The sequence below is a fragment of the Pelobates fuscus genome, chromosome 7 (genome assembly GCF_036172605.1).
Source record: "Pelobates fuscus isolate aPelFus1 chromosome 7, aPelFus1.pri, whole genome shotgun sequence".
Taxonomy (NCBI): Eukaryota; Metazoa; Chordata; class Amphibia; order Anura; family Pelobatidae; genus Pelobates; species Pelobates fuscus.
The window spans coordinates 117,831,554-117,975,732 of NC_086323.1; the positions used below are offsets into that span (position 1 = coordinate 117,831,554).

The 144,179-nt window shown below is 41.8% G+C and overlaps 1 protein-coding gene across 1 annotated transcript; it reads right to left on the bottom strand.

The window, feature by feature from the left end:
* Nucleotides 1-10,239: 10,239 nt before the first annotated feature.
* CACNG2 (calcium voltage-gated channel auxiliary subunit gamma 2) lies at nt 10,240-110,597 on the bottom strand. Its single transcript, XM_063427447.1, has 4 exons — nt 110,146-110,597; nt 33,445-33,528; nt 16,306-16,446; nt 10,240-11,536 (listed from the first exon to the last, which is right to left on the bottom strand). Exons 1-4 carry the CDS (start codon nt 110,354-110,356, stop codon nt 11,007-11,009), a joined length of 966 nt encoding a protein of 321 aa, XP_063283517.1. The 5' UTR covers nt 110,357-110,597; the 3' UTR covers nt 10,240-11,006.
* Between the last annotated feature and the right edge of the window lie 33,582 nt (nt 110,598-144,179).

Consider the following 144,179-nt stretch of genomic DNA (forward strand, 5'->3'; position numbering starts at 1 on the left):
AAACATCCCACAATTCTTACATGTTCTACCACACATTCAGCATTTGGGGCAAATCTAAAGAATTAACAGGTACCTTCAGAGTGTGATGCCCATATGCGTTGTGATCCATTGTGTCTGAATGTCTGTGGGAAAAAAGTGAGAGCTCCAATGTTATTCTATGAAACTATGAAAATAAGCCTCTGTAAAATAAATTAATTGTTTTAACCTTATATTGTTTTGTTTTTTTATTAAGGGACTGGGGGTTACTACAGATAAAATGTGAGGTTTCTACGCTCACGCTCTTGTACCCCATAGTGATAAACATACTAAAGTGCGTGATAAATGAGTCCATTACATATTAGGAATGCACATGTGTTTTCCCCATTTGTGTTCTCCCTGATGCAGGAATATATGTTTATGGTCTACAGATCTCACCTACACAATATACAAGTATCGAAAGCACAAAAAAAGTGAATTCAGTATATGAGTTTAAATGCATGAATTTGGAAATGTCTTTCTTTACATTTATTAACTTAATATATATATTTGTTACATAAAAAAATATTCCAAATTATGTTGTGTTATTCGGTGGGCTTGACCATCCATCTTTTGGAAACAGTTATTTTTAAATATAGTTTTTTTTTTAATTTCTGTTACAATGTTAAAAGCTGCAGGCAAAAAATGCCATTACACCTATAATGGGTTTATATAGGGAATACGCAGCATGATTTATCCTAAGATGTAGACATCTTTAGGCCTACTGCTAATGCAGGGGATATGCAGGCAAAAGGATATATCACCAACTTCTACAATGCTTTAACAGTCTTACACCAGGCAAAGAATGATCTACAACAAGAAGTGAATTCCTTTTTGAACATGATTTTCCTCATAGAGATGCATTGATTCAGTGCATCTCTATGAGGAGGTCCTGATTGGCCAAAACAGCATTTGGCACCTCCCCCGTGCCGATTTTAGCCAATCCAATGCTTTCCATATGGGAAAGCATTGGGTTGGCTACAAATCATCCATTTCGTAGATGTCACAAAGGGGCGTCACATAAGGTGAGTTTTAAACTTTTATAAGGGAGCTAAGGGGGGGGGGGGGAGGAAGGGGAGGGGAGGGGCAAGCCACCTAAATATTATATACAACTGTTCTCTTTAAAACAGTTTCTGTTCAGTTATATTTCAGTAATCAACAGAGCCTTTCCAGCAACAAAATAAAAATCTCTACAAAGAAACAAATACGTATTTTAAATTATTTCTATGGTTTCACAAACATGAAACTAACACTGGAAATTGTGGGCACTGAATCAGTCTACAAAAAAAACAAAACAGCATAAATTAGGACATATATCCATATTTTTCAATATTACAGGGTGACCTGATTTCTGATTTAATAGGGGATGCTTAGTTGCAAAAATGTGACATACACCACAGCAATACTGTAAATGCAGCCCTGTAGACTGCATTTTTTCATTAGTGTCTCTCCTCTCTTGATGTTATCTGGCCATCCAAACATCCACCCCTCTATTGCATTGAATAATTGTGAAAAATAATACACTGTTCTAATAGGGGGCTTATTTTTTTCCTGTCCCCAAGTAGACATAATAGTGTTCATCTTTAGAATCTCTTAATATTACCATAGGTCAAAAAAAGAGGATCTGTCAGTATACTTGATCTAACTGGGCTCAACTAAAAAGATCGGCCTACTGCTAATGCAGGGGATGTGCAGGCAAAAGGATATATCACCAACTTCTACAATGCTTTACACCAGGCAAAGAATTATCTACAACAAGAAGTGAATTCCTTTTTGAACACCACTGGTCTAATATCATATAGGCAGTATTTATATATCTCTATATTGCCCATTACCTTATTATCATTATGGGTGTCTTCATCAAGGTATTTTCTCTACCTGCTATATATGTTCCTAAAGGGACACTATAGTCACCAGAACAACTACAGCTTAATATTCTGGTGAGTATAATAGCTCCCTTCCGGCATTTTCATGTAAACACTGCCTTTTCCGAGAAAAGACAGTGTTTACATTGACCCTAGGGACACCTCCAAGTGGACACTCCTCAGATGGCCACTGGAGGGGCTTCCTGGCTCAGTGCTGCACAGTAAGCAGCCCTGCCGTTCAGCAATTTAGAGATTATTTCAAGACTGATTTCAAGACAACTTGACAGGAATACCCAATCTGTGGTACTTGGGATGCTGTGGACCATCTAAATATTATATGACGTGTGGGATTTAACCTTCCCTCTCTACCATGAGCGCTATACCTATGATGTACCATTGAGTATCTCTTCACACTAGAGATGGCTTGTCTTTATAATGCATTATAAACTTTTTTAAATAAGCAAAAATAAATGTAACTAAATGAATAAAATCAACAGAATTACTAAGCCTCTAAATTTTCCTTGTTACTGCTCATCTACAGCTTCTGCAGTCGCTACGAATTGGCTAAGATCTCTCAGCCAATCCTATCCTTCCTGTTGCTTTTTAAAGGGACCATATCCTATAAATTTTCGCACATGAACGAAACTACTTTTTTTAATAAGCTAATTGCAGATCTGTTTTATAATTAACAGATGCAATCTTTAGCTAGTAGATTAACCCACAAATGTATGTCAGGCCCTAACCAGATAGAGAAGGCAAGGTTAACATAATAGGGAAACATACACTGGCCCTTAAAGAGTCTGGATTAACGGATATACCTCCATGGAGGGATGAAACATAGGATGAAAGAAACAAAAAAAATCAACTTTAGAATAGCTCAAGTCAGGTTTTGAGCTAACCATGAAGTCTGTAAACAAGTCAAGGTAAAGGTATAACGTTTTTGGATATCTGGAAGCTTAAGATACCAGCCATGTCTAACAGTAAAAGCACTCCATGTATATATGCACTTAAGAACTATGACAACCAGAAAACGGCAATGAGTCCTGACTGGTCTAAGGCTTAAATAGATTCAGTATCAGTTGTCAATTCAGACAGAAAGTCCAAGTACGGCTATTTACTAAAAAACGCCTGAGGTTTGGAGTGGTCAAATTAACATGAGTTAATACGGCTATAAAGAAAGGTAGTGTGGGAGGGAAAGGCATGGTACATAGCGGCAGAATGGGGGCTCCTGTTAGCAAGGTGGTTACTGCAGACAACAAAACAAGACAAGGCATATTACATAATATATAGGTAGTTGTGGTGCTTCAAGTGTCCCTTTAAATGCTATACGATAGTTAATGGTGAAATTAGGCATATTTGTCAATTATGGTCTCATACTGGAGCTCGGTTTATGGGATTCTGGTTGGAAATATGTTGCTCAATATAATGGCTCCTTATTTATTGCTTTATATAATCCTCCTGTTTCATATACATTTCCCTGGGGGTATTTAAATCACAGACCTACTGCTCTGGACAGGCTACAGTTCCCATAAACCTTGACAAGCAAAAACAAAGTACCCGGATAGGAGATTCATGGGATTTGTAGTCTACTACAGCTCGAGGTCTGGTATATGACTACCCTCACTCTATTGTTACATGTATGAGCCATCTTTATACTGTCCTCCTAGGCCATCTATTGCACCCTAACAGCCGCAGTGAACTCTTCCCATCATGATTGTTAGCAGCTGAACACCCAGACCTTGCCTATCTTTATCAGAGATGTACCATTTGGTCTCAAACCAGTCAATGATAATAGCTCTAGGGTTTTGCTCAGCACATTATCTGACTGTTTCACAGCTTAATATAACTGCGGGTTTTTAACAAGCATTTCAGTGACTCAGCTTTGCTGTCCCATATTTCTGTCTGTGAAATCAATAATTTTCAAACTAGTGCATGAGAAACCCTTAGTTAAAGGAAATTATTTTTATTTCTTTATTTAAACATAATATACTAGCTTATTTAGTTTCTATATGTATATTTTTTTCTTATACATATATTCACATGTATGTCCTTTTTTACCTTAAATGGACATTTCAGGCATCCAAGGTGCGAAAATGCATTTAATAGCGCATCACGTTAACATTTTTAGTTTTTTGCCCGAATCCTGATGCATGATTAATAAACAAACTTAACATTTTACCTGCGCCATGGCATATCCCCTCTCTTCTCAATCTCCTAACATAAAAAGAGATAAATGCTAGGAAATTTATTTTTGTCTGCCACAATCCCCTACACAGCAGGTATATCGCTGTCATATAGAATTTCATGAATGAGAAGCAACCAGAATGTCAGAGTGAAAGAGCTCGATAAAGAACAGATTTCTACATTATTAACCATTTCTACGCTGTTAGATGTATCCCATAAACCACTGCTGCAGTGCAAGTGAGAGCAATACGTTCCAATTTAAATAAATGAAAGGGACAATGCTGGCTGAGAAGTATCAGTCTGTTTGGCATAATGCAAGTATTTTGTTTAATTTGAATATTTTTGCATGATTTTTTTTTTTTGCGTATTATTCCCATAATGGATTATTAAGGGCTGTGGGAGATGGCATTCCCTTTGGCAGGGATGGCAATCCCTCCAGCCTGCGGTGTCACTTTACGTTCTATATGCGAGGTTTCATATGGATTTCAGGAGTCAACTCTGCAAAAACTAAGTAGTCATGGATGGATAATATTTATAATAATATGCAACATTGTTAAAGGAAAAGATCCAACTACTATAAAAATAATATATCAGTGAGGTTTATTTGCTAATCTAAGAATGGAGAAGAACAGAAAAGTGAATTTGCAAATGTTAAGCCATTGCGCAGATTTTAAGCTATGTTCCCTAGCTCTGCTATTATCACCTATATTTCTTTCTATAGTGTCCACAATTCCCAATTTTTGGTATAATCCCCAGTGTGTCTTCAGAACAGCTGAAATACACACCCTGACAACATCAGCTTCCCAAGCAGAAGAACACTGGTGGGCAGGGTAAAGGGAGCAGACCAGTAAAACCGTGCCACTGGCAGCGCCAAAATGTGGTAAGTTTGCTTGAAGGATTCACAGGTCAGCTTGGCGTGAATGCAACGCCAAGGTGCTGTCCCCAAAAGCGGTACACCAGGGAACAAAATCAGGGCAGGATTCTAAAATCAGGACTGTCCTGCTAAAATCAGGATGGCTGTAAGGCCAGCAAATAGAACATTTGTGTTACTTTGGTGAATGGAAATGCAGTAATGTGTGTTACAGAGCAGTGAATCCTGCCTAGGTATGTGTATCTTAAGCATTTTTTGTTCAGCAGTCAGAAATTGCAATTTGAAATTCTGACAAAACTATCAATTAACTTTTATCCATTTTTTTGTTTCAACGAAGAGACTGGTGGTAATCCACTAAAGTATGGGTTTGCAAGAATTTCACATGAATTTAAAATTTTAGGCCAAAGTAGACAAACTCAAAATATAGCGGACGTGGCCTCAAATTTAAAATTTACTTTGAATTCCCAGCAATTAACACCTTAGTGCATTTCCTTGGAAAATACAATTTTTGTCTACAGAAAGAAAAACATACACAGACAGAGGAAAAAGCAAATAAACACATACATAAAGAGGCACAGGAAGAAATACACACACACATTGCATACCTGCCAATCTTGCCAGCCCACCTTTCTGGATGGAGATGGGCCGACAAGTGAGCAGCCTTCCCAGGGCACTATTGAAGGGGCCTGTCCTATGGTTTAGTGTATATATACAGTGTTAGTTCACTTATATTTATGACTTGACAAACACCTTTCTTTGTCAAGTCATAAATATACGTTGCCACTTCTTAACCTGCAATTCCTAATAAAGTCTGCACAAAAAAAGTTTTTTTGAGTGCCCGGATCTTCTTCTGTGGTTAGGGGCATGCCAGCCTCTTGTTCTGGAGCACTTATCAGGAGCAGTTCTCCATCACTGGTACAGTGTGAAAACCTGGAGTACAGTCCCTTTTCTTGCTACATGGTGTCTGACCTCTCAGAGCAGACCATGCATGGAGTGCTGGTAAGTGCTCTATACATGGTCGTAGAGCCCAGTCCTTCCGGCATCTTGAAATCTGCCAGGCAAATTGCAAAATACCAACAGATCCTTGGACTCAGTTTTACAGGGAAAGTACCCCGAAATGCACCTGGAACTTACATGAGAGAGGCACATTATAGGCCAAAATAGTGGATTTTATTTTTTTAAGTCTTCAACTCAATTCAGTTATTTTACCCTGAAGTTTGCAGTTCCCCTGTGACTTCCTGGCAATTACTTTTTCTTTCCTTAAGAGCGTTATTCACTAATCAACATATTGCAATGAACTGGAAACCAAACGATTGCAGCAGATGTAGTAAATTGCAAAATTTAGTCTAAAGTAATTTGGTAAAATTCTCGGACTCACGGAACCAGTTTTTGTCTGCAGAATGCTTGGCTTGCAATTTGGTTTTCAATTCACTCTTTTGTTATTAAGCCAATAAACGCCATATTGGTTTGGTTTTATTTACCTGCGCATGCACCAACCTCAGTTGAGCTGTTCCAGAGCAGAGCAGTACAGAACTATCCACAAGTGTTTTACCCCAAACACTATAAAAACCTCAAACTACATGTGTGAGACTGTCTGCAGAGAGGCACACAAACACAGAAAGCCATACAGACAGAGGACATTCAAAGCATTTACAGGCAGTTACATGTGAATATCATCAATCAGTCCATGGCAACATAACTCGTTCATTTTTATTTTTCTAACATAAAAAAGTGCATTTTCTTTAACAGGTTCCAGTACCTTGCAACATCGAAATCACTAGGCTTGCATTCACCAAAATAACACAGTTAGTATATTTTAAGGTATTCACCAGCATATTTTAAATAAATGTGGGCAACATTCTTCTTAAAAGGCTTTTTACAAGACATTATTGTAAACCAATGTTACACTTTCACTGGTTAAGGGGCTCCATGGTTTGATCGTCATTGCGCATTAGAGATCTGTGGAATGTGGTCATCTCTGCTATGTTTTAGTATATATTAATGTTCTTATGAAACCAAGAAAATAAAATTGAATTCATTACAATCAATTATGTTAAAAGCTGAAGTTTAGCCGTCAGTGAGTAACTGACCAGTTTTGCCATCCGAGGTTAAACTTTAGTTAATACTTTTTCAAAAGATGTGTAGAGAAGCAACAACTGTCTATCTTCACTATACCAATCACCATCAGACAGCTTTGAAATAAATAAATAGGTCTTCATAAATTTGCAAATGTGCCTTTATTACAGCCACCAAGGGGTGACCGTGCGAGTGGAGGCTTGAGAACGACTCACTTTAGAGTTGAAACACAGCCACGTAACGACTTGGTAGCTGACTAAAGGCGCGTTTGCAACCTGAAGAGGACTTCCGTATTTATTTTGGAACACTGACTGATTTTAAAAAAAATTATATTTCTATCCATCCATCTAGATACACATTAAAATATTTACTAAACAGAGATTCTCAACTCAGCAAATCTGCAGCAATTCTTGTTTGTCCCGCTTAAAGTACATATATCCAGAAATTTGATAATGATGAGCACATGTTCATATTTTGCAGATATTTAACATATCGCTTATACACTGTCCTCTATGCTATTGATGGAGATCTTCAAAGGCATAGCACTGAGATGGGAGAATACATGTCGCTAGGCCATCTTTCACCACTGATTAAGTCCCGCTCATGTCCAGTGGCTTACCTTTGAAGGCAGAGAGGAGCTGGTGGTCTAATTAGAAGGGGATCGGGAGATTTGTGCCACTCAAATGATATTATTCTTGTGTGTATTACATAGCTCCAAGTGGCATGGGATATTTAGTCATTTGCTATCAGTGGAACCGTTTTCCTTTTTTCCCAATTAGAACACCAGGCGTAAGAAGGGTATAGTGCAGCCCCCAAAGCCTATATTGTTATACTAGTAGCGATTTGTTTTCTTTCTAAGGATATTCACGCCAATTCTTGAGGGCCACAATCAGCTACTACAAGTTTAGTTTTTTTCTAATTAACATTTGAGTAAGCACTTTACTTTGCATGTAATTAAACAAAGCACTACTAACCTTCCCCTCCCCCCCCCCCCCCTCCACCCTCCCAAAAAATTAGCCCTGGCCCTTTAGAACTGGACTTGGACATCCCTGTCTTCTATTATTTAGTTACTTTTGATTTAAAGGTCCCATCCCACAAAACCAATTATATTTGGTTAAACCCATGAGAAATACTTAAAAAAATAAATACATATTTGAAAGTCTATATGCACATACATATATTTTATATATAAGGAGATATAAATATATACATTTATATATAGATATGAACATACCTATATATTTATATGTATAAACATAGATATGTATGTGAGTGAACTTCTTAGGTCCCTTAGTCAGTTTGACAGACAGATCTGGCTGGTGGTTAAGTGGTAGGAAAAAAATTATGAAAAAAAAAGACACATTTGTCACAAAAACAGAAATATTGTGTTTTTTTTGTTTTTTAGCCTCTGAAATGAGACTTTGTATGGCACAGTGTAATATTTCTAGAATACGCATAGGCAACTGTATACCTCCAGCCGTTGTTAGCATACAACTCCCAAAATCCTCAGCCAGCATCCGGATATCAGTGTGTGATGTGAGCTGTACTGCAGCAAGACCTGAAGGACTCCAGTTGTCCATTCCTGCACTAGAAATGTATTAACAACCCGGCCTGGCATTGTCTGCATCAAATCCCACACAGCCCTCCTCCATTAAATTTGTAATAAAATAAATAAATAAATAAATAAATAAAATACTTTGAAATAAAACAAAAAAGCCTAACCCCCACCCAACTCTCCCAACCCGGCAAAAAAATCCACTTTTTTGATCTTTGTCTCGAAAAATTTCGTCCTACTGTGGGTTTTTTTTTTGTTTCGGACCCCCCTTCCCTATTTTTGCCCCCCATTTTCTCGTCCTTTTGCTTAGAATTTTTTTTCTTATTTAAATGAATCAGTAAAATGAACGGGTACATAGAGGGTTTCATGCATTTTTTTTCGTTTGGTTCATTCTATCCTTTTGGGGATTTTTTTTAAATGTGTTTTTGATTTTTTTTTTGTCTTTTTTTTAAGAAATCTCTTTTGTTCTTCTTGGTTGTTAATTTCTTCGTACTTGCGTGTTCTTGTTCTGTTTGGGTCTCTAGCCCTTTCAACTTTTCTTTCACCTTTCTATCATTCCGTTTTGTTTTTACCTTAACCTTTTCATTGCCAGAAAGGAAAATTGCAATTATGCTACAAACCCAACAGGCAATGAAGAGGTTAACTGTAACAGCCTGCTTTTTTGGAGGAGACGGTTTGTCCAAGACAAAAATGAACATGCTTCTCAAAATACATTTAGTTCAATGATAACACATATTCGGTATCATATTATGCCGTTGAATATGTTTATGCACTATCTTCCTGGGAAAATAAATGCTGCACTGTGCAATGATGACGGGTATCTTTATAAGCCAATAGTGAACACCTATCACTGTATGATGTAGCTTATCTGCAATACATTGTCAATGAGTATACTGTTTTGTATCATTACTAATGCTACACTTCTAGGCTCATTAAAATTAAAAAATACTGCACTGAATAATGATACTGATTATTAATATGTTCATAATTCAAATGTCACATACTGGAGAGATTATAAATATCACAATAGGTTCACGATTATTATTTTTTAGTGCATATTTGGTGTGTGTTTTTTCTTATTATGATGCTATGATGATGTACCTGCAGTGTACAGTGCTTATTTTGGGGCATAAAGACTTGGTATCCATTCGACTTTTAAGAGTATTGCCTAAATTTGGTTCTTATGGGGACCTGCCACAAAAAGCATTGTACCTATAACTGAAAATATATATTTACCCTTACCCCTATAAAATACCCGTTGATACACAATCACTAAACAGTGCAGCTTTTGTAACAGGGCAAGTATACATATGTGTATTTCGCCTCCAAACAAGCAAGACTGTTTTAAAGACAGTATGAATCCTTTGCAAAATATAACCTCAAAATTGTGTAAACATAAAAAAATGCCTAATATACACCATTAAAGTAGTTAATAACCAATAAATATCATATGACAAAGAAATAGTTCTTATATTTCTACCTAAATATTTATGTATTTCAAAACGTTCTAGAAGATATTCTAGAAAAAAAGAAATATGATTTGTGATATCTGATAGTTTGTTTTTTTTTAAAACGTTCTCTAGAGTTAAACGTTAATAGTTTCAAAGATTCTAGAATGATGGAACAACATTCTAAAGATTAATCTAAGTCAGGGTTGTCCAAGCTGCTGTAGAAGTACATTTCCCATAATTATCTGTCCTCCAGAGAATTATGGGAAATACATGACTGCATGATCAGTTGTACAACCCTGGTTTATATGGTGTGGTATCACATTGTACAGTGCTGCATAAAAAAAATAAAAAAAAATACCTGAAAATATTTAGAGGATATTTCACAAAGGGTGAGCACTGTCTATAACACCTCTGGATCTGTGTATCAGACTCATACCATTTGGGCTTTTGGTTACCAGTCCCCCAATGTCAGTTAGAAAAAGCATCTTAATATAAATTTGTTTCCTGACTTAATTTGTGAATAATTTAATGACCTGGAGTTGGCCTGGACCTTAACAGTAAATCGTGTGAGTTTGGAGGTTATTAATCCATACTTCTACTGAGAATTGCAGTTCCCATGATACTGATGACTGATGGTAATCAGTGGATCAAGGTGTCACTGGGATTTAGGATTACTATAATATAACTGTTCTAAACTTATATTTGATAACTGCTCATTTATGAAGGTAAATCTACAATTAGAGAACATTTTCCACTTAAAGGGACATCTGATGATTTGATTAAGATTAAAACTAATATTTTGTTTCTGAATTTAATTGAAAAGGCCAGTTCTGTAACTTAGCTTAACTCCAAAATGGGGCCTCTTCTGAAGATTATTTCACAGCTAAAAGCGTGATACACAGATCCTTTTATATTGACCCCACTATATCTTTCTGACCCTTTCCTCTCTTTCCCTCTGTGTCTCTCTTGTGTTCTTCCTCAATACATTTTCATACTGGGGTGGTCCTGCGGTTGGCTGTGTTGGTGTGCGCAGAGTCCTTGTTATCTTTGGGTATACAGTTATGAACTTGTAGGAAGCTGTTATCCGAGTTATAAGTGGCCGTGGGGGTCCCAGCTGACTTGAGGGGATCGCGACTCAGCGTGTACATGGATATTTCAGTGGAGGGGAGGGTGTTGAAGCCCTTTAGCCCCACAGGAGAGGCATCACGAGAGTGAGATGGCTCCGTGGACCGGGAGCTTGAGCGACTGCGCCTCTGATAACGATAACGATAGCTTGGGATGCGGGTGATAGCAGAGGACTGGAGGTAGTCCGTGGCCCGTGCTGTCGCTCTCAGCTGTTTGTGGCGGTCAATGAACATGTGAACAGCCAGCACCCCCACCATTTCTGCAATGATGAAGGAGAGGGCCCCAAAATAGAAAGACCAACCATACGAATAGCTGTTTTTCTTGGAGTCGCTCTTGGAAGGGTCACCAGCATTGGCTGATATGTAGACAATGATTCCAATGATGTTGCTCAAACCTGAAGGACCAGAAAGAAGAGAAATTGTTAGGGTAAAGGGTAACAAAAATAGACATGATAAGGCAAGAAGAGCAATGTAATGTTGCAAAGGCAAGAGAACAGATGGAAGGAATAAAAGAGTAAAGAGAAGTAAAGAAACATGATTGTAGAAAATGAAGGCTTTGGACAAAAGAGAAACTCAGGAATAAAAGAAGGAATATAGAGGAAAACAAATGTGCCAAAGGATAAAAAAGGCATGAATGAGATGGAAAGAAAAGCCAAAGAAAATGCGGTGTGTGCAAATGGAAGCATTTGATGAGAAGCATGTATCTAGGGAATACATTTCTGATTGTAGGAGGAAGATTTGCAGTACAGCTGTAACCATGGTGATCACGGCATCCATATGGTTCAGAAACACTAGAACAGTGTACCTCGAAACAACCAGCATCGCTAAAACAAACTGCACTTGAGGCTGGCCAGGAGCACTGCACAAAATTAAACACCAGAAAAATGGAGCTCAACCCAAACTATACAGCAAATGGGATGCCCCCCATAATGCAAAGCACTGCACCCCTTATGTCTCTCATCACATTCTAACAGGTACTTAATGTAATGTCATGCCTTAGTGATATCATACACAGGCACAGGGAAAAAAAAGTGAGACGTTGATATTCCATGAGCCTTTCCACTAGACCACCATGAATTGAAGTCCTTCTCTTGCAGAAAATTATTAAAGCAGGTGTGGGGTGAACAAAATTGATTTCTGCCTCATATCCTCATATTTATGCCCCTAATCATTACTAGAATTTGTTTTGTCATTAAATGGAAACCATTAAGACATATCTATATTATCAAATGTGTTTGCAAACACATGCTTATGACAAATATATAGAAACATAGAATGTGATTGCAGATAAGAACCATTCGGCCCATCTAGTCTGCCCAATTTTCTAAATATTTTTATTAATATTCAACCCTTTGTTCAACCCCTTATTTACCGGGGTGAGTGCGAGGGAGGGGGAGTGTGCACTACAGTATCATTTTAAGCTGGAAGGCTATTCCATGCATCCACTACAATCTGAGTAAAGTAATTCTTCATATTTAAACCTTTGACCCTCTAATTTAAGACTGTGTCCTCTTGTTGTGGTAGTTTTTCTTCTTTTAAATATAGTCTCCTCCTTTACTGTGTTGATTCCCTTTATGTATTTGAATGTTTCTATCATATCCCCCCTGTCTCGTCTTTCCTCCAAGCTATACATGTTAAGATCCTTTAACCTTTCCTGGTAAGTCTCACCATGCAATCCATGAACCAGTTTAATATATAATATATTCATGCATTAAACTTATTTATATGATTGCAGATTGCAGTTCTTTTCAAGACATGGTTACATCATTCTGCTCAATTACAAATACAATCTGCATTTAGCTCTAAATATTTAAAGGAAGACTCCAAGGACAATAACCACTACAGCACGTATTGTACCATAATGACTACAGGAGGGGGCTCTAGTGGTTATGGTGCTTGGAGTGCTCTTTTAAACAACAATCTGTCAGAAACAGCATCAGGTAACATTTAATTGTGGTGGTGGGAGTTAGAGTAAAACTGAAATGGAGCTGAGTTAAAAAGAATGCAGTGTCATTACAACACAATTATAAAACAGGTCACTGATAGGATCAAGGTTAAGTTGAAGAAAATTCATGGTTAAAGGTCTTTAGGATAAGGAAAGCTTACCAAGAGGGTTGTTTAGAGGTAGGAATACGGTTCTCGTCCTAGATATACCCTAACTGCTGTCATAACATACTCTGCATGGAAAGATCTGACCAATACATCTCTTCTAACCTATTAATTAATAATATAATCATCATATCATCAATTTTTTAAAGGAAATGGATTCTGTTAAATTAAATATATGTAAAAAAGTGTATGAATGTAACAGTCAGTCAGTATAATGATGTCACTGCGCAGGGAGTGACGCAAGGGAGACCATAGAAACAGTATAAAGGTTTTCAAACATTGTCTGACTCAAGATGCATGTATATGGTTGAAGGATCCTGTCATATACTCAAGGTAGGGATGAATTTTTCTTCTTTTTTTTTTTTTTTTTAACATATGCTTAATTTAACACAGAATATATATCCTTTAAAAACTTGATGAAAGGATCATTATATTAAAAAAACACTTGTGTTCAAGTTAAAGTTGTCCTTAAAGGCTTGTCCTATGTCCATTACAGTTTGTGCCCTAATTACCAGCAGGAGCTAACAGGCAAGCAATAATTAATAACAAAACAACATGTATATTTACAGTTGAATAAATGTGTAGCCCTGTTTCTGTTATTCTTAGAATCTTTTCTATTAATTGTCCCGGGGCTATTCTCCATAAATATGAAACTTTGCTTGTCGTTACCTACACCAGGTAACAATCTTAAAGAAACCTTAATAATGGGATTTGCATTTTAAAAAGTGCCTACAGTACTCTATGATCTACTTCTTGACTTCTCGCTTTATCCAAAGGTCAGAAATCCAAGTGGCTATAATGTAAAATCCTTGTTCCCTATAGAAAATCAATCTCTAAAGTAAGACGATCTGGCTTTTGACATTTAGAATCTACCATTCCCCCAGATATACATATTGTAATCTAAAATCTAAAATGGTGGATCTCGCAGAAAAATAATTATGCCCCAAGACAGGATAGCCAGGAAAAAATGATCTAATATATATATATATATTTATATTTTATATTTATATATTAGAGTAGAGATTGTAGCCATATTAGTCCAGTGATGCAGACTGTTATATTAAATGGAAGCCAATATAAAGACAACACATATGATAGTTAGTAGGCTGGATCAACTTCACAGAGGAGGAAATACAATGGTAAGCAAAAGCTGATGGCATCAACCTAAGCAGATACATGAATGCCCTGTTTAACAGGGAACCATCCAAGGTGTATACACAGCTGCAGGTTAACCACATATCCACCAAGAGCAGAGACTTTACAGTACTGGACGAACATAAGGGAGAAAGAAGCATCACATAACACCAAGGCCCAATGACTACTAGAAAGCAGACTTCAACATGCTCCCAGAACAGGAACTAGTGACCATCACAGTGGGGGATAAAGAAATAAACAACAGCACAAATAAACCAGTTATTATCAACTTGGCTCCCACCCTGACTGGATAACAATACAGGTCATGAAGGACCCTCACATGGGAATAGCACCATCTAACTACCTACCAATCACCTGCCTCCCTATAACTTGGGGCATTATAGCCTCCAAGATCGATAGGTACATGAGCAATACACCAACTGCTGGTGGAAGGGATGGGCAGGTGGAAAATAACTCTACAAGCCAATTCCAGGACAATAACACAAGTGAACATTAAATGTGGCATATGCTAGGTGATGCGCTATCCCCAGCTCAAGAACAGGAACTCAGAACCACATCAATAGAAGCGAGGGTCTACCACCCCTGACAATCGAGCAGTGCAGGTCATTAGCAGGGTTAGCATAAACTGAGAGGGACAACCAAATTGCTGGGATTGTGTACCAAAATATCTGCACATAATGGGCTGGATCTGCCTAAGTCTAGATAGGAGATACCCCAAAGCATAGTTGAGAATAATAGAGATAAGATGTTGTCGGACTTCATGATCCAGACAGACAAGCATGTAGTGGCTAAGCAACCTGACATCATGGTGGTAGACAAGGAACGGAAGACTGCAGTAGTGGTGGATGTGGCAATACCCAGTGACTAAGAAGGAAGGTGAGAAGGTGGACAAATACCAAGGACTGAAAAAAAGCTAGAAAGGATGGAGAAAGTGAAGGCAGTAGTAGTCCTAAATGTAAAATGAACACTCATGGCTGTGACCCTCAAGTTGGGGAAGTGGCTTCGGCAGATTCCAAGAGGGACATCTAAGATTGCTGTGCATAAGTTTGCTATTCTAGGAACAGCTAAGATACTGAGCAGAACCCTCAGACTCCCAGGTTTCTAGTAGAGAAACCATGAATGAGGAATACACACACACATAAGCACTTTTCTCATATACTGCTAAGATTTTGTCTATGTAGAACCCTCAGACTCCCAGACCTCTGGTAGACGACCCAAGAATGAGGACTACATAAAATACATTATATTATCATATATTATATTAAAATATTATATATATATATATTTATATTATCAATCATAATCAATATATAATATAATCAATTATCAGCACCCGTTTAGTACATAATGGAACATGCAAAATAAATTCTAAGAAACATAAAATCCTCCAGCAACTTTAGATCTCAAAAGACACGTCTCTGTTTTAATATACAGTATAAGTGAAAAAGAGACTTTTCTCATCACAAACTTCCTCATAAAACATGTTCTAAGTAAATACATGTTAAACAGATTACATTACACTCATTGTACAATGTTACCCTATGGTGATGGTGAACATTTTAGCACATTAAGACTTTGTTATTTATTGCCTTGCAACTTACATAAACATGGAAACACAGATTTCTTTTCCAAACCCACGTTGGCCTCTAAACGAAATATAGGCCTCAACTTAATATTTGTGTATAAGCTTTTCAAATGATTTAATATTTTTGGATACCCATTCAAAATGATTTAATATTTAATATGTTACTATATTTTAATATTTAAAAAAATAATAATAATTGTAAAAGTCTATCCAAAAAGATGATATCATTTGAAAAGCTGATCCAAAAATTAAATCAAGGCTTTAATGAGGACACTTCCTAACATGTCTATCCCATTGAATATCTGTCTACATTACCTGCGGACACAAAGAAGATGCCAGCACTCAGTATGATGTTGTGTCGAGTCTTGTAGAACTCGCTAGCTGCAATGCAAAGCCCTCCCATGAAGAGCAGGATCACGCTGAGGATAGGAAATATACTGGAAGCCCTCACAGCCCCTGGGAAAGACAGAGACGATGAAAAACAAAGATCAATGCAGTCTTGCTCATCTTTAGAGCCTTCACAAACTATGAGTCTTTATATATTTATATATGCATACCCTAATGCAGCTGGCTGCACTTACACCTCTCAATATTTTCCTCAAGTGAATTGGGATAGGTGGGCAGATCCATGAGCGGGGCATCGCCAGTGACACAACACATGTCACTAGCAATGACTGCCCCCACAGTCTACTCGGCCTCCAGCTATCAGGACCATGCAGGGAGCGCTGATAAAGTACTCCCTGTATGGTCTCATTGCCTGCTGCACAGCGAGATCACGTCTAATCATGCACTCACTGTGCTTCCCCAGATTCGTGACACCAGGGAGCTAAAGCGGGAAGGCAGGAGAGCACCCAGAAATTGGGACTGTCCCGCCAACAACGGGACTGTTGGGGGAGGCATGTGCTCTGTAAGCTGTCAGGACCTACCCTAAGACCCATATTTTTCTTGCAACATGGTGTCGATAAATTTGATCAGCACCACGTGTTCTACTTATTGTCATGCGGCCACCCATGATACATTGCTGTTTATTGTTGGTGGATAGCCATTTGCATCCCTGATACAGCTCTCAGCGGTAATCCTTTAGTGAGCGGAACTTGTAAAGTGGGCGGGGGGATGTGACATCTCATCCCTTCAACTTCCTATCAGGCCGTACTCACTGGAAGAATGATGTGTGCAAATCACAGCAGCAAATCACATCTCCTGCCTCTTCTCTACCACTTATACCACCAACCATAGGCAGTAATAATTTAATATGAAATTATTGGAAGACTTATAATGAAAATAAAACACGACACAGAGTTCCACATCCCTAAATCTTATATATTTCTTATGTATATCTTATTGATGCCACCTAATCACTTCCTCTAGTCTTTTCACACCCAACTGGCCACTAATCCCTCTGCTCTTCATCTTCACCTGTCACTCCCACTCATGCTTCCCACTCTCACCCATCTCCTCTCTCTCTTCATATCACTCCTCCAATCATTGCAACCCGTCCATCACTCACTCCTATATATCTCTTATCCATCTCTCTCTCACTACATCCTCATATGACTCCAAATCCATCCCTCTCTCTTCCCTTTGTCTCATCATTACCACCCTTCCTTTCCTCTCACTCCTACCCAGTAATCCCTTCCTTTCACCCCATACTCATATCACTCTCATTTACTCCATCTACCCTTTCACCCAAAATCAAGCCTGTCTCTCCCTCTATCCTCATCCTCCTAGCACTTCCACCCATCCCTCCCTCTCACTCCATACTCCTAGCACTTCCACCATCCCTCTCTCTCATCCCATCCTCCCCTCTCTCCCCATTATCCTATCACTACCACCCATCCCTCAGTTCTTTACCACATCCTTTGGTCACTCCCACCTTCCTCACCCTGCTATAACTCTAACTCATACTTCTTATCACTTCCGACCACTAGGTCCATCTCCCTCTTTTCACACCGACACTCACTTTCTCTGTCCATAATCTCAACATTCCCATCCACTGATCCGCCCACACTGCAACACACATCACAAACAACAATGCTATTTACTCACTGATACCTACACACATCACTTGCAACTACCCACACATCACACACAACAATACTATTTACTCATAGATACCTCCACACATCACTCGCAGCTACCCACACATCATACACAAAAATACTATTTACTCATAGATTCCTAAACACATCACTCGTAGCTACCCACACATCACGCAATGCCACACACAACTGAAAGCGACCCAAACATTACTCACAAATACTCACATAGCGTCACACATTACCCCTAGCTACTCACCCACATAACACACAAAACTTACAGCTACACCACACCCACACAAAACACATTCACCCCTCACACACAGCCTTTTGATAAATATTTAACTTTAAAAAAATTATTCCCGCATGTACACCCTAATGAAATGCACTGCGCATGCCATGGATGCTAACATGGTACACCTTCTTAATATCCTGACACAGTGAGATTTTCTCATTTCTGAATAAACACAAAAGGATACTTCCTTTATACTGGTACTTTGTTGGTGAATTACAAGAAATATATTATTTCTTACAGAGCTGGAAATTGCTCTAGTTTGCATTCATCATTTGCTATTCTAGATGCCTATTTGTGATGACAATAAGCAAAATCAGAAGAATCCAGAAGTAGTTACTCGCTTTCAGAAATCACGCTCTGCAGTTTCCCATTTATGATGTATACAAACGGAAGAAGATTATTATAAAAAGCATAATTTGGATAATATATTTGTGCTTTTAGGTTTTCAGGAATCAGACATAAATTATTTAATCTACTTTGTATCTTACTCAGATTCTTTCATTTTTGGTGCATTATGTTTTATTGTTTTCATGATACAAAAGAACACACTTATTATGTATGATAAAAATTAAGATAAAGGTCATTTTGCGATCAAACAGGCCAGTAATCTACATTTTTCTATACTCCAAAATAACAGTGTAAATATCTACAAAAGCAAAGGTCCTTCACCTTTTTTTTTAAGCAAGAACCCAAACGATCGTGGTAACCCATTGTTCATTTGTAAACGTAGGCTTGACCAATTCTTAGATTTTAGGACAATAAACACTAATACCAATTGTAATATAAAAACACACCTTTATTAGGCTCTTCAAATTGTGAAATAGATCTCCTTTGCACAGGGAATAGCAAAGATGCTACAATAAATAACCTACTGTATACCATTCCCCGGGGTCAAATTAAATATGACATGTCTGCTCCAACCACGAGGTAGGAACCTGCTAAGATAGCATTGGAACCAAATTTTGGATCTCAACCCAGGCGTTAAGAACCACTGGCCTAGATCTTTTGTAATTTACCCGGAACACTGAAAAGTCATTATCAGAGTGTGGGAACATAACTAAACCAGAGATTGACATTTTTTTGTGGAATTGAGCAAGCCAAGAATACATATTTCAACACGTTTTATTTATTAAGTATATGAACACGTGACACAGTGAATCAAAACAAACATGTATGGTGTAGTAGAGATGCCATGGTAAGCAGCGAATACAAACTATTTCATTTTTAAATAGAATATCGAGGTTGACAAATAGAACAAAAATAAGAAAATCACAAACACCAATGTTAATAATTATGGAGGCACAGACATCTTGCACCCAGAGATGTAATATTAATATATGTGCAACTGAGATAGACGAGGGTGTTGACATACCAAAGCTGAATTAAAAAGGAGATAATAGAATACTAAAGGGAGAGCGTGTATATGTCTGCAAGGTTTGGATATACATAAACTATGAAATAAACCAGTGTGAGACTGATGGGAATATAAGCGATAACCAGAAGGTGGAATAGGTTGCAAGAAACTACAGATGTGGGGGGAAATAAATGCAATTTATTTATTTATTTTAAATAAAGCTCATTGGAAAGTATAAACTGGGAATGAAGGGTGGGTCTAGTTTTTTTGAAAAATCAGAACCCTTTTCATATAGAGTCTTCAAGAAGACATGACAGAAGGAAGTAATTCACAAAAACTGTCATTTTCAAGACCTTCTTGCCTACAGGAATGCAAGTCATACTATTCATACTTTGAGTATGGACCCAGCTATATACCAAATAAAATAGGGAATAACAGAAACTCCGGGCGAGCTTATGCTCAGAAACCAGACTATTGGGTGTCATGGTCACGATTAGAGGATTTTACACTTGTGTAATAAAAGTGATAAAGATGTCACCAAAGTATCTCAAATTGAAGGAACACTATAGCGTTAGAAATACAAATATATATTCCTAACTCTAAAGTGCACTGTTAATGGTTTGGTGCCTAACCCCCACTTTGTGAAAGAAAAAAGCCACTTTACTTACCTTTCTTTCACTTGCAACACCAGTCTCAACACTTCAAATTAGTGCATGTGCTGCTAAACACCGTGCCAATCAGATAGTCTTTATGAGATCATCTGATACAAGTAGTTGAATTTTCCTTGGCTATTTCTGCGGAAGCGCCTCTATTGACTGTCCACGTGACAGCCACTAAAGGCATTTTTATCCTGCAATGTAAACATTGCTGTCCTGCATAATGGAAATGTGTTACGTTGCAGGGTTGAAATGAGGGAGATGAAGTGGTCTGCGTGCCTATAGTGCCTCTATGACACATGCAGGGCCAGTGCCCACCAAGAGGTTTCCTGGTGGGCTGCCCCGCTGCTGTCTAGGGTTGGTGTGCTGGGCGAGCAGCTCCTTAGCCATCCCCCCGGCTCCCTCTACCTCTGATTATCTACTCAGCACCAAAGCAGAACACACTGCTTGCTGCAGGCAGGGGAAGCCGGGACATGACCTGGTATCCCGGCTGCCCCGTGCCTGTGAACACCGGAACCACTCTGCAGGGAGCAGGAAGCAGCCTGTGCTCACTGCTCCCCCAGCAGAAATGTCCTGCAGGCTCGAGGCTGGTCCCCTTCTCCTCCACTGACAGCACTAGCACAGGTATGGCATCACCCAGAGGATGATAGGGGTAGTGGATACCAGGTCCGCCCAATAGCTGGAAAATAAAGGGGTTGGACGATAAGGTGGTTATTACCTTGTGTATGATTGTAAATTGGAGTGTTTGTTAAATTGGTGTGTTTGTTAAATTGTAGTGTGTGTTAAATTGTAGTTTATGTTAAATTGGTGTGTATGTTAAATTGGAGTGTTTGTTAAATCGGTGTGTTTGTTAAATTGGAGTGTGTGTTAAATTGGAGTGTTTGTTAAATTGGTGCGTTTGTAAAATTTTAGTGTGTGTTAAAATGGTGTGTTTGTTAAACTGGAGTGTTTTTAACATTTTAGTGTTTGTTAATTTGGTGTACTTGTTAAATTGGTGTGTTTGTTAAATTGGTGTGTTTGTTAAATTATAGTGTTTGTTAAATTGGTGTGTATGTTAAATTGGAGTGTTTGTTAAATTGGTATGTTTGTTAAATTGTAGTGTGTGTTAAATTGGTGTGTATGTTAAATTGGAGTGTTTGTTAAATTGGTGCGTTTGTAAAATTTTAGTGTGTGTTAAAATGGTGTGTTTGTTAAACTGGAGTGTTTTAAAATGTTAGTGTGTGTTAAATTGGTGTGCTTGTTAAATTGGAGTGTTTGTTAAATTGGAGTGTTTGTGTGTAAATAAAGTGTGACTATATGTAAACTGTAACTGTAACTCTAGAACAAATGAGTTTTACACCACTGTTACAAGACGTTTTTATAGAAACATAGAATGTGACGGCAGATAAGAACCATTCGACCCATCTAGGCCCTGGGGAGATAGCGCAGCTAAGCGGACAAGGGCACATGTATGAGTGTGGGGATAGATGCGTGTGATTGGTTGTGTATGAATGTGTGGGTGGGATTATGTGGTGTGTGAGTTTGGTGGGGGTGGTCTTACCTCAGTGCCACTTGGGATTCGAGCCAGCAAACAGCTTCCCTCCCGCCCGCCCGCCCAATTGGTATATTAAGTCGCAGCTAGCCGGGGGTATGTATGCCAATTACGTTTGCCAATTACGTTTGAGGCGGTTATGTCAATATTTGGAATGAGGTGGTCAAGTTTCAGGTCTCAACCCCCCTTCTCTAAAGGGTTAACCTTAGGTTATCTGTTATGACGTGGCCACCGAGCGAGGAAAAGGTCGGCTGGTGGTAAGCAAAGGTGGGAGGTGAGAAGAAATGGTGCATAGGCTCATGGTCAGTATAATGATAAGGACAGTTGGGTTATACTGTATGACATTGTGTTAACTTATTTGTTAAGTTATGGTTATTTATGTTTGACGTTTGGTTTATATCAAGTAAAGCTAAAGATTAAAATAAATTATGGATGTGTTATACAGTATTTGTCATATGTTATAATAAATGCTGTGGCCTGGTTCATCCATACTACATTGTCTGTCATTATTGGGTGGTAATTGGGTTGGTTCTATGTTGGTATGCTGCATCACGATTCCCCACTACGTAGATACAAGTCTGCCTAATATTTCAAAATACTTTTAATTAGTCCCTGGCCTTATCTTATAGCTAGGGTAGCCTTATGCCTATCCCACGCATGCTTAAACTCCTTTACTGTGTTAACCTCAACCACTTCAGCTGGAAGGCTATTCCATGCATCCACTACCCTCTCAGTAAAGTAATACTTCGTGATATTATTTTTAAACCTTTGCCCCTCTAATTTAAGACTCTTGTTCTCTTGTTGTGGTAGTTCTCCTTCTTTTAAATATAGTCTCCTCTTTTACTGTGTTGATTCCCTTTATGTATTTAAATGTTTCTATCATATCCCCCCTGTCTCGTCTTTCCTCCAAGCTATACATGTTAAGATCCTTTAACCTTTCCTTGTATGTTTTATCCTGAAATCCATGAACCAGTTTAGTAGCCCTTCTCTGAACACTCTCTAAGGTATCAATATCCTTCTGGAGATACGGTCTCCAGTACTGCGTACAATACTCCAAGTGAGGTCTCACCAGTGTTCTGTACAATGGCATGAGCACTTCTCTCTTTCTACTGCTAATACCTCTCCCTATACAACCAAGCACTCTGACAGCATTTCCAGCTGCTCTATTACATTGTCTGCCTACCTTTAAGTCATCTGAATTATGGGCCTTTGTGTATTTCACTCTAATGTTTTATTACAATTATACCGCAAAGGTGCTGATTTAATCCCATGTTAATATTTGAAGCTCACTTTATTGGTTACACTATTTTAGCACCAAATTTGAAATTCTCTTAGGATTCATTTTGAATTCATGACATTTGTGAATTTAGTGAATAAACCTTACTGTGTGATAACATGTAAAGCAAGTTACATACTTGTGGGAACATTTGTAGATAGGTATTTACAACATGATTTGATTTGCTATTTTCACTTTGCTCTCCACAGTTATATTGTAATATTTGTCAAAGGTGCGGTAGAATGAGGCAGAGTTTGAGGGATTAAAGATAAAGTGAGACCACAAAAGAGTTAGCATGATGCAGAGTTTTTGGGAACATGTAATGGCTGTGCAAACATTGGAATACTGATCAGGGCCGGCCTTAGGTGTTCAGGCGCCCTGTGCGAGCTAATTTTGTGGCGCCCCGCCACCCCCACCCTTACCTAGTCCCCTGCCCCCCTTAATTAGACCCAGGGTCACCCATATCCAGTCCCAGTCCCCTGCCCCCCTTAATTAGACCCAGTGTCACCCATAGCCAGTCCCAGTCCCCTGCCCCCCTTAATTAGACCCAGTGTTACCCATAGCAAGTCGCAGTCCCCTGCCCCCCTTAATTAGACCCATTGTTACCCATAGCCAGTCCCATTCCCCTGCCCCCCTTAATTAGACCCAGTGTCACCCATAGCCAGTCCCAGTCCCCTGCCCCCCTTAATTAGACCCAGTGTCACCCATAGCCAGTCCCAGTCCCCTGCCCCCCTTAATTAGACCCAGTGTCACCCATAGCCAGTCCCAGTCCCCTGCCCCCCTTAATTAGACCCATTGTCACCCATAGCCAGTCGCAGTCCCCTGCCCCCCTTAATTAGACCCAGTGTTACCCATAGCCAGTCCCATTCCCCTGCCCCCCTTAATTAGACCCAGTGTCACCCATAGCCAGTCCCAGTCCCCTGCCCCCCCTTATTTAGACCCAGTGTCACCCATAGCCAGTCCCAGTCCCATGCCCCCCTTAATTAGACCCAGGGTCACACTTACCTAGTCCCCTGCCCCCCTTAATTAGACCCAGGGTCACCCATATCCATTCCCAGTCCCCTGCCCCCCTTAATTAGACCCAGGGTCACCCATATCCAGTCCCAGTCCCATGCCCCCCTTAATTAGACCCAGGGTCACCCTTACCTAGTCCCCTGCCCCCCTTAATTAGACCCAGGGTGACCCATATCCAGTCCCAGTCCAATGCCCCCCTTAATTAGACCCAGGGTCACCCATATCCAGTCCCAGTCCCATGCCCCCCTTAATTAGACGCAGGGTCACCCTTTCCTAGTCCCCTGCCCCCCTTAATTAGATCCAGGGTCACCCATATCCAGTCCCCTGCCCCCTTAATTATACCCAGGGTCACCCTTACCTAGACCCCTGCCCCCCTTAATTAGACCCTGCCCCCATTTAATAAAAATAAATAAATAAGAATAAATAAGAAATAAATAAATAAGAACAGCGGTACTTACTTTGAAGGCTGCTGCTCGCCTGCTCCCCCCCTCTCCCTGTCTGCAGAGCACCGGCCGCCGCGCCGCCCTCACACATTGAGCGGATCCTTCCGCGGCTCTTTGTGAAGGCGCAGCACTTGGACCCTGCGCCTGTGCATCTGCGCCCCCAGCTCCTCCTCCACGCTCCGGAAACTGACCGCGGGCGCGGCTCAGTTCTCACAATCTCGGGCCGGCCAGTGACAGAGCGACTGCGAGCTGTGTCGGCCGCCCGGCGCCCCTGTTGCCATGGCGCCCTGTGCGGCCGCACAGCTCGCACACCCCTAAGGCCGGCCCTGATACTGATGTATTGTGGTAAAGGTTTTCCCTGGACTGACTAAGGAAGGGAAAGACATGACTGCTGCCCAGGAAGGGGGGATGGATTAAGGGGGATACATATTTAGCAAGTAGGGACTGGTACAGGGCCGGCGCGTCCATAAGGCGGCACAGGCGGCCGCCTTAGGGCGCACGGGCTCTGGGGGCGCAAGATTTCAGTGACCGGCAGGAGGGAAGCTCTCCCTCCTGCCGGGCCACCATCTCGGCCCCCGGTGCTGCGTGCGGCTGTGCTGTAATCAGACGCGGCGAGGGAGCTCTAACCTCTCTGCTCTGCTCCCTCGTGCGCTGCCTGTCTGCTGATACCGCGGGAGCCGGAATATGACGTCATATTCCGGCTCCCGCGGTATCAGCAGACAGGCAGCGCGCGAGGGAGCAGAGCAGAGAGGTTAGAGCTCCCTCGCCGCGTCTGATCTCAGCACAGCCGCACGCCGCCCAGCAGCCCCACTGGACCCCAGGGAAGGATTCATCATCCACACCAGCTCTCCAGGTAGGGAGGCTGGGTGGAAAATATTTATTTATAAAATAAATAGTGAGTGTATGTGTGTTAGTGTGTGTGAGTGTATGTGTGTGTGTGTGAGTGTGTGTGTGTGTGAGTGTATGTGTGTGTGTGAGTGTATGTGTCTGTGAGTGACAGAGTGTGTGTCTGTGAGTGACAGTGTGTGTCTGTGAGTGACAGTGTGTGTCTGAGTGACAGTGTGTGTCTGTGAGTGACAGTGTGTGTCTGTGAGTGACAGTGTGTGTCTGTGAGTGACAGTGTGTGTCTGTGAGTGACAGAGTGTGCTTCTGTGAGTGACAGTGTGCGTCTGTGAGTGACAGTGTGTGTGCGTCTGTGAGTGACAGTGTGTGTGCGTCTGTGAGTGACAGTGTGTGCGTCTGTGAGTGACAGTGTGTGCGTCTGTGAGTGACAGAGTGTGTGCGTCTGTGAGTGACAGAGTGTGTGCGTCTGTGAGTGACAGTGTGTGCGTCTGTGAGTGACAGTGTGTGCGTCTGTGAGTGACAGTGTGTGCGTCTGTGAGTGACAGAGTGTGTGTCTGTGAGTGACAGTATGTGTCTGTGAGTGACAGAGTGTGTGCGTCTGTGAGTGACAGAGTGTGTGTCTGTGAGTGACAGTATGTGTCTGTGAGTGACAGAGTGTGTGCGTCTGTGAGTGACAGCGTGTGTGTGTGAGTGCGTCTGTGTGTGTGCATGTGAGTGTATGAGTGTGTCTGTCAGTGTATGATGAGTGTGTTTGTCAGTGTATGAGTGTGTGTCTGTCAAATCAGTGAGAGTATGTTTGTCATTGAGTCTGTGTGTGACTATCAGTGTGTCTGTCAATGATGTCAATCAGTGTGGGTCTGTCAGTGTCAATGAATGAGTGTGTGTCAGATCAATGAGTCTGTGTCTGTCAGTGACGTCTGTGTGTTTGTCATTGAGTGTGTGACTGTCAGTGTGTACAGAGTGTAGCGGAGCGCGGTACAGGAGCTTCTGTTTCCTGTACCTGGCCAGACTGACAGGAGGTGCTCACAGAGAGAGCACTCCCTGTCAGTTCGGCCGGGTACAGAAAACTGAAGCTCCTGTACCGCGCTCCGATCCGCTACACTCTGTACACACTGACACACCAGGAAGGGGAGTGTGACCACTAAAGGGGTGTGGGGTGCACCAAGGGACAGGGAGGGAATGGGAGAGAAACACCAAGAGACAGGGAAAAGAGGGGGTAGGGGAGAAGAACACTAAGGGACAGAGAAAGGGACCATTAATGGTCAGGGAGGGGAGAGGGGCTGGTTAAGAGGCACATAGGTGAAGATGTTTTTTTGGGGGGGAGGGGGGGGGCGGAAAAATGCATCTTCGCCTATGTACCTAAAAATCCAAGCACCGGCCCTGGACTGGTATATAAGGGAATCTGGGGGTGGGCCCTTGCCACTCAGCAGGAAGGAAGATATCTAACAGGAGCTTTTCCACCCTCCCTCCCTGTGATGGTCAATGTTAGTAGCAAAGTGGTGGTGTTGGTGGAGTCTTTTTCTCTGTGTCTGGTTGTCTCTGTTTTGTTTTGTCACAGCGGAATACCTGGCCAGCGCATGGGAAGGCAAGTTCCAAGTCGGATTGGGGAGTCGCAGCATGCTTGGGCTGAAGGCGGAAGGCAGGCTGCTTTGGACTCTGGTAAAAGGATGTGAGATCTGTCTGATGGATGAATTACCCCATCAGCTGACAGTTGGTATTAATGCTGGTCAAAAATGTTCAATAAAGCTGTGGCCGTTGCCCTTATCCATTATACAGGTGTTGTGTGTTTATTGGGCAACGGATGGGTTCGTGGGTCTGCAGTCATGTGCTATGCCACTGACAGAAGAATAATCACATGACACACCTGGCAGAGCCCACATGACAATGAAACAATGCACATATATGACAGACCTGAGAAAACAAAAGCATGGAAGTACAGGACGATTTTTGGTATGAAAGCATTAAAATGCTTAAGTCAGGAACATAATTGCATACATAAAAGCCAAGTCACCTACATGCAGTGGTGTATTTTGGATATGTGCTGCCCTAGGCAAGTTAAAACTCGGGCAACCCCCATCTAAATTTGCCCCGCCTCTACATGTTTAAGATGAACACGCAGTTTGACTGACATACTCTGACACACCCATTCACTGACAGGCACACACTTGCAGATTCACATACAGTGACATATATTCACTGACCGACACACACTGGCAGACACACATGTTCACTGACAGACACACACACTTACTAACAGATACACACTCATTTACAGACATATACTGACAGACACACACACTCACTCGGACACACAGTGACAGACATGCACACTTTCATTCACATACACACTGACAGACAGACACACACACACACACACACACTCTCTCTCACTAACAGACACCCTGATACGACACATTCACACACTTACAAAGTATTATAGCCATTTTAATCCACCCAGCCTCCCTACCTGGGGTCCAGTGGAGATGGCTGGGCTGGTGGCTGGTTGCTGGTGTGGTGACTGGCTGCTAGGCTGGCTGGCTTGGTGGCTGGCTGCTGGTCTGGCTGGGCTGGTGACTGGCTGCTAGGCTGGCTGGCTTGGTGGCTGGCTGCTGGTCTGGCTGAGCTGGTGGTTGGCTGCTGGGCTGGCTGGGATTATTAAGCGGCAGGGCGTGCAGGCAGGCGTATAGTTGTGGTAGCGAGGGAGCTGTAATCCTCCTGCTCAGCTCCCTTGCGCGTTGCTCAGTGATGCCAGGAGTTGGGTGATGTTATATCCCGGTTCCCAGCATCACCCGGCCGCCCTGGAAGCATTTCAAAGTCTTGGGGGGCCCTAATGTGGCCAGCCGGCTAGCTCTTGGGCCCCACATTAAAGAGGCTAACAGGGCATCTGCCAGGGCGCTTAGGGGACGTTTTTTTTTTTGCCGCCCCCCTAAATGTGCCGCCCAAGGCAAATGCCTTGTTAGCCTTGTGGAAAATACAACACTGCCTACAAGGGAATCTATGTGGAACAAAAATTATTTTGTCTCCTTGGGGTTTGCAAATGAAAATGTAATCTGTAATTTTCAATCATACGTTGCATGGGCGTCTTCACATTGGAGGTCGCCAAGATTTTATGCCATGTATCAAGAGCTAATATCTGAATATTCATAATAATATTCAGGGATATTATTTTTAATATGTGGGGTAATAGCTTTTTGATCCAAGGAGAGATCTGACTACCATTCTGTGGTCAAGAAGGAATTTTTTTTCCTGGTTTGTTGCAAAATTGGAAAGAGCTTCAAACTGGGTGTTTTGGATTCCTATGAATCAACAGCAAAAACACATGTGAGCAGGGCCGGATTTACCACAAGGCCACCGAGTCCACGGCCTTGGGGCGGCAGGCAGACCATTCTCTTGCTATGTGGGTGAGGCGGACAGGGGAGATTTTCCCAGCCAGCGTCTGAAGCGTTGGTACTGAATAGAGGGAAGCTCTCCCTGGCCTGTATTATAACAGTGTGTTGCTGCAGGTTAGCTCAGCAATGCTCTGATACAGGAGGTGTCTGCACCCACTGGGGATGCTGCATGCTGCAACTCCTACTGGACCAAAAAGAATCAGGATTCCCACCTCCATGGCTCAAGGTAAGGGAAACATACTGCTGAATGGCTGTCAATTGAGAATATGGTAGAGGGGGTGCAATAGATACAGTGACAATTTTAATAAATGTGCAGTGAAATAACAATCCATGAAATGGAAGAACCATAGTGATGCTAAGTGTGGACCTTGTAATTACACATCGTCAGGGTTATTAAAGGGAGAATTCAAGCTGAATTCAAAGTGAATAGCTGACCTGGAAAAATGACCTAAATGGGCTATGCTTTCAGTTCGGCTGCTGTGACCTTAAATCTGAAATTCACTTTGAATTCACCTTGAATACTCACTGTAGTGAATAACCATGTAAACCTGACTTTTGGTTTTATTCTGTCCTGGAAGTTCAAAATGTCAAAATATTAATTATCTGATTTCACTTGGCAAGACAATCACAAGGGCATAGAGACCAGCAGTTCAATTGCTTTGACCTGTAAAATCTACAGACCTTCCTTATTCATACTCCATCATTCCATACTGTAAATCTGTGCTAAACCCACACCGTGTAAATAAAATATGTAGACTATTAACACTTGGAAAAAGCAAGTAAACAAACTGGGACGTGATATCGAGACTGAGCCCATCGGCTGTCCCTCACACTTAGGACTCCCAACAGCCTCAGCCAGCTCCCATTGGACCCTAGGGAAGCCACTCTAAAACTATGGCAATAATGACTTGAGTGTGTGTATCGGTGTGTCTACATGTCACAGTGTATGCCTATCTCAGTATGTGTGCGTATCTGTGTGTGTCAGTGTGTATGTGTATTTATGTCAGTATATCATAACTTCCAAGTGTCTCGATTTAGGAAGGGCAGTCCCTCTTTTGAACCCAAATCCCTCTTCCACTCATTTCTATGCTTATGTCCTTTTTTTTTGGAGCTTAGTTTTATTTGTATGTTTGAATTCATACCAGAGCTCCACAGCAATACTATTCACAATAGTGTGTTTTTAAACTTTAATAAATGTGTTTAGATATCAGTATGTGTACGCCCCAACTTATACCCGCTAAAATTGGCCCAAAGCTTTCCCTGCCTACATTATCAATTGCAAAAGCTATGCAGAGATCTGCTGGTATAAGCTTGTAAAATAACATGAAACATTGGTGTTCCTTCTATATGGACTGGTATTGTTCTTTTATTATTTGTTTTATCTTATTGTTTTAACCACTGTTTAAATAAAGTACTTTTTTTACATATGTCCAGTCCTTGGATATATTATTTTATTTTACTGTTCCAACTGGTTTTCTGTTCTTTTTGATCTAAGCATTACCCCTCAATTTAATTAGCAGTTAGTGAATGTCTAACCTTATGGGTGTTTTCTTAGGCATTGCACACTAAAGCCTGGATGAGTTTCTCATAAATGGTTACTTTATACTTCTAATCTGTAACATCCTTACCCTACTGGACTTAAAGGACCACTATAGGCACCCAGACCACTTCAGCTCAATGAAGTGGTCTGGGTGCCAGGTCCCTCTAGTTTTAACCCTGCAGCTGAAAACATATGAGGGTTAATCCAGCCTCTAGTGGCTATCTCACTGACAGCCACTAGAGGCGCTTTCGCGTTTCTCACTGTGAAAATCACAATGAGAAGACGCTGGATGTCCATAGGAAAGCATTGAGTAATGCTTTCCTATGGGCGGTTTGAATGTGCATGCGGCTCTTGCCGCGCATCCGCATTTGGATCTGACGGCGGCAGGGGGAGGAAAGATCACCAGCGCCGAGGGAGCCCTGCGCTTGAGAAAGGTAAATGGCTAAAGGGGTTTTAACCCCTTCAAGCCAGCGGAAGGGGGGCCCTGAGGGTGGGGGGGACCTAATGATCCTATAGTGCCAAGAAAACGAGTTTGTTTTCCTGGCACCATAGTGGTCCTTTAATATACAAGTTCCAAGTAGTTCACTTTCTAAATACCAGGACTTGAGACCCTTTCTATGGATCTCAGGTGATATTTTGTTTATATATTATTATTAGGGCACAAGCCCATACTGACTAGCTTTTAATTAAGCTATTTGCCTCATTGAGGGGTTATCCAAACATATATGAATTTCTGTTCCTGTTGCACATCCCAGGCGGGGATCAATCCACCAACAGCCCACACCACCTGAGCAGGTCATTGCTCTGATCTGTGTACGTAGGACTATCTATTTTACTATACATTTGTTCCTACATATTGTGCTATTCGGTATTTCTTTTTTATTCTTCGCTACCTCTGATGTTGAGATTATTGATCCACACTGCTTTCAACATTTACCCGTGGACGTGGAATATTCTATCCAAGCTTATACCAACAGAGCTCTGTATAGCTCTTAAAATTGTGAGCGTTTCTTTGGCTCCTGTTTTTAATTAGAATTACAATGTCATTGTATGCTACATATTGCACTATTATTGGTCTGTTACTCTCTTTCATCCTTGAGATTAATTCCTCAACGTTACTTATTTTAAAGGTGCAGTGTACCTTTTTTATTCTTTATTTTTGGGCAGAGGTAAAACCTTACAGAATTCCGCACAGTGCCCCAATGGCAGTTGCTAGCGTTCCAAGCAACATATTATAACAGTGGTTAGGCATAACAAACATTGTACATTTTTAATGTAAAGTAGATTAGGCAGTCGTGTAGTACCAGTTTAGGAAGATTGACTAATCGAGGGGGCTGACTAGTAATTTAGGTGCATATAGGCTAACTGTTTGTTTGAGCGCTAGTGGGTGGGTGTCCTCAGGTAGCCGTGTTCACTTTGCGGTGAGCCGTGAACCCTCCAGCTATCCAAGGAGGTGCTGTCTATGGTCTCCCTTGGGTGTCTATTCGTCCCTTCACAGTGAGTGCGAAGTCGATAATGGTATGTATGTGGGTGGCTCCCCGTCGTACCACTTTCTTTTTTATTGCATGCTCATTTTTTACAGGCTCACCCCTTCATCTTCCCTCTCTACATTATTTCCGCTACTGGCTAAGCCCATAAATAGAGCCTATTTAAACATAAAGTTGTAACCTAATATTATATCAACATTTACCTTACATGGATCCATACATAGGGAGAATCTGATCTGGAATCAGAATGTCTGTACAACATTCTTCTATAGCAACCTGTTTGCTAAATTCCCAAGACACCATTATTCCGTACCTTACTTAGTCACCTATTATCTTCACACAGATTGACTCATATAATAACACACTAGGGTTTCAACATTAACCCCTTAAGGACCAAACTTCTGGAATAAAAGGGAATCATGACATGTCACACATGTCGTGTGTCCTTAAAGGGTTAAAGGAAAACTTGTGTCCTGAAATGTAGATGTTTAAAAAATATACTCCATACACCAAAACGGCTTTAGTCTAATGAAGCAATTTTGCACTATAGGTCATGCCCCTGCAGTCTCCCTGATAAACTATCTGCAATTTAGGAGTAAAATTACTTTTATTTCTGTTTACCGAGTCACTGACGCACACAGCTTAGATGCAAAAATGACTTCAACTTCAATCTGATCTTACAGCATAGTGTGTTTACTTCAAAAGTTCGTATGTTCTGTTGGTAATTGAACTTTAATGACACATAGTAAACTGTTGCATTCTCTAGCAGGCAATTAACAGAACAGTATATATGAAATTCTAAATTAAACACACTGTACAATACAGAAATCCAAAATCTTCAGACACTTATTTCAGAAAGTGTGTAGGGAAGCTTTGTGAGTGTCAGCCTGGGAAGAAGTGGCTGTGGCTGTATGAACAAAGTAATTTGACTCCTAAATGGCAGGGAACTGAGCAGTAAAACTGCAGGAGTACTATATATATATACCAAAATCACCTAATTAAGCTACGTTAAGTTGTTTTGGTGCATCTACAGTTCAAATTTCTGCATACGTTAATTCTTCAATAAGGATGAGTTTTGGGTGCTCTAAGATGAATATGTCATCCTTACAGTGTGCGTTTCAAATAGCAAGGAACCTATTTTAATAGAAGCAGCCATTTTACTACCGTTGCAGACGTAAACCGACACATCTTAAAAATAATGAATAAAGCCAAACACTCATTTTTAATCTGCAAATACTGCTTGTAAAATCACCATTATTGATATTAATTTTAGATGCATATTTTGGCCCTAACCAAAGGGCCATCCAGGTGTCTTAGTTTACCTGCTTCAGGGATTTAAAAAGGGTTATAGGATTCTAAATGATCCCCAATTAAAGCAAACATCTACAAAGATTACAATTACAAAAAGTTGCTGCACAAAATAAAACGCAAGACGGATGATGCCTTTGTTTGCTAATACATATATATATATATATACATATACACATATATACATATATATATATATATATATATATATACATATTATGACTATAATTAATATGATGATTTTATAATAAGTAATTGTAGAGGAAGGGCAACCGGACTTACGGAGGAAATATTCGGCAGTGTCTGCTTCATAATCTGCATCCTCCGGAAAGTGGTCGATCTGTTTGCACACGCCCTTAAAATTACCTGGAGAGAGAGAGATTGAAGTGTCAGAAATCTGTGGTGATATATAGTTTAACTTTACAAATTGACGGCTTCCCCTCTCTCCCACTCTCCACACCCTCCTCCCCCCGAGGTAAAGCACACATATCGGGGAAGCATACCTTTAATCACCTACCATTATAGGTTCTTAGATCTTGTAGTACACTTGCTCTAATAGTTAGTAATCGTGATTACATATACCTTAGCAATTCTAAGCCACAAGCCATATTCCATGTACGTAAGTCTTACCCCTAGCTAAAGCTATCCTCTAGCATAATACAGATTGTATGGCTAGTAAAGTTTGCTTCTCTAAAAATAATACCATTGAATGAAAAAAAAATGATTTATTGGTTTTGTATAATCAACAGTGGAAAAGGAAAGGGGAGGCAATATACAGCAGAGGCATCCTTAGTATGAGGTTAGCAATACATGGCTGTCTAATCAAAGACGGTAAAACTTTTTTTTAATGTGATGCTCCATGTTCTTTTAAATAATTAGCAAATTAAATCACAATCCAGTTCAGTCTGCATAGGAAGAGGAGAAGCTAAAACAATGCGGGAAATTTATCAAAATGTTCCTTACACATCGGTCTCTTTGACTTGTTCGTATTCGTTAAATTGTTCTATATTTGGTATCAAACATGTCGGCTATTACATGCCTAAATTTTGCACAGAAATATCCGTTTCGGACAAGGGAGACTGTCAAATTTATATTGGCCGATAAAAGAAAAGTGAAACATAGTAATTCTCTGTTGAATAAAGAGACAGCAAGACATATATATCCATTGCCTTACCGAAAAAATGGCATACATTTAAAAATGACAGTTATGGCACAAAATAAGCAACAGATGAAAGAAACCGACAGATCTAATAAACTGTGCCAAAAAAACTCCTCCTCTGCTTTGCTCCATCTATGCTTACTGCCAGGTGGAAAGGCTGTTTTTATTTATTTTTTCCAAATGAGAGAAAGGGCAAAGGTTATAAAAATGATTAACCAGGGGCCAAGATGAAGGGTATCAGGTCCAGAATAGAGAATGTGAACGTTTGCAGGCCTCCTAAACACACATTTGTTAAATAAAAGGAATAAATAAACAATGTTAAAAGTACAGGGAAGAAATGGTTTACATTAAGAGCAAAAAAACTAAACAAAAAAACACTCGCACAACAAACTTTTTACTATTGTAAGAAGATAACGTAGGATGTGCTTTAAGAAAGACATTCGGAAAAAGCAGGTAAGGCAAGTATATTTCTAGAGTAGAGCAGTGTACATGTACAAAACCTAATAACTGCATTGCATGCCCATTCATAATTCACAAAATTGAAATTGATGCCTGATACTTAGACTCTCTATGTATTTATGGACAGAGAAAGCAAAACATTGATACAAAAGCAGTAATGCTTAGAATGGGACTGTATTAAAAGGACACTGTTAGCTTTAATTTTGTGTATAGTTCATGCCCCTACACTACTTAACTCTCTGCCACTTGGGAGTTAAATCACTTTGTTTATTCATGCCTAGTCACACCTCCCTGCATATGACTTGCACAGCCTTTCCTAAACACTTCCTGTAAAGAGTCCCCTAATGTTTACACTTCCTTTATTGCAAATGCTGTTTAATTTAGAATTTCTTATCTCCTGCTCTGTTAATAGCATTCTATACACTGCATGCGCCTCTTGTGTGTGATTAAAGTTCAATTTACAGAGCAGGAGATACAAACTTCTAAAGTAAGTTAACATCTGAATAAACATGAAACACTTTTTTTTATGCAGGCTGCGTCAGTCACAGCCAGGGAAGGTATGACTAAAGCTGCATGGACAGAACTAAAAGTGATTTGACTCTTAAATGGCAGATAATTGAGCAGTGAGATTGAAAGGGCATGATCTATATACACTATATACACTAATTAAGCTATAGTTGTTTTGGTGACTATAGTGGCCCTATAAGTGATCAGCTAATGTTGATTTATAAACAAGAGAGACCCCCCACACACATTTAAGATGGATAAGTTTGGTTTGCCTACATTTTGCCATTTGGATTTATTTCACTAAAATCATTTAGTGAATGACCCTACTTGATTCACCAGGGAAGTAGGTCCAGCCTATCAGTGGAAAGTAAATTGATGATGTAGCCATATATGGATACAGGGCCGCCACCAGAAATTTTGGGGCCCCTGACAAAGCACAAGGTCTGGGCCCCCCGCCCCATCCCCCTGGCCCGCCCCACCCCCCCCGGCCCACCCACGAGTCCGCCCACAGGACTCTTACCTAGTCCGCAGACAATGATGCAGGACTGAATGTGGTGTGTATAGTGGAATTAGAATGTGTGTAATGGATGTAGTGTTTGTGTGTATTAGATACTGTTTGTGCAGTGAATGCAGAGTGTGTGTTTGTGTAGCGGATGCAGTGTGTGTAGTGGATGTAGTGTGTTTGTCTAGTGGATGTAGTTTTTGTGTGTACTAGATGCAATGTGTTTAGTGGATGTAGTGTGTGTTTTAGACGCAGTGTCTCTGAATAGTGAATGCAGAATGTTTAAATGTGTGGTGGATGTAGTGTGTGTACTGTGAATACAGGATGTTTGTGTAGTGGATGCTGTGTGTATAGTTAATGCAGAGTGTGTGTCAGTGTAGTGAATGCAGAGTGTGTTTCAGTGTAGTGAATGCAGAGTGTGTGTTAGTGTAATAAATGCAGAGTGTGTGTGTCAGTGTAGTGAATGCAGAGTGTGTGTGTTAGTGTAGTGAATGCAGAGTGTGTGTGTTAGTGTAGTGGATGCAGAGTGTGTGTGTTAGTGTAGTGGATGCAGAGTGTGTGTGTAAGTGTAGTGGATGCAGTGTGTGTGTGTTAGTGTAGTGGATGCAGAGTGTGTGTCGGTGTAGTGAATGCAGAGTGTGTGTCGGTGTAGTGAATGCAGAGTGTGTGTCGGTGTAGTGAATGCAGAGTGTGTCAGTGTAATGAATGCAGTGTGTGTGTTAGTGTAATGAATGCAGTGTGTGTGTTGTGTAGTGAATGCAGTGTGTGTGTTAGTGTAGTGGATGCATAGTGTGTGTCAGTGTAGTGGATGCAGAGTGTGTGTGTTAGTGTTGTGGATGCAGTGTGTGTGTTAGTGTAATTAATGCAGTGGGTGTGTTAGTGTAATTAATGCAGTGTGTGTGTGTTAGTGTGTTTATTAGTGTATGTATGTAATGTAATGAAAGGTATTCCCCCCTCCCTGTTTCTTACCTTGTTCAGGGAGGGGGGAAGATCCTTTGATCCCTGGTGGTCCGGTCCGGTGGCATTCTGGGCCCCCCGGCTCCCTGTATTTGCAGAGGGGGCCCAGCGGACTGCAGGAGCACTTTCCAGGATTTCCCTGCGTCTAACTCCCGCGAGATGTGGTGTGCGCGCCGCGCGGAGCGTTGCCATGGTAACCCATGGCAACGCTCTACCGACAGCACATCTCGCGGGAGTTAGACGCAGGGAAATCCTGTAAAGTGCTCCTGCAGTCCGCTGGGCCCCCTCTGCAAATACAGGGAGCGGGGGGGGCCCGCGGCTGCACATATATATAGCGATGATCGCTATATATATGTGCAGAGTGTAATTGTGGGGCCCTGGACTGCCAAAGCAGTCCGGGCCCCCCAGGACCGCCGGGCCCGTGACAACCGTCACGGTTGTCACCCCCTGATGGCGGCCCTGTATGGATATTAAATAAGGACTTGCAGTTGCGATGACTGGGGTTTGGCAAAACGTACTTGATATATGGTTTGTTAAACAAAAACATGGAAAGAATAGGACAGGAACATAGTGAACTATTTATCTTCCCCATTGAACATATCTCAATGCCACTGCACCACTTGCTATGAGCACATGCCTCGTGTTTCTGTTGGGAAATGTGGCCATGCTGCTGTAATGGTTAAGGAAGCACATAATGTACGGGTCATTACTTTCACCTGTTAAATGATGTAGTGAAATAAAATAAGTAACATGTCCTAGAACTCAGTCTCCAGTGGTGATGGTCCAATTACTGTGCAAGTGGATGTAGGGGGTTTGTGGTTCCACTATCCCTAGATTGTAATCTTATCTGAGCAGAACGTCCATTTGCTTTTGTTGGCCTAAATTTACTTGTTTAATTGTTTGTTTCATTTACATATTGTACAGTGCTGCAGCGTATGTTGGAGTCTTTGACCTGAAAACAAATGCACTGTACTCAGTGCTGATTGTTTATTTTGGAAGTTCCTATACTCACTGTAAGAGGAAACATATATCAGAGGAGATGGCAACCGATTCAGTGGTAACATCACGCATGTAAATAGAGCGGTAGCGAGGAATAAAAAGGAATGAGTAATTAGGTAAAGCTTAAAACTGCATATACTGCTGGGCTTAGCAGTGATTCATATTAGGGTTCAATGTTCACCTGCGATCTTCCATACACTCATGCGCAGTGCTTCTCGTATATATTTGATTAGGTCTAACCGTTAAAGGGACAATATAGTCACCAAAACAACTTTATCTTGAAGCAGTTTTTGTGTATAGATCATGCATCTGAAGTTTCACTGCTCAATTCTCTGTCATTTTTTTGTTATATCATTTTTGTTTCTCTGAATGCAGACCTAACCACACCTCCACTGGCTGTGAAAAAAATGGTTTCATTTTCAATCAAATGTTTACTTACAAATAGAATCTTCTCACGCTCTGTAAATTGAACTTTAATCATATTCAGGAGGCTCCCGCAAGGTATAGCACATTATTTACAGTGCAGGAAATAAGATGTTCTAAATAAAACAGACTGTGCAATAATGGAAGTATAAACATTAGATCTCACTTTACAGGATGTGTTTAGGAAGGTTGTGCAAGTCACATGTAGAAAGGTGTGACTAAGGCTTCATAAACAAAGTGATTTAACTCCGAAATGGCAGAGGAATGTGCAGTAAGGCTGCAGGGGTATGATCTTTACAGCCAAACTGCTTTATTAAGCAATTCGGAACTTTGGCAATTCGGTTCGGTTCGAAAATTCAGCAATTTGAACTTCGGACATTCGTAAGCATCAGCTTGTCCGAATTGCACGTAATTCGTCCGAATATACATTCGTTACGAAACGAATTGCACATGTCTAATATTTAACACATAACATGCACCAATCTAATCCTCAATATAAAGGTATAATAAGGTATAGATCTTACCTTAATATAAAGACACAAATCTAACCCTGGATATAAGTGCACAGACCTAATCTTGGATTCATAGGCATAGTAAGGCATATAACTAACCTTAGATATAAAAGCATAATAGTACAAAGCTAACCATCAATGTAAAAGCATAATAAGGCACAAATGTAATTACTCTATACTTATTTTTGCATTAGTAATAAGTCATATATTTATTTTTACTTATTATAATTATTACTGTGGAATAAGCACCAACTTATTCCACAGCACTATATAATTGGGGACAGTGCAATATACACAGACCAATAGAAAAAGTAAAAAGGGCCCTGGCCGTGAGGTAAGAGCCAGCCATTGCTGCTTTTTTATACAAAGTACTTAAAGGGATTCTATAGTGCCAGGAAAACAAAGCTGTTTTACTGGCACTGTAGAATCCTGTGGTCCCCCCTCCCGTGTGCCTCTCCCCCGTGTGGCGCCGATGTCCCTTGGTGCTGGGTCAGGCGTCGGCGGGGGAGACCTAATGCGCATGCGCAGCAATGGCCGTGCTTGCATTAGGATTTCCCCATAGAAAAGCATTACTCAATGCTTTCCTATGGGGAAAATCTGACGCTGGAGGTCCTCATTCATAGCGGTTCGGACGCCCATCGCCAGATAACGGACCAAAGGTCCATTTAAATTTTTGAAGTCCCTGTAGTGGCTGTCTGGTAGACAGCCACTAGAGGAGGAGTTAACCCTCAGAGGTAATTATTACAGTTTCTCACTGTAGGGTTAAGGGACATGGGACATTACACTCAGAGACCACTTCAATGAGCTGAAGTGGTCTAGGTGCCTTCAGTGTCTGTTTAACTAGATAGCCCATGAGCTTACAACCAAAGGGATTAATATATGTATTTATGGGAATGTAATAAATAATCTTTCAGGGGTCTAGTTTATATTATGGTCTGCAAAAAGGGTTACAATTTCTCAGTTAGATACAATCTCCAATACAAGAAATTGGTAAAATTGATGAAACTCAACTCTTTTAAGTTGTTGTTTGTTTTATCAGATAACCTGGTAACAAGTTAACAAACTCTAACAGTATTAGGGGGAAAAAAAGTTAAGGTAAATGTATATTTGAAATATGATATGATGATGGGCAAATAATTTTAACAGGTATTCGTATACCTGACTAGGTTTGCTGTTGAGTATATTGAAATTAGCACCAGTATACTATATCTCTTTCCAGGTTTGCTGTTGACTTCATTGAGAACATTTGTTAAAATGACTTACCTTTTAGCACACGTTTCAAGAAGGGACAGGAGGAATTCAGTAAATATAAATTCCTTATATATATTAATATACATTAATTATTGAAAAATGACACATTTTGTTTTTCTTTTTAATTTTTTTTTCTTTTTATTCCTAACATTCTCTACAGCACTTTAATAAGATTATTAAATGTAACGCTTTTCAAATGATAACACAATAAAGAGTTTCCAATAAAGCAAACGACAATGATAAAACAAGATACCAAATGGGCAGTCAGTCATGTTGCAGGCTTTGAAATGCTATGTTGTTATCACAAGGCACCATAGCTGTGCTATTGGCAATTTCTTCAAAACTGCTTAAATATTTTAAAGATTAATAGATGGAATCACTCATGCATGACATAGTCTAGCTTTAATATGCAAATGATTTCATATATATGCATAGTACAATCTAATGTATAGATTCCAGATTTAAAAAAAAAGATACAAAGTTAAGCAGATGGTTTATGTGCATCTGTCCTTTACATGGCATTCTAAGCGAAGCATTCTGGGACATATTTTAGAGGGTGATGCGTAAGGTTGAAGCTCTCAAAGCAGGACTGCCCCACTGGTATTGGGACAATTTGCAAATTGCAAATATAGTTATTTACTAAAGTGAGAATTGTTGGGAATTTCAAAGAATGAATTTAAAACAACAGTGTTTTAGAAAAATATTATTTTTGGTCACAGTAATCCTCCATTTATGGCTCTTCCACCATAAAAAAAATAAAAATAAAAAATAAAATAAAACTTACCTGTATTTCATGCTGCCTGATTGTCCTCTGCTGATGTCCCTCCAACTCACCAGAGGGGAGGGATGTCAGGGAGGATTGGCTGAAGCTAGGACATAGAGACTAGAACAGTAACCTCCGTTCTAAGCTGGCTAATGACATCCCCATGATGCTGGTGGAGGTTTATCTCTGTATGTGCAACGTTTCCTAGTAAAACTTTGAACATGTGCACTGATCAGTCACAACAATAAAATCACCTGCTAATTTTGTGTAGGTCGCCCTTGTGCTGCCAAAACCGCTCTGATCCGTATAGGCATGAACGCCAAAGACCTGTGGGGTCTGGCACCATGACAGCAGCAAATCCTTTAAGTCCTGCAAGTTGTGAGGTGGGGCCTACATGGATCGGATTTGTTGTTCCAGCTCATCCCACAGATGCTCAATCGGATTGAGATCTGAGGAATATGGAGGCCAAGGCAACACCATGAACTGTTTGTCATGTTCCTTAAACCATTCCTGAACAATTTTTGCTGCGTGGCGGGATGCATTATCCTGCTAAATTAGGATAATGCCATTGCCATGAAGGGGTGTACGTGGTCTGCAACAATCTTTAGGTAGGTGTTAGGTTGTCAAAGTATCATCCACATGAATGAAAGGACCCAAGGTTTCCCAGCTGAACATAACCCAGAGCATAACACTGCTCATGCCAGCTTGCCTTCTTCCCATAGTACATCCTGGTGCCAGCTCTTCTCCAGGTAAATGACCCACATGCATCCGGTCACCCACCTGACCTAAAAGAAAACGTGATTCATCAAACCAGGCAACCTTCCATTATCTCCATGTTCCTGTTCTGACGCTTATGTCCCCATAGAGAGGTGCTTTCACCGATGGACACTTGAACACATGAACACTCTGACCAATCTGCGGCTTCCTCTCAATCCTCCCTTGCGCTCCCTCTGTGATGCCAGGAGCCGGAATATGACATAATTCCGGCCCCATCAGCGGGCGGGAGGAGTGAGGAGTTGCCCCACACTGGACCCCAGGGAGGTGAGTATTTGACTGTCAGTGAGTGTGTGTGTGTCTGTCAGTGAGTGTCTGTGTCTGCCAGTGTGTGTCTGTCAGTGAGTGAGTGACATGAGGGGGTGGCAAAATGGATCTTTGCCTAAGACGGCAGAAATCCTTGCACCGGCCCTGATGGCAACCATAACATTTTTCATGAATTTGAGCTACATTAGCTGTGTAATCGGTATAGACAGGCTAGCATTCACTCTCCACATGCATCAATGGGCCGTGGGCGCCCATGACCCTTATGCTGGTTCACTGGTTGTCCTTCCTTGCAACACTTTTGGTAGGTACTAACCACTGCAGACCGGGAGCACCCCACACAACTTGCTGTTTAGGAGATGATTTGATCAAGTCATCTAGCCCAGTGTTCCCCAACCCAGTCCTCATAAACCACTAACAGTGCAGGATTTATGTATTTCCCTATTTCATTCCAATGGAGATACTGACAAAACCTGGACTGTTGGGGGTCCATGAGGACTGGGCTTGGGAACACTGGTCTAGCCATCACTATTTGGCCTTTGTCAAAGTCACTCAGATCTTTTTGGTTGCCAATATTTCCAATGCATGAAATTCAAGTGACTGTTTACTTGCTGCCTTATATATCCCACCTCTTGACAGGTGCCATTTACATTGTCTGTCAGTGGTTTTAAAGGAACACTATAGGGTCAGGAATACAAACGTGTATTCCTAACCTTATAGTGTTTAAAACCCATTTTAGACCCCCGTTCTCCCTTTGCCCTACATTTAATGCAGTAAAACTCACCTTTATTCCAGCGCAGCACGAGTCTGTCGGTTCTGACCCCCGCCCCGATCTGCCTTTTTGGCTGATAGAAAAGAACTGGATTGGCTGAGATTGTCAATTCTGATGATCTCAGCCAAGGAATCAGGGCAGAGCAAAATGCAGCCCTGGCCAATTAGCATCTCCTCATATCAATGCATCTCTATGGGAAACGTTCAGTGTCTCCCTTAAAAGTGTGGAAACACTGAATGCCAGTGTGTGTCCCTCTCTGTGTCTGTTTGAATGTTTCTCTGTCTGTGTGTTTGTATGTATGTGTGTGTGTCTGTATATATGTGTCTGTGTGTGTTTGTATGTATGTGTCTGTGTACAGTGGCGTACATACAGGTGTTGCAGCTGGCCCGGATGCATTGAAGGGGCCCATCAGGTGGCCCATGCTGTTAGGGCCACCCGATGGAAATGAATTTGCAGTGGGCACGGTCAGTGCTGCGCTGTAACAGCGCGACCGGGCCCCCTCTGATGATGTCAGACGCTGGGAGGAAGTGACTGCCCTGGTCACTTCCTCCCAGCAACCCCCCGGGAGCCAGAAGGAGTGGAGGGAGTCAGAGTGGGAACTCTGACTCCCATCAGCCTGAGCAGATGTACCCCAGGGAAGTCACCCTCCTGCACCTAAAAGGTAGGTAATAGGAGGGTGACTTAAACATTTTGCATGTGTGTGTGTGTTAGTGTATGTGTGTGTATGTGTGTCTGTCTGTATGTGTCTCTGTATGTATGTGTGTCTGTGTGTATGTCCCCCCTGTGTGCAGCCCCTTCCCCCTGTGTGTGAAAATCACTTTCCCCCTCTCTGTGCAATCCCCTTCTCCCTGTGTGCAGCACTGCAACCCCTCCCCCCTGTGCATCCCCCTTCCCCTCTGTATGCAGCCATTTCCCCCTGTGTACAGCACTGCCACCCCTACCCCCCCCTCCCTGTGCAACCCCCGTACCCCTACTGTGTGCAGCCCCCTTCCCTTGTTTTTAATGGCGTATGTATGCATCATTATTTCTGCATGCTTATAATGAAATATAATGTGTATATACATACCTCCCAACTCTTGCCCCGGCAAATTGCAAAGAGGTAGAGCTTGGCAGGACAGCGGGACTGCCAACCAAAATCTGCCTGTCCCGTACAAAGTGGGACTGTTGGGAGGCATGTAAGTGGGATTTCCTGGGTGGAGGTAGGGGAGGTGGGCGGGGGGCACATGGATCGTGTGTACGCCACTGCTCCCAGGAATGTGACTTTGAACTGTGTTTAGAAATCAGTCTATGTATATAAGATACATGTTCTTGTTTTAAATCACATTTTAGTTGCATAAATTCTCATCAATAGATTGTCTAAAATTTCTTAGAACAGCCCCTCCCCAGGACACACCATCACTGACACCCCTAAAATTTAAATATCCCTCGTTGGCCATTTGAAATGTTTGGAGGATAGGCTGAACCCTGTCCTATAACGACATGCAGCATTGTGACCTTAGCTCTTATGAATGCTATTACGTCTTCTTTTCTATTATGTAAGCTATGTGAAAATCACTGGCTATGATGGTGGTATTTAAAGAGTGAATCTCCAGCTCATTACATTAGACTGGTGCAACACCTTTCACCAATTAGCCTATCTGCAGCAATGAGATTACATCAGAAGCTTGCGTGATCACAAGTGGAAAAAATATTGATATGGACTCGGGCTACAGCATAGTGAACATTGATGGAGCCGAGTGTCACATTTTCAGACATGTATTAGTCTGGCAATAGCCAGATCTGTATTCACAAGACAAGTCCTCTTGCCCTCCACTGTGGCCTATCTTTCGTGTTGACGGTAACTGCCTGCTAGCTCTGTATACTCTACAGCAGCAAGAGCTGTCACCCTGCATTCTCTATTGAAATATGGCTGTAGAAAGGATGCGTTTAAAATAAAGAACATCAATAGAGAGATGCTGTATTGCTGCTGCATTCATTATAGCGCAGCATACATACAGCGCCGATCGTAATGGCGCATGTTATTACCCTAAAGGTACAATGGTTCTGTACTTTCAAAATGTGGTGACTGATTTCGGCTGCCTAAGAATGATGAGTTAACATCAATGCAACTATACCCCGATATTAAAGGATCACTATAGTGTCCGGAATAAACGTGGTTTTCCTGACACTATAGTTGTAGCGTTACTTACCTTATCCAGGGGCCGGCCGCGGTCCTCTCTTCAAGCCGCGCGCGGTCCTGCTGCTGCACGAGCCGCGCGCAGCTCATCCGACGGCTGCAACAGGAAGGCGGGCAGTGACCGCGAGAAGCGGTCACGTGTCCCGCCTGAATCTAAGAGCGCACCGCGGGTCTCGGGCGCGCTCTTAAAGAAACAGTGGGAGCCTAAATTGGCAAAAGGCTCCCATTGGCCCCTGTCATGCCACACTCCCCATACACTTACCTTTTGGGGGTGTGGATATGACAGGAGCCAATCACATTAATTTAGAAGGTACTTATACTCACCTTTTTCCCTTAGTCCTTGCCCTATCGTGGTTTCTGTTGCAGTTCCCTTTAGCGCTTGTTGTGTTCAGTTGTGTTCCTTCGTATTGACCTTGGCTTTGTTTCTGACTAAGTTATCTCTTTATCCTTATCTGTTCTGTTTGCCGGCTTGCTGTTTACTGTGTACCAGACCCCGGCTAGTCCTAGCTTACGCTGTCTCTTTGTGCCCTTGACCTCGGATCGTTCCTGACTCTGTCTACTCTCATATACGTCGAGTCCGGCCATTCTAAGGTCCGGTAGATGTATCTCTCCTCTGTGTTGTCTTTTGTTGAGTTGAATCCTGCGAGTTGGGGTATATTTTCGTTACAATAGTGCCCTAAGGGTGCTTCCACCCTCAGGGCCCCCCTCCCTTTGGCGCTGAAGGGGTTAAAACCCCTTCAGCAGCTTACCTTAATCCAGTGCCGGGCTCCCTTGGCGCTGGTGACCTCTCCTCCTCCGCTGACGTCAGCTCCAGAGTGGAGCGGAATGCGCAAGCGCGGCAAGTGCCGCGCGCGCATTCAAACAGTTCATAGAAAATAATTTCTCAATGCTTTCCTATGGACGTTCTGCATGCTGGATGCAAATTTTGCATTCAGCGTTGCAGATGCGCCTCTAGCGGCTGTCAAAAAGACAGCCACTAGAGGCTAAATTACCCTGCTATGTAAACATAGCAGTTTCTCTGAAACTGCTATGTTTACATGTGAAGGGTTAAAACCTGAGGGACATTGCACCCAGACCACTTAATTGAGCTAAAGTGGTCTGGGTGACTATAGTGTCCCTTTAATGCACATAAACCAATGGGGAGTCAACCTTTGGCACTCCAGGTGTTGTGGACTACATCTCCCCTGATGCTTTGCTAGAATTGTGGTTGTAAGAGCATTATGGGAGAGGTAGTTCAACATCTGGAGTGCAGAAGGTTTCCATACCCAGCCCAGCTCCCTAACTTCATGTGGATACTAAAATGCAGTGGACTGTATCCCCAATCACTCACAGCCAGCGTTCGTTATTCCAATGGTGCCATGTTGATGCTACACATTTAAACACGCAATTTTGATGGCTCCAGTTTAAAAGAATACTGTCACAGTGATGTCTTGTAAGCACTGGCTTACACAGGAAAAAAAATGTAAACTATTGCTCTCAGTTAAAGGTGTGTTTTGGAATATGTAAACCAGCGTATATAAAACCCCTACTGATTTGATTTCTAAAAAGCAGGACAAAGATAAATGGGACATAGAAGCAAAACATTGGTCCTTCGTAGCTGCAGCTGTGTACTAGCAGTGAGGGGAATGCCACAACAGAGAGAGCAAACACACTGTAAGACACAAGTTGAGCTGTGCCAAGCCCAATAGTTCAGGAGGCAGGGGATCAGCTGTTAATGAAAGCTCCCACAATGCTACCTCCTGAATTTCTCACCCCAGAATGCATTGCAGATACCAAAATGTAAACAGTAAACGGATTAATAAAAAGACTGTCATAAATATTTTTATAGTGCTGCTGCGTTTAACTCTATGCTATGCTGATAAAATGCCTGCAAGGGAAATACATATGTGATATTTTATTATTGTTGCTTCAAAAACTTGCACAAGTCTTTTTAAAACTTGTACAAAACTGCAAGTATACAGTAACCCAGAATATATGATGCAACTTACGCTTCAAATATAAATCGATATAAACTGAACATTGATGCATGTGAGCAGTGCATAAACATACAAAATAAACAAATGTATAATATATTTTATATTAACGGACAGTCATACAGTTTATTGCAGTGGTTATGGTACTAGCAAGACACTGGCAGAGTCCCCTAAATTCTGCGTCAAACTGTTTTCCAGAGGCTGGACACAAACCGAGGGACACACAGTTGCCTTTTGGCAGCTAGTTTCGCAGGATTTCTAATACAGAAGTTATTCGTCTTCATTAGCTATATGTCAATGCCATCATCTTTGAAGACATTCATTGGCTGTCAGCTGGCGCTATCAAGAGTGGTTATGGTGCTTAGAATGTCCCTTTAAATATGCAAATTAAGATAGAACAAACAAAACATGCAGTCTTGCATTGGAACTATTTAGAAAATATATCAGTAAATTGTGGGTATAATTAATCATATAACATCTACATTTGAATGTACCTTTCCTGGTCAAATACTTTGTTATTATTATTATTATTTTATTTCGACCTGTGCAATGAAAAAACTAAATACACCCTGTTTAATAGTACTATCCATTTTGTATGTTTAAGCACATTTTATGCCTAAACATAGATGTTGTTTTATTCACCCTTGATCTTATGGCATGATATATTATTCTGCCTGCAGTGTGCCGAAAGTTTCCTTGAACCTGTTATATTGCAATGCAGCGGTTAATAAGGAAGACTGCACTGCAGGTGATATGACCTCAGCTTCCTCTCAATCACATTCCTGAGGGGCCAGTTGCTGTGTTTGATCCCACGCCCCATCTATGAATGGAAAGCAGCCCAAGCTTTCAAATCAATAATTACAATAATTGTAGCAGCTATTAGAATAATTTCTGAGGGTGGTGATTAATTGTGTGGTGGCTCTGAGTCTTGGTCATTTCCCCCTGGCATCCCACTGATGTCCACAGCAGGAGAGTCTAGTAATACATAGAATTAAGCAGCAGGACTGATTGGGGGCTTTTCCCAAAGTCACAGTAGAGGCAGGAAGATGGAGGCTTTCAGAATGAGCAATCGCAAGAGAAAAGTCGAAAGAAAAAAGGGAAGCAGGATTGGACCTTTATTAGAGACTGTTTTGACTCGAATTGTCAGATTTAGTGTTAACACTAAAGCCTCGTCTCTTGGTTATATAAGGCGAGAAAATAAAAGAGGCAACATTATGAAGGCAGATGTAAGGAAAGCAGACGTATTCACTAAATTGTGAATTGTCAGGAATTCACCGGGTAATATCAAGTTCAAGGCCAAACTAGCTAAACTTGAAACACACGTACGGGTTATAATGTACGGGTCATTTACTAAAGTGAGAATTGTTGGGAATTCAAATTGAATATCAAATTTAAAGGGTTGAAATCCCTCTGTAACCAAAAATGTAACTTTACAGTTATTGGTGTAGGAATACAGACAACAAATCTGGGTGGATTGCAGCCTTGTATTTAAAAAACAAACACAACATAAATCAAACTGTTTTTTAAAACAGGATTTTAAGTGTCTTTGGTACACTGTTTGCTTATTTTATGGATACGTATTTAGAGGTTTTGATAGAAAAAAGAATGTGCAATCAACCCTCTCCCCCTCCTTACCATCTCCCTTTTTATTTTCTGTACCTTCCCCCACTACTTACAAAATAAAAAAATTGTTAATTAAAAAAAAAGAATGTGCTACAGATTTCTAGTTTATTTATTCCAGTACCATAACAACTTCTGCTTTTTCAAGTGTTTATGTTGATGGAGTCTGCAAGGGGAAGCTTCCTCCTAGCTCTCCCTGCCTCCCTTTAGATTGGATTATTTATATATATATATATATATATTTAGAGCCCTCCCTCCCTGTTCAGGCCCTCAATCCATCCCTCCCTCCCCTCCCCAGATCCGCATGTGCTTAGAGCCAGTGAGAACAGTTAAATCAAATGTTTTGAGAAGCATTTGACTGGACGGTGCGAGAGAGCTTGTGACGTCGGACAGAGGTGTGGAAAGGAGCACCGCTAGCTTGATTTCACATACGTTATTAACTGCTAATTTTTTTTTCTTTTTAAGGGTGCCACCTAATCAGTAGACACTGAATGGCAGTACTGCACAGTGTGCAGCAGTGCCCCAGGAAGCACCCTTTACTAGTCATCTAGGGAGTGGCCAGTGGAGTTATCCCTAGGCTATAATGTAAACCCTGCATTTTCTCTGACAAGACAGAGTTAACAGCAAAAAGCCTGAAGGGAATGATTCTACTCACCAGAACAAATACAATAAGCTGTGGTTGTTCTGGTGACTCTAGTCCCTTTAAGACATAAGGCAAAAATGCATTATAGTTAGACCATCATGACTAAGAAAGGATCTGTCCAATCCTATCCCTATACAATATGATCTTGGGATAAACACTTTCCAACCACTCAGCTGTATAATAGTTGTACAAAGACGTAAAAAGCAGAGTGAATAGAAAGAGTTAATACAAATGTGCCTAAATGTAGGAGAAAGAGGCAGGGAGTGGGCCAGAGACAGAGGCTGAGATAAGAAAGCAGACACCTTCTGGGAGCAGACACCAAAGTATCATAGTCATACTTTCACTGTAATATGAGAATCCAGCCTGTATTATCAGTGAAATGGTGAGGTCACTCAATTCCCAATGAGAAAAGGACATTGGCATACATTAACGGTATATTCCTGTTTCATAACACGTTGAAATTCCTGGAATATCCTCTCGACCAACAGGAATAAAGTTAGCTGTCATGAATTAGCAAACATAGGAAATACAGTAGGTTACATCACTTTCATTTGTAGCCATGGGCAAACATTTCGCATAGTGTGAGTGTCTGTTTCATTTAGTAGATTAGGACGCAGAAAATAACTTTGGAAATTAGGATATCTGTTGCGATATTAAGATGTTCTAAAAAGTCTGGTCTTCGGCTTTCTCTAAAGCCTTTATGAACTAACAGATCATCTGCGGACTTATTTCTGTCAATCGAGACGCTACTGTCACTCAAACCTTTCTATGTAAAGGTCTCCATGTATTGCATGAAACAAAAAGATCTCGGGCACTCACTGTGACAAGCTTGATAAAGACCTGTTTCCTTTTAATCCAATAAATCTGCTTGGTTCCTGTCACAGTGAGTCAGTGCCAGAGATGTTTTTGTTTTGTATTGTATTTATGGGGTATGGTGACCCATACTCAGTAGCACCATGTGGCTTTGTCATAGAGTGCAGTCCCTTTTTTTCTTGGAAATCCATATAATGCATGTTGAATTTTTTTTTTTTTTTAAATCCTCCTAAATACATACAGTACAGTTTATTTTGTTGATACGGGTAAAACTGGGGTCTAGATCATCTCAATGTGAGTAGTCCTGTAGGCAATCATGCCTATTCTCTTGCTAAAAGCCAAAATACAAACACTGATAAATCTTGAGAACAATAACGGAGTTTTAATTTCAGAATGTCGCTTCCCATGGTCCCAGATAATTTTTTGCTAACCTGGACTGGGGGCATTGGGGCCTGGTGAATAACCTTGTCACAGACAGTTTTAAGAGAAAGTTAAATGCCACACCTCCCAATAGTCCTAGATCTGGCAGAGTCTATACATGGCACCTTTTACCCAACATTCTAATTATTTTCCTGTTTTCACCTCTGGGGCTACGAGAGAAAATCTCCAAATAGTGCAGTATGAACACATCATTAAACGTACAGACAACATCACTGCAGGATAATTCGGCTAACAGCGAAATGCTTGTGCACCACCCTGTGCAGAGCAGCCCATGTTGGATGGCTGACACAGCCCTTATCAAGCATATGTCTGTAGGGGTAGACAAATTAAAACATTGCTAAAACTGCTCATTGTAAATGTCAAGATTCTTTGAGCTACACTAAAATGCCACTGCATTCATGGGAGCACATATATTTCAAGAAAAAAGAAACCGAGTTTAGTGCTACGGGTTACGGTTATAATTAGGGGGATTTAGGGTAAGAGAACGTATGACTAGTTAAGACGAACTAGTCTTTAACTCCTGTGATCCTCAGCCATGAGAATCCTCATTGAGAAATATAACAAATACAGTCCACAACTGCATTAAGGCAGACACCTTGTAATCTCCTAAATCCTATAACCTACTGAACATGGTAGAATGTTATACCGTGTATCATTGCAACACCATGTGAAACAGTGTATCTTGTGCTGTAATAATGCATGTAATTATAAGCAATGGTATAATATTGCTGCACTCATTTCAGTGTGCGAGAACTATATCACTGCTATATCACTGCATAAATTCAGAGCTCTATTAAGATTCAATAGGTCCCTAAAATATATATATTGCACTGAATATCACTGTCCATAAATTCTAGCTCAGCTCCTTCCCCCAAGAATATAAAGAGAAATCACATGACATCTGTGGCCATTTGGCTTTCATTTGAGCTACAATTAACACTATTGGCTGAGAGTGATTGGAGAAGACTTCCAAAAAAAAACTTAAAAGATACAGGTTACCCAATTTAGAAACATAGAAACCATAGAATTTGACGGCAGATAAGAACCATTCGGCCCATCTAGTCTGCCCAATGGACAAAAAAAATTAAAAGATGCAGGTTAACCAATTTAGAAACATAGAAACAGACAGCAGATAAGAACCATTCGGCCCATCTAGCCTGCCCAAGAGGACAAAGAGTGGTTTAGGGATATACGGATTGGCATTTTGGATGAACAAGAATTCTGGATATTATAAAAAGGCCACTTTCATGGCAAATAGCAAATGTACCATCTTCAGATCTGTGAACTAGACCAACCCATTGTCCCAGCAGTCATCAGTAATGTGTAGATAGATACCTCATTATCCAGCACTTGCTAACAAAATACAATTTTGCCTGACACTCTGAGTAGGTGCTAACAGGGCACAATGGGACAGTTAAGGCATTTCCTGTACTGCAACCAGTGTCAGAACTAAGGAATAGAATGACTGACTCCTGATACAGGATTCTACCCTCCATTAACCATTTCACAGTAATTGGGATTAACCCATTTCATGCACTCCATGCATTTAGATAACCACTTTACTTCATAATAATAAAAATGCTTATACCATTTATGGCAAAGTAAATCTTAATACTAACTCCTCAACTGCAAGGTTAACACTGTAAATACCTGTTTCACTGCAGGTAATCCATTGGGATTTACCTCTTGAAGGCCAATAGACATGCTTTTAAGGGGCACTCCGGTCTGGGATTCACACTGAGTATAATGGATTATATATATTGCATGCTCCCTCATTTCCCCATTTCTAATATCCTGCCTCAGCTCCTATTCCCCATAAAGCCCATTCCCATATACCCAAGAACAACCAAAGCCCACATATCTATCCACAGTCCCCATACCCCCCTCAGCCCCATATCCCAGTACACCAATATATCCACCTGCAATCACTGTGCCCCTGCACACCCCCTATATATGCTTACAGACATCATGTATCACATCTCCCCCATATCTACTCACTGTCCCAAATCCTCCCAAAGCCCCCATTATCTATATCCCCCATATAGCCACTATATATTAATATCTAACATATTCCCTCTATATGGGCCTCCTTACTCTATATGACCTATAACGCTGCAGTGATGGAGATGAAAGTGGTTAAAGGAATAGTTGCCACACAGTGGGACAAGTCTCTTATTGTTAGTTTTTGTCATCCTAGGCTTGTCATCACTCGTGCACTGTCCGGCCCCCACAACCCTGCGGACTGTGGTGTGGATGCTTTGGCTGCGCCATAGGTCGTTCTTCCCCTGCTTACAGCCCATCTTGCTGAACAAATACACATTCCCCATGTAAAACACACGTACAGTTTTGTACTGCAGTAATTCTATTTTGCTTTTGGATATCCGATAGGCTGAAAGTTAGATTAACAGTATCCTGCACATAGCATTGCACAGGTATCCTCCAAAACATTATTAGGGTCGGTATAGACATTCTAATGCCCACTTCAATAGGAAGACTTTATTTCCCCTTAAGGGGACACTGTCACTTCTTTCCTGTTCAGCTTGTATCTCTCCTGTTGGAAATTTACAGGATATCACTTGGATTCCTGCCTGTTCTCACGCTAGTCCACTTGACATTTTGGGAATTATTTTGTTATTGGTCTCTCTTTGGATGGATGGCTAACATCTACTCTTCTGGTATTTCTCAAAATAATTCAAGAAAATGAATATCGATTGTTAATCTTTTTATTATTATTATTATAAAGTGGTATATACTATGATTCGTATAATTAGTATTATTTATATGCATCAATATATTCTACTAATCTGTACAATAGATGGACTCGGATTAAGGGCCTCCTTAAACCAGGAGCTGAAATTTTTGCTAGGCCTAATTATATATATATATATATATATATATATTAATCATTATATTAAATGATCACTCCAAGCACCATAACCACGGTGCTAAGAGTGCGCTAGTGCCCTCTCATTATAAGTAGTCAAACTGTTTTAGAACCGTTTCACTTATTACCTGGGATCAGCCAGGAGCCAATCCCTGACGCCACTACAATGAGACAATGAGCTGAGACATGAAGGGCTTAGCTGAGACAGAGAGCTTCTTCTCCTCTGACCAAGGTAGTGGAGGTAAGAAGTAAGCTTTGTGGAAATGTTAGTTTTAGATTATCCAAATTCAATTTTTAATCAACAACTAAATGAGTTGATCATCCAGGATTTACCTGTGGAGTCGTATTCATTGAATAAGGTAGGTTAACGCCTGGACGATCAATTTGTTTTTGTGCTCAGTCTGGGCCGGCTAGTGGAGAGAGAAGAGTGGGGGAAGTGAATTTTAACCTTAAAATAAAACAAAACACTATTTATTTAATGCAGGGAAGGAGGGGAAAGCAAATTTGCCTTTGCAGGCGCATTGCCTGCAAGGGAGAAGATTGTTACGTCTGTTATCAGCATGCAGTGTTCGCTGGCGACAGACGTAGAATATGCATAGAATTGACATTCGGCATCCTAAAACAAAGTCATGTGTGCCTGGGGTGTAACTAGCCCCTCGCACGAAAGTGCAAATAACTCTGGATATCCAGGCTCCTACCACCATGATCACTTCAAATCACTGTAATGGTTATGGAGTCATGGTGGTTGGAGTAACCCTTCAAATTTGAAATTCACTTTGCATTCAGATTAAATTATTACTTCAGTGAATAACCGTTATAGTTATTTTCTGAAATAGTTGCAGGTGCTGGTATGTGTGAATCCTTCTCTCCTGAGTCCACCCAAGTAGATACAAAAAGTCCTCAGCACACTGCTGCAACAATTTCAAGTGACATTTTATTCAGTCATCACAAGCCAATCAAATGTGGCAAATGTTTCAACACCTCACAGTGTCTTGCTCAAACTATACTTTATGGAACACTTGTGAATTGTGGCTTGAGAAAGATACTGTAAGGTGATGAAATGTTGCCACTTTTGTCTGGCTTGTGATGGCTGAATAAAAATTCACTTGAAATTACCGCAGCAGCGTGCAGGTCTCTATAAGTACAAATCTGTATATTTACACAGTTTCCATAGCAGCACTTGACACACAACCAAAATAAATAAATTATTATGATAAAAACTGTAACTGTGGTTACTACATAAACCCACAAACATACGCCTGTCTTAACGCAAGATCGCAGCACAGGGAAATATTCTTCCGATCATTAAAAGAGAAGAAAATGGTATTGTAAAAATTCGACATACTTTTAGAGTGTCGTGGAATGTGTGCATGAATGAAAGAAAGCTGACAATTAGCGAGAATGTCAACAATGGAATAAAATAGTGTAAAAAAGAGTGACTAAAGCAGAGTTTGACTAAATAAGCAAAAAAAATAAAGCAAATAATCCCACTCACATGGTTATTCACTAAAAGTGAGAATTCAAATTGAAATTTAAGCTCAAAATAGCCAATCTTGAACATTTCGGAAAGTCAGATGGTCTTAAATTTGAAATACACTATGCATTCTCACTTTACGTGTAGATTTAAACCATGATTGGAAATATATGGCCATTTATTCATCCATAATTCTCATTAGTCTTAGCCAGCAACAATCTACTGATGTCTGAAAGGTTTATGTGAGTCCAAATATAGTGTGACCTGACTGAGCTGAAGACCAACAATAATAAAGGTAATAAACAAATAAAAAGAATGGATAAAACCAATGAGAGAGGGATACAAAAGAACATAGGTCCTAACAATGATGGATAGTCTATAGGACACGGAGTACTACCCTGTTCCCATGTAAAATCGCTGACACTGGGAAATCCTAAACCCTGGAGAGCTTATGAACAAGCAATGGGCTACACAGAACAATGTGTGTTGTAGGACAGGTGTTAACAAGAGAAGAGATCAGACTTTTCTGTGAGCTTTAAAATAAATTTATTAACCATTTGCTGTGAGGATCAAAACATCACTTTACAAGACACACCGTAACAAACAAACAAACAGAAATTAAAAAATATATACATAATATATTTTGTGCAGATATATAAGAATATCATTGAAAATGTATATCACTATAAGGGTCCTTTTACATACTGTGATTTAGACGTTATTTAAAATAAATTACAGATACCTACTGTAGATGCTAATACCAACACTGAAAATGTGTTGTAACACATAGTGAGGCACATTTACTAAAAATAATGTAACAAATGCATTTTATGTGGAAGGCGCAAACACAATTTATTTCTCTGCTATTAGGCTATTGCACATGGGCATGTATGAGACCACAACACTGAGGTCTGTGGAGGATCCACCAAGACCACAGGATCTTCCATAGACAGAGACATTTCACCCTGCAGACTTCACTGGTCATGACTGGGGGAAATGAAAAAAACTTGACAAAGGTAGCTTGTCCTTTTGTCACGTTTTGTCAAGCATAGGAAAAACACTAAGATACAAAATAGTATTTATTTTGTTTAGGGTGGAATTTTAGCAGTTTCATTTCAACGCAATCAATCTGAGTATCTCATAAGGATTTTATCTTATGAAATACTCATTTTGAAGGGGAAAGGGGGGGGGGAGGTGACAGAGCCGCTTTAAATGTAATACTTGTGTATTATCATATGACATTGCTGATGTCTGATCAGGATGGGTGGAAGTTGGTCAAAGAACGGATAAGGCCTTATTTACAATTGGACTTTTTTTTTTTTAGTAATTTAAACTATAAAATATAAAATGCATATCATTTATAGCCCAGAATATCTGTGCATTATTTACTGCAATGCAGAACATTTTATTAAAAATGCTGGAACGTTCATAATCAAATTTTATGTTAGCAAACTTATAAACATATATACAGTTGAGACTTTTAAACAACATGGACTTTGCTCCAAACCCAGGACATAGAGTGAGGTAGAACATACACATTGCCTGGTAGAGGTCTATCAGAAGGCTTGTGACCAATAAAGTGTGTCTCTGGATGCACCAGCTTGACATTTCTTCTTCTTTTGTTTCCGGCCTAGCGCGAGACATCGCAAATGCAACCAGAAGTAATTGCTGCCTAGATCATTATCATTATAGGGTAAATTACTTAATTTTACTACAAGATGAGAAGACGACTATTTTTAGATATGGAATCTTGGTATTTCCACTGTACGCACATATATCCCCAATCCCAAGTAGTTAACATAATATATTGAATCCTTAAACTTCTAGTATTGGTATTAGTAATCCTTTGATATAAAAATCCTTTCTTAGTCCTAATACAGTGCAATGATCCCAAACTGGGGGACAGATGGATTACCTAGAACTGTTTGATTTACACTGATATAACCATCAAAACTACTGTAATCTTGTACTATATTGTTACCTTTCTTTTCCATTCATTAACTCTGTTACTCTAACCTATATACATATATAAATATTGCTATGAAAGGCTCATTGAGATTTCCTTGAGTTTTCAAATGTGTCCTAAGGGAAGGATTAAAAACTAGGTTTAAACGTTACTTGCCACTGCAAATCTGGAGGGTCCGCGTCACACTCACCAGGGGTGAAATTATACTTGCCAGGGCTGCATTTTCACTTACCGACGGCAATGGCATATGGTATAGATATAATTATTATTCAGCTCAATGATACTTATTTTTATCAACCACGTAAGGATGATAGGCATAGTTCTCCCTGACGTATAAATAAGTATAAGATAAGGAAGGATTTAATGGTCCAGGCAAGCATATATCAACAGGACGCCGCTAAGATTGATCAATAGATATATCACACAAATTCAGCTCTTTCCAGCATCAGTCAGCCATAAAGCTTACAGCTGATCTATAAAACCACCTATCTTGACCAAACTATAGGGATTTAGTCATACAGTATGGCCATGCAATGTTTAGAGATACTACTGCATTAAAGTATCCTACTTTGACAGGTGTACACTAATAAATTGTTCTTATGAGATGAATCCATTGAATTGCATCATTTGCATGACATCTTAGTCCTTTCTGCAGTAAATAATATTCACTGGGAAGATGATAGTCTGATGCACTGCCAGGCTTAAAGAAGCAGTAATTATTTAATAGAAATTTAATTTATATAAAGTAGAACAGATAACGTGAGAATTTTCAAAATGTCAGAGTAAATTCAAAACGAATTAAAATTTTAAGGCCAAAGTAACTGAAATTTACTTTAAATTCACCACGTTTCTCACTAAAGTAAATAACCCTGTTAGAGAAACACAGAAATATACGAGAAAGCAATGAAACAATCCAATAGTCAAGAGATGCTGGAACTGCTGGAGAGATTTTGTTGTGAAGCATAGCACAAGGACGCATCATTTATCTTTCTGTTCTTCCTCACTCTGGCTCTGTATGATGCTACACTGTACATAATGCCATATCCAAGCGCTATTTATCCCAAGACCCCAAACAGTGCAAGGGAGCTGAGGTAGTACAAATTAAACTGGCAGACGCTTAGTTTTTTTCTTTCTCCACTAGACGTCAAGGGACAAAGCCTTCTCAACACAAGCAAAGGTAAAAAGTGCGAGGAATCCTTAGAGATGAGATGGAACAGAGATAATATGGGGAAAAAAACAATATAGACTCAGAGACACACACAGGTATGACAGAAAAAATAGATAGATGTAGTGATACAGAAATAAGGTGGAATAATATATCAAGAACCACAAACTATTCACGAAAGCATGAATTACTGTGAATTCAAACTGAGTATTAAATCTTAGCTCAAAATAGCCGAACGTCAACTTTCCAAAAAAAACATTTAGGTACCCGGATCACCAATAAAAAGGTAATAAACATACCTTTATTCTAGTGCCACGAGAGCCTGCCAGAATTGACAGTTTCAGCCAATCCAGTGCTTTCTTATGGGAAAGCATTGGATTAGCTGAGATTGTCATTCTAATGATCTCAGCCAAAGAGACGGGGTGGGGGACAGAGCCAAACACTGCACTGGCCAATCAGTATCTCCTAACAATGCATCTCTATGAGGTATTTTCAGTGTCTCCATGTAGAGCGTGGACATGTTGACCGTAACCCAGGAGCACCTCTAGTAACCATCTGAGTAACTTCCGCTGGAGGCGTCCTTAAGCAGCAATGTGAACACTGCATTTTCTCTGAAAAGACAGTGTTTGCATGAAAATGCCTGCAGAGACCGACTATAACTACATTAAGCTGCAGTTGTTCTGGTGACTATAGTGTCCCTTTAAACCAACATAGCAAAGCTGGAACAAAAGCCAGGATGGGGAAATTCAAATTTATAAATTTTGGCCTATGATCTACATTTCACCAGCCAATTCTCCACAATTACAAGATTAATGAATAACTGGGAGAATGGGAGTGAAGTTGGTTACAGACAGGATGACTGGTATAATTTTTAACTTTGATACACATAGACTCACACGTACACATGTATATTTGTTCATGCTATTTTTATGCCTCCATCTTTCATTCTATATAAGCTTATGCAATTATGCCATTCACTTCTATACAGTATAATTACTTTACATGCTAAGTTAACAAACTAAGTAAATGAAAACTGACTGTATGATCACAAGAAGGATGTACATTACATAGTTAAGATTTCCAATATAAGAGCTATTTTAATTTATTGGATGGAATATTATGTTATTTCTAGCCACAATCAGAAATATGTGATCTGAAGTAAATGTAGGGTTTACGTTTTGCGTGATCTGAAGTGAACGTAGGGTTTGAGGCTTAAAATAGTATGTGAATCTTACCCAAGTCTATGGAATATATTTTGGGCAACAATGGCAACTGCGAGAAGGGAGGCACTAGTAAATGGGAAAATTGCTCCCTAACATACAAGAGTTATAGGGCATAGCGTCAGAACACCATGCTTCTTCTGATTAAAAGCAACTCGAGGTGCCTGTTGGCCCAGCTCTGTGTGAATTTATGTTTGAGCTAGTTCCTGAAGTCTTTCCAAACCCAGGTTGGCCCACTGACATATCTGCTAGTTCTGTGATTTCTTTTGCAAAAAAGGCCAAAAATGTATTATTTGTCCCCTTCGCTAACCATTGACATCTCCCCCTGGTTGGAAGGGTTGTCTTCTGCTAAGTTGGGAATCACAATATGGTGATAAAAGAAGCTCATTAAAGGATGTCCAGCAGACTAAGGTAAGTTGTAAAATCATTCTTAAATGGCTTGACTACATACTGTGGGTGGGTGCCTTGGTACTCCTGGTATCAAATCACTACAGCAGACTGCTGTCGTTATGAATTTGAAGACAATTTGAATTTGTAGAGGTAGCAAGCGTATTCACACCACAAGACTCAGCCAGGCAGGGTAAAACCACTATAGCAGCAGGTGTAATCTAATTTAAAAGATCTCATCTAGCAGATGTTGACATATCAAGTATTAAACTGGAGAGCAGGGTAACCCAATCTTGAACTTAAACCACCGTAACCACTTCTGCTTTTTTAGATTGTTGTTGAGCAGCGACTCTGCTTGAAAAGCTGTATATTCATAAAAATCACACTGTTCACACTGTGCTCTGAGTCTGTGACAATGGTCTGAAAAAATGCTTCTCTGTTAGAAGCAATGATTGGTCCTCACAACATTGATTGGGGAATGTAACTAACTAATGCCCAAAAGGGCACACTGTAAATTGAATCGAGGTTTGGAGTAACCCTTTATGGAAGGCTATTAGCTCAGGGACATTTGTGAATGTTGTGGATTAATAATTTTTCCAGTAACAGGAAAGAACTTGGTTACTTTAAACAGTGGTTGGTGCATATGACAATAGCTGCTGGGCAGCTGCTTAAAGGTCTCCTCTTCCATCATTGGAAAAAAAAAAGCTTCCCCTTCAACGATCAGCTGGGCAGCCAGGCGGGTGATTTTGTTAGCCTGCTGTTTTTGTCATGGCCCTGGAATGAAATTCATCAATGTTCAAATGTGGACTTGCAGACACTTCCTTAGTGATGATGATAAGTCTGACTGTCCTTTTCCAACTTTCCTATATCGACTACTGGCATTATCCTCAACATCCCTCCATTACTGCCGAATGGTAATGGTAGTGGAGGAGGCATGACTGTTGGTAGGTGGTAAGAACTGCACAGTATCAAACACAGTACTTTCACTTTCTGTCACCTTTCTTCCATCAATAATACAGATGTGTGGTTTACTCTCACCAAACTGAATTCCTTGCCACACAATTTTCTGTTTGCGCAAATGTCTTGCTGCATAGAAATCGACATTCTTGGAGGCATGAGCACAATACATTAGCCTCAATCCTTTGCTTTGCGGCTGACAAAGATGAGGATGAATTAGCATCAGTGGTAGTGGAAGCTGTCACAACACTAGCCTCTATACTAGCGCCTTGGTTGACTAATCTCAATGGAAAGGGTGGAGGTGGTTATAATGACAGTGAGTCAACTACTTGGGGCACTGGTAGTAGATGATGTTACAACTGTCCCCACTGGATCAGGCAAATCAAAAGTAAATAGATATAGACTTTAGCCAAGCTGGAGAAGATGCAGGATGATAGTGCACAATAGCTGGGGAAAATAGTGAATTATTGCCTCTCAAGACTTTTATTATAGTTGAGTTCCTCCTGGGCCAGAGTTAAATGAGCTATTGAGTTCCTCCTAGGCCAGAGTTAAATAAGTAGTGGTGGGGGAAAGGGCAATATCCTCAACATAGTCATCACCACTACTACCAAGACTAGACATTGGGGACAGTACTTTAGTACTCCGCTGTAACTCTTCAGTAAATGATATGCACCAACAAACTAGACTCTGGGGATCTCTCTGTTAGTTGCTTCTTGTGGGAGCATTTGAAAGGTTATTAAGGGATAATATTCAAGAATTCATTGAGAAGAATGTGGTTATATGCACAAATTAGCATGGTTTTATGAAACTAAGATCATGTCAAACTAACTTAATTGCAGTCTACGAAGAAGATAGTAGAAGTATAGATCAGGGTGTTGCAGTGGATGTGGTCTATTTGGATTTTGCCAAGGCGTTTGATACAGTTCCACACAATAGATTAATGCTCAAACTCAAAGAAAACTTCAAAGAAATTGGTCTAGGTGAAAATTCTTGGGTAGAACATTGGCTTAAAAATAGAGTACAGAGAGTTGTCATTAATGCAGGGCCGGTGCGTCCTATAGGCCGATTAGGCGGCCGCCTAGGGCGCTGCTTAAGGGGAGAGCCTTCACACGCAAAAATAATAGAGATCCGCCCCCCCAACCCATCCTAATATGTGAGCAGTGCATGATTGCATATTGCAATCGCTCCCGTCCCTTTCCCTGTACTCGGGTCAAGTGGGCGGGAGGATAGGGAAGGCGGGACTGAGAGAGACTCAAGCCAGCCAGGCGCAATCCAGAAGCCTGGGACCCACAGAGAGACAATGTGAAATTAAGGCAAGAGGGGGGCTTAATGGTGTGTGTGTGTTTTAAAGAGTGTGTTAACCTGTTTCAGTCAGTATGTGTGTCTGCTTGAGTTAGTGTGTGTGTGTGTCTGCTTGAGTTAGTGTGTGTGTGTGTCTGCTTTGATCAGTGTATGTCTGCTTGGGTCAGTGTGTGTGTGTCTGCTTGAGTCAGTGTGTGTGTCTGCTTGGGTCAGTGTGTGTGTCTGCTTGAGTTAATGTGTGTGTGTCTGCTTGAGTCAGTGTATGTGTGCCTACTTGCGTCAGTGTGTGTGCATGGATCAGTGTTTGTGTCTTCATCAGTGTGTGTGTGTGTGTGTCTGGATCAGTGTGTGTGTCTGTGTGTCTGCTTTGGTCAGTGCGTTTGTATATGTCTGAGTCAGTGTCTGTGTCTGCTTGAGTCAGTGTGTGTTTGCTTGGGTCAGTGTGTGTCTACTTTGATCAGTGTATGGGCATGGGTCAGTGTGTGCTTGTGTGTGTCTACATCAATGTGTGTGTGTGTGTGCTTGGATCAGTGTGTGTCTGCTTGGATCAGTGTGTGTGTCTGCTTGAGTCTGTGAGTGTTTCTCTGCTTGGGTCAGTGTGTTTCTCTGCTTGGTGCAACTTATAGGCCCAGCTGACTCTGGTGCTGCAACTACAGGTACTTCTGCTAGCTTAGACTTTGAGTCACCAATTGTAGCAGAAAAAAAAAAAAGATTTGCCTCATGAGCTGTTAAGATCAAAAAGAGCTGTTAAGATGCTGAGAGGTCATAGCACTACGGCTGATGGTTTTGTGGTGGATATGACCCCTACCCTCCCTCAATTGCATCATCAGATTAGGGCATACCATAGTTTTTTTTAGTTTTTTTAAATTTATTATTATTAATATAAATGGGGGATATGAACATGTATTGTGTAAACTAACACAACTTTATTAAGCCACAGTAGATATGTGTGTTGAAAAATAGGTTGCTGCTTGGTGGATTTACTACTACTGCAATGTTATTGTGTTTGACTTTCAGATTGGACATTACACTGCACACAGCACACAATGACTGTGCAGTGCTGAGACACTTGCACAGCACACAGTTAAGAAAAAAAGGCTTTTAAACCCAATTCTTAAATTATGCTGTATCCTGCTTGCAACACTACTATTGCTGCTGCACTAGCAAACTGAACTGAAGGAATTTTCTTTCTACAGAGGTGAAAAAACACAGCGCAGTATTCACTTATGCAGTAAGCTGTCACAAACTGTATTGCAATTTGCAATGCACAAGCAGTGGCACTGAAGTACACTGGAAATCAACTAACTGGTCTCTCACAAGAAAAAAAACAGAAATCAGTAAAATTATTCTAAATCAGTTACTGAAACATGTAGAAAGTGAGGCACTGGAAGTGTAAAGACACAGCAGTAACTTAAACACCTCACTAGACCTGATAACTAATAGTCTTTCACTCCATCCACCATGTCTCTCTGTCTGTCTCTCAGAAGCAATTTAAGAAAGGATTTGTATATTTTATTATGCTGTACCCTGTATGCAACACTACTATTCCAAATCAAATTATCTAAAAAAAAAAATAATCAAAAATCAGTACAAAAATTATCCATCATTGCATTAAAATTGGTGCAAGCGGCACTGGCCGTGGCTAGCACAGCAGTAACCTGGCAGTAACCAGTCTGACACTGTCGAAATATTTGGCAAGGCACTCAGGAACAATTGTGGAAACATGATTTATCAGAACTGCTGTTTCCAAGTCATACATTTTCAAGGTTTGCCTTGTGACAAGTGGATGATGTAAGACACTAAATGTTGAATTCTGATGAGAACAAAAGAAAAAAACAGGACTATCAGATCCCACCTAACATGGTATGACAATTTGTTTTTTAAAAAATTAAGCTTTATTTTCATAAACCATTGTCACTAATTTACAGAAATAAATCAGTAACAGGAAACCCCCTTACTGTACTAAATCCCTTGGGTGACTGAGCCGTACGGCATGACCGACACAGGAATGTATGTGACAAAGCATGTTTTAATAATTTCAGTAATAGAAACAAAGATCAATTTCAACTATAACACTATGCGTATGTCTATAGACATATAGTTCACTATGACGTGTAGCCTGAATAAAGGGGGTTACACTTAAACTGAAGACTTTTTCAATTTAGGTTTTAAATATATTTAACAACCATTGCCAGCTACAACCTTCTGGATGCCCCAAAGAAAAGTACACACTCATCAGAAGAGGTACGGCTACAGTGAAATCAATTATCTATTATCTTATAGCCATGTGTTTTAAATAGAGCACACTGATCTGTTATCACAGCATTCCTTGTTCCGGCAAATCCACTAATCTGGTTGGAATGACTCAAAACGGCCTACTGCAGTCACCCGAGAAAACCTGATGTGATCAAACACTCTCACAACTACAAAATAATCCTGTGGGCTCCGGGATTATGGATATATGAGACACAGATTTACTTGGACCAGAGTGACAGAAAAAGGAAAATATAAAAAAGAAAGGAACTGGATATGATGCAAAGTGTACGACCTAATCTGTGAATCACTGCACGTTGTATTATGGCTTGGACATACATAGGCGTCTTTATTGATGATGTGACTGCAGATAGCAGGAATAGAATGGATTCATAGGGTTATGAAATATTTTACATGCTTAGATTCTGGCAATCAATCAACCTCAATCCAACCGAGCATGCATTTCACTTGCTAAAGACAAGATTGAAGGGAAAATAGCCTATAACAGCAGGAACAGAAGATGGCTGCATGTTTGGTGTGTATGACTGTATACCAGAGCTTCACAGCATTAAAAGCCAACATTATGTGATTCTAATTGGAATAAGTTGATTAGAAATCAGCCTGTGTAAATAAAGATATGTATCTGGTTTCAATCTAAATTACACTTTCAGTTCCATAGATGAATTGATCAGGAATTCATATAAAAATCCCCAAATAGTCGTGACTTCATTCCTCCCTTTTATTCCCTCATCTGCACCAGTTTACCATCACCTTGACCTCTGCTTCCCCTTCCCCCACTTGCCAATATTAATGCCATATGATTCGACTTGATTCTAATGGTTAGCGTGTTCACTGATGACTGTATAATTACTAATCTACGTAAATTGCCCTGGATAAGGGAGGGTGCTGTGTAAGGAGAGTAAAAAGACCATGCACACGGATACACACAATTCTAGTCCTCACTGCTTTTAGAAATTATTACAAAGATTTCATGCCATCAACACATTTTGGTCTCTAAAGACTACGTGCTGGTATAGAATGTCTTACTAATTTAGCATTTGCAAATCCATACAGGCCTGTCATTGGTAACTGAGAGGGACATTCCATATTGATGTAGGAACATTAAAGGATAACTGTCAATCTCCAAATTTTGTAATAATATATTTACTCAGATCTTTATTTATCAAATATGTATTTGTGGGGTATGATAAATAAAATTGAATGCAGAAATCTTTTTTTTTTCTGTAATTGGGCGACTCCATCTTAGCTCCCTGTCATTCATTGTTAGAAGTTTTTCCCTTTGCACCTGTCAGTCAGCACAGACAACACATACAGAAGAGAAATTAAACAATGTTTCAGTTTCTTCTTATTTTAAAGGGACAATATCGTGACCAGAACAACCACAGTTTAATGTAGTTGTTCTGGTGAGTATAATAGCCCCCTTCAGGCATTTTCATGTAAACACTGCCTTTTCAGAGAAAAGGCAGTGTTTACATTGCCCCTAAGGACACCTCCAAGTGGCCACTCCTTAGATGGAGTGCACTCTGCATGGAGACGCTGAATTTTCCTCATAGAGATGCATTAATTCAATGCATCTCTATGAGGAGGTCCTGATTGGCCAAAACGTCATTTGGCCCGGCCCCGTGCCGATTTTAGCCAATTCAATGCTTTCCGTATGGAGCGGCGCTGGAAATACGGTGAGTTTTAAACTTTTATACGGGGGCTAAGGGGGGGCAAGCCACCTAAATGGTGGGTTCAGCACTATAGGGTCCTGACCCTATAGTGATCCTTTAAGTGTTTGCCCTGGCTATGCCTTGCCTGAACTGGATTATGATGTACCGTAATTTGCTAAATCGTTAATATAAATGTAAAATATTGAGCATCTCATGATAAAAAAGGCTAGCAAAAGTTATAGCTGATTTTAAATTTGCTGTTTAAGGTTGCGATTCTACAGAAGGGACATTTCCCCTTTAAAGGTTGGCTTGTTATGATGAAATTGTTCCGTCCTTAAGAAGTTAAATACGGCTTTGCATTTAAAGTCAAGTAAACACAATCATAGAGGCTGTGCAGCGGTCTCCCCTGCTTTTAAGTAGTAAATATTATTTGTGTAATTATATCCTAGTGGCGAAAGACCACTATCCTAAGTGGTTTTGTCTACTAGATTAAAGGGTGTATTAATGAAAAATAAAAGCCTTTATTAGTAGCATATTTCCAACCGCAGGACAAAAGCTCTGCTGCATTGCTATTTATCTTATTATATCATGCTGCTGTCATTTTGCGTATTCTTCTTAAATGGCACAATCCCCAGTTTGGCTGGCTTCCTATTGGCTGTAACGGCAACATGTGATCCACTGTATATGTTTAACACAGTGGGTGTTCAGCCATTAATAAAAAGACAAAGCATGCACTTGAATATATAGGTATTTAACTCTGCAAGCAGGCTCCTGGTAGTTTTTCCGTATTGTTTTGTTGTGCTCAACAGGGGGAGGTTTTATATTTGCAGTGATATTTCTACTCTAACTTGTGTTTTCATTTTTTCATTGACTGCATCACACCAAGCATTAACAAAAAATGCATTTGTTTACATTTACTATAATATATATATATATATATTAACAATGCATTTTCAAAATATTTTACAGATAATAGAAAAAAAAGAATGAAAGTTTAAAAAAGATACTACTGCACAATTTCCCTTGTTTGCAGCAAATCTACATCTTCTACATGCACCAGTTGATTCATCAACCCAACCTAGTTTTTTTTGTTGTTTAAAGGGACACGCCAGTGCCAGGAAAACAAATAGTTTTCCGGGGGGATGAGACCTAATGCTTTCCTATGGGGATTTTAGCGACGCTGGAGGTCCTCACATGGCGTGAGGACGTCCAGCGACGCTATAGCACAGAAAACCTGTGCTATAGACCAGGAAGTGCCCTCTAGTGGCTGTTTAGTAGACAGCCACTAGAGGAGGAGTTAACCCTGCAATGTAATTTTTGCAGTTTATGAAAACTGCAATATTTACAGTTGCAGGGTTAAGGGTAGTGGGAGTTGGCACCCAGACCACTCCAATGGGCAGAAGTGGTCTGGGTGCCTGGAGTGTCCCTTTAAATTTCTGTTTACAATGATGTTCAGCTATATGTAGCTCAACTGTTGCTATCAACTTCATTCATGAAAAAACATGAATGAAACTACTCAACAAGCTAATAGCTGCAACATGGGTTCAACAATTGTCCTAGAGCCTTATTGATAGTTTTTCATGAATGAAGCGCTCTAGAAAGCTATAAGTCTGCATAAATTACCTATTGCATGCACACTATGAGATACATGTACATAGCTTTCCCGAGAGTGTTGGGAGATTATTATAGTTTTAGAGAATTATTCAAATTGCTGTCGCTGTTTTCAGATAGAACTGATTTTACTAAAACCATGTAAGGAGTGTTGGCACTTGTGCTTCTACTGAAACATGGACTTCTAACTTAAAACGACACTCCACTGCCCAAATACACAATAAATAAAAATCAATGCTTGGTAGAAATACCCCAAAATCAAAATTTGCATGTGTTTAATTATGCATTTTTTTCATTGGGGGTATATCTTAAAGCAGCTTGCAAACTTGCAGATCTCTTGTCTGCTGCCTGTGCAATCCCTCCCCTTGTAACCCCGCCCAGACTTACTATGGCTGTCCAATCACAGGCTGCTCAATGCAACTCAATATGAAATCTTTGCAAGGCAGGTGCTCTGAGCAATTGCTGCCTCTTCAGTTTAGCTCTACTGAGTTAATCTAGCTAGGAAGTTACATGACTAGTTGTCTACTTGAAAGCCAAGGAAGTGTAACCAGGCTAATTTATAAAAGTGTCAATTTCTATTTGCCGAATGAAAAAAAAAAAAAAAGAGGACACACTCTAAACGCATATAGCTTTTCAGCAAGCTAACGTTGTGTAGGGGCCTGGAGTGTCACTTTACATTCATCAACTTCTAATATGGTCAGGGGTAAGTCAGTGGTAGAGAAAGTGAATAGGTACTAGGTTGAGTTAAATATTACTTGTTACTGTCCTATAAAGAGTGGTTTGACAAACAGAATAACATCTAGTAACTTTCTAGTTATGATTCCTGTCATATTGTTTGCGATCTGCAAAATGCAGCACAAACTATATTTCACAATATGTTAAAAGGTTTAATAATTAGGGCTTAACCTACATCTGTTAATGTTCCACTTCAGGTGCAAGTAAGCCTTTCAGAGCCGGAGTCATTTAAATAGTTGTACTCTCCTGCAGTACTTGACGTTTGAATTGTGTTATTTTAATTATCTTAGTTGCACTAATCATGCTTTTGTAGGGTTGTAGGTCAAGTGGCGCAACATGGTTTTTTCGTTTGCTCACATATTTCTAAATATGGACCAAATAACACACGCAAACACACACAGCACAAATTCTGTTGAATTTAACACATTCTCCATGTCTGTTAAGATGTGAAGAAAATGTTATATCCAGCTCCTCCTGCAAGGGATTGCGCTTATCTTTTGTGGGGCTAATGACCCCTTTTATATCTATAATCCCAGTCTTCGTTCGGCTGACCTCCTGTAGATTGCACAGACAAGCCTTCTAGCCATTCTCCTTATTAGGACATGGAACAGTAAAGATACAATGTGATAAATACACTCCAGGGAGGAAAAGTAAGGTAGCAAGGTTCTTTTTTTTCTTTGAGATCAACAGGAACAATCCCCATAGGAATTAAACCCACACATGTGAGTAATATGAGTTAACACCATAACTGCTGCACTTCACCACTCAAATCCAACTGATTGTCAGGATTTATGAGTTATTAACATGAATTTCTTCCATTGTCGCTCACGATATCATTTAAAAGGTAAGGATTTGTAGCTAACAGGGTTAATGAAGGTTACAAAGATTTGCTATTACATGGAGATGATTGTGGCATTATTCACTGCATGTGAATTGAAAAGACACTACGAAGGATTTAGAATGAGTGAGAGATACTCTGTGGTGTAATCATCTCAACTAAAACAAAGCACTACAGTCCATATGTATAAAAGGCACTCTATAGGCACCCAGACCACTTCATCTCAATGAAGTGTTCCGGGTACCTTGCTCCCATGTTTTAACCCTGCAATGCAAAACACTGCTGATCTGCTAAAATGGCAATGTTTTTAATAGCAGTGTTAACCTGCCTCTTGTGGCTGTCATACCCCACTATTTGAATCACATAGTCTCAGAGAGGCCATCTGAATGGCACAGCATAGAGTTTTGCCGTGCATGCGCACTAGCCTCCCATTGGATTAGTTGAGACCATCAATTTCAATAATCTCAGCCAAAGAGTTGGAGCTGCACCCTCGAGACTAGCAATGCGAGGGAGAAAAGGTACCTTTTTAACCCTAGCAGCGGGGACTCAGTCACCTAAACGGTAACTCGGGCTCTATAGCTTTAGGAATACGCATTTTTTATTTCTAATACTATACTGTTAATTAAATAAGATTGAAAATACGTTCCATTTTATTCTTACAAAAAAAAAATTGTTAAAGGACCACTATAGTGCCAGGAAAACAAACTTGTTTTCCTGGCTCTATAAGGTCTTTGGTTCCCCCTCACCCTCAGGGTCCCACCGCCGGGCTGAAAGGAAGGGGTTAAACACTTACCTTTCTCCAGCGCAGGGCTCCCTCGGCGCTGGGGACTCTCCTCCCTCTTCCGACGTCAGCGCTAAATGCAAGAGCAACGCGCGCATTTAAACAGTCCATAGGAAAACATTTCTCAATGTTTTCCTATGGACGTCAGCGTCTTCTCACTGTGATTTTCACAGTGAGAAGTGTGGAAGCGCCTCTAGCGACTGTCAATGAGACAGCCACTAGAGGCTGGATTACCCCTATTGTAAACATAGCAGTTTCTCTGAAACTGTTATGTTTACAGCTGCAGGGTTAATCCTAGATGGACCTGGCACCCAGACCACTTTATTGAGTTGAAGTGGTCTGGGTGCCTATAGTTGTCCTTTAAAGGAGAATACTATACTAATGGGTTATAAAGAGCAATTTACGTGGCTCATGCTGGACCCAGGGCCAGGCTCACAGCACACAGATGGAGCCCTGGCGATGGGAGTGCAGTAAGTATAGCTCTCTTGAGGGAGTGGTTATCCATACCAGCAAGATCAACCATTTTACTGCACATATGATTCTCACCTTCCTTTTGTCAATGTCTCAGTACTGGCATCTGTGGAATTCATCTGAAATTGTGGTGTAGCACTCATGTACATTACTATTACCACATATTACTGTATGTTTCCTTCCAATCCTTGACATTGACCCTGTACTGTCTATTTTGCCCAAATTAAAGGACCACTATAGTGCCAGGAAAACATACTTGTTTTCCTGGCACTATAGGGTCTCTAGGTCCCCCCCACCCTTAGGGTCCCCCTCCCGCCGGGCTCTGGAGGGAGGAAGGGGTTAATCCCTTACCTTTTCTCCACTGCCGGGCTCCCTCGGCGGTGGGGACTCTCCGCCTCCTTTCCTTGTCATCGGCTGAATGCGCATGCGCGGCAAGAGCCGCGCACGCAGCCAGTCCATAGGAAAGCATTTACAATGCTTTCCTATGGACGCTGGCGTCTTCTCACTGTGAAAATCACAGTGAGAAGCGCGGAAGCGCCTCTAGCGCCTGTCAATGAGACAGCCACTAGAGGCTGGATTAAGCCATAGGTAAACATAGCAGTTTCTCTGAAACTGCTATGTTTAACTATGGCTTAATCCAGCCTTCCAGTTCCTCTGAAACTGCTTTGTTTACAGCAGGCAGGGTTAATCCTAGATGGACCTGGCACCCAGGACACTTCATTCAGCTGAAGTGGTCTGGGTGCCTATAGTGGTCCTTAAAAAAAAAAAAAGAGCAATTTAAAGACAAATGCCTAAAAGTGAAGCAATAAGCAATCAACGCTCCAAATGCTTCCATAGTAATTGGTCCATTTTTTTTAATTTTGCATGTTTTCCTGATACATAATGCCTTACGGGTTTGTTCACTAAACAATGCATTCTTAAGCTGCAAATACTGACGTAAAGATGTAAATATCCAGCTTGGATATATTTGATCAAATTTAGCAATTTAAATTTGAATTCACCACAACTACTGTTTAGTGAAAAACACTAATGTGTGCGCGAGAAAACAAATATAGCATAACAGCTTGTTATTACACAGTGACAGATTAAAGTAGAACTATCACTGTGCATTTTTTACAAAGGTCCCTTAAAAAGATGATATCTCGCTTCATAGACGATGAAAGGTGTAAAGGATCCTGCTATCCGTGCAGCGCTGATCCTTGTAGCGTCTCCCGAAATCCAAGCTGAAAAGAGTGAAGTAGTGATTAAAGCTCCCAATCCCCCAAACGAGACTTGTTCGAGACTTCATGAAGGGGTAAACAATCTGATTTCTTGATGGCCAAACTCAGCCCTTTCATGATGGTCTTCCAGCAAGGGAACTCCCACATGGGACCTTGTGGAAGACTGTGACAAAATATACAGCACCAATCAGTGTACAGTACAATTAGTAAACACATCCACAGTAACAGTGTAACCCCTACTCTCTAGCCTGGAGATAATTAACTTAAGTGGTTGCAGACAACCTAATTATCTCCAGGTACAGAAAAACATGTCCTTTTTATATTTTACAAAACTGTATTAAAATCTATAACTTATATTTAACCGAACATATTCCCCCTGTTCCACATACCCCCAGATAGCTTGGATCTGAGCGCATAATATAGGCGAATAGCGCTCAGATCCCACGAACACAAATCTCAATATCGTCGAGTAAAGTTTAAGTTCACCAGTTGTTCAGGAAATTCAATCCGAAAAGAGTTCCATAATTGTAGCTACCTGGGGTCGGTATGTCTTGTGTGAAAGGAAAGTCCCGAACGGCAAAGTGATTACCGTGTTCGGGAGATATTAACCGTATGAACAAGGACTCGGTACTTATCAGTGGTGTGTTGGAATAAGTGTCCAAAAATAGTTCCAGAGGATTGCTGCCTTTCCACCGCTGAGCGTTCGACGACTTTAAAATGGTGACTGCCACGTGTTCGTCAAACGAACGAGGACCACCATGCCTTTCGTCAATTACCTTGCGGTTAACCACAAGGTCTGGGAGGTAAATGAGCGGCACACAACCTCAGTGGGAGGTCGGGTGCTTCGGTAGTTTGTTCGGTTCTTTGGAACTGCACGACTTAGGCGTACATACGCATGTTTAAACAAAATGCTGTTCCTCTGAGGCTTGTTAAAACAGGGATTTCGTTACAAAAGGTATTTTCCTCTTTTCAGTTCCTGGTAAATGATACTTACGAGAGTTACGTCATCATTCTACTCCTGCTTCAGAAACACATCACTGGCTATGGCTGATAATGGCAAGACACCGCACGTGTACATAGAACAAAGTAGTCCCTGTTATCTCTAACATGTACATAAAACAAGTCCCTCCTTTATCTTTTTATTCCATTGGCATTTCAGTAATAATTTAATGTAATATATCAAAGTCCTATCTAAGTGACGGTGCTACAGTTATGCAGCATTAACCATCATACTACACCATGGCCTAATGTTGCTAAAATTGGCTGTGCCTACTAGTGGTAGCTATTAGGGAAGTACCATACAAGTAATCTTTAAAAATCGACTTTATAAAATAATATTAATACATTGATAGCCAGTAGCTTTAAATCTTAGCTGGTGGCTGGCTGAGACAAGTGAGAGCTGAAATCCAACAGTTTGTAGAGTATTGGGATCAAGGTCAGACACTGATAGGATAACAAGCAGGCTTATACACTATAGTGAGAATTCCTAGTGAATTAAAAGTAATTTTAAAATTTAAGGCCAGCGCTGTAGAAATAAAAACATAGCTGACTTAGAGAGTTTTCCAATTTGTCTATTTTGACATTAAATGTGAAATTCACTTTGAATTCTCACTTTGGTACGACTCAATCTCTCATATTGTCAGTTATAGAATGTTGGTCTTTGTAAACCAGTTTCTTTTTAAACTCAGCATTTTACTGTTCGTTTTAACATCACACTTAAGTCACATTTTGAAACAAAAAGCCAAAGCTGCATATGTAAAACGGCGAATTTGTGATTGTGTCTTCATGACAACAGATAACCCAACTCTCTAAGTGTCCCTCAGTCATTTTTCTGCTAGGCTGACAGGTGGTTTTATTTGTGAATGACACAGTGGGTGAGTTTAGTAAAAGACTCTCTTAATATCTTACAGCAGGGAGCATTAGTTTTTTTTAATAAAGTATCTTTCCCCTGATCCCCAGCTCAATTCATCTCCGATCTGAAACCAAGGACATGGAAGGAGGGGGAGGAAGACTCAGGAAGCTGGGATGGATGGAAGAAGCAGGTGGGAGAAGTGCAGAGTGAAATAAAAGAGTGGGAGAGATGAGTGAGGGGGAGAGAATAAGAGATAGACGTAGAGAGACTGAGAAGGTGAGGCTGAAGGAGAACACAGCTGAAGCAGAGAAGGGAAATTTAATAAATGAGCAGGAGGTTCACAATGGGAAAGAAATTCGACAAATTAGCAAAATGAAGCGATACATTCTTATAAGCCTTCACCATACACCCTCGTATTGTTGCTTTAATAACCCTTTGCTATACCTTAAAGGGAAACTATAGTCACCAGAACTACTACAGCTTAATATAGGTGGTCTGGTGAGTATAGTCAATCCCTGAAGGGTTTTTCATGTAAACACTGCCTTCAGAGAAAAGGCAGTGTTTACATTACAGCCTAGGGACACTGCTAGTGGCCACTCAGATGGTCACTGGAGGTGCTTCCTTTGTCAACGTCTCCACGCTTTGCGGAGAGACGCTGAACTTTCCCCTAGAGATGCGTCTATATAAGGAGATGCTGATTGGAATGGAGGCATTTGGCGCCGCCCCTGCCCTGCCTCCTTGGCCGAGATCATCAAAATTGACAACCTCAGCCAATCCAATGCTTTCCTATGGGAAATAAATGTAAGCTTTACTAGCTGTAAGGGGTGTAAGATGGGGCTAGGGGAGCTAAATAGTTAGTTTAACACAATAGGGTCAGGAATGCACGTTAGTGTTCCTGACCCTATAGTGTTCTTTTAATGAAGGCAGATATGATTCTCCAAACTTTGGTTATTTGTAAGACAGGATAAGCTTATTGACATCCCAAACATGCTTGAAATCCTTTGTTTCATTAGACTTTCCTGCTTCCACTGGAAAACAGTTCCAGAAGAACAAGGGGTCACCAGAGCTAATGCCCCCTAACTCTGAGCTGCCAAACAACTTTACCAGTTATTTGTTACGCAGAAATTAACAATTTTTCATGATTATGGTTGAGTAGCTGGGTGGCCACATGTCAGGAGGCAGCCATCAGTACATAAACCCTTCTATTGTTGTTGGAAGTGGTGCTGGAGCGGCGACAGAAAGTCTGTTTAGGCTGTCACTGCTCCTTCAGGTGTACAGCAGTCTGAGAATGAGAGGGACATGTAAAGCAGGCAGAAGGAATGTTATCCCACATCCATTTTGGACACTGCTGACTCTTACTCCAAGTATATTGTGCACTGGAAGGAGCAGTGACAAGACAGACAGACAACCATAACTCCTGTCACTACTCCTGCACCTCAGCAGGAAGTATAACAAGTTTACAGACACAAAGATATACAGTAAATACAGAGTGTGCAATTTCATAATGAAGCATTAATGAGATAGGAGAGAGCAAGTCAACTGGCATGAGGATTCATGGATGTTAGGTTTGCAAATCACAGATGTCATCAGTATGTCTGGTTGTGCTGTTCAGCCTTAATATTTTGTTCGCAGCACTTAGGCATTAAGAAAGATATCACAGCCGTACAAACAGACAGACATAATCAGATCCTTTCTACAATGCAGCTTCAGTGACCGTGAGGTACTATAACCACTACTTAATACTCTGGTAGGCTGGACTGGTGGTTCATACAAATAGGGTTAAAAGCCATCTCCCTACAGATACTCCGTAGCCTTAGTAAAAACTACTAGAGCCAGGCTTCATTGGAGAGATTATCACTGTAAAGCTCTTGATTGCCCAACTCTGATTGACTCTCTTTTACATTTACTTTCCTCCAGATCCTGGGTGGCCCACATCTTTTCTGCTCCAACCTAATATTAGAACATCCTTGTACAACTACAAATCTTGGAAAATGAAAAATAAACAACCAAAAAACAAAAACAAAAAAACAATCCTAATCATTCCTTTCAATAATGCATGTTCCCTGAATTCATTATTTTCATTGTTTAACTTGAATCCAAAACATCTGCTTCCACTTATATATATCCCCATATCTGGGGGGAAAAACTGTTTTGGTCAAACCTCATTTCTTTGGGTAGACAGAACAGCATTTAACTCTTTCTTATGTATATCTGTTTACAACACAGAGACATCTTCAACAGATTGGCCAATTTCCTGTCCAATACACCCCTATTACTGTGCTGACCTTCTTATTTCTGCCCTTGGTCATTTCCTCCAACTACCTGACTGAAAAGGAAAGAAAGAAATCCAGAGGGGACTGCCGAGGTAGGTCGCAGGTTAGGTACACATTTAAAGCCAGTAAGACTATCTCTTAATGGTCAAGACCAACCTTCACCACCCTCTTAATCACTTGTACTCCATGATTCTTCAAAGTGATCCTGGCTGTTACTGCATGTTATCAATATGGACTTTATTACGTTGGCACTTTACCTTGTAAAAAAACAGCAGACTGACCCACGGACATAATAAGGTATTTGATATAAAACAAAGAAACATTACAAAAACTAAAAATATGATTTTTTTTATTAAACACTGTGAAGAACCCACCCTGAATATTAAATGATTTTTTGGGGGAAAAATTAAGACAAAACTACAAAATATGTAAATGTTTTTTTAAATACTAAGCCAAAAGAGTGGAAATGTTGAATGTGTTCAAAATTAGTCTTAGAAGGAATATGCTACCATTATAAAACTGTCCCAGCAGCTTTTTGGTGACCTGTTGATCAACAGATGATGCAAGGTCACCCTCAAAGACCTGATGAGAGAAGATTGCACCTACAGCTGTGAAAATTGTTGTTTACAACAAAAACAATATTTGGAATTCACTGCATAGTGATATCATGCAATCACATTCAAGTAAGGCATTACAAATTGTCTAAATGCTTTTTAGTAAAGCAAGATGTACAATATCAATTAATGCAATATTGACTTAAAGGCACATTATAGTCTCCAGAACAACTTTAGCTTATTGAAGTCGTTTTGGTGTATAGAACATGCCCCTGCAGTCTCACAGCTCAATTCTCTGCCATTTAGGAGTTAAATCCCTTTGTTTATGCAGCTCTAGTCACACCTCCTTGCATGTTACTTGCACAGTCTTCCTAAACCCTCCCTGTAAAGCGTCATTTAATTTTTACACTTCCTTTATTGCAAATTCTGTTTAATTTAAAATTTCATATTTCCTGCTCTGTTGTTAGCTTGCTAAACCCTGCAGAAGCCTCCTGTGTGTAATTAAAGTTACATTCTCAGTGCAGGAGATACACATTTCTAAAATAAGTTAACATCTGCTTTAAAACAAAACCTTTTTTTATATGTAGGCTTTGTCAGTCAAAAGTCAGGGTGTGTGTGGCTAGGGATGCATACACAGAAACAATACCTATAGAGTAGGAGAGTAAGGAGTAGTACGAGATAAAACCATTTACAGTAAATTAAATTGGATTGAAAATGAAAGCATTTTTTTTCTGCAGGCTTTGTCAGTTACAGGCAGGAGAGGTGTGGCTAGGTGTGGCTGTATAGACAAAAATAAGTAATTTAACTTCTAAATGGCAGAGAATTGAGCAGTGCGACTGCAGGGGCACACTCTATACACACATTGAATCATTAAGCTCAAGTTGTTTTGGTGTCTATAGTATCCCTAGTATCTATAGTACCAAATAACTGGGCAGTTAACTTAAATTGTTATACATTATTTGGGAAGGATAGAAAAAACTGTTTGTTTGTATGTCAACCATGAGTTAAAACCAAATATTAGGCAATTGGAATGTGACAAGGAAAAGGTGGAAGCTTTATGGTTAGATATATGCTTGGAGCAAAAGAAGGGAAATCAATTATTGGTTGGGATATGTTATAAACCACCTAATGTTAATATTGATGAGGAAGAACATCTGTCAGAGCAAATTGGGAAAGCTGCACATCTGGGTAACACGTTAATTATTGGAGAGTTTAATTACCCGGACATAAACTGGGTTAGAGACACCAGTACCTCAACAAGAGGAATTACGTTTTTGAACCTGTTAAATGACACCTGTATGTCACAATTGGTACAAGCACCAACTACCTTATATCTGGTTATAACAAACAATTTGATCTTCTGACTAACATCCAAGTAGGTGAGCACTTAGGAAATAGTGTTTACAATGTGGTGTTGTTTGAAATAAACTCAGACATTCAAAAGAACGTGGGGCATACTGAAACATATTATATTTTAAAGGACAATTTCAATAAGATTAGGGCAGCTTTACAACATATTGACTGGCATAAACTCAGTGAAAATAACATTGAGGTTAATTGTAATATCTTTTCACTAGGTACCAAGAGGTAACAAATATTAAAGAAACAAATGTAGCTTAATGTAGTGGTTTTGGTATAGCCTATCCCTGCAATGTTAGCACTGTAAACAATGCATTTTCAGAGAAAAGGCAGTGTTTACATTGCTGACTGGTAACACCTCTAAGTGCAGTCACTCAGGCGGCCATTAAAGGTGCTTCCTAGTCCAGAGCTGCACTGTATGCAGCATTAGTGGAGATGCTGAACATTCATCATAGAAATGCATTGATTCCATGCATTCCTATTAGGTGATGCTGACTGGCGCAGAGTTGCGTTTTGCCGCACATGTACAGTAGTCTTCTAATGCTTTCCTATGGGAAAGCATTGGATTCGCTGAGATAAAGGCTGAACCAGCCATAACGAGACCGGCACAGTTTGGGAGAAAGGGTGAGTAAAACCACAAGTTTGTATCCCTGACACAATAGGGTTTGTATCCATGGTTTGTATTACAAGTTTGTATCCCTGACACAGTTCTCACAATAAGAGCACTGTGGGAAAAGGGGGAGGAAGAGCACTAAGGGACAGGAGGGAACAGAGGAGACACTATGGGACAGAGGGGAGTACTATGGGACGGGGGGGGGGGCAGGGAAGAGCACTATGGGACAGGAGGGGCAGGGGAGAGCTCTAAGGGTCAGGGGTAGAGCATAAAGAAGGGTCAGTGGAGAGCATTAAGGAATAGGGGGTCAGGGGAGTGAACTAAAGGGTAGGAGAGAGCACTAAGGGACAGGGGGCGGGGAGAGCACTAGGGGGCTGGAGGAGAGGAGAGGGGAGAGCACTAAGGGGCAGGAGAGATCACTAAGGGACAGAGGGGCAGGGGAGAGCACTAAGGGACAGGGGGACAGTTGGACAGGGGAGAGCACTAAGGCACAGGTGGGGAGGGGAGATCACTAAGGGATGGTAGAGCACTAAGGGATAGAAGGGAATAAGTGAGCACAAATGGATAGGAGGGGATGAGAGAGCACTAAGGAATAGGAGGGTATGAGAGAGCACTAAGGGACAGGAGGGAAGGGGAGAACACTAAGGAACAGGAGGGAGACCTCTAAGGGACAGGAGGAGAAGAGGAGATGAGACCACTAAGGGATAGGGGGAGTGAAAGAGATCATTAAGGGTCTCACACACAGACACACCAAAACATACAATACATCCTACACTCACACAGAAACACACAATGCTTCCCTTACACACACAGAAACACACAATGCATCCATTACACACACACAATGCATCCATTACACGTACACAATGCATACCTCACACACACAATGCAGCCCTTGCACACATACACAGAAGCACACAATGCATCCATTACATACATACACACACACAAACAAACACTGCTTCTCTTACACACACACAGAAACACAATGCATCTCTTACACACACTCAATGTACCCCTTACAGACACAGACACTGCATTACATTACATACATACTTACATACACACACACACACACACACACACACACAGAAACACACACCTAGCATCCCTTACACATACAAACAGATTCACACAATGCATCCCTTACACACACACACACAGAAATACACAATGCATACCTTACACACAAACACACACTACATCCCCTATATACACACACTACAATGATTACACAAACTGGTATACCTATACACTACACTCCATAAGAACACACACACACACACACATTAGATCTTCTACAATAACAAATAACACATCCCCTACACACATGCACTCCACTCCCTGTGAGCGAACTCATGGATGGGGCTTGAAGGCTTATGGCTTATGGGCAGGCCTTGTAGGCATACTCACGGTCAGGCCCTGGGAGCCCAGACCGTGATCTGTGTAAAGGGCCCAAAAAAAGGAGCTAGTTCCTGTTCATTGTTTTTGTGAGCACTGTCTCCAGAGAGCCTGTTTTAACACCAGACGAGTGGAGTCAGACTGCAGCCTGAGCCCATCATCATCCTCTTGTCCTCATCTGGTGGTAATTAGGCAATCCAGTATATTATTAGTGGCACTATTCTCTAATTTACCTCACATTAAAGGGACACTATAGTCACCAGAACCACTGCAGCTTAATGTAGTGGTTCTGGTATCTATAGCCTGTCCCTGCAGGCTTTTTTAATGTAAGCACACTGCCTTTTCAAAGAAAAGACACTGTGTGCAGCACTGGCGCTGGCTCATATGGCAGATCATATGAGTGGGGCATTTTGATGTCATATGGTGGGCAGAGCATATGGGCGGGCGTCAAATTTTTGTTTGCATAGGACGGCAAAAATCCTTGCACCAGCCCTGTTTGGAAACAAAATAAAGTTGTGAAGTTTACAGGTTTTTTTTTCTGGCAGGAATATCCACTAAAGTTTGAGTTGCCAAGAACTCAAAGTGAATTTAAACGTTTGGGCCATTCCTGGCTCTAAGAGTATTTTTCAGTAAACAGTGAATTGTGAATAATTTTAAAACTACATTTGCAAAATACAGGCAAGACTAAATTGTCACTGCTTTGGAAATCAAACCATTGACTACATGAGCTCTAACCCATGTTAATCTTTTTAATGGGATACACCATTTCTTTTTAAATGCATATTAAAGATTTAGCAATTGATGTTACAATCTAGTTCAATCATGTCACAGCCAGGGAACATATTGCCAGACCTATGCCAGGGCACACAGAAACACGGTTTCTCTGGTTCTTTCTATGCTCTCTCTGTGCTAACCGTGCAAAGGGCATCATCTCTAAAAATGATTGACAGGAGTCAAGATGAAGACGCTCGGTACCATGATAGAGGTAGATACAGTGGTGTCAGTGGCGTACTAAGAGGGGGGCGGGGGGGGCGGTCCGCCCCGGGTGCCATCCAGTAGGGGGGTGCCACACTCTGTCCCTCCTGCTGGTCGTCCTCTCCCTCGCGGCTCAGGCGCTCAGTGAGTGAGTCAGAGCACAGGGAGGGGATTCCCAGCCTGTGTTCTGAGTCATCACTGAGCACCAGGGAGGTTGTTATGGAGTGTGCCAGCAGGGGGCGCAGAGTGTGTATTCTGCCAGGTTTCTCCCCTGCGGCCACTCTGCCTGCACATCCTGCACTGCCTGGGATGGAGAGACAGCCCCTGAATCATGGTAAGTTAATATAATTGTAATTGCACCCTCACCCCCTCCCTCATTCACCCTGTCATCCCCCCTCTCACCCCCTCCCTCAGTCACCCTGACACCCCCCCACTCAGTCACCCTGTCACCCCCTCAGTCACCCTGTCACCCTTTCACCCCCTCAGTCACCCTGTCACCAGTCACCCCCCAGTCACCCTGTCACCAGTCACCCTGTCACCCCCCCTCAGTCACCCTGTCACCCCCCCCCCCTCAGTCACCCCCCAGTCACCCTGTCACCAGTCACCCTGTCACCCCCCCCTCAGTCACCCTGTCACCCCCCTCAGGCACCCTGTCACCAGTCACCCCCCTCAGTCACCCTGTCACCCCCCCCAGTCACCCTGTCACCAGTCACCCCCCTCAGTCACCCTGTCACCCCCCTTAGCCACCCTGTTTCCCCCCTCAGTCACCCTGTCACCCCCCCTCACCCTGTCACCCCCCTCAGTCACCCCCCCAGTCACCCTGTCACCCCCCTTAGCCACCCTGTCACCAGTCACCCCCCAGTCACCCTGTCACCCCCCCTCAGTCACCCTGTCACCCCCCCTCAGTCACCCTGTCACCAGTCACCTCCCCAGTCACCCTGTCACCCCCCTCAGTCACCCTGTCACCCCCCTCAGTCACCCTGTCACCAGTCACCCCCCAGTCACTCTGTCATCCCCCCTTAGCCACTCAGTCACCCTGTCACCCCCTCAGTCACCCTGTCACCCCCTCCTCACCCTGTCACCCCCCTCAGTCACCCTGTCACCCCCCCAGTCACCCTGTCACCCCCCTCAGTCACCCTGTCACCAGTCACCCCCCAGTCACCCTGTCACCAGTCACCCTGTCACCCCCCCTCAGTCACCCTGTCACCAGTCACCTCCCCAGTCACCCTGTCACCCCCCTCAGTCACCCTGTCACCCCCCCTCAGTCCCTCTGTCACCAGTCACCCCCCCCCAGTCACTCTGTCATCCCCCCTTAGCCACTCAGTCACCCTGTCACCCCCTCAGTCACCCTGTCACCCCCCTCAGTCACTCTGTCACCAGTCACCCCCTCCCCAGTCACCCTGTCACCAGTCACCCCCTCCCTCGGTCACCCTGTCACCCCGTCACCAGTCACCCCCCCCAGTCACCCTCCCTGTCACCAGGTTGTTAGGTTGTTTAGTAGATAACTCACTTATTTGTTATCCTTATGTGGGATTGACATATTTAAGGACACCAAATTAGGGAGTTATCTACTAAACAACCTAAAGATTAAAATTAAGAAAAAGGCTTTTTAAATTTTGATCTTTTAGCTGTTTAGTAGAGAATTCCCTAAATTGGTGCCCTTATGTGAGATTCCACATGTAAAGATACCAAATTAGGGTGCTGTTTAGCAGATAGCTCCCTTATTTGGTTTCCTTAAATATGGCAATCCAACATCTCAGCATCTTGCCAACACTACACACAAACACATCCCTGCATTCCAGTGCAAACACTACATACAAACACACCTCTGTATTAAAACATCACCATTATATATAACCACACCACTGCATCTCGCCAACACTACACACAAAAGCATGCCTGCATTAAAATGCCAACACTACATACAAACAGACCCATTCATTCACTCACACTTACTCCATACAAAAGCTTGCTTACATTGAAACATGCAAGCACTGCTCAATGCTACATACATTAAAAAAATTGTGGGTGTTTTGTACATTTTAAAGTGCAGGGGGAAAGGGGGTGCCAAAACTAGGACCCGCCCCGGGTGCCATATGCTCTAGGTACGCCCCTGAGTGGTGTGGATGTCTAAATTCAATTTTCTTTTTCAGATCTCACAAAAACAAATGTATTAAATTCATGTGATTAATAAACATAATAGGAAAAATTGGGTTGCGATCGTTCCTCTTTGTAAAAACAAAATTTAACACCGCAATATTACCAACCTGTCAATTATTCTCCCACAATTTAGCAACATTTGCTTTTCATTTTCAAATAATGGGTTTGGTAATAAAATCCTAGATTTACAACCTAATAACACAATATCACTTGCCCCCAGGACTCTCAGACCATCAACACCATGCAGGTTGAGCGAATTTGCCATTTATAATGCTGAAATGTTAAATCCTGGGCACTGATAGATCCCCGGTTTATTTCAAACCATTCCGAAATAGTTTCTTATTAAAGGGAAAACTGAGAAACGTCACTCATCAAGACGCAAAATCTTACCCCATTAACCTCTGCACAAGTACAAGTGCTATCCCCAAGAGCAGTTCCCAGTCATCAATTAAGATGAGTGGAACTGCTCTGTAAACTGATAGCAGCAATTTTAAGGGTCATGAAATCTTACTTGATATATGTTTTCTTATTTAGGTTTGTTTACTAAGTTAGTAGTCCATGTATGAATTACCTCTATGCGATTGCCGTCTTGATGGAGCTAAAAAGATGTTAAAAGAGGTGTCAGATATAAGTACTGCCTGCTTTTATAGTCCAACTGGAACCGAGAGAATACGTAGCATTATAACTTTATCTATAAACATGTAAGCGGTGCCAAGTTGGTCAGGGAGACCATTTGCACAGGAATTATGCATGCTGACAAGACTGAGCTTCTACTAGCATCATAAAGAGCTGATTAAGGTTTGCATATTCCCTCTAACAGCTGCCAGTGACTGCCTTGGGTGGGACTTCATGTGAACAGACTCTTATCCATCCATCCTTAACCCCTTAGCAGACATCACAATCTGGTTCCTAATGACCTTATGTCTCCATACTGGATCCTGTTTAGTTACATTTTGCAGGTCCATGACCTGGTACCCTGGCTTCCCCCTGCCTGTGAATACTGGAACCACTCAGCAGTGAGCAGGAAGTAGTTGTTGCACACACTGCACAGCTCTCCTGCTCCCCCCAGCAAAAACAAAGGACAACTACCTGCAAGCTGGAGGCTGGACCCCTTCTCCTCCATTCACAGCACTCACACAGGTATGGCATTTCGGGAGACTAAGTGGGACTGGTTATCCTGTGCATGGTTGTAAATTGGTGTATGTGTTAAATTATTGTGTTTGTGTGTAAATAAAGTGTGACTTTATGTAAAGCGGTGTGAGTTTGAGTGACAGTGTGTGTGTGTGTGTGTGTGTTAGGGAGAGTGTGTAAGTGAAACTGTGTGTGTCAGAGTGCGTGTGTAAGTTACACTGTGTAAGTCAGAGTGTGTGTGTAAGTGACACTGTGTATGTGTGTGTAAGTTACACTGTGTATGTCAGTAAGAGTGTGTAAGTTACACTGTGTATGTCAGAGTGTGTGTGTGTAAGTTACATTGTGTATGTCAGTGAGAGTGAGTAAGTGATACTGTGTATGTCAGAGTGTGTGTGTAAGTTACACCGTGTATGTCAGTGAGAGTGTGTAAGTGACACTCTGTATGTCAGTGACAGTGTGTATGTGACAAGGGGGTATGTCAGAGTTTGTGTTTAAGTGACACTGCGTATGTCAGAGTGTGTGTGTAAGTTACACTCTGTATGTCAGTGAGAGTGTGTTAGTGACACTATGTTTGTATGTCAGAGTGTGTCTGTTAGTAAGAGTATGTAAGTGACACTGTGTATGTCAGTAAGAGTGTGTGTGTGTGTGTGTTTGTGTGTGTGTGTTAGTGAGAGTGTGTAAGTGACACTGTGTGTGTATGTCAGAGTGTGAGTGTACGTTACACTGTGTATGTCAGTTAGAGTGTGTAAGTGACACTATGGGTGTATGTCAGACAGTATGTGTTAGTGTGAGTATGTAAGTGACACTGTGTATGTCAGTAAGAGTGTGTGTGTGTGTGTGTGTGAGTTATTGAGAGGGTGTAAATGAAACTGTGAGTGTATGTCAGTGAGAGTGTGTAAATGACACTGTGTATGTCAGTAAGAGTGTGTGTGTGTGTGTGTGTGTGTGAGTTAGTGACAGGGTGTAAGTGAAACTGTGAGTGTATGTCAGTGAGAGTGTGTAAATGACACTGTGTATGTCAGTTAGAGTGTGTGTGTTAGTGAGGTGCAAGTGACACTGTGTATTTTAGTGAGAGTGTGTGTCTTAGAATGTGCAAGTGACACTGTGTGTATATCAGTGAAAGGGTGTGTTAGTGAGAGTGTGTAATTGATACTGCGTGCATGTTAGAGTGTGTAAGTGACACTGTGTGTGTATGTCAGTGAGAGTGTAAGTGTGTTAGTAATAGTGTGTAAGTGATACTGTGTACGTCAGTGAGAGTGTGTTAGTGAGTGTGTAAGTAACATGGTGTGTTACATGTGGGGATAAGTTGCCTGTGGCCGTTGAAGGGCTGCTTGAGCAGTGAGGTAGTCCAACATCAGTGACTGATTAGCATCCTGGCTGTCTCATCACTCTGAAAGCCAATCACAGTGATCCATACTATGGCAAGTTGATTAATGTGATTCACTCAGCCTGAAGATCAATATATGACACCATGCATTACATAGTTAATTAGATTTGGTAACTTTTTAGTAGGATTACCTTGGGTTAGGATTAGCTAGGTTATATATTAGCTAGGGTTAGGGTCATTTATGGAAGAATAAATATAATTTTGGGCGTTTTAGTGCACACATGACAACGTGATCACTATGACTGAAACTCACAGTGATCACTCAGCCTCGTGACCATTTTACTAAACACTGCATTTTTAGGGCTAGTATTAATGAAGGTTAGTGCTGGTTAGGGCTCGGATTATTATTCTTTTATTCCAAACATAGGATATTAAAAAGTGACAGACAGCATTGCGAACACCTCAATAAAAATGGTATACAAAAATAGATGAATAAATGCCCAAGCAAACTGCCTAACGCGTTTCGTGCTATAAAGCACACTTAATCTTTGTTAAGGTTAGCAAGATTTAAGATTTAGTTTAGCTAAGGTTAGTCGGCGTTAGCTAACGTTAGAGTTAGATATATTTAATGTTAGCAAGGGTTTGACAGAAATATATAGATTTAGAGTTATAATTAGTAAACATGTGTGCAGCGTAAAAACTAGTCTCGGGTGAACTGATTGGTGCAAACTAAATTTTTGGGACGGACAATTTGCGATTTGTCCATATGGCATTTCATTTTGCATGAATCTCAACCATACAAACTTTTTCGAGTCAGCAATGTTTCCAGTTTGTCTGCTTTTTAAATTTGAAATTTGCTTAGAATTCTCACATAATGAATAACCCTGTTCGTGTTTTGGATTTACGAAATTTTAAAGGACTGCAATATGTTTGATACCAAATGCACGTGTCTAATAGTTCACTAGATATAGGTCTTATATATAATAGAAACATACAAAAGAGGGTACCTGTTTCACATCAGATTTAAAGTTGATTGCCTTCAGGGAAAGTTGCCAAAATACGTTCTTAGTACATATACCGGTTTAAAGCCCCCACCCTGTAGTTACAAGGTGACGGTCTACCTTCCCAACACAATGAAGCATAACATAATGTTAACCAGAGATGTAATAACACTAATGCATGTTCCAAACTTAATTCTTTTATACAGACTTAAAAATAATATTGCGGTATTAGGCTACCTCGGTAATGTACCCGTTTTGTACCAGAAAGCATTTTATCAAACCCAGTGACAAGACCTAGTCTATGGACGAATCTATTTTGCAAGAAGATAACTTTTAGTTTCACCGGTTGGAAATTGGCAATACGTGGAGGCAGCAGTTTTGCCCTTTACTGTAGTTTGCCAACAATCTACTTCTTTATCTTGAGGTGTTTTGATTCATTGAAATTCCATAGCAGGCCATTAAATTCCATATGTTAAAGACAGTCAACTCCTGACCACTTCCCACTGCCGATAACAGTTTGATCATATTTTTTCTCATCCCAGTGTCTGAAAGGTCATTGGTTTAATGGCTAACCCTGTTGCTCTTTGCAGCCTTCACCTCTGTTCCCTGCTTCTCTGGTAATTACTACATTGTCTCATTGGCATGATTTGTCCGACATCCCACAGCCCGTATAAACTATGGTCTTCTTCTGCATTCCATGTTGCAAGAAGGTTGAGCTTCCTTCTTATACCGACCTCTGCGAATGTGGAATAACCTACCATGAAATATGAAACCTTTTCGTTAATCTACAACCTCTAGAAAGAACTGTCTATCTGTATCTCCAGATAAACCCAACCTGTAACAACTACCAATGTTTCACTATGTTTTGCAATTATGTAATATTGTAACAATATTGCATGGCTTGGGCATCACGGGCAAAACTAGAGCAAGCTCAGTGTATTCTTGATGGTAAAACATTTTTTTGTAAATAATTAAACAAACTCCTATATTAGTCGGCCAGGAAAGTATCCTGGCTATTGTAACTCATAGCAGAGGGAGAAGCTCGCTGATGTTATATGTGGTTATTAAATATGCCGCTGAACAAACCCTTTATAATTAAAGACTGCGGAACACACTTAGACTATTAGTATATCGCAATTGCCAAATTAATTACAAATGTACATCACTAATAAAGGGAAATATGTTTAAACCCTGAATTCCCTAACATCATCAGGTGCTAACGAGAGAGCTAAATATGTAGGTTTATTTGAATGAAATCTGTGTAGCCTGAAGCTCATGTGTCCGAATTGTTACTAAGACATTATTTTATATCTGAGGTTGGGTGGATGAGATATTACAGGACACAAAGCTTTTGAGATTGAAATTCTTTCTTCCTAATCTGTATGTGTGTATAATCATAACAATAAATACAAATATACATTTTGACTGATACACAGTGTTTAATAGTCTTGCTAGGTTTTCAGCAGTATTACAAGACAACGCATGTATCCAGACATACAAAGGCTATGTGGTGGCTCAGTAGGTGGTACCATATGCAAATGAATTATTGAATAATTCACCATTGTTGTAGTTTATTTGAAGATGATGCGACAGTGTGTATCACACATCTTTCTGTTTTTCCCTTGCGTTTGGTTTCAATTCTTTTAACGCTAATCCTGTGGTTTAGATTCCAAGCCTAGAAATTAACTAGACTAGATTGTATATAGGAGACTGCTGGGGTCTCTCTGTGATGTAACTAACAACATTTTAAAATCAAGCTTAACTTTGAATATGTTAGAAAAAAAAATACAAATAAAAAACAAACCCCCTACCTTAAAAATCATAAATATGGTAAAATGCAGTCGGTATAATTGCAAATTAATAAAAAGATTTATAAGATTTATTTATGTGCAATTGCAGACTGTAGAATAAAGGGAGTTATCTTGTTATGTATGGAGAATGGACATGTTACACTAATGTTGCTGCAGCTGTATTCATTTATCTTATACTCTCTGGTCACATAATATATTGCTAATTCATTCCATTAATACAGAAACTGAACTATAAAAAGAGCTTTGTTACAGACTTAAATGACCACTATAGCCATCCACACCACTTAATCTGTGGAAACACATTTGTATTCCTAAAACCTTTAAATGATATCAACAGCATTCCTGACTACTTGCAAGGTTTGACCTTGAGCTTCTAGATGACACTCATCAACAGCCCTTTCTGAATTGTTTCAATAGTTTTCTCAATATCGAAGGCTGATTTCTGAAAAAAGAAAATCTGTAAGAACGAAATTTACCCACATATTATACGATTAAACACAAAAGTGTTAGGTTTGCCATTGGAATCATACGTGTAGATTCCTCCAAGCTCATGCTTTATGAATACACATATGCATTATTAACATGTATTCTTGACACTATAGCTCTGAAGTGGCTTTTTAGATGACCAGCCACCCTCCAATCGCAGTAAAAAGTTGGTCTCACCTCCATGGCAGAGAAAATCAATCTTTATTGTCTTAGCCAATACAATGCTTTCCCATAGGAAAACTTTGGGAGGCTATTGCACAGAACTGCACCATTCAGCATCGACTCATGGAGTCAGTTGTAAACTATGGGGGACGATCAGAGCCTCCATGCAGAGCGTGGAGACACTGAATGTCAGTGCAGCACACTGCGCATCACTAGACTAGTAGGCACCTCTAGTGGCTGGCTGAATGACTGCCACTAGATGAGTTACTAGGCCACAATGTACACTTTTCTCTTAAAAGCACTCTGCTTACAATGTGAACACTGCAGGGATGTGTTAAAGCAGGGCTTGGAAAATTTGCTTTGAATCTAGGAGCCAGCTGCTAAACAAGTTAGGAGCCAGGTTTTTTTTTTAACTAACAAAGCTTCATTTTCAAATACAAAAATAAAATTATTACATTTACACATAAAGAAGACTAGAACTAAACATTATGGACATATAACTTGTGCAGATAATGAATATATTCTGATGTGACATACCAGAAATTGTATGCAATGTACATGCCTTGTATTTTTAGAATTAAATGACCAATACTCACACATACTTAGTGACAGACACACACACTCACTGACAGACACACACAAACACACACTGACAGACACACATAAACACATTCTTTCACATACTTACAAATTATTATGAGTGACGTTACATCCATGGCTGCAAGGTAGCAGACAAAAACAGCAAGAATATTAAAGCTCCCTGACTGCCCCCCTCCATTGCTCACAGCTGCCTCCTCAGGGATGCCCTAAGGTGGCCAGCCGGCTAGCTCTTGGCCCCCAATGACATGTGAAACACAAAGGGCCCAGTTGCATTTGTAAACTCAGCGACCCCTGTAGTTTCACCACTGCACGTTATGTCACGTGCATCAGCAGGCTTCGATATAAGCAGCGTTGAATGGTCTGACAAACACCCAGGTGCCAGGCCAAAATTCCTAGTTGCCATGGTGACCTGGTGCCTGGGATTTGTTGAGCCCTGTGTTATAGATATCAGGACCACTACATTAAGCTGTGGTGGTTCTGGTGACTGTAGTGTCCCTTTGCACTGTTAAGTTGTTTTAATCGCATGGTGTCCCTTTAAGCAGACAAGGACATTATTCATTATGAAGTAGTCTTTGTGCCTATACTGTGCATTTTAGATACAAAATTCATTTAAAATATCATTTCAAAAACATATTAGGTAAGTATCACATTTTAGAAAGGGGTAGTAGCTAGTTTTGTGATATTTGCAAATCTTGGTAAATACCCTCATTTATGTGCCCTCATACAATTATGTGCCATTAACATATCAGAATGGAATCAGTCTGATATGTGAATGGTATAGGTTAACTCTGCAATAGCTCAGGTAAGCTAAAACTACCTCAGACCTGATTGAAAACTAACTTTAGATTAAAAACTAGCTCCCAGGTGTTCCTGTTTTTTTGGAGTTTCAGTATATTGACCTTACTTTCTTTTTTAGGAGACCTAAATTGCTGGTGTGTGAAGGGTAGGCAACAATTGGCATTCCAGATATTGTAGACTACATCTCCCATGATGCTTTGCTAGAATTATGGCTGTAAGAGCGTTATGGGAGATGTCGTCCACAACATCTGGAGTTCCGAAGGTTGCCTACCCTATACACTAAGTTTATCATTTAGTAATCGAACTCAAAGCAATGAGTCTTTAAACTGCAATATTTCAGTCTATCCTACTTCTTGACTGGACCTCAATCCACATCTCGTTAAATGAAACAGACCCTTTTTGTTCTTTCTAAAAAAAATACTGATGAGAGTGCTTTAGAACCTTACATAGAAGACTTAGAAAATCTCTCCTAGAGCACAGATGCCCCAACCATGGATATCTCACAACCCTCTACCGATAATGATTTCTTCTAAAAAAAAAAAGAACATTTGTTTCTTTTATTATTTACTGACATATTCTATCATTTAATTTGAAAGAAAAAAACATATGACTGTCATGAATACATACTACAACTACAATGTAACATCTAGACATACTTAGAGTTAGTGTAGGATATTACTATATACAGTTTTAGGTCATTCGGATTTCCAACCCTAGCAATGTCCTCTGTTATATTTTCTCTGCCCTCCAACCTCCATTATTCATTATGTTTCACTCCCTTTTCTTCCCTATCTCACAGCTCTCCTTGTCACATTCATAAGTCAGGACCTTAACATCTACTAAAAGGATAGACACTATTAGAAGTGACACATCAAACTCCATTATACCCGCAGTTACCTCCTCTGTAGAATAAGAATTAGTGATGGACCTTATGACTAGTATGTGATAGTAGGCCAGGCTACAGAGAGATAAACTCCGGCACTGCAGATGCTATGGACCATATCTCCCAGCATGCACAGCCAGCCTGAGGCAGTTGTGGTTTACATCCTCAGATCCCAACATCCTCTGCTTTCCATTAATGCCTTGTATACATGCAGTACAGCATAGTCCACATTGCACGGTCAATCCATGCCTCATATTCTCCCAAACGCTTGGATTACCCAATTTTATTGATCTACCAATCTAAAGATCCTCATTCGGCCAACAATAGCACAAGAGCCCAATTATTCTTATTTTTATGACAAGTTGACGGGTTGTACGCGTTAACTCAAAAATTCTTGCTAATTTCAACTAAAATGGATTTATTCACTAAATCCAAATAGTAACAAATTGAAATCCGAATGACAAAATAAGGGCAAAAATAGGAAAACTGTGACTATAGCTAATTTGTGGAATTTCCCAGATCATTATTTCTGCCTAAATTTTACCATTCAGTTTTAAACGTTCTACAATTTGGTATTTAGTATCTAAACCCCGAAATGTTTATATGCTCGCAACAGTTTATTTACTCACAGTAGTGTATATAGGATGATACAAATTAATATCAACATTTTTTTTTTTTACATTAAAGAGTAGATTGCAGAGTTTAAAAGCAACCCAATTGTAATGATTCATTTGATTCACTATGTTAGCAGCAAATTCAAAATATATAACAAGTCACAGGGAAATATTCACTTAGTGGTTACAACAGATTGAATCTCAATTCCAATAACATGTATTCTAAAATAAACTCTGCAGTGAGTGTTTAATAATTGCAGTGATAGAATTCCCACTAAGATTTTTAGATAATGGTAGCGAGGTAACCCCAAAAAGAACACTAATAAACTCAATGTTTGGCACTTTGCACCATCATTATTCTATGTATAAAACAGAAAATGTCTTAAAGTATCATTATAACGTTAGCAATACTAATCTGTATTTCTAATGGCAAAGTAAATCTGCGTGATCGGCAGTGAAAGGCTTTAAAACCCTTCTTGCCATGGCTCCTTTGGCACTACTAAACCTCTCCTCCTCAAGCGTCATCACGCAGGACGCAGGGCCTCCTCTGGGAGGGGTCTAATACAATGCTCTTTATAGATGAGCATTGGGTTCCTAATGTGCATGCATGGTGAGAGCTTCCCTTTCTGTTTCTCAGAAACTACAGTGTTATATATTCCAGGGTTAAGGGGACAGAGACACGGCACCCAGACCACTTCGGGTTGACTATAGTGTCCCTTTAATTTCTAAATAATTGCACAATTCTACTACTTGACTACAGTTGTAGAACACCTTGCATTTCCACTTGGACATCTAGTTATCTAGGCATTTTTATAAATTTAAACAAACAGTTTCTCAAAGCTGAAATAAACAGTTTCGCAAAGCTAATTTATGAATGTCACATATTGCAAATTCAATTCCAATGTTATTAACTTTCTGTAACAACAGAACAGTGTAGCTCACATTCCTTATGCTCAATATGAACTAGTCTACTTTCAACTAGCCCACCCCTAGCCTACACCTAGCTTAGCCTACTGTTCTACTTTCAACCAGCCTACCCCTAGCCTAGCTCTATTGATCTATTTTCAACCAGCCCACCCTAGCCTAGCCTCAGCCTAGCCCACTGTTCTACTTTCAACCAGCCCACCCTAGCCTAGCCTCAGCCTAGCCTACTGTTCTACTTTCAACCAGCCTACCCATAGCCTAACCTAATGATCTACTTTCAACAAACCCACCCCTAGACTAGCCTAAGCCTAGCCTACTGTTCTGCTTTCAACCAACCTACCCCTAGCCTAGCCTACTGATCTACTTTCAACCAGCCTACCCCCTTCTCTACCTTCATGTCTACCACATATGTTTTCTCTTGCAACATATAATGTAGAGTGTAACCTGTTTTCCAATTTGTGATTAATTCCACACCATGTGACTTCAAGAGGAGGATCCACAAGGACTTTCAAACATTTAAAAAGAAGGATTCCTGAGGCTATCATGCAGCTACTGAGGAAGCTCATAGAGTGAAACGCGTTTAGCTGATTATTCTGGACTTTTTATTGAACTTTTATTGGATCTTTTTACTTTCTAAGTACCCATTTATTTTGTTTTTAATGCATTGTTAATAAATGTATATTTACTATTTTATACTTTAGTCCAAAGTCCTTTCTAGCCATCAGGAACTCCATTGGGGAGAGTGCTATTCCCCCTCTAAAGTAGCACATTGTTTATCAACCTCAGAGCCGGGATTCCAGGGCTCTGCAGAAGGTGAGCACAACTATTTATATCTCATAATACCATTACAGTATGTGCAATTCTACACAGTTGTTTTTCTGCTTTTCTTCTCGTTGTATACTCCTGGAGGGATACTACCTGGGATAAAGGGGTGTGTTGCTGCCCTAAGAGCATAAAGGATCCTTTTACGGAGCCAATACCACATAGGCTCCTGTCCATGTGAGTGGTTTCAGTCATTACTTACTACCAATTATCCATTTTTGGAACATCTGCACTATATATGTTTTTGTTGTTTCTTGTTTTTTCGTTTCCTTTTATATGTACATTCAAGTTTTTCAAGACTGTCACTGTACCAAAGGGGTGAGTAAACCCCTCTACTGTTTAGAGCGCTCCACTTGTTTGGTATAATTTGTATACCTTATTTCTGTATATTTGTTTTTATTGTGGGTAAGGGGTATTCCACTTTTAGTGTTGAGCAGCTTTTACATTTTGGGCACTGTAAAGAAACACTTTCTATCTCTTTTATTGAGGTAGCCTCAGCCTAGCCTACTGATCTACTTTCAACCAGCCTACCCCTAGCCTAGCCTACTGATCTACTTTCAAACACCATAAACCTTCTTACCTCCCACTCCTACCTGTAAATATGCACTCATACTAGTAACCTAGGAACTGCAAGACTCTTACAAATTTTAAAGGGACAATCCAAGTACCAATAACAACCTGTGCTCTTTGCATAAGTTATGGTGCAAGGAGGTTTCCCATCACTGTCGCCCTGAACAAATGAGGAAACAACTAATGGTATTTGGAAATATCACTAAATGTAAGCCCATCCCCTCGGTGTTTTCACGAGTCTGTGTCACTGGAGTTAGCTAAGGTATACCCCTTTCTCTGACCATTGCTGTTTATGCACACACTACCTAAAATCCACATTACACCTGACATAAACTATGGTATGAATATAATTTCTGCCAAATGCTATCTGTGTGTCCGATAAAACATTGCACTCAAACACATATATGTATACTGTGTGTGATTGTACGGTAGCATTTACACACTTTAGAACTGCATTCAAAAACGGCATTCACATACATGCAAACACACATAGCCATATTTATGCATTCGCACATACACATGCATACACATATATCTATGTTCAATCACATACGCATTCCTACACACATATACACACAAGTGTATTTCACAGGCACACTTACACATACAAACATACATATATTTATCTGCAATAATATACCCTTTCAATATGCTTTCTAGTGGACACACTTTTGCACTGTATAGAGGATGCTTTAAGGTGATATATAGGGGCTGAATGGAGAAGGGTATGCAGCCAACGGTTGGCATAGAGTGCTTAAAAGGACCCCTAAGGTCACCCAGACCATTTAATATCAATAAAGTGGTCTGGGTGCAGTGGTCCTGCAATGTAAAAATATAGCCGTTTTGTAGAAACAGCAATGTTTACATGTTAGTGTTATATACACCTCAATTAGCTGTCCTTCAGACCGCCACTAGGTGCGCTTCTGCCTCCATAACCAAGTCAAACTCGGTTATCCAATAATTGTTTCTGCACATGCACACTAGCCTCCCAGGGCTTTCCTATGGGCAAGCACTGGATTGACTGAGATCATCTAATTTGATGATTTTATCTGTGGACAACCACAGCGAGAACAGTGCAGCATTGGAGTAAAGATAAGCAAATCTTGTGTTTTAAACCCTTCAATGCAGGGGAGGGGTGGATAAAGTAACACTATAGTGTTAAAATTCATGTCAGTACTCCTAAAGCTGTAGTGTTTCTTTAAGTGTATGCTCTGTGACCAGGTTAATAATTCCAGCTGCCTTGTGTAGGCCATAATGGTGGCGTTTAGGAAATGAGCAAAAGGATAGAAGCAAAGCAATGGGGCAGTAGAAGTAGTCTAGGAAAAGGATGCACAAATAGGCCAAAGAGGTCACTATATAAAGTTAAAGGACCACTATAGGCACCCAGACCACTTCAGCTCAACGAAGTGATCTGGGTGCCAGGTTCCCCTTTTTTAACCCTGCAGCTGAAAACATAGCAGTTAATCCAGCCTGGAGTGGCTGTTTCCCTGACTGCCACTAGAGGCATTCTGCGATTCGCACTAATTTGACGCTGGGCGTCCTAACGGACGTCCAGCGTCAAAAAAGATCCCCATAGGAAAGCATTGAGTAATACTTTCCTATGGGCGGGTTTGAATGTGCGCGCGCGCCTCTGGCTGCGCATGCGCATTTGTCTCCACTCAGAAGCTGACGTCGATGGAGGAGGAGAGGTCACCGGTGCAGAGTGAGCCCGGCACTGGATTAAGGCAAGCAAAAAAAATTGTTAATGAATTACTTATTCGCCACGGAATGGGGCCCTAGTCACTGTTTAGGTGACTAGGGCTCTATAGTGTTAGGAATACATATTTGTATTCCTAACGCTATAGTGTTCCTTTAAAAATAATTTAGTTATAATTTTAACATAGAAACACAGAATGTGACGGCAGATCAGAACCATTCTGCCTATCTAGTCTACCCAATTTTCTAAATACTTTCATTAGTCCCTGGCCTTATCTTATAGTTAGGATAGCCTTATGCCTATCCCACGCATGCTTAAACTCCTTCATTGTGTTAACCTCTACCACTTCAGCTGAAAGGCAATTCCATGCATCCACTACCCTCTCAGTAAAGTAATACTTCCTGATATTATTTTTAAACCTTTGCCCCTCTTATTTAAGACTATGTCACCTTGTTTGGTAGTTTTTCTTCTTTTAAATATAGTCTCCTCCTTTACTGTGTTGATTCCCTTTATGCATTTAAGATCCTTTAACTTGTCATTACTGGTCTGGGATACATTTCCTAGTTTTGGGCTGACCTTGTTCAGTTTCTATGAAGTTGGGGTATTTGCAGCAAATGCAAGACCTTCAATAGTGAATAGCTTTGATTTTAATTTTCTTTTGTATAGTCATATTAAATTAGCTACATGATCCATTAAACATTCGAGTCATCAACAGCCTGGAGTGTCCTTTTTAATAATCCGTACATGGTAAAAAAAAAACAAAAAAAACAGTATATGCTTTTTGAGCATGACCATATAAGTGCTTTTATGTATTATGTACAGATTTGACCTCAAAATTGCAAACTTCTGTGAAAATCTCTGTAATTGATCTAAACCTACATATCTGATCATCGCTAAAGGCAATTCAGCGGCCATTTTTATTTATTCTTTTCAGACCAATTATGGATCTGATAAAAAAATAAGTACAGAACAATTAATATCAAACAACAAAAAACAAACATAAAAATGCCCTGACGTGGTAAATTTATGTTAGTGTGAATTGTCGCAAATTCAAATAAAAAAATAGCTCAATTGGAAAAAATGATTTAATTATTGTTGTCAGACTATTCTAGCCTAAAATCTGAGATCCACTCTGATTTCCTCTAAATTATTGCAAAATGATCTTAGAATAGTCTACTGCTGATTTGGATATTAATGAGAAACCCTACATGGATTTACAACATCTCTACAAAAAACAAAATGTGTTAATGTTCACCCTAAGAGAAGCATTTTCTATGTTCACTGTCAGCTGTGAGGTATTCATATATATTTTAGAAAGTAATTTTTAGCACTTGCTGCAGTGCCCATGTGATTTTATATTTTCACTCAACGGATTCCATTACTATCTTCCACATATATCCAGCATGTTCAGAACTTTAATCATATACTTACAGTCACCCAGACTACTTCATCTCATTGAAGTGGTCTGGATGCAGTGCCCCTGTCCCACTTAGTCCTGCAATTTAAATTAGAGAGAAACTGCAATAATTACCTTGCAGGACTAAAACTGCCACTACAGGCACTTCCTGGATTCTACTGGACTTTGAGTCCCTTAAATGACGCTAGACATCTTCACGCTCTGCATTGGGACATCCAGAGTCAGTAAAATCCCTATAGGATTTCCTATGTGTAGGACCTTATACGCTTATGGTGCTCGCCGCACATGCGCATAAGGGCCCTCGTCGAAAGATGTCTCCCTGGGCACTGGAACCGATGAGTAAATAAAGGGTTTTTAACCCTTTACATACTGGGGTTGTGGAAGTATTTTTTATCTGTGTTTTATGAATACAGATCTGTATTGCTAACACTATAGTATTCCTTTAATTTAAAGGCTAATTTACTTTGAATCTGGTATTCACTAATAGGGATATTTGCATAAAGGGTACTCTGCTGCCCAAATACAATAACATAAATGGAAATCAATGTTTAATAGATATATTCCCATTGAAAATATGCATGCATTTTAATCATTAATTTCTTTCATTGGAGTTATATCTAAAAACAACTTGCAGATCTCTTGTCTGCAACCTTTGCAAGCCCTCCCCTTCCTCCCTAGCTGAAACTTTATGTGGCTGTCCAATCACAAACTTCCTAATGTACCTCAATGAGAAGGCTTTGCAATGCTGCTGCTCTTGGCAATTGTCTGCCTCTTGAGTTTAGCTCCACTGACTTAACAAACCCAGGAAGTAACAGGACCTGTTGTCTAAATGACAGCGAGGGGAGTGTAATAAGGTTGATTTATAAAAGTACCAATTTCTATTAAAATCTACACTTTTTGTAAAATAAAAAAGAGAACTCTCTCTTCTGCTGTGAATTTAAAATGTAAGGCTAAGATAGCTTGGGGTAAGATTTAAATAACCATCTTATATTGCATACTTACAAAACACAAATCACTTACAATTTTATATAAAACCAAGATGCACAGTATAAAGTACCTTAAAGGGACACTATAGTCACCAAAACAACATAGCTTAATGAAGCAGTTTTGGTTTATAGATCAAGCATCTGGAGTCTCACTGCTCAATTTTCTGGAAAATTAAGTCATTAATTCAAAGGAGTTAAATAATTTTTGTTTCTGTTTATGCAGACCTAGCCACACCTCCTCTGCCTTTAATGGACACAGACTCCATGAAAACAAAATGGTTTAATTTTCAATCAGGTGTAACTTACTTTAAAAGTTTTTATCTCCTGCTCTGTAGGCCTAGCAAGCTATTAACAGAATAGGAGATAAGAAATTCTAAATTAAATAGAATGTGCAATAAAGGAAGTGTGAATATTAGATGACTCTTAACAGGAAGTGTTAAGGAAGGCTGTGCAAGTCACGTGCAGGGAGGTGTGCCTAGGGTTGTATGAACAAAGTGATTTAACTCCTAAATAGTAGAAAATCGAGCAGTGAGACTGCAGGGGCAAGATCTATAAACCAAAACTGCTTAATTAAAATATGTTGGTTTTTTTTTTGGTGACTATAGTGTCCCTTTAAAGAGCTAAGCTCTGAAAGCTATATTTTGAGATGCACAGTAATTTAAGATTTGTGTCCATCTGCAACTATAATTTTAATTAAATTCAGGTATGCTAATTTTCTAATTGTACAGCAAACAATTCTGTAATGTTATAAAATCTATCAGTCTAAATCAGATTTTGCAACTTTAAATGGATTGCGTACATTATTTACTTAAAAATAAATCTCAAACCAACATGTTTACTTTCTGTGAACAACAGCTGTGCAATCTATTTTTTTGTAACTATATTGTTACAGTTTTGAATGTTTTGAGGGGAATTCAATTTCTGACAGATCTCTAGGAATAAAAAAAAGACCCATAGGCATTATGCCAAATCAGATGCTGCATTGTATCGGCCACAAAAGTCCTAGCCCTGCAGATGTATACATGATAGTACATAGCTCTGGTACTGCCAATGAAACAATATTTTAAGATACTGTGCAGTAACAAAGCTTCACTTTCAATGCACACAAAATAGTAAGTGCCACTTCTCCCTACTTGTGCGCCTCTGTCAACGGTTGTTTTTTATTTACTTTATTGACAATGCCCTTCTATGTGCATTTTGTTTCATTCATACAACCCTCTTGTTGTTACATTGATTTATATATTGTCAGTACACTCAAGGCACTCGAAGGCCCAAAATCTGAGGTTAAATAGTCTCACTATAGCACAATTGAAGCATTTTTCAAAATTAGCACTTTGTCTCTAATTTCTGCAATTTCATTTTAATTTCATTACAAATCAATAATTTGAATCATTTTTCTTTAAGCTTTTTTATTGAAAACATTCCATTATATCACTACACCTAATGCTCTTTGTTTCTTGTCTAAATTATGAACTGTTTTTTAATGCCCTATTCCCCCAGGAAGTTCTGTATTTTTCGATCAGACTCCCGCAACGTCATTATTTGAGATACACATGTACAAGAAAGTCAAGGTTTTTTTATTCATTAAAAATATGGAAGGAAAATGTTAATGCAAAAGAATGGAAGCTCGGGGCGGGGCCCAACCATCATGGCGACCAGACGTGCATCTCGAGAGCTCCCGCTCACATCAGATACAATAAGCGACATAAGGCTACTTCCAAAAAAACAAACAGCGGTACTGTTTAATCGCCATCACCTCGCAACAGAGGGCATGCAGGGGGACGATGTGAGACCCGCTCGAAACCCGCAGACACCGGGACAGACAGTGCGGCCTAGCACACCACGGGTGGGGGAGGCGGCCGCTCTCCCAACCCGGAGGCACTCTGCAACGCACAACGCGAGCAAGCCCCGTCACCCCCCCCCTCTGGACCGGTGGGGGAGATCCCGGTCTACCAAGCGGAGGCTACCCCAGGCGGGCTGAAGCAACACAGACCGCCTCGGGGGTAACGAGGGAGCGCAAAGCTTCAACCAAGATGGCCGACGCTGCAGAGGCAGAACGCCCCACTGAGGCTGCATACGACATCCAAGCCAGGCTGAACCAGCACTTTGAGAGGTTCTGGAGAGAGCTGGAGCGCAGGCTACATCGACGAGCCCCACTACACAAAGCTAGCCCTCCAGGGCAGAAACAGCGACTACACAGCCGACTAAAGGCTCCACGCCCAGCGGGCCGACTGGCTCCACGAAGACGGAAGGGGCCACTGGAGACGCCTGGGGTTCAACAGCGGCAAAAAACGCGGTCTATGCACCGACCAAACCAGCCACCGGGTTACCCACAAACGTGGCCCAAACAAGCCATTACAAGCGAGCTACATGGACAGACCTACCAGCGACCTCCCGGCTCTCCATACACACGGAGACGCACTCTTGGACACAGCCTGCAACCCACGATACCCACTACACAACGACGACGCCACCAACACGCAGCAGGAGGCAAACTGATCAGTGAAGCAAAAGTGCGGGACTATGCTGGAGACTGGGTCTGGTGGAGTTGCTTTGTGGAGACCCAGTCCCCTGCTAAACCTCTGGACAGGCTACGCAGACCAGTAGGCATTGGGTAATCACCCCCCTTAATGTAGGCCTTACTCTTATTAGACCGCCTGGCGGCCTGATCCACGCAGAGTAACTTCCCCAATACCCCTTCTTAATCATTAATGCTCCAGAGCGACATTTCATTACGGTCTCCTAAAATGTTAAGCTATATGTCAGTTCTGACAGACCAGCTCAGACTGTAAATGTCTATTTCTTTTCCTGTTTATTTACGACCCATCCATGGGTTACAGTTAGACCTAGCCAGGATGAAACAGTTCAAATGTTATTTCAGGGTATTCACTATAACTTTAGCGAAGATATACTCCGTTATCACTGTTGTCGTCAGCGACCTTTTCATAAGCACTGGGACTTTTTGGCTGTGGGACCCGCATGGGAATAAGCCGAATCGCATAAAACAGCCTGGATACCTGTGGGGTATAATGTTGTGCAAATTTTATTTAACCTTATCACCTTTCTTTGTATACCCTATAATGTGCCCTAGCCTTAGCTTAACTCTCATATCGTTTAAGCGTACTAAAGTAGCGTGAATATCTAGCCTAGCATGCTCATACCTAAAGATTGACCACTGCAGATCCATAGCCTGTCAACTACATGTAATAACATGTCTCCTAGTTATTTAGACCTATTCATATGTGTTAAAAGCAAAACTCTAGAATGTTACTGTTTTTCTATTGTAATCTCAATCTACGTTTAAGCCTGTTTACCATGTAATATCCAAAAAAAAAAAAGTGCTTTGTCTATCTAATACCCTCTGTAACAAATGTTTAGCACTCAACGTATGGAATGCCGTTGGGGTACCATATGCAAGCCTGTAACCATTATAAGCACTGCAAAAATAAAGAATTAAAAAAAAAAAAAAAAAAAAAAAGAATGGAAGCTGTGTTTTCATTCACATATTCGAGTCATTTTCATTCGTATATTAAATGAATGAATGAAACCTAGTGAGTACTTCTATTGGTCACGCAATGCAGTTACTGCATAATTCACATATAGACCTACACAGGGAAATGTACAGGACTGACTGACAGACCCCAGACTTTCCCTAGAATAGAGATAGTCACTAGAGGAGAATCAAAAGCTGCATATTTGCTGCAAAAAAGGTATATCAAGGGTAAGTCCCTTTATCTCTGTAATGCAGTGGGTTTTAACACTTGGGACAGGGGGCCATATGCTATTTCAGTAGATTTCCAAAATGAGCACAAGTATAAATTGCATATTGTTGCAACTCTGACTTCCCTAGAGCGACAGAGTCCATTTGACAGCAGGAAGATTTTGTATGTACAGTATTTAAAGGGACTCTCCAGTGCCAGGAAAACATATCCGTTTTCCTGTCACTGCAGAATTCTGCAGTTAAGGGGTTAAAACCCCTTCAGTGACTTACCTGAATCCAATGCCGATGGTGCTGGGTAAGGCTCTGCCCACGCTCCTCCCCCGCTGAAATCAGCTGGTGGGGGAGACCTAATGCGCATGCGCGGCAATTGCCGCGCGCGTGCGCATTAGACCTCCCCATAGGAAAGCATTATTCAATGCTTTCCTATGGGGATTCCGGCGACTACTATACGTCATTGCCATCTAATAGAGTTTTATTTTTTTACATTTTGCTAAACATAGGACCTGAATATCTATAGTGGTAACATTGTGAGTCCTGGTACCAGTTCTTTGTACCAGTTCTCATTTTTTTTTATATTTGTACTTCAGGGTTATGCCCTGGTTATCCACATAGCCCCCTTCTTAACGCAACAGGTGTGAGACATTTTCTGCCCTGCACCTGATGTGCGTTTTTTCTAAATATACCTCAACCTGTCCCTCGTGGGCACCACCATCTCTATCGCTCTGCTACTTCAACACCCAACACAACATTAAGGTCTATGGAGGATCCATAGGGTCGTCGAAAGACTCAGCCAATTCCCTCCAGCCGTGACAGCAGTTGGGATTGACACTTAGACTCCTCCCTGAGTCTAAGAAAGTCAGGCGGAGGAGAAATACAGAGACAAAGCAGTCCCTACTTTGTCTCAGTATATCTCTTGACTAGGTTGGAATTTAACGGAAATCCTCACACAGTTAAAATGAGGACTTCATAAAGACTCTATGTTGGGGTGTGGGGGGCGTGGGGGCGGGAGGATAACAGTGCCGCTTTAACTAACAAAGGAATTGAAAATTTTAGGCCCAAAATAAAAAAGGTGGACAAATAGCTGGAGTTAAAGAATGTTCCAAACTTGATTATTTTGAACTAACTGAGTATTTCTCTACAACTCTTAATTTAGTTAATAGAGCTCTTAAACGGTAATATGAATTGTCAGACCAAAATAGTCAAACTGAAAGCATAAGTAGTTTAAAAAGGTTTTTTTGGCCCCAAAATGTGAAATTCACTGATAATTCACATTATTAACCCAAATGTTCACATTCTAGTGAGTAACCCTGCTAGCATGTAATTCCCTACCATTTCTGCTGGAAGCTTATTCCAGATAGCCACTACTTTATCTTACTGCTTTATTTCATGTTACCTAAAATGTGGATACATTTCGTACACTGCTCACTCTCTTGTTTCCTGCCTAAAACAAATAATATACTACGCTTTTCCAGAGCATCTAATACTCACTTTTCTTGCTCACTGATCCTATTATGCACACCACCCTGAAGGTCAGAATTAGATCTCTAATTTATTTCCAAACACCAGGACAGGGATCTTTAAAGTCTTAACCCTTTGGGTGCCAAGCTATGTTGGGCATATCTCTGGTGCTCAAAGGGTCAAAACATAGCTACTCAAATAGTGTCCAGAACATCTTCCACTTTGTCACTGATCTGTTTCTTTATTCTTGTGCCATTCCTGCGTTTTCACTAATCTACAGACATTTTATTATTATTATTATTATTATTGCCATTTATATAGCGTCAACAGATTCTGTAGCGCTTTACAATATTATGAGAGGGGATTTAACTATAAATAGGACAATTACAAATAAACTTACAGGAACAATAGGTTGAAGAGGACCCTGCTCAATCGAGCTTACATCTCCTGTACTGCCCTGTCTCCCGGTCTTTTGTTAGCAGACAACCCCCCATCCAACAGAATTTTAAGTGCTTTTTTGAAAAAAAAAAAAAAAAATCACTTTTCTTTAGCAATGTAATATTTTTCATCACGAAGGCAATTTAAGGGCAGCCTACTGCGAGAATTACAGTGCATCTTAACATTGTTCATGATTATATTTATTTGCTATACAACACATGGTGTAACCAACATTCCTCCTTTGGTCACAGTTTCCGGCACCTTTCTCATGAATAATAAATACAATGTAATGGCAATCGTGTTCAAATGGCAAATTGCTTAGTTCTGATACTACATCATTTTTTTTTTTTTTAATTGACATAGGCAGGATTGAACAGATGTGTTTCCATGCTTGTTATGGACTACACATCCCATAATCCTCTACCAATAATGAAAGACCAGACTGTAATAATACATCCCTAGATAATATAGTCATTTTTGGTGCATTTTGTACAGAGATAGGGTCTGAAGGCAATTGCCTTTCTCTTGTTTAAAGGTGTAAATCAGCGGCCTAATTGGTGGGAGTAATACTACTACCAGTCCTCTCAGGCTAGCAAAAGAATTTTAGTAATTGGTATTTTGTACATCTTTGATCCAATTCTAAAGTGTCATATCATCATTTGCTTTCTCAGTAAAATATATTTATGTAAAAGGCCACAGGATCTACTGTCATCTCCTGTTATAAGGGTCTGCGAGCAGTAACAATCTTTCAGTATACCATTTGGTAACAGTGATCAGCTATGTTAATGGTCTGGGTGCAGTGTATATTGCTCAGTATAATACTGTGGGAAAATTGACTGTCTCTCTTTCTGTGTAAGCAGTCTATTTCCAGCTGTTAACAATGTCTATCTCGCAATGTAGGAGTCTGGAAACAATGACAATTTCTCAATGGAAGGGCCTAAGAGCAGATTGTATCTTTCTATTCAAAGATATGGGAAGAACAATCATATCTTACTATAAGGTCTGGGAACAGTGGCCATTTCTCAGTATCAGTGTTTAGAGGTAGTCATCGTTATAAAGGAACAGGAACAAACCATATGTATGAGTCTAAAAAAAGCAGCCATGTCTCTGTATAACAACATGGAAGGAGTGACCATTTCCTAATACAAGGCTTCAAGCGCATTGACCATATCTCTGTATAAGGATCTGGAAGCAGTGACCATATCTCTGTATAAGGACCCGGGAGCAGTGATCATGTCTCTGTATTAGGACCTGGGAGCAGTGACCATGTCTCTGTATAAGGACCTGGGAGCAGTGACCATGTCTCTGTATAAGGACCTGGGAGCAGTGACTGTCTCTCACTGTGTGGTCACAGGAGCAGAGGCCATCTCTCAATATAATGACATGAGCGCAAAAGCCATTTATCACTATAAGAATGTGGAAGCAACAATTTTGCAATATAAAGCTCTGATAGCAATGACTATTCCTCAATATAAGGGCCAGAGCAGGGTCCATTTTTCAAGAAAAGGGTGGGAGCAATGACAGTGTCATAATATATAGGTCTCAAAGCAAGGTCATTACTTAGTACAAAGGTCTGTGAGTAATGACCCTCTCTCGATATATGGGTTTGAGAGCTGAGACCATTTTTAATATATGAGGATTTTGGAGCAGTGACCATCTAGTAATATGAGGGTTTGGGAGTAGTGATAACTCAGTGACAATCTCACAATATAAGGGTCTGGCAGTAATAAATAATTCTCAGTATAAAGGTCTGGAAGCCATGGCCATCTCCTAATTTAATGCTTGGGGGTAATATGTGGATAGGGGTTGGAAGCAGTGATCATCTCTTGATTGTTTGAAAGCAGTAATTGCTTGCAGTATAAGAGTTTTGGAGCAATGGTTCTGTATTAGAATGCAAGTCTGGTAAGAGTGATAATCAGCCAATATAAGGGCCATCCATATACCAGTGATTGTCTCAATATAAAGCCTGGGAGCAATTGGGTTTATCTCAAAAGAAGTGACTGTGAGTATTGACCATCTCTCATTGTGAGAGTCTGGAAAAGGACATAATCTCTCAGTACAAGTCACCATGTCTCAGTATACGTGTCTGGAGAAGGGCAAAATCTCTAAGTACAAGTCACCATGTCTCTGTATAAGAGTCTGGTAGCAGTCATTATATGAGTGTATTCAATATCTGGACTCTTTATCAGTATATAGGAGTGTATGGCAGAACAATCTTTCAGGATCTGAGTCCAAGTGTTTTAGAACATAGATCACCCCTTTTTACAAAGGTTCTAGACCAAGTGTTTTGGGGCATAGATCTCACCGTTTCTAAAGGTTCTAGTCCAAGTGTTTTAGAACATAAATCACCACTTTTTATGAAAGTTCTAGACCAAGTGTTTAACAGCATAGAACGTACCTTTTTACAAAGGTTCCTGACCAAGTGTTTTAGAACATAGATCACCCCTTTTTACAAAGGTTCTAGACCAAATGTTTTAGAACATAGATCACCCCTTTTTACAAAGGTTCTAGACCAAATGTTTTAGAACATAGATCACCCCGTTTTATAAAGGTTCCAGACCAAGTGTTTTAGACCATAGATCACCCCTTTTTATATAGCTTCTAGACCAGAGTGGACCTCTTGATGTAGAGCTCTAACTGTTGTTGCCATTTCTCATTCTAAGGCTATGGAAGAGGGAAAACACCCATACAGTAACCTATGGGACCACAACTCAAAACCAAATGCCAAGTCTTTCCACCCCATCGCTCCAGCTTCCTTCCTCTTTTCCTGCATCAATCCTCCCACTCTTCAAAGGTCTCCTTCTCTTTTCCCTCTTCTTTTCCTCCACTGTCTCACACCCACCCTTTCTCCTTCCTTCTCCATCCTCCCCCTCTCTCCCTCCTCTCTCCTCATCTCTCTCACACACCCTGTGCAGTCTTTGCAAATTAGACAGTCCTCTACTAACCAGCCCTTTAACCTGAATTTTGTGCACGGCTCATCGCACTCCTTTAGCCCTAAAAAAAAACATCTCCCTAAATGTAGCCACCCCCCCCCCCTTTTTTTCCTGCTTCACAACTGCAGTAACAACCCAGAGCAAAATGTCATTCCAAATTCTAACTCCCCACTCTTTCATATCTCCTCCTTACCCCCTGCTGCCCCTCCCCCAAATAGCAGATTTAACCTCTTCCATGACGGAAGTGGAATGGACTTCTGGCAAAAAAGAAGTTAACATGATGCCGGCTGCTTAAACAAAATTCCTACAAGCATCCTATAAATGTTTAATTGCAACCACTAGCCACTTTAGGGACACATAATAAATAGGAGCATCAATTCAAAAGGTTTCCTGGAAGGAGGGGAGGTTGGGAATGAGGTGTTGTGGTGGCGACGATGAAGTGAGAGGAAAGGAAGGGGGGGGGGGGGGGTTGAGATCTATCAGGGTAAATTCATGGGTTTTCATTTTCTCCTGACTGGGGAGGGACAGCATATTCTATTCTGTGCAATGTTTCTCTGCAGATTATGTTAAGAGGCAGGCTTGGCTGAAGAGAGGCTCAGCGGATGCGCTATGCGTGCTTAATGCGTCAAACTACCCTCATCGCTCAATGGAGGCACTTAGCAATTCAGAGCATGTCCCATCACAGCCCTGCTCGAAAGGAGGATGGGCCAAAGTATCCCATAGGCTGACAGGCTGGGCTGGTGTCTGTGTGCGTCTGTCTTATGAGGCTGATATGACATTAGGAATATGTGTGTGATATTTGTATGTGATTGATTAGATGTACAAGTGATAGATTATGTATATAAATATGTCAGTGTGTTGTGTCTGCCATTCGTTTTTTTTTTTACATAGATGTACAGTGAATCGATATTATGTGTATGCGTGTGTGTCTATGTATGTATATCACAGCTTGTGTGTGTGTATATATATATTCTATAGTAAATAAATATATATATATATATATATATATAGCAAATATTGTATGTAACATATAAATACATAAGACAAATATGAATTAAAAACAAATATGTCTGCACTGTCCTAGGCTTGTGTGTTGTGTGATTGTATTTGGAATATGTGTGGTAGCTGTGCAACAAGCTATATGAGTGTATGTGTGTCTTTGTACTGCAATGCTGCCTATCTGTTTTTAAGAGCTAAAGCCCTGCAAAAAAATGTTACTGTGTGCATCTTGTGTCCAGTGTGCAAACACGTGTTCCCTTCTAAATATTTTATAATGGGATATATTTTAGATATTTTTATATTTTATTTATAAAAATTCTGTTAGCCCAATAAAAAAGGTATTACAAGATACATATTTTATCTTTTTTTTTTCATTTATATTTTATAATAGTTTATAATATCTAATTATGTATTTGACAAACTATATAATTATCTGTGTTGAGTGTAACTTTAATACACATCTAATGTGTGTGTGTTTCTACTATCCCCTAGAATTACATATGTAATGTATATTCTTGGGTGTTTGATAAATAATGTATTATTTTATTGGTGCAGTTGTTGTGCTGTATATGTTTGGTGGAAACAGGTGATTAGTGGTATGTGTGCATATCATGTGAACCCATTTATATTTATTGAATAACCGGTGGATATGTGCAACTTGCATTGAACATACCTGTTGTGTCAGTTAGTCGATTGTGATTCACACAGCCATATTCAGTGACATTACGTAAGCCTCTATGTGCTTGTGAAATGAATGCAATGTACAGATTTGTGTTAGTCCTCCTTGCAAGCTTTAGTTAGTGTCAGTTTCGAGTCATGCGAGTGTATGCTTGTGTGAATAATTACTGTGTTGTGTTTATTTATTTTGTGATTTTTTTTAACATGTAAGAATGTGTGATGCATGTATTATGTGCTTAGAGATTAGTGTTTGTATTTTTAATGGACTATAAAGACATGTGAAAATTTAAATGTCTGTTGTTTAATAAGATACCTGTATCAGTATGTTTCTTGTAATTGTCATAGAATATAAGACTGTTATATACATGAGTGTATGGGTCTGTATATTATTCTATTTTTCAATATGATTTCATTAAGTTCACATGAGTGAACGTTGCATATTTAGGACTGTGAATGTGTGTTTGTTATAGAGTGTCTGTTAAATATAATTTGGTAGTGAGTGTGTGGTAATAGTGAATGTGTGGCAAGTGTGAATGTATGAAGTGTGTTTGTCTGTGACTATCAGACTCTAATTAAACAAGTGTGCAATAGGAAAATGTGTATGTGTGTGGGAGGTGTAACTAGTGTGTTGCTTGCAGTACCTTTGTGAGCATATGTGCCTAAACTTTGTGTAAGCGAGGTCTGGACTCTACATATGGTGTTTTGCGTGTGTACTTGGCATACTATATGTGTTGTGTGTGTGTGTGTCTAAGTATACGTGCATGGACATGTGTGGTAACAATCTGTTTCTAACACAGCCTGGCATATCCACAGTACACACTCAGGGGCACATTTACACAAAATATCACACAAATAAATCTGCACAGAAAATGTACGGATTATAAATTGTAGCACATTGACCATAATGTTAACCAAACTTGTGTTATATGCCTTGTAGAGAAGGAACACTGTGTGTGTGTGTCTTCATTCAGAACTCAGCATCGAGTATACATCCCATACAGCTTAAAGATAACACGCTATATGCATAGATGTACACTTGATTTTATTGCATTCCTTTTTGAAATGTTAGGTGTATATAGTACACAGACATTACGGCAAACAATAGATAGATAGATAAATATAAGAGTAGGTCTGATACAGTGCAAACACTGTGTGTATGTGTGTGTACACTGTATGTTGTAAGGTTGGATTGCTGACCTGCAGTGATTGAAGAGGGGAGATGTGGGGGAGGGGGTGGGTGGTCTGTGTACCACTATACTAATCATTCTGTTACCTCGCTCCGCCTGGCACACAATATTCATCCCCCCTTTCAAGTGGGCTGTGATTAACCCTTTAGCACGCACATCAATGGCTCTGCAGGAGCCCCTGGCATTGGACAGGGTTAAAGGAGGGGCAGCATTAGCTTGCAGTCTACCAGTGATGATCCAGTCACAATTAACCCCTGCAGCAATACAGAGACCAGATATGGAGTGTGCTCTAGTGACAGGCCTCTGAATTAATTCTGCCACCCATAAATGCCAGGCAAAGGGGAAAACACCAGCACTACTTACTGCCATTCAGGTGCTAACTGGTATACAAAGCCAGTGTCAGAGAACTGGGAGCTCTATTAAATAACCTAAATGACCTTTTATTTATGTACAGGAAGTGATAGGATTATAGGAATGAAACCCCATTTTTAACCTCTACAGTGCCATGAAGGCCTACGCCAATTAAGATGTAAGGGTCAAACTCTACCAGCCATGCACCAAGTACATGAATGATTCATAAGTAAATCCTATAGGTGAAGCAAAAAAAAAAAAAAAAAACAATGAACCTAAATCAACATCAACAATATGCATACCTACCATAAATGAAGCTATTTGCAGCCTCAGATTTGCATACAGATTCATCTAGGTTGCTGTAGGCCAGTATAGCACTTGCCTGATTCATATTGATTATTTTTTTAATCAGTAACATTTAGCATTCATTTACATATTAGGGGGCAACCAGACCAGGAATTGCTTCAGAAGCCCTTCTGGATGCATTGCCCTGTTATATTATTTATAAGTATAAAGAATCATCCACTAGACTCAGTACAGGAGAGAGAGCACACATAGTAATTTAAACCACACACCTTTTACTACAGTCTGTGTCCTACTGCTTCCATCTTAACAAAATCTATCATTCACATCATCACCATGAATGCCTGCAAGTGGAGCAGTCTCTCCTCAATCACCCTCCCTCACCCCCTCCAGTTTATTAGCTCAGTCTAGCCACCCCTTGTTTAAAAAAATGAAATGATAAGATGGAGGAATATGTAGTTTTCTGATTCAGGAGAGAGGGAGGGGAGCAGGGGATCAGAGGAGGAGGGGGAGAAATGCAAGATAAGAAAGGGTCTGATCCAGTCACAAATATACCTTCAAGGCAACATGTTCTCCACAATCCAGAATGGGTCATGACTTCTTCATTCTTTTTGCTTGTTTCATTTTCGCTTATGGATTTGCTCTTGCAGACCCCTCTAGAGTATAGCCAGTAGTCTGTACCAACAGCAATTGTCATCAAACTAAATGCTGCAAATGCCCCCACAGTGGTTAAAAGCATCTGAACACCTCTATCAAACAGACCCATAGTTCTTCATTCTATAGACATCCGACAATCTTCTGGATTGGGGTGATGGGATCTGGAGATTGAGGGGTGGGGGGTTTCTTTTTTTTTTTTTTTCTTTTTTTTAGCTAGGAATGATGTTGGACCTTGCCAAAAAAAATGAGGTATCCGGTTAAAAAAATACCCAAAGTAAAGCTGGAAGCCTTGGGGATGGAGAGCTTCTTGTCCATCAGATCATGTCCAAAACACAGGTAGCAAAAATAATAATAATATTAAATACTAATAATAAAAAAGATACACAGTAGTACAAGACAGACACACACACACAGGAAAGCAGCAACAGCAGCAGCAGCAGCAGCAGTATTAAGACACAGAGATGGTATAATCTCTCTCTCTCTCTCTAATCCCTTTTCCTAAAATTCTGATCTTCAGTTTCCATAAGTGATGGCTAATTGGGAAGCTGTGTGCAGCAGGAATAAAAATGCAGCATCTTCATCACCAACCTGCAGCATCTGGACCAAAGCAGGGGTAGATTATAGGGTTAGGAATACAGCTTTTCCTTGCCTTATTTTGCTCTGCAGCCTGCGCCATGTAAATGGGAAAAAAAAATCCAGGTTTTTCTTTTTCTTGTTCTTCTGCTCCTGATAGATATTTCTCTTCTTCTCCCCTTTCTTCTGGTGTCTGAGTGTGAGTGTGTGTGTGTGTATGTGTGTCTGTTGGAGTGTGGGATTCCTCCCCTGCTGTTGATTACACTGCAAGCCTCTTCTGGATGCTGTAAGGTTTGGCTTGAGAAGTACTGCGGGTTTTGCAATCCATGGTTGTATAGCTGAAGATCACTGTGAGGCCCCCACTTAGATGTCCTGGGTGGGAGGCAGGCAGGCTCTGTAGGTTGGGTTGGTAGCTGTGCTTGCTCTGCTGTTTCATGGAAGTGATGCTGTTACAGTGCTGCTACAGACAGACTGTATATCCTTGCTCTGCCTCTGTCGAGGACGTGGTGCTGAAATTTGTTAGCTACTAGATATCACTAGTGATGCTGCTCTGCACCTTCAGACAGGACCTCTGGTGCTGGAAGTGACAACTGGTGTAAACCTGAATGTCCCTCCTCCCTGTGCTGTCCTAAGTCACCACCCCTGCTCAGCTGCTAGGAGGGGGTGTCTGTTCTTGCTGCACCCCATCCCTCTCTCCTTTCCCCCCTTTCTGTAAGCTCCTCGACCAAAATATCTCCAAGTCCTTTCCATAAGGTCAGTGTGTGAGATAGGAAGAAGCTAGCTCTCTGTTCTATTACCCCATCTCATTATTGTAACAATATATTCTCAGATCTTCAAATAACGTTCTAAGACTACATTCTATCCACAGGAGACATGAAGTGAGAGAGAGAAAAAAAAAAACTTCTGTAAAGCATTTATATCCCTGGAGGGTAACACAGACACCCCTCCCCTCCATCTCCTTTATAAAATGATCTGCTGCAATGTTACCTATTTAAATGCTCCTACTCAATTGTCTTTAACAAAAGAGGTAGCTGGGCTATACCCCCCTCCCCCCACACCTTTTTGTTTTGAAATGAATTGTTCCTGTAATAATGGTCACAGTTATGTTATATCTCTAAGAGAAATACTACTACCAGTTTTAAGTTGGGTAACCTAGAAGGGCAACTCTTCAAAATGTTGGGGACTATAAATAACACCAAATGAAGTCTTTGGCACCCCCATTAAGAAGGAGTGTTTAATATAAGTCAGTTTGCTCTGTTGCAATCTCAGAAGAGCACTTGCTAAATGTCCTACATTGGTAGTTAAGATATTACAGGATGCTGCTTAATTATTTCAACGTTAATTGGGATAATCACCCTGCTCTGCTGACAACCCAGTTTTAGTCTGCTGAATGATTCTTCAGAGATGGAATGGGTGTTGAGTATTAAAATATTAACACTTAATTCAAGTAGAAAATTTTGAATTGTGGCTGATCTCAACAGCCAAAGAGAAAATGTGTGAAACACTTTTTTTTTTATATATGTAGGGTGAGAGAAAAGTGATTTACACAGAAAATCATTACAGTTTGCATCATGAAGCAGAGGGTTAACATTTGTGTCAAAAAACTTATATACTTTGGAAACTTACCTCTGAACCGATTAAAAGAACTAATGACTTTTTTAGGAGAGATGATCCTGGTCGCAGGTTAAAGTATTTCTGGGGCAAATTTTTAAAAAGTGGAGGAATTGCCATGGACAACAAAAAAATATTCACGCTGAATACTCCACGTTAGAATTGCTCTTTATACATAACAATGTTGATTGTAATAAATTATAACATTATAACAGACAGCAGAACTACAGTTCAGAAGAACAGTGAATGCAAAAACATGGCTTAACTGTTGCAGACTTGTGATCAGAGACTCTCCAAGCATTCTGGATATCATAGTGCATGAGGCCTGCAGTTACTGTAGATTGTAGTTTTGTAGTTTACTGTTGTTACGAAAGACCAGTTGGGAAGGTGTACAATACACAAGTGAACTGTCAGTAGTGTGGTCCTATCCTGTTGACCTGCTTTGAAGTGATGTTCAGAACTATATTTGTTTGTTGTCACAGCAAGAAGAAAGTTGCTCTTGAATGAGTTTGGAGAGACATGAACTCATGGACCTTGGTACGAGAGAGACTGCTTGCTGCCAAGAATCCGACATTATCTGGGGGAGTTTAATTCGGTTTACTGGCTTTACTCAATATAACCTTTGGCCTATCTAGTGTGGCATAACTCTGTTGGTACTTGTTGGCTCATTGCCATTGTGTAGAATATCAAACGCTTCTTATAAGTTGGTGTCTCACTGACTAGTTTGTGCTAATATGTAGACAACATTAGTCCAGCTTCTTAAATGCACCATGCAGGGAATTTTTACTTATCGTATTACTTAATTACATGATAAACTGGTTAAATAATACAATAGAATATTCCTAAACATATATCAAAATAATATCCTTCATAGGACTAACATGGAAATATAATTAATTTGATTTGTAAAGTCAATTTTCCATCACACATGGGCAGAGATAGAAAATAGAGATTTCACTGTGAGGTGTATTCACTAGAAAAAATGCTTTAGATCAAGAGCAAATGGGTATTGTGAAGTACAGTGTAAAAATATAAACATACTATTAGCACTAACAAAGTTAATATTCAAGGCACCTTACTGATAGGCTTGTGCCTATGGTTTCAAACAAATTGCATTTCATCTGAATTCTGGGCGATCAGTGGGTCACCCGAATTCCATTACTCCTCTTCTCATATCATGTAACAAATTACACATGCAATGGAAAAGACGAGAATCACAGATCGGAGCTGGACATAGCAGCAGACAGGGTTTGCCTGGTCTTACCCATGCTTCGCCTGTGTGGGAGTGGGAGCTAATCTGTGTCATGGATCCTAGTGATCAGATGGTTAGGTTACTCCTGTGATAGCTAGTTCTAGCTTCCATGTGTCTCATTTCCCCCCATCCCCTTTCCATGTGTCTCATTTCCCCCAGGCCCCTCCATGTGTCTCATTTCCCCCCCATCCCTCCATGTGTCTCCTTCCCCCCAGACCTTCCGTGTGTCTCATTCCCTCCCCCCAGCCCCTCCATGTGTCTCTCCACCCTCCCTTCCCTTACCTGTTTACCCGGACCGAGGTACCAAGACTGACAGGAAGTGCTTTCTCAGTGAGCACTTCCTGTCAGACACTGTCCGCACGGTCATGATACACACAGCAGCAGGAGGGGAGCAGCACAGCCCCCCCCCCCAAACCGGTAACACTGCAACCGCAGGCACTGGTGCGGCAGTGTATTGGCCCTAAAGTTATGCCGGGGGACCACAGATGCAGGGAGTGCCGGTGGACCATAGTTGCAGCTGCGATTCCTGCGACCATGGTAGTTACACCACTGACAAAAACATATAAACAAAAAATTCAGCACTTGTACTGAAAAGTTTGTAAAATTTGTAAAATAGGGAACAAAAGTTCAAGGGAAGGCAAAGGGAAGGCACACAAGGGAAAGGTGAATTCCATGATGGCATATTTTAACATGAAAATATATTTAACATATTTTTTTATCATAAAGATTGAGATTTAGAAATTTTTTAATGACCATGTTTCTTTAAACATATACAGAAACAAACCCAGAAATACACACAAACACTCATATATTCAAATATTTTTGTGCGGAATAGAGTAATCCATTTAAAGAAACCTCCATCAGTGTCCACCTATTCCATTAACGGTATAAATATTAAAGTATTGTCAGTATCTGTGCCCATACAACCTGTCACTGGAGAGGATGTTAGCGGGCAGAGCTTCCTCCTGAACTGTGACTAGCCTCTCCCAAGCTTCAAACAGCTTTAGGTGGAAGGAACAGTGACAGGCTGCTGGACACAGACCATCAATAGCAGAGGGGGATGTAGACTGAAATGGTACCACATCACAAGCACTGCTGGTGGCAACAACCTGCAAATAGGAACCTGGTAGGCCATATGTAGGCCATATGTGCAATTATTTTTAAATATAATTGAGTCTGGGAGCCCTATTGCTAGGGAACAAATAAAATATTTTACTCTAAAAAAAGCAAAGCACAGTAATCAATGTAACATCAAAGTACCCTTCCAATGAACGGTACCCCTGCGACATGCATGACCCAATACCAAAACTTGCCTAAAGCCGCTGAAAATTTTCCTATTGGCGTAGCTAGGTTAATCAGGGAAAGCCATTTTAATACACAATAGTTTTGGCACAAATGCAAGAATACAGTGTGGGTTGAATGTAGGGAAAATACATTAAATGAAGGTAAAAAAGCTAAATATGATGTGGTATGGTGATAAGTTCACTTCTGGCAAGGAACTAATGGTCAATATGGTGAGTGGAACCATAGTGCGGCTTCAAATGTGACATGATGACTAGGATGGGTGAAGATGGAATGATGGCATGGGAGATAAATTATGGCAAGTTGGGTATGATATATAGCAAATACATTTTAAAGTGACACTCCACTGCCCAAATACAACATAAATTAAAATTACTGTTTAGTAGATATACCCCATTCATGCTTTTAATTATGCATTTTTATTAGGGTTATGTCCAATCACAGACTTCCCAATGCTGCTGAATGAGAAGTCCTTGCAAGGCAGGTGTTCTGGCAGGTGTTGCAGCTTATTGAATTTAGCTCCACTGAGCTAACCAAACCAGGAGGTAAGAGGACCTGTTGTCTGCTTTAAAGACAGGGGCTGACACCAAAATATATAAAAGTGTCTTTAAATTTTCTATTGAAATCTGCACTTTTTGCAAAATGAATAAAGATGGCAAACTCTTCACATATAAAGCTTTTCAGCAAGTTAAAGTGCTTTAAGGATCTGGAGTGTCCCTTTAACATAAGGTTTGAGAATTAAATACTATAAGTATATAAATAGTAAACACTATATGTCGCTGGATAAATATGGAATATAAGTGTCTTTTTGCAAATGCTAAAATAGGAAAATAATAAGATTCAATAACAAGAAAGTGGTGAATTGTTGCAAGGGGAGGGAATATGGCTAATGAAGGGCAAAATGTGGCATGAGTGGTAAAATTGAACAAATTAGGGTTGAAATATATCATAGCAATATGTTATGGCACGGTGGTAAATTTGGAAAGTGTGGATGAATTATGCTATGGGGATGAAAAATGTAAAGTAAATATGGGCAGTGAAGGTAAATAAAGCATGTTTTTGATAAGTAGTACGTAATGGGCAGGGACGGTGCTAGGATTTTTAGTTACACAGGCGAAGATGCATTTTGGTACCCCTCACCCTCCTTTAAAAAAAAAAAAAAAAAAATGCATCTTCACCTGTGTGTATTTCCTCCCAAGCCACAGGCATAATTTTTCAGTCACACAGTCAAAGTCATACAGGTACACTGTCATACAAACACAGAAATAATCATACAGAGACATACAGACACAGTCAGTCAGAGACATACAGACATACAGGCAAAGACATACATGCATACAGAGACATGAAGGCATATAAAGACATGCATACATACAGAGGCATACAGGCATACAGAGACATACAGGCATACAGAAACATACATGCAAAGACATACAGGCTCATACATACATACATACATACATACATACAGATACAGGCATACAGAAACATTCAGGCATGCAGAGCAGGCCCGGACTGGCCATCGGGCATACCGGGCAAATGCCCGGTGGGCCGCGATGGCCGTGGGGCCGAGGCCGTCAGGGGAGATCACAGGATCTCCCCTGCCAGCCCCTGCAGGGCCAGCGCTATCCAAGTGCTGGCCCCGCTGTGTGCCTCCATGGGCCGGTGGGGAGATCAAAGATCTCCCTCACCGGCCCAGAGGCAGTTACAGGCGGCCGCCGGCTGAGGAGTGGGGGAGGGAGGAGAGGACTGGCGGAGCTCTAGCCAGCAGCTCCGCGGGGTCCTCTCGCGGGATACTGAGCGTTGCCATGGTTACCGCGGCAACGCTCAGATCTCGCGAGAGTGAACTCTAGCCTGCAGGCTAGAGTTCACTCTCACCACTGGACCACCAGGGAAGGATGGCAGCACCCTCCATGGCAGCACGGCACCCTCCTCAATGGATACCTGGCTCCCCCCCTCCCAGGTTAAAGGTAAGAAGGGGGGGTATATAACCTTTTTTTTTATTATTATTAATAAAAAAATATTTAAATTTAAATAAAAAAATCACACTCACACTAACAGCCCCCTCACACACACATCACCCCCAGACACACACAGCACTCAGACACACACAGAACCCTAGACACACACAGCACCCAGACACACACAGCACTCCCATACACACACAGCACCCCCAGACACACACATCACCCCCAGACACATACAGCACCCAAACACACACAGCACCCCCAGACACACACAGCACCCAGACACACACATCACCCCCAGACACACACAGCACCCCCAGACACACACAGCACCCAGACACACCCAGCACCCAGAAACACACAGCACCCCCAGACACACACAGCACCCAGACACACACAGCACCCAGACACACACAGCACCCAGACACACACAGCACCCAGACACACACAGCGCCCCCAGACACACACAGCACCCCCAGACACACACAGCACCCAGAAACACACAGCACCCAGACACACACAGCACCCCCAGACGCACACAGCACCCCCAGACACACACAACACCCCCAGACACACACAGCACCTAAACACACACAGTGCACCCAGACACACACACAGCACCCCCAGACACACACATCACCCCCAGGCACACAGCACCCTCAGACACACACAGCACCCCCAGGCACACAGCACCCTCAGACACACACAGCACCCCCAGACACACACAGCACCCAGACACACACAGCACCTCCAGACACACACAGCACCCAGACACACACAGCGCCCCCAGACACACACAGCGCCCCCAGACACACACAGCGCCCCCAGACACAAACAGCACCCCCAGACACACACAGCACCCAGAAATACACAGCACCCCCAGACACACACATCACCCTGACACACACAGCACCCCCAGACAAACACAGCACCCAAACACACACAGCACCCAAACACACACAGCACCTAAACACACACAGCGCACCCAGACACACACAGCACCCTCAGTCACACAGCACACATCACCTTCAGACACACACAGCACCCTCACTCACACACAGCACCCTCAGACAGACAGCACCCTCAGACAGACAGCACCCTCACTCACACACACACACACACACACATATATATACACACATATATAATATATAAAATAACCCTCAGTGAGTTAACAGACAAAGAAAATTAGAAACCTAGAATGTGACGGCAGATAAAAACACCCTCACACACAGCACTCCTCTTACATACACACACAATAAGTCAAAATATAAATATACACACACACACACACACTACAGCACCCCTCACACTGCACCACTACACACATTACGCTCCAGATACACGCTAGATCCCTTACCCTATATGCACTCTTAATCCTCTATACACACACACACAATCTCCTATACACATTCTGGGTCCTTTACACACTAGATCTCCTACACACACACACTGCACCACCTACACACACACACTACATTCCTTGTCAGCAAACACATACAACATTCTCTAAATATTCTCTAAACACATACAACATTCTCTAAATACACCCTCTCTACAACCCCTACACACACTACGTCACTTATACACACACACTACAGCCCGTATGCACACACTATGCCCCCTATACACACACTCTCTACAGCCCCTAGCCACACATATTACACCAAAAACACAAATGAAATTGACCTATTTACACAATACCACCAGCAGGCTCCAAACACATGCACCATACACTTTCATGGCCCTTTTGTCCTCTGGTATCCCACTTGTGGAGACACCAGAGACAATTTAAAAGCAAACACAGCGCAAGCATGTTATTAAATTTGCTTGCGCTGCGCAGAACAAATTCAGGGCCTTTTTCTAATGCCAGGGCTCTTCAGCGGGGCTCTGCGCATTGAACCAACATGCTCACTTTGAGAGGGGGAGTGCTTGTCATTAGTGATGACAAAACACACCCTCTCTGGCCCCTCCCCCTTCTTAGGGGGCTGCTCTGATTGAAAAATGCCAGGGCCTAATTTTTTCCCCAGTCCGGCCCTGATGCAGACATATACATACATACAGGCATACAAAGACATACACGCATACAGAGACATACCGCCATACAGACACATACAAATATACAGGCATACAGAGACATACAGGCATACATACATACATACAGAGACATACAGGCACACAGAAACATACATACAAGACATACATGCATACAGACACATACAAACATACATACATAGAGAGGCAAACCGTCATACAGACATACATACATAAACATGCATACAGAGACACACAGACACATACATACATACGTACATACAGAGAAATAAAGGCATACAGGTACACACATGCATAAAGAGACATATATACAGACATTCAGAGACAAACATACATTTAGTTACATACATGCATGCATACAGATACATACATACATACAGAGACATACATACAGAGACATACATACCTACAGAGACATAAATACAGAGAAATACATGCATACATACAGAGACATACATACATACAGAGACATACATACAGAGACATACAGACATACATACATACAGAGACATACATACCTACAGAGACATACATACCTACAGAGACATAAATACAGAGACATACATGCATACATACAGAGACATACAGACATACAGACATACATACATACAGAGACATACAGACATACATACATACGCATATACAGAGACATACAGACATACATACATACAGAAACAGACATACATACATACATACATAGAGACATACATACATACATAGAGACATACATACATACACAGACATACAGACATACATAATTACATACTTACATCTGTTAAATCTGGAGCAATTTAAATGGAGTCCAAGAGAAATGGGATTATTTAAAAGTTGCACTACTGAAGGCAACAGAAAATTGCATTAGGCTTGTCAGTAAAAGCAAAAAATTCAAGAAACCACTGTGGTACTCGGCAGATGTGGCCAAAATAGTAAAAAACAAAAAGTTTAGTAATTATAAAAAAAAAACAGAGTCAGGAAGACAGAATGAGCTATAAGATTAGGCAGAAAGAGGCTAAGCAAGTTATAAGAGCTTCCAAATCACACACAGAAGAGAAAATAGCACAGTCAGTAAAAAAGGGGGACAAAACTTTTTTTAGATACATAAATGAGAAAAGAAAAGTAAAACAAGGATTAGTTAGATTAAAAACAAAAGAAGGAAGGTATGTAGATGAGGATAAAGGTCTAGCTGACTGCCTCAATGAATATTTTTGTTCGCTATTTACAGATGAAAATGAAGGAAAGAGACCTCAGTTAAGAAAAAGGATACATTAGTCATTTATTACACGCGGGTTTACAGAGGAAGAGGTTCTATTTCAACTGTCAAAAGTAAAGACAAATAAGTCAATGGGACCTGATGCACCCATTAAAAGAGCTTAGTGGTGTACTAGCAAAACCATTAACAGATTTATTTAACCAATCATTGATAACAGGAGTAGTCCCAGAAGATTGGAAGTTGGCGAATGTTGTGCCCATTCACAAGAAAGGTAATAGGGAGGAGTCGGGCAACTATAGGCCAGTAAGCCTTACTTCAGTAGTGGGGAAAGTGATGGAAACCATGTTAAAGGATAGGATTGTTGAACATCTAAAAACACATGGATTTCAAGATCAGAGACAACATGGGTTTACTTCAGGGAGATCATGCCAAACTAATCTTATTGATTTTTTTGATTGGGTAACTAAAATTATAGATCAGGGTGGTGCAGTAGACATTGCTTACCTAGATTTCAGTAAGGCTTTTGACACTGTTGCACACAGAAGGTTTATCAATAAACTGCAATATTTAAGTTTGGATTCCAATATTGTTGAATGGGTAAGGGAGTGGCTGAGTGACAGGCAACAGAGGGTTGTAGTCAATGGAGTATATTCAAAGCTTGGGCTTGTCACCAGTGGGGTACCTCAGGGATCTGTACTTGGACCCATTCTCTTTAATATTTTTATTAGTGATATTGCAGAAGGTCTTGATGGTAAGGTATGTCTTTTTGCTGATGATACTAAGATATGTAACAGGGTTGATGTTCCAGGAGGGATAAGCCAAATGGCTAATTATTTAGGTAAACTAGAAAAATGGTCAGAGTTGTGGTAACTGACATTTAATGTGGATAAGTGCAAGATTATGCATCTTGGACGTAAAAACCCAAGGGCAGAGTACAGAATATTTGATAGAGTCCTAACCTCAACATCTGAGGAAAGGGATTTAGGGGTGATTATTTCTGATGACTTAAAGGTAGGCAGACAATGTAATAGAGCAGCAGGAAATGCTAGCAGAATGCTTGGTTGTATAGGGAGAGGCATTAGCAGTAGAAAGAGGGAAGTGCTCATGCCATTGCACAGAACACTGGTGAGACCTCACTTGGAGTATTGTACGCAGTACTGGAGACCGTATCTTCAGAAGGATATTGATACCTTAGAGAGAGTTTAGAGAAGGGCTACTAAACTGGTTCATGGATTGCAGGATAAAACTTACCAGGAAAGGTTAAAGGATCTTAACATGTATAGCTTGGAGGAAAGACGAGACAGGGGGGATATGATAGAAACATTTAAATACATAAAGGGAATCAACACAGTAAAGGAGGAGACTATATTTAAAAGAAGAAAAACTACCACAACAAGAGGACATAGTCTTAAATTAGAGGGACAAAGGTGTAAAAATAATATCAGGAAGTATTACTTTACTGAGAGGGTAGTGGATGCATGGAATAGCCTTCCAGCTGAAGTGGTAGAGGTTAACAGAGTAAAGGAGTTTAAGCATGCGTGGGATAGGCATAAGGCTATCCTAACTATAAGATAAGGCCAGGGACTAATGAAAGTATTTAGAAAATTGGGCAGACTAGATGGGCCGAATGGTTCTTATCTGCCGTCACATTCTATGTTTCTATGTCTATGTTTCTATTACATACATGCATACACACATAGAGACATACATACATACATACAGAGACATATATACATACATACACAGACATACAGACATACATAATTACATACTTACATCTGTTAAATCTTGTCCCTGGGGTGCATGCTGTCCGGCTCTGTGGAGTCCTGTCTTGCAGCCCAGCCCCATCACTGGGCGCCAGCCGCGCTGTGTGGTACACAGGGAGCAGGGATATGATGCTCCCTCCACATAGCCTGAGGCAGACACCAGGGTAGGAGGTGGGCGGGCTGAGGCTGAGCTTCGCGGGCGGGAATCTCTGGGCTGCGCTCAGCCACGCTACAAGTAGTAATCGTCTGGAGGGGAGCGCAGTGCGCTTCCCTAATTCCGGTCAGCCAGATGTCGCGCCCCCAGGGCTGGTGCGCCCTAAGGTGGCCGCCTGGGCCACCTTATGGTAGCGCCGGCCCTGGTAATAAGGAATGAAAAATAATTCTTGTTTTAATAAAATTAGATTTTTTGGGGAATTCAAAGTTCATTCACAGTGAATTTCACATTTAAAGGAACACTATAGTAACCGGAAAACAAACTTGTTTTTCTGGAACTATAGGGTTATTAGGTTTCCCTTCCCTCGGAGCCCCTCTCTCGCTGGGCTGTGTCATGGTGTGTCTGTCTGTGTCAAGGTGTATGTGTCTGTGTCATGGTCTGTCTGTGTCATGGTGTGTGTGTGTGTCATGGTATGTGTCTGTGTCATGGTGTATGTGTCTGTGTCATGGTCTGTCAAGGTGTGTGTGCGTCTGTCAAGGTGTGTGTGTGTCTATCATGGTGTGTGTGTGTGTGTCTGTCAAGAAATGTGTGTGTGTGTCAAGGTGTGTGTGTGTCTGTCATGGTATGTGTGTGTTTGTCAAGGTGTGTGTGTGTGTCTGTCATGGTGTGTGTGTGTCTGTCAAGATGTGTGTCTGTCAAGACATGTGATTGTCATGGTATGTGTGTGTCTGTCAAGGTGTGTGTGTGTCTGTCATGGAGTGTGTGTGTCTGTCATGGAGTGTGTGTGTGTGTCATCTGTCGTGGTATATGTGTGTGTCTGTGTCTGTCATGGTGTATGTGTGTGTTTAAAATAGTGTGTTTACTCACCTTTTTTTTCCCCCACGCCGTGCTGCGGGGCTGGCATAGATTTTTTTTCCAGGGCTGCTTTGTATCCCCAGTCCGGCCCTGGTGTTAGAGTATTGACAAGGGTCGTAGCGTTGCTGCTGGACACTGGTTCTAATTAATAAAAAATGCCTATTTAAGCCTTGGAGTGCCTGGGTCTTTCTTTGGTGGCTATTGCCTACATTTGTTTATCATCATTAATTTGTATGCCATGCTGGTGCTTTATAAATAAATATAACAATAATACTAATAACAAAGTGAGTTCCCCATCTTATGTGCTCCTGGTTTTCTCAGTATCTCTCTGTGACGAACTGAGCCTCGTCACGTGTTCTTGGAGGGGCCTGCTGGCCAGCCTCTTACCAAAAGACTATGGGCCCTTTAAAACCTATGTGAACAGACTTGGTTCATGGGATTTTATATTTGGTTTGTGAACCGAAAAGCCGCACGAACCCGAGACCACCCTGGAGCTTATTAAGCCCAATTGCTACTTTGTAGCAATTTCCACTGCAGTGTTCTAAGTGTTTGTCTGGGTGGCGGCCATCTTGTTTGCATGAACGCAGGCAGCAGTGTTTGGGCATGAATCTCATGGAACTGAAAACGGACACAGAAACTCCCAACCACCTGGACTTTCAGCATCGCCTGCGGTCGGTTCCACAACACTTGGAAAAGTGCTGTTCGGGGAAAACGTTCCCACGAACAAGGGGATCAAGCTCCAGGGTAAGACCATTGACTCTGTTCAGCAGTTTGTTCATTTTTAAACTTAAGCTAAGCACTGATTCTCTAGAGCTGTTTTGGGCATGGGACCATGCGGTCGGTCGGTCAAAATTAAGACTTTTAGGAAATTCCTGAACCCCTGAACTGATCTGGATGATTTTTGGATATGTTGGTCACCCAGATCAGGGGGATGTAACTTTGTGTGGGTTTTGTGTGTTTTAAGGTATTTTTGGGGGGGTTGTGAAAATTTATGTTTTTTTTTGTGCTTGGAGATAATTGGATTAGATTAGTATAGTTCCTGATCCAATTATCTCCCAGGCACAGAGGAGGGATTATCTGATTTTGTATAGGAGTGTCCTGGACCTAGGAGCCAATGTGATTGTGCATTTATTTCTACTGTCGTTTACTCTCAGGTCCAAGGAGAGTGCCCTTTGCATGGGGACTGTCATAAGGCCAGTTGTGGCTACCATTAAACAGATATTAGTTTTACCCTTCATGAAATCTAGGCTCATGTTTGGGGGATTGGAGAGCTATATTTACACTCTGGGGATTGCTATAATCACTATATTCCCTTGTATCACAACACTTGCTCTTGTAAGAGTAGCCTGCTTCGCTCTCTGGACTAGGAGAGGTCTACCCACTGGAAGCTGAATCCTGGTCTTGGGTCCAGGGTGGGTGGAGGACAGCGAGACCTCATCCAAGCTGCGGCGGTTTGTGGGGTTTACGGCGGTTTGTGGGGGTTATGGTGTTCCAGTGCAGTGCTTATGGTGCTCGCAAGTACTAGGAAGTAGCGATTGACGGAGGTCCGTCACACTCTCCTTCAGTACTCTTTCATCTCCACCTCTTATTATCCCACTTGACCTGAAGAAGCCCACTCTTTCTGTTAAAGCTCACTATGATTTTCCTCCATTTAATTGTCTTCTTTCCTTTCTGGCCAGGTGTCACAATACCTGATGTGGGCAGCTCTACTCCAGTGCTGATTCCTGTTCACAGGTGCCGGGAGGAAGCGATCTGAGATCACTTCTTCTAAGTGCTGCATTGCTTCAATTGAGGATTGATCCTCACCACCTACAATCACAATTCGGTCTGCAGATATCTGAAGTCCCACTGGGACTCCAGATAGGCCAAAACCTGTTTGGCTCTGACAGCCTTGAGTGACGTGCAAAGGCACCTCAATTGCCCCTGCCCTTTACCTTCACATTGCTCTGCAGACCATAGACAATATGATGTGTTCCTTAATGCCTTGCAGTGATACTCAAGTCAGTAGAAGCAATACTTGAAATATACCTATAGGGGCTTGGGTTTAGCTCTCATTCGCAACACAAGCAATCGGGTGGGCAAAGTAAAGGCACAGGTTACAAGATTACATTTTGCATTATTTATACCAACAGGGGGCAATAGACTAGCCCTTCTTTGCTGGTTTCTAAGTGCCTGAATAGGAAAGTGTCAGGGCTTACCTTAGCTGGGAGTCCGGTATGCAGAGATATAGGCTCACCCATGCAAATAAACACAGACCAAGGTGACCAGATAAGGAACCACCAGGCCAGAGTCTGTGCACGGGGGCTCTGCAGGATATTGCTCCAAGTCGCAGTACAGGCAAGGACACAAGCAGGAGAATCGTCGAGAATAAGCCAAAAGTCAGAGAGTGCCAGAAGTCAGAACTCAGAATAAACAAGGGTAAGCCAAAGTCAGAGGATGCCAGAGGTCAGTACACATGATAAGAATAAGCCAAGGTCAGGAGCCAACTGGAGAACAGTGGATCACAAACACAGGAACCAGAGTCAATGAACTGACACTGCCCTCAAGGAGAGGCAGTGTCTTATACCTGGCTAATTGGGCATCAGCTTCAGGTGGGCTGAGAGTAATAGGAGCAGCCCCAAGTAAAATCCAGCCCCCAGTGCTGGAGACAAGGCAGGGATAAACATAATACAAAAATAAGAACTGAAGTGTGGCTCCGAGGCAAGATAGCAGGACTACGGCACAGAAGGACAGTTCAAATACCCTGGCACTTGTGAAACGGCCACGCCTGGCCGTCTGGATGGCACAGTGCAAAATGTGACAGAAAGATAATGGGAGTCAGTATCTGGTGGAGTAGTCTGCACATGATGACGTTTGAGAAGGAGTGGAATTGCTGGCAGTTTCAAGTTTTCTTTAATTTTATGACTAGTCTACTTGAATAGAGTGAGAATGTCAGGTCTTCCAGTTTACATAGCATACACACTTGCTTATTATTTATATATTTAAATTCATCCAGAAGGACCAGCTTCTCACTTACATATTCCTCAGCATTCATCTTCTATGGCTTCAGGGCATCAACTGAGACTTGTACAGGGTGTTCTTTAACCGGGGTATTCAAGTAAGTCGCCATGTTTTTGAGTTCCGAAAGTGAGATGGCGTATCCTGGACCACTGCTGAGTAAAGATATGAGACTAAGAATGCAAATGAGTCAGTGGCAAATGTTAAAACACAACAATCACAAAACATGTAGCACCACCTTGGACTCATAACCTTCTTAAAGGGACACTGTAGGCACCTAGACCACTTCAGCCCATTGACGTGGTCTGGGTACCAACTTTTTTTAATAAACTGCAATAAGTACCTTGCAGGGTTAAGTCCTCCTCTAGTGGCTGTCTATCAGACAGCCACTAGACGGACTTCCGCCTTCTTAAATGACTTTTGGTCGTTTAAACGACGCTGGACGTCCTAACGCTCTGCATGAGGGCCTCCAGCATCACCGGAATTCCCATAGGAAAGCACTGAATAATACTTTTCTATGGGGAGGTATAATGCACGCGTGCGGCCTTTGCTGCGCATGCGCATTAGGTCTCCCCGCTGGGGAAACCGGCGCTGGATTCAGGTAAGTTTCTGAAGGGGTTTTAACCCCTTCAGCGACGTGGGAGGGGGGGCGGTAGGGAGGGGGCAACTCCAGGATTCTACAGTGCCAGGACAATGGGTTTGTTTTCCTGGCACTAGAAAATCCCTTCATACAAGCCAACCAATGTGGTGACTTTACTTAGATTTTATAAAGGGTATTCTCATCTTGACATTATGCACTGAGCCATCAAGGGGATCACTTGCACTTCATTTTGTTGTGGTGCATATTTTAAAAAAAAATTGTTGGGCTTTTTGGGAATCTGATCTTTTTTTCTTTTCAATAGTAACATCGGAATTATTGGGGATTTGTTTGTCTTATGTGGGGTTGAAGGGAGAAGTATATTTTTTATTATTTCACAGATAATATCATTATTTTTAGGGTGAGGGGGTAGGTAGGGATATTTTTAATTTGTGTGGGTGGCTAGGGGCTTAAGGACCACTAACCCCTGATTAAAAGGAATGGCCCAAATTTTGCGATTGGCTGCTCACTGTTTAGTTGATATGTTACGAAAGGTATTAAATATCCCTTATACTAATATAGGGGTTGTATTATTTATTACTGGCATTTATAAAACAATTCAGGAAGAATGTACAATATACACAGACAAAAAAAAAAGGTAAACAGGGCCCTGCCCGTAAACTGAGAACTGAAGTTCTTTTATATAAAGTGGTTAGTTAGATAGTTTACAATCTAAAGGATAAGATGATGATTTGAGACAAGAGGTAACAGGAGGAATTAAGAAGTGATGGCCCAATGAAGTTAACAGGGAGTAGCAGCTATTGGTAAAATATAAAGGAAATGAGGAGGTAATTGAGTATAATCTCAGACAGCTGGATCCGCATGCTATATATTTAGTAGGAACCTGGGTGGGTGCTTGGAGATTCAGTATTGTTGGTTCTGGGTATGTGAAGTGAGCCCTAAGGAACAGGGATAGAAATGAAATAGTTACATGGAAGCATTTACAGCTAGGAGTTGGAAAGGATGGAGAGAGAGAGGAGGTGAGAAGGGCAAATATATGTGTACAACTGAAAAGTTTACCAACCAAATTCTATCACCCACAATATTAATAACTATGTGTACATGAAATATTGGTGGAATCCATTCAATAATAATAATAATAATAATAATAATAAAAAACTGCACACTTTAAAAATGACAGTGGCAAACTGCAGGTATAAATGGCAACAATGCTATTGTAACAAATGATAAAATGGTATTAAAGTAAGAATGAATGAGGTGCAGTATCTTCCAAGAGAGATTCAGAATTGCTTGGTTCTGGGTGTGTAAAGTAAAGAGCCCCACAGGCTTATTTTTTATTTTACATGTTTTAATGTGGTGGCTGGCTAGGTAGCGCTGACCAACCACCACATTGTTGACCTTTGCTGCAGAGTTTTTTTTTTAAAGCTATTTGACCGCTGGCTGCCAGTGCACAAATAGTACTTGGAAATTCTTGCAAAAAGCAAGTGAGCGAAATATTGCGAATGTGCAACCTGCGGAATGCATTCGTTCTCTATTCATAGTAATATTGGTATTGTGCATGTTTGGACATGGTTCATATCCTAAAAGCACTGATATTCTACCAGACACCAAATACAACTGGCAGATTGGTGCAAATTCGGTCAAACTGATCGAATTCCGAATGGAATTAGCTGTATTAGAAATGAGAATTTCCATTCCTTTCGGCATTTGGCCATTTTAACGGGATTTTGTTTAGTGAATTTCCCTGTGAATGTTTCTATTTCTCCTCTTCATTTCCAATGTTTGCCCTGGCCTGGGCTGGCTTTGCCTTGTCTGAACTGGATTGTGATGCCATTTACTAAATCTTCAATGTACATTTAAACAAAATGGAACAACTCATGAAAAAAATGTATAGGTGATATTTAATGTCTTATTCAGTGATATAAATTTCAGAGAAGTGACAATTCTTTAAAAACAAACATCCATAGACTTACCCAATGCAATGGAAATGGTAATAATGCCTCCTGCTATTAAAATATATGACACAAACTATTTATAAAGAGAATGGCTCATATATTTTAAAGGAACTCTTTAGTGTTAGGAATATGATAATGTGCCTCTCTGCCCCCCCCCCCCCCACATCCCCCTCTTCGTGCACACCCTGCCAGCAAATAAAAGGGAATGTCAGCGCTGAGGGGAAACCTAAGGGGTCATACACAGCAAGCTGTGCAAGTGCATTACGCCTTCCCCATAGGAAAGCATTGATTCAATGATTTCCTATGAGTAATTTGAAGACGTTGAACAACCTCATGTAAAGCGTGAGGATGTCCAGTGCCGTTCCGCAGAGTCAAACTCCATGAAACAGAGGCAGTCTTAAAATCCTGCAATATAAACATTGTTGGTTCTCTGATACAGTAATGTTTTAGATTGCAAGGTCAAAGAGACAATGCACCCAGACCATTTCATTGAGATGCAGTGGTCTGGGTGTCTATAGTGTCCCTATAAGCACGACATTAAATACTGTGTCTTTTCTAAAACCAGGTTGTAGCATACAGCATACACTCTTTTGTACAGTGTAAATACAGGAGGCAAATTCTATATATATTTTACTGTTAATCATTTCCTCAAATAATTTTTACTGAGAGTGAAATATGAAACCATTACACAGTCTAACTCCTTTTTTGCATATTTTTCTGTATGCAGGAACAAAGACTTGAAAAGACACAATATAAGATGTCACACACATATGTTCATGTACTTGATCAATGCTACCTTTTCTCAGCATTCTGAAGATTTATTGAAATTTTAGACTGTTTTTTCAGATATTGTGAAACTACAGTTCCCACGATTCCTTGCCAGCCTGGCTGTCAGTTGGCTTCACCAGCTTTAATAAATTTCAGCACTGACTGGGGCGTGGCCGGACCGTGCATGGGTGCAGACGTGTAGTACCTGTGCTCCGTGCCCTCGGCCAAATAATAGCGATAAAATCGGCGACTAACTGCCCTAAAAGGGTTCGGACCAAGAAGCCTCTGCTGCAGGGGACACCCTCCACCGGCTCACCTCATAAATATAGTGGCACCATGGATGATTATGTGTCCACGCCGGCGGATCTGCGTGGAGCCGGGCCAGCAGCTAAAATGGCGCCGGCCTCCCCTTGGGCCGAAAGCGCGGGAGTCTCTTCAGAGGAGGGCGACCAGAGCGATGCGCTGAATTTGATCCGCCAAGAACTCACCCGGATTTCGGCACGTATGCTTACTCCAATGGAATGCTGCAGGAGTTCTGAGCAGCTGTGCGGGAGGAGATCACCGCACTATGCACAGACTTGTCTGCTGTGGAGGTGAGAGTGGACGCATTGGAGACGGAGGTGCAGGCGAGCCGCTCCCAACACAGGGCCGCCGAGATAGCGACCACCAGACAGGGGAACCTCCTCCTGGCACTGCGGTGACAGGTGGAGGACTTGGAGAACCGCAGTCGCCGCCAGAATATCTGGATACGTGGACTGCCGGAGCCGGATGCATCACCGTTACAAGACACAGCCCGGGCACTCTTCAGACATATCCTGGGCCGTAACTGCCCAGAAGATATCCAATTTGACCGGATTCACAGGGCCCTGGTGTCAGGATCGGGACAGGGATCCAACACGCAGAGTACAAAGAGTGGAAAGGTACGTATACCGGGCCTTAGAATGGCCGGACTAACGTACCGAGAGTAATAGAGAATAGTCAGAGACAAGCCGAGGTCGAGGGAACGGGAAGACAGATAAGCGAGAGACAAGCCGGGTCAAGGGAGAACAGAGAAGCAGGGAAGTACAACAAGCCGAGTCAAAACCAAATAGAGCAAACTAGAATACCAGAGCACTGAGTGACTAGACAAGCTAGAACCACGACAGGGCAATGAGCTGAAGAGAGAAGTAAGCTTAAATACCCTGGCTCCGGATGGTAAGCACGCCTCTGACAAGTGCCGATTGGATATCGGACACTTGAGTGACAGGTCGCTCGTGATAGCGTCATGACGTCACGTATTGAGCGTCCTGCTAGAAAAGGACGTGGATTCCTCGCGGCCGGTGTTTAAGTGGCTGGATGAACCGCGAGGAACGGAGGAAACAGCTCGCCTGGACGGATAAACCATCAAGTCTCTACCTCCCTTAGAGGTAGAGGCCTCAGGTACCCTGACAGTACCCCCCCTCTCAGATACGCCCACCGGGCGGAAGGAACCGGGGCGAGATGGGAAGCGAAGGTGAAATGCTCTGCGAAGGCGAGAAGCATGAACGTCCTCCTGAGGTACCCAACTCCTCTCCTCAGGACCATATCCCCTCCAGTTGACCAGATATTGCAATTTTCCCCTTGAAATTCTGGAATCAACGATGGAGCTGACCTCGTACTCCTCCCGACCCTCCACCTGAACAGGACGAGGCGAGGAGACCTTAGAGGAGAATTTGTTGCAAATAAGAGGTTTCAACAAGGAGACATGAAAAGTTAGGAATGCGTAAGGCAGGTGGCAGAGCAAGGCGATACGCAACCGGATTGATACGAGTGAGAACCCTGTAAGGGCCTATGTAGCGAGGAGCAAATTTCATAGATGGAACTTTTAGTCGAATATTCTTAGTACTTAACCATACCCTATCCCCAGGAACAAAAACAGGAGCTGCTCTTCTATGCTTGTCAGCGTGTTTCTTGAACAACGAGGAACTATGTAACAGAATTTGCCGAGTCTGATCCCATAATTTCTTCAGGTTGGCGACATGATCATCAACCGACGGTATCCCCTGAGAAGAGGAAACCGAAGGAAAAATCGAAGGATGAAAGCCATAGTTCATGAAGAAAGGGCTAGAGCGAGTTGAATCGCAAACAAGGTTATTGTGTGCGAACTCCGCCCAAGGAATCAGACCGACCCAATCGTCCTGGTGTTCGGAAACAAAGCAACGCAGATACTGTTCGATCTTTTGATTGGTACGTTCAGCAGCTCCGTTAGACTGAGGGTGATAGGCCGAGGAGAAGTTCAATTTGATGCCCATTTGAGAACAAAAGGATCTCCAGAAACGTGAGACAAATTGAGAGCCTCTATCAGAAACAATCTCCGAAGGAATCCCATGTAGGCGAAAAACCTCTCTTGCAAAAATCTCCGCCAATTCAGGAGAAGTCGGAAGTTTAGGTAATGGCACGAAATGGGCCATCTTAGTAAATCTATCCACCACCGTGAGAATAACAGTCTGTCTCTTGGAAGCAGGCAAATCAACGATAAAGTCTATGGACAAACAGGACCAAGGTTTCTCAGGAATGTCCAAGGGGTGTAAGAGGCCACATGGAGATGCATGAGGTAGTTTAGTCTTGGCACAAGTTTCACAAGCTGCGACGAACTCCTCAATATCTTTTCGAAGTGAAGACCACCAGAAATCCTTGGATATCAAAGAGTATGTCTTGCGAATACCAGGATGACCAGCTATTTTACTTTCGTGAAAACATTGTAAGAGCTCCAGTTGAAGTTCAGGAGGAACAAAGTTTCTTCCCTCAGGAGTGTTTCCGGGAGCTAGATGTTGTGACTTCAAGATCTGGTCAAGTAGCGGAGAATGAATTTTGAGACTGGTATTAGCAATAATATTGCATTTGGGTACAATGGAGGACATAAGTGGTTCAACTGAAGCAGAGGGCTCATATTGGCGAGATAGCGCATCGGCTTTAGAATTCTTTGACCCAGGTCTGTAAGTCAGAACGTAATTGAAATGGGTAAGAAACAACGACCAACGAGCCTGCCTGGAGGACAACCGCTTAGCCTCTCCGATATAAGACAAATTTTTGTGGTCAGTTAGAATGGTAACAGGATGTAATGTACCTTCCAATAAATGTCTCCACTCTTTCAAAGCCTTGATAACCGCTAATAATTCTCTGTCACCAATGTCATATCTGCTTTCAGTACCGGTCAATTTTTTAGAGAAAAATCCACATGGATGTAATGGTTTATCAACCCCCAACCTTTGAGATAGGACAGCACCTAAACCAGTCTCTGATGCGTCTACCTCAAGTAGAAAAGGCAGAGAAGTGTCGGGGTGAACTAAAATTGGAGCGGAAGCGAAAAGCTCCTTGAGAGTTTTGAACGCAAGGAGAGCTTCAGTAGTCCAATTCTTAGTATCAGCCCCCTGTTTGGTCATATTAGTGATAGGTGCGATAATGGAAGAATAGCCCTTAATAAAGCGCCTATAATAATTAGAAAAACCAATAAATCTCTGTACGGCTTTAAGACCTTTGGGTAAAGGCCACTCTAGAATGGATTGGAGCTTATCCGGATCCATCTTAAATCCCTCCCCAGAGATCACATAGCCGAGAAAGGTTACCTGGGTTTGATCAAAGCTACATTTCTCCAACTTGCAGTACAAGCCATGCTGGAGAAGCTTGTGCAAAACCCTCCTGACTTGCTTGTGATGAGTCTCAATCTCACTAGAATGAATGAGTATATCATCTAGGTATACAATGACGCACTCTTGCTGAAATTCCCTAAGAACCTCATTTATCAGATCCTGGAATACAGCTGGCGCATTGCATAACCCAAAAGGCATAACAGTATATTCATAGTGACCATATCGAGTATTGAATGCCGTCATCCACTCATGTCCCTGCTGGATTCTCACCAAGTTATATGCCCCTCTGAGGTCTAACTTGGTGAAAATTGTAGAGCCCTTCAAACGATCGAAGAGTTCGGTGATCAAGGGAATAGGGTAGGCATTTTTAATGGTTATCTTATTCAAGCCTCGATAATCAATACAAGGTCTCAAAGAACCATCTTTCTTTTTAACAAAAAAAAATCCAGCCCCGGCAGGGGAGGAGGACCTCCTGATGAATCCCTTGTCTAAATTCTCGTGAATATACTCCTCTAGAACTGAGTTCTCTTTTGTAGATAATGGGTATACATGACCTCTGGGAGGCATGGTACCAGGGAGTAGGTTAATTTTGCAATCAAAGGACCTGTGAGGAGGTAAGGTATCGGCTTTCTTTTTGTCAAATACTGCCTTTAAATCTAGATACTGAGGCGGAATTTGTGTCTCTGTAGGATTGTCAGAGGTAGTCGATGTGTTAGTTAATCCGAGAGGTAAGACCTTCCGCAAGCATTTTTCTTGACAATTCTTTCCCCACGAAACTATCTCCCCTGACTCCCAATTAATAATAGGGTTGTGTCTCCTCAACCAGGAGTACCCCAGGACTATGGGAATAGACGGAGAAGAAATGAGCATTAAGGATATATCCTCTTTATGTAGGATGCCAACAGTTAAGTTAATCGGTATGGTCTCATGGAAAATAACAGGCTCAAGTAACGGTCTACCATCGATGGCCTCAACAGCCAGTGGTGTCTCTTTTAACTGGGATGGGATAGCATGCTTGGCAACAAAACCCTGATCTATAAAGCTCTCAGCAGCTCCAGAATCGATTAGTGCCATAGTCTTTACTACTCCCTTCTCCCACCTCAAAGAAACGGGTAACAGAAGCCTGAACTCTTTGTAGTTATGAATAGAGGACAAAGTAGAAACACCCAAGGCCTGTCCTCTAGAGAAACTTAGGTGCGAGCGTTTCCCGAACGATTAGGACAATTTAGGCGTAAATGTCCTCTGACTCCACAATACATACATAAACCCTCCCTTCTTCTGTACTGTCTCTCTCTCTCTGTGAGATGAGTACTGCCTATCTGCATAGGTTCAGAAATACGTAAGTCCTCGAACTCAGAATTTTGAAAGGTAGGTGCTAGTTTAAAGGAGGGTCTGCGGGTCCTATCTCGAGTGTTCTGCCTCTCTCTTATGCGTTCATCAATACGAGATATAAAAGAAATTAAATCCTCCAAATTCTCAGGGAGTTCTCTAGTAGCGACCTCGTCAAGAATTACATCTGATAACCCATTCAGAAACACATCTATATAAGCCTGTTCGTTCCACTTAACTTCTGCCGCCAAGGACCTGAACTCTAGTGCATAGTCCACAAGTGTTCGATTGTCCTGTCTAAGGCGCAACAGTAATCTAGCTGCATTGACCTTTCTACCAGGAGGGTCAAAAGTTCTTCTAAACGCAGCTACAAAGGCATTATAATTATAGACTAGTGGATTATCATTCTCCCATAAAGGATTGGCCCATCTCAGAGCTTTCTCAATGAGTAAAGTAATAACAAATCCAACCTTCGCTCTATCTGTAGGATAAGATCGGGGTTGTAATTCGAAATGGATGCTAATCTGGTTCAGAAAACCACGGCACTTCTCCGGTGACCCGCCATAACGTACTGGTGGGGTAATACGGGAAGAAGCACCTACAGTGGCTACCTCTAGACCTGAGACTGCAGGAGAAATAGAAGGAGTACGTGTCTCCTCAGGTGGGTTACTAGCACGAGACAAAAGTGCCTGTAGTGCTAGAGCCATCTGATCCATCCTATGCTCCATGGCGTCAAACCTGGGATCAGAAGAACCAAGCTGACTGTTTGTACCTGCAGGATCCATTGGCCCTGTCGTAATGTCAGGATCGGGACAGGGATCCAACACGCAGAGTACAAAGAGTGGAAAGGTACGTATACCGGGCCTTAGAATGGCCGGACTAACGTACCGAGAGTAATAGAGAATAGTCAGAGACAAGCCGAGGTCGAGGGAACGGGAAGACAGATAAGCGAGAGACAAGCCGGGTCAAGGGAGAACAGAGAAGCAGGGAAGTACAACAAGCCGAGTCAAAACCAAATAGAGCAAACTAGAATACCAGAGCACTGAGTGACTAGACAAGCTAGAACCACGACAGGGCAATGAGCTGAAGAGAGAAGTAAGCTTAAATACCCTGGCTCCGGATGGTAAGCACGCCTCTGACAAGTGCCGATTGGATATCGGACACTTGAGTGACAGGTCGCTCGTGATAGCGTCATGACGTCACGTATTGAGCGTCCTGCTAGAAAAGGACGTGGATTCCTCGCGGCCGGTGTTTAAGTGGCTGGATGAACCGCGAGGAACGGAGGAAACAGCTCGCCTGGACGGATAAACCATCAAGTCTCTACCTCCCTTAGAGGTAGAGGCCTCAGGTACCCTGACACCTGGGTCCTCCAAGACAGGATGGGAAACCCAGGGACGTGCTATGTTGCCTGCACGCCTATAGCCTGAAGGAGGCACTGATGACCGCCACCAGAGGAGCGGATAAGATTATGTTCCAGGGCGTGGAGGTGGCGCTGTTCCAGGTTCTCTCAAGCTTCACGCTGGATGCCCGGAGAGCACTGCGGCCCATTACTGCTACCCTCCGGGAGAAGAATGTGCCCTACCGCTGGGGATTCCCTTTCAGCCTGCAGATAAAGCATGGTAATGCCTGGCTCCATATTCGGTGGCCGGATGACGTGGCCCCGATGCTGAGGACACTCCGCATTCCCCACATACGCACCCGTAACTGGCTGCTGGAGACACCGCTGGCGCCTAGAAGGAGACAAGGTTCCCAGAGCCCACAGCCGGAACAACCGCGGGAGAGGGAGCCCCCGCAAGGATGCTGGGTGGCCCGACAGGCGCTGAGGAGTAATGGGCCTACCAGCTAAATAGACTTCCACGGAGGTACTGGGGCTGGGCATCGTGGTTGGCCATAGCGGGTCGTAGAGGCTAGGTTGGGTGGCGGTTGGGGACCTCCAGGGTGGACCTTCCTCGCCTCTCGCCTACGTGGTAATTTCATCAAGACCTGCTCGAAACGTAAACGAGAGCAAAATACAAGACTGAAAGACTTGTACGCACGAACTTCGCAGTTAGAACAGACACACAGGTCGGACCCGACGGAGGACAACTACCGTTCTCTCCTAGAAGCTAGAAGAGACCTGAAGAGCCTTCTGTCCCGGAATCTATCGCATACGCTCCGTAAATCCCGAAGATTCTTCTATGAGCATTCAAACAAATGCGGGCGTATGCTGGCTAGAATGTTACAAAAGAAACGACGACTGTCACAAATCACTATATTGCAAAAGGCGAATGCGCCCCCCATATGAAGACCAGATGGAATAATGTCGGAATTCCAGGAGTTCTACACCAGTGTCAGGGACCAGGAACCAGACAGAGACAGAAGTAGATGCAAACACACCTTTATTAATAAATAACAAATAATAAACAAAAGCAAAGTCCAGGAATCAAGCAGGGGTCAGTCACCAGAGCGGGTAGTCAGACAAGCCAGGATCAGGAGCACGGAGAGCAGCGGAGTCAGGAACAAGGCCGGAGTCAGGAACCAGGATCAAACAGGAAACACAGGAACAAGGAGACTTCTGGGAAACAGGAAACCACGCAAGGGCAAGGAGGTTCTGGGCTTAGCTGCTTAAATAGGCAGAACTGATTAGCAGCAGGGTTGATTACTACTCACAGGTGAGTAACCGTGGCAACAAGCAGAAGCAGCTCATAGTAATTGCAGCTGCAAACTCAATCACTGAAACAGAAAGGTTTGCTGTTTAAAACAGCAAAGAAACCCTGACAGTACCTCCCCCTCAACGATTCCCCCCATCTCTGTTGGTGGGTCCGGGCTTCATGGGGAAGCGGGCGTGATAGGAACGAAGGAGGGATGGTGCATGGACATCAGAGGCTGGAACCCAGGAGCGTTCCTCTGGACCGTATCCTTTCCAGTGTACCAAGTATTGGATCTGTCCTCTGAAGACCCGTGAGTCAATGATGCTGCGTATTTCATATTCCTCATGATTGTCAATCAGGACAGGACGTGGACGTGGCACTGAGGTGGTGTAGCGATTACAAACCAACGGTTTCAAGAGGGAAACATGGAAAACATTTGAGATGCGCATGTTAGCAGGAAGGTCAAGTGCGTAAGCTACAGGGTTAACCCTTCGAAGTATACGAAATGGCCCAACGTATCGGGGTGCCAGTTTTTGTGCGGGAACACTGAGGCGTAGGTTGCGGGAAGACAGCCAGACCCTCTCTCCGACCTGATAGGTAGGTGCAGGAAGGCGTCTGCGGTCGGCCTGGAGTTTGTAGTTCTGCATTGCGCGTTGCAATGAACTCTGAACCTGCACCCAAGTGGAACGGAGTTCCCTGAGATGTTCCTCCAATGCCGGTATCTCCTGTGGCAAGAACGTATCAGGCAACATGGACGGTTGAAACCCATAGTTTGCCAGGAACGGGGATAGCCGGGAGGAGGCATTAATCGCACTATTGTGGGCAAACTCCGCCCAGGGTAGCAGATCAGACCAGTTGTTCTGGTGGTCAGAAATGTAGCAACGCAGAAACTGTTCCAGTGTTTGGTTAGCACGTTCCGCTGCACCATTGGATTGCGGGTGGTAGGCCGAGGAGAAGGAAAGCTGAATTCCCATTTGCGTACAAAAAGCTCTCCAAAATCTGGACACGAACTGGCTACCCCTATCTGAGACTATCACTTTGGGTAACCCATGCAAACGAAAGATCTCCCGACCAAAAATTGTTGCAAGTTCCTGGGAAGTTGGTAGTTTTTTCAAGGGAAGGCAATGCGACATCTTCGAGAATCGGTCAACAACCATGAGAACGACTGTATTGCCACGGGAGACCGGAAGATCTACGATAAAATCCATGGATAAGTGGGTCCAGGGTCGTTCACCATTAGGTATGGTTTGCAGGAGACCCACTGGAGGGCGTCGTGGGGTTTTGTTTTGAGCGCACACAGGACAGGCAGCTACAAAAGCGGTGACATCCGAACGGAGACTAGGCCACCAAAATTGCCGGGATACGGACCAGATTAACTGGTTTTTGCCTGGATGTCCAGCTGCTTTGGGTTCGTGGTATGTACTCAATAGTTTCGTACGGAGGTTAATAGGTACAAAACAACGGCCATTAGGTTTCTCTGGAGGAGCATTACTTTGTGCAGCCAGAATCTCCTCGCCTAGGGGTGAGGTGAGGTTAGTACGGATGGTTGCCAGTATATGGTCCGGAGGAATCACAGGAGTAGGGGTTATCTCCTCTCTAGATGGAGGGGAGAACTGTCGAGACAAGGCATCAGCCCGAATGTTTTTTGTACCGGGCAAGTAAGAAACCACATAATTGAATCTTGATAGGAAGAGGGCCCATCTAGCTTGCCGGGGGGAAAGTCGCTTAGCTTCAGAAAGATATGTTAGATTCTTGTGGTCTGTGAGTATGAGGATTGGCACTGAAGTACCCTCAAGAAGGTGCCTCCATTCTTTGAGAGCTAAAATTATGGCTAGAAGTTCTCTATCACCAATCTGGTAGTTGCATTCCGCCGGGTTCAATTTCCTCGAGAAATACCCGCACGGATGCCTGGAGCTCTCTGGGTTAGGACGTTGAGACAGGAGGGCGCCCACTCCTGTCTCAGACGCATCGACCTCAAGAATGAATGGTAAGGCAGGGTTGGGGTGTGCCAGTATAGGAGCAGCAGCAAAGGCGACTTTGAGAGACTCAAAGGCAGTAATGGCTTCCTGTGACCAATGCTGTGGATCAGCATCTCTCCTGGTCATGTCCGTGAGAGGTTTAACCAAGGAAGAAAAGTTGCGTATGAACTTCCGATAATAATTGGCGAAGCCCAGAAACCGTTGTATAGAGCGAAGACCCGTAGGTCGAGGCCATTTTAGTACAGCCGAAAGTTTCTCCGGATCCATAGAGAATCCAGTATCTGAGATAACATATCCCAAGAATGTAACCTGTTTGCAGTGAAACTCACATTTCTCCAATTTGCAGAACAGACTATTTTCTCTAAGTCTCTGTAGAACACGAGAAACGTCTGCGTGATGGTTCTCGAGAGATGTGGAATGGATCAGAATATCATCAAGATAAACCACCACACATTGCTGCAGCATATCTCGCAGGACGTCATTTATAAATTCTTGGAAAACCGCTGGAGCATTGCAAAGACCAAAGGGCATTACTAAGTATTCGTAATGGCCGCTCCTGGTGTTAAATGCGGTTTTCCATTCGTGGTCCTCTTTTATCCGGACGAGATTATATGCCCCTCTCAGATCAAGTTTGGTGAAGACCGTTGCTCCCTTGAGGCGGTCAAATAATTCCGTGATTAATGGAATGGGGTAGGCATTCTTAATAGTAATGCGATTGAGACCCCTATAGTCGATACAGGGTCTCAACTCGCCATCTTTTTTCTTTACAAAGAAAAAGCCGGCCCCGGCAGGAGAAGATGCCTTCCGAATAAAACCCTTAGACAGTGCATCGGTAACATACTCCTCCATGGCTCGATTCTCTGCTACAGACAGTGGGTAAATCCGGCCCCGGGGAGGATTGGTACCCGGTTGGAGTTCGATACCACAGTCATACGGACGGTGTGGTGGCAGAACGCTGGCTTGACCCTTGTCAAATACATCTTGGAATTCTTGGTACTCAGCGGGTAAGGAAGAGGCAGAACATGCGCCCAAAACTTTGACCGGTTTCTGGAGACAGGACAATGTGCATTGCTGGGACCATGATAATATCTCAGCTTTGCGCCAATCAATTGTGGGGTTATGCTTCTGTTACCAAGGGTATCCCAAAACAACCTGGTAATATGGAGAGGAAATGACCTGGAATTGGGTCGTCTCATGATGTAGAGCCCCTACAGCCAGAGATATGGGCACGGTTTCTTGGGTCACGTGGGTTGGCTGTATTGGTCTGCCATCGATGGCTTCGAAGGCTAGTGGGGAGTTGCGAGACTGTAAGGGTATAGAGTGCTTTGCTGCAAATGCACAATCTATAAACAAGCCTGCGGCCCCAGAATCAAGTAACGCCCGGGTTTCAATGGATGAATCAGACCAGGAGAGGATAACAGGCACCAAGGGTTTGCGCACACATATCTCTGGGTCTGCAGAAAGACCACCCAAGATCTGCCCCTGACAGTATCTTGGGTGCGGGCCCTTTGCCGGACGAATCGGGCAAAATTTTAACAAGTGACCATGGTGTCCGCAGTATAGGCACAGACCCTCCCTCCTCCTAAAGGCTCTCTCCTCGACCGAGAGGCGTGAGAAGCCTAACTGCTTTGGCTCCACACAGAGGACTCAGGTCCAGGAGGCATGGGAGGTGAGGGAGGTTCGGGTGGGCAAGAAAAGCTCGGTGCCAAGTTTACGAGAGGCCTCCGCAGGCGCTCCTTGGATGAGGATCTCTCTCGGAGTCTGATGTCAATGAGGGTGACAAATGATATCAGTTCCTCGAGATCTTTAGGTAATTCTCTGGCTGCAATCTCATTTTTAAACACATCGGAGAGACCTTGTGCAAAGGCAGCCACGAGAGTCTCGTTGTTCCAGCCACCCTCTGCTGCCATGGTACGGAATTCACTGGCATACTCGACAATAGTTTTTGTGCCCTGAGAATTAGACATGAGTAGTTCGGCAGTAGGGGTGGAGCGAGCTGGAATATCAAAAACCCTTTTGAAGGATGCAACAAATTCAGGGTAATTGTAAATAATAGGCCTCTCTGCCTCCCAGAGAGGTTTTGCCCAAGCTAGGGCCTTTTCAGACAGCAAAGAAATCATGAAGTGAACTTTGTCACTGTCTGTAGGAAATGCCTGGGGCAGGGTTTCAAGGTATCCTTTAACTTGATTTATAAATTCTCTGCACTGAGCTGGGTTGCCCCCAAAATACTGAGGGAGCGGGACAGACCCAGTCATTTCTCTAGCCGCTACAGGTTTGGAGGCTACAACCGGTGCTAGAACAGGAAGTGAGGCAGAGGCGGCCGCAATCGCAGGCTGGCCGGGTACTGGATCCAAATGGGCATACTGGTCCAAATGGTGGTTCTGCTGGTCCCACTGGGTAAGCAGGTTAGGTATAGGTGTCTTGCCTGTACCATCTGTATTCATGGCCCTTGCGTAATGTCAGGGACCAGGAACCAGACAGAGACAGAAGTAGATGCAAACACACCTTTATTAATAAATAACAAATAATAAACAAAAGCAAAGTCCAGGAATCAAGCAGGGGTCAGTCACCAGAGCGGGTAGTCAGACAAGCCAGGATCAGGAGCACGGAGAGCAGCGGAGTCAGGAACAAGGCCGGAGTCAGGAACCAGGATCAAACAGGAAACACAGGAACAAGGAGACTTCTGGGAAACAGGAAACCACGCAAGGGCAAGGAGGTTCTGGGCTTAGCTGCTTAAATAGGCAGAACTGATTAGCAGCAGGGTTGATTACTACTCACAGGTGAGTAACCGTGGCAACAAGCAGAAGCAGCTCATAGTAATTGCAGCTGCAAACTCAATCACTGAAACAGAAAGGTTTGCTGTTTAAAACAGCAAAGAAACCCTGACAACCAGGCTATACAACCTGACGATGGACACTAGCAGGGAGGCGACTCAGCAGCGACTGGTCAAAATCCGGGAATACCTGGAGCAACATGTGTCCCGGAAGCTTACGCAGGCCCAGGCTGAGGATCTGGACTCCCCCATTACCCTGGAGGAGCTCTCGGGCGCCCTCAAAGCCGCGAAGATGAACAAAGCCCCGGGACCGGATGGCTTCCCTGTAAGATATATACGGATCTTCGGGGAGATCCTCCTACCGGAGCTGCTGGCGAGCCTCAATTCCATCTTGGAGGGTGGGAGGTTCCCGGAGGATACCCTCATGGCAACGGTGGCAGTGGTGCCGAAGGAAGGTAAGTACCCCACTTCATGCGCCGGTTATAGACCTATTTCCCTACTCAATGCGGACCTCAAACTATTCACAATGATTCTCGCCCGCCGAGTGGGTGAGGTGGCTCCGGACCTGGTACACCCAGATCAGACCGCGTTCATCCCGAGGGAGAGGCAAAGGATAATACAATTAGGGCCCTCAACCTCATACATGCCAAGGCAACTGCCCGCGGAGGCCTCCTGCTCTCCACAGACGCCGAGAAGGCTTTTGATAGGGTGGACTGGCTGTTCATGAGGTAGACCCTACGGGTGATGGGCTTCGGCCCCAATATCCAGACCTGGATAGCGGCCCTATATACGACCCCGAAGGCCCGTCTGAGGATAAACGAAGCCCTGTCCCCTACCTTCTCGATTAGCAATGGAACTTGACAGGGGTGCCCCCTGTCCCCCCTCCTGTTTTCCCTCACGCTAGAACCGTTCCTGGCGGCGGTCAGACGGGACGGGGTATAACAGGGTTCACCGTGGGGGGAGGAGAACACAAGGTAGCTGCTTACGCACATGACCTGCTATTTTTTATTGCAAACCCGACGGTGACACTACCAAATCTACTCCAGACCTTTCAGACATACGGGCACTCTCCAACTTAAAATTGAACACGGATAAGTCCGAGGCACTGCCACTTGATCTACCCCCTGGCCTGACGGTCCAACTGAAGGTGAATTTCCCCTTCAGGTGGTGCACACAGTGAATTAAATACCTAGGCATCTGGCTGATGAAGGATTTGTTCAGGCTGTTCCCCGAAAACTTTCTGCCCCTACTGGCAACGCTTGGGGTGGATATGAAGAGGTGGGGCGCGACATGTGTGTCCTGGTTTGGGAGAATAAACGCGGTCAAGATGAACCTTCTACCGCGGCTCCTGTACTTGTTTCAGACAATTCCCATCCGCCTCCCCAGGACCTTCTTCTGCACCTTGACTACGGCCATCAGACAATTTGTATAGGCAGTGGGCGCAGCCAAACTCCGACATACCCAGTTGATTCGTCCAAAATGCCAAGGTGGAGTGGCACTGCCCTCGCTCCAAACTTACTACCAAGCGGTGCACCTCCTCCGAGTGGTGGACTGGCACGTGCCCGACACCGATAAGCAATGGGTCAGTATAGAACGCGCACAGGTCAGGGAGCGAATACCATGGGCTACGTGGCTCCTGAAACCCATGCAGACATGGGACATCCGGAAGCACCCGCTCATAGGGGCAACCCTGCAAGTGTGGTCCACTATACGCTACAAGTTAGAACTAATGACTAACCCGACCCCGCTGGCCCCGGTGATCTACAACCCTGAGATTGCAGGAGGGCTGGCGCCGAGAGACGTGGCGGGGGCTGGGAAGCCCGGACAAACCATATTTAGGAGACTGGTGCACGGTGGGTCAGCTGAAACCCTTGGAAACCTTAACTTCCCTGGCACCCCCAACAGGGCTGACCCGCTTCAGATACCAACAAGTTCGGCACTACTATCAATTCTTACCAGGCAAGCGGCTGGTGCACAGGGAGTTGACCAGCTTCGAGGCCCTTTGCACAGAGGGGAGGCGCCTATCGAAGGGCGTCTCTACGCTGTACTCCATGTTACTAACAGCAACTCGGAGCCCTCCGGCGACATACCAATCTAAATGGGAACAAGCCACGGGTGCCACTTTATCGAACGCCTTGGCCTACATCCCCCTTTTCTCCCTCCCCCCCCCCCCGTCCCCTCCCTCACACACGACGGACCTAAAACCAACCACACCTAGACAGGTAACAGACATTACACCATTAGCGCAGAGTACGGGGCTCAGGCTCCCGTACACGCACATGGGCCGTATACGACAGCGGTACCGCCTCTACATTAAGTCGGATGCACGGTCATGACGGGTGCGGAGGACGGGGTTTGACCTATCAGACAGGACACCCTTGAACCGACCTTCCCCTGTTGGGTTGCACGGAAAATGTTCTAAAGTTCAGATTGCGCAGTTGCGCCTGGTTGTTCAGTTCAAAACAGAGGCTGGGGGACGGAATATAAACATGAAAAAGGGAGCTTGTATTGCCGTATATGTTGTAAACTACTTGGATTTTGTAAGCTTTC

Coding starts and splice junctions, on each gene's coding strand:
- CACNG2 (XM_063427447.1), bottom strand. CDS start 110,356: ATGGGTCTGTTTGATAGAGGTGTTCAGATGCTTTTAACCACTGTGGGG. Junction 16,447..33,444: donor CACTGCCGAATATTTCCTCC/GTAAGTCCGGTT, acceptor TGTCTTTCCCAG/GGGCTGTGAGGGCTTCCAGT. Junction 11,537..16,305: donor CATCTTCTTTGTGTCCGCAG/GTAATGTAGACA, acceptor CTGGTCCTTCAG/GTTTGAGCAACATCATTGGA.